This window comes from Colias croceus, chromosome 1 (assembly GCF_905220415.1).
Source record: "Colias croceus chromosome 1, ilColCroc2.1".
NCBI lineage: Eukaryota > Metazoa > Arthropoda > Insecta > Lepidoptera > Pieridae > Colias > Colias croceus.
Window position 1 is genome coordinate 5,431,233 of NC_059537.1, and position 144,179 is coordinate 5,575,411.

The 144,179-nt window shown below is 32.2% G+C and overlaps 9 protein-coding genes across 13 annotated transcripts; 5 read left to right on the forward strand and 4 right to left on the reverse strand.

The window, feature by feature from the left end:
* Nucleotides 1–2,857: 2,857 nt before the first annotated feature.
* On the forward strand, nt 2,858–6,429 carry LOC123694044 (dynein regulatory complex subunit 5). The gene is made up of 6 exons (XM_045639342.1): nt 2,858–3,203; nt 3,320–3,487; nt 3,564–4,122; nt 4,329–4,456; nt 5,384–5,525; nt 6,105–6,429. The coding sequence occupies exons 1-6, from the start codon at nt 2,919–2,921 to the stop codon at nt 6,299–6,301; spliced, it is 1,479 nt and encodes a 492-aa protein (XP_045495298.1). The 5' UTR covers nt 2,858–2,918; the 3' UTR covers nt 6,302–6,429.
* A 15,032-nt stretch (nt 6,430–21,461) lies between these two features.
* On the forward strand, nt 21,462–23,125 carry LOC123702039. Its single transcript, XM_045650038.1, has 2 exons — nt 21,462–22,767; nt 23,040–23,125. The coding sequence occupies exons 1-2, from the start codon at nt 21,462–21,464 to the stop codon at nt 23,123–23,125; spliced, it is 1,392 nt and encodes a 463-aa protein (XP_045505994.1).
* A 1,301-nt stretch (nt 23,126–24,426) lies between these two features.
* Nucleotides 24,427–25,979, reverse strand: LOC123702856. Its single transcript, XM_045651015.1, has 2 exons — nt 25,865–25,979; nt 24,427–25,826 (listed from the first exon to the last, which is right to left on the reverse strand). The coding sequence occupies exon 2, from the start codon at nt 25,783–25,785 to the stop codon at nt 24,427–24,429; it is 1,359 nt and encodes a 452-aa protein (XP_045506971.1). The 5' UTR covers nt 25,786–25,826; nt 25,865–25,979.
* Nucleotides 25,980–30,472: 4,493 nt separating this feature from the next.
* Nucleotides 30,473–66,114, reverse strand: LOC123700733 (neuronal acetylcholine receptor subunit alpha-10-like). The gene is made up of 11 exons (XM_045648087.1): nt 65,758–66,114; nt 52,000–52,139; nt 45,644–45,798; nt 44,394–44,577; nt 37,296–37,512; nt 36,804–36,938; nt 36,366–36,444; nt 35,117–35,216; nt 33,680–33,818; nt 32,030–32,208; nt 30,473–31,272 (listed from the first exon to the last, which is right to left on the reverse strand). Exons 1-11 carry the CDS (start codon nt 65,816–65,818, stop codon nt 31,141–31,143), a joined length of 1,521 nt encoding a protein of 506 aa, XP_045504043.1. The 5' UTR covers nt 65,819–66,114; the 3' UTR covers nt 30,473–31,140.
* A 9,830-nt stretch (nt 66,115–75,944) lies between these two features.
* Nucleotides 75,945–78,211, forward strand: LOC123700466 (zinc finger protein weckle-like). Of its 2 annotated transcripts, none has more exons than XM_045647725.1 (5): nt 75,945–76,111; nt 76,193–76,932; nt 77,042–77,230; nt 77,544–77,652; nt 78,039–78,211. In XM_045647725.1, the coding sequence occupies exons 1-5, from the start codon at nt 75,974–75,976 to the stop codon at nt 78,144–78,146; spliced, it is 1,284 nt and encodes a 427-aa protein (XP_045503681.1). In that variant the 5' UTR covers nt 75,945–75,973; the 3' UTR covers nt 78,147–78,211. The 2 variants fall into 2 exon arrangements, with proteins under 2 accessions (XP_045503681.1, XP_045503747.1); XM_045647791.1 differs by having other exon boundaries at nt 78,043–78,107.
* LOC123700266 (cyclin-dependent kinase 10) lies at nt 78,207–91,719 on the reverse strand. 3 transcript variants are annotated; one of them, XM_045647476.1, is made up of 11 exons: nt 91,552–91,701; nt 91,316–91,469; nt 91,030–91,178; nt 90,706–90,830; nt 81,446–81,564; nt 81,295–81,367; nt 80,873–81,047; nt 80,297–80,499; nt 79,312–79,539; nt 78,787–79,005; nt 78,207–78,459 (listed from the first exon to the last, which is right to left on the reverse strand). In XM_045647476.1, exons 1-11 carry the CDS (start codon nt 91,659–91,661, stop codon nt 78,272–78,274), a joined length of 1,743 nt encoding a protein of 580 aa, XP_045503432.1. In that variant the 5' UTR covers nt 91,662–91,701; the 3' UTR covers nt 78,207–78,271. The 3 variants fall into 3 exon arrangements, with proteins under 3 accessions (XP_045503432.1, XP_045503505.1, XP_045503570.1); XM_045647549.1 differs by lacking the exons at nt 90,706–90,830; nt 91,030–91,178; nt 91,316–91,469; nt 91,552–91,701 and adding an exon at nt 81,639–81,804; XM_045647614.1 differs by lacking the exons at nt 78,207–78,459; nt 78,787–79,005; nt 79,312–79,539; ... (2 more) ...; nt 81,295–81,367; nt 81,446–81,564 and adding an exon at nt 88,168–90,407 and having other exon boundaries at nt 91,552–91,719.
* LOC123700607 (methionine aminopeptidase 1D, mitochondrial) lies at nt 82,824–86,909 on the forward strand. 2 transcript variants are annotated; one of them, XM_045647892.1, is made up of 7 exons: nt 82,824–82,883; nt 82,977–83,087; nt 83,448–83,661; nt 83,847–84,038; nt 84,521–84,628; nt 86,046–86,199; nt 86,569–86,909. In XM_045647892.1, the coding sequence occupies exons 2-7, from the start codon at nt 83,035–83,037 to the stop codon at nt 86,757–86,759; spliced, it is 912 nt and encodes a 303-aa protein (XP_045503848.1). In that variant the 5' UTR covers nt 82,824–82,883; nt 82,977–83,034; the 3' UTR covers nt 86,760–86,909. The 2 variants fall into 2 exon arrangements, with proteins under 2 accessions (XP_045503848.1, XP_045503927.1); XM_045647971.1 differs by lacking the exon at nt 82,824–82,883 and adding an exon at nt 83,178–83,328.
* A 4,438-nt stretch (nt 91,720–96,157) lies between the features above and the next one.
* On the reverse strand, nt 96,158–97,905 carry LOC123705791 (5'-deoxynucleotidase HDDC2). Its single transcript, XM_045654815.1, has 4 exons — nt 97,666–97,905; nt 97,328–97,475; nt 97,083–97,237; nt 96,158–96,623 (listed from the first exon to the last, which is right to left on the reverse strand). The coding sequence occupies exons 1-4, from the start codon at nt 97,723–97,725 to the stop codon at nt 96,384–96,386; spliced, it is 603 nt and encodes a 200-aa protein (XP_045510771.1). The 5' UTR covers nt 97,726–97,905; the 3' UTR covers nt 96,158–96,383.
* Nucleotides 97,906–104,778: 6,873 nt separating this feature from the next.
* Nucleotides 104,779–115,025, forward strand: LOC123690977 (pancreatic triacylglycerol lipase-like). Its single transcript, XM_045635141.1, has 7 exons — nt 104,779–104,961; nt 109,286–109,436; nt 109,604–109,752; nt 110,050–110,295; nt 110,744–110,932; nt 113,395–113,560; nt 114,612–115,025. The coding sequence occupies exons 1-7, from the start codon at nt 104,931–104,933 to the stop codon at nt 114,676–114,678; spliced, it is 999 nt and encodes a 332-aa protein (XP_045491097.1). The 5' UTR covers nt 104,779–104,930; the 3' UTR covers nt 114,679–115,025.
* Nucleotides 115,026–144,179: the final 29,154 nt, after the last annotated feature.

The window sequence follows — 144,179 nt, forward strand, 5'->3', positions numbered from 1 at the left end:
TAATTATCGTACAAATACGATAATTTTGTGCCTAAGTTTCACTTTTACCGTGGTTTCATAAAACCACACAACATTTTTATTATGATGGAAAATTTTCAAAATTAAATTGTTATTTACTGATTTATTTGACATATTAATTGTTATATAAAATCACGTTTATTGTAGTTTAAATAAGTTGTGTGCTTAGTTAATTTATTGATACTTGAGACGGTATATTTTATTTGGAAATGAAATTTCAGTTTAAACATATTTTTTTATTATATCTTACGTACCAACACCAAAGATTGAATAAGAGTTGTTAAAAATAATTTTTGCTATGATTAGGTACGTTGCGTATTTCGTGCACAAGTAGAGCATCTATGGACTAGCAATGTAGAGTTCATAAAACAAAATTAATATGTATATATTTAACTATTAATTAATATTTATGTAGGGATTTACAAGGCTGAATGATAAGGTGAAGATAATAAATTTCATAACTTAAATTTATGTGTACATTCCATAAAAAAATCATTTATGAATAGTTCTCTACTCTCTACTTCTTTTTTTATTCGTTTTAATATCGGAATTTAAAGTATACTTGTAACAATTAGTCCAAATATAACATAACAGAACGTATTGAAATTCAGTGACCGCTTTGATAGCCTTACTACAGTTGCAGTGCGAATAGGTAGTAGATCATACGTCACCGACTTGTAATTTACGTAGGCACAAACAAGGATAACAGATTACCAAATCTTTTAAAATCATTAGATAACGATAATAAAATAAGCGATAAAATTAAGTAACGATGAGTCAGTTTTAAGTAGGAAGAAAAATAAATAATATCCTATTAGGTAAATAAAAACTCTTTTTGTCTTGCTAGGTAATTGTTTCTTATAGAATTATAAATCACCAACGCTAACGTCATGAAAACAAGAACTAACAACATGGCTATGTACGAATTATAATAATTTAGAAAGGTTTTCGTATTTCATTCGCATAGCTATAGATCTACTCGCCTTGACATTTTATAAGCATGATATTATATATTTTGAACAAGCAACATTCCTGTTCATGACATGATTAAACATTTTACATGGCAATATTATGTACACAACTATGGCCATAAAAATGTGTTATCAATTAACTGTTTAAATGCAGCGAGTAGGTATGTGATAAAAAAAAATTGTCTATTCCTATCAGCTGTGATTCCTATCAACGATAGACAAACCATGTGAAATAAAAAGTTGAATCAAATTGATTCATTAAAATATATTGAAACTTTTTTAGTTTTACTATTCACTAACTACCTACCTAGTTACTATTTTCTTTTTAATATACTCACATCATCCACAAGTATTCTTCATGTTTACTGGTCTGCCTTTGAACTGGACCAAAATGTGATCCTAAAGTAAAATAACAATTATTATTACAATTAAATGTAAATTAACGTTAAAAAAATAAAAATATAAACGACTGAACCACATTTTTAATGCTGTATGTTAGGGTAAATTCGATTAAAATAGGTAGGTACTCGTATTTCAGGATTTGGTATTTATAATTTGATTGTAAACAATTTTAAGGATAAACACATTGTCACATTGTACCTATTGACCAAGTTAAAATGTTAAATTGAACTTTATGTCTCGAGTTTTAAAGTTAAAAATGAGGTAACAATTATTTCCGTCTACCTGCTTATAGAATGCGTGACAAGCGACCCGCATATCGAAGAATGCGTGTCGAGTCATGGCATCAATAAAGCAATTTATGAAGTTATCTGAATGAAAGTGCATACAAATGCACTTTTAATGTAATGTTAATATATATATAAGTAATAAAATACACAATAATTATTATAACAATAGACTTATAATATCATAATTAGTAGAGTAGCAATTATAATCAAACTAAATGTGTGAAGCATTACTATAATTTATACAATTGTTAAATATTATTTCATGCCACAGGTAGGTATGAACAAAATAATTTATTTTTCATTATTCAAATTTTATTTAAACAAAAAAAAAACTATTTTAATCATTTTATTTTATAGAACAATAGATATAAAAAAGCGCTTACCCGATTCACTTGAAGTATTAGAACAATTGGATGTGACACTGTTCTCACTCTCCGTTCTCTGCCTTGAGTTGAATAATAAATTCCAAGGATTGTAGTTATTATTATTTATAACCTTATTATTTTTGGAGTCGGTTTTATTAGCGGAATCCATGACGCTATCTTTAAACTACACAGTACACACTAAAGACTTTCTGTTAAAATTTAAATTAAATATTTCAATTCACGAGCGTACTATCTGATAGAAGAATTGTGTTATGTTATGTTGAGTTGTGACAGTCCACGCTTGATGCTAAACAGTTGCCACAAAGTATAACTACGAGCGGCAAAGCGAGTCAGCCAGCTTTGTTTTGATACGATGGCGCCCGAAGTTGCGCGGAAATGCACGAACTTCTGTTTACTAACATTGGACTTTGTACCCTATCAACAAGTCTCACTATTGACTCTAGCAACTATTTAGTAATCTGTATTATGACCCGTAAATACAATGTATCAATAAAATTAATTAAATACGAAGCTGAAAATGCTCCATTTGTATTTTAATTGATTCATACTTCTTAAAATGGTACTTTCCTGTTTTACAAGTAAATAAAAATATTGAAGAAAGCTCCAATGATTATTTATGTTTACCAAAAAATAAGCTACAATTAAAAAAATAGTGGTTTCAAACCAGTATGCGTTTTACATTAAATCTCATTAGATAATATAAAATTAAATGAGTTTTAATTGTACGCATGTCGTAAAATGACAATTACCTATATAATGTCATAACTGGTCATAACGCTATAAAAGACCACAAGAACCACAACTACTCTTGAAACAGTTACTGATAACTAGAAAAACATCTTTAAAAATAAATAATGAAGATACCTTATGTAGTATCGCTGAATGCGCGCGAAGCCTATACAACTGCACCCTTTATGAAAGCTTCAGCAGGTGAAGCCGGGCGTAAAATTATAGCTGAAGATTTCGAATGGGACGACAACTTAAGCCCAGCACCTCTAACATATTATGCCGCTCTAGAATTATCCAGAATTTTCCATAGAATTAACCCACTCAAAAAAATATTACAAAAGGATGTCGATACACTCATGGACCTCTATCCTGCTACTATACCTTTGAAATATAGCGTTATTCATATTAAGGTACTTAATTAATTGCTTACAGTTTGTGTACCTATCTATATCCTGATATATCCTATATATCCAAACATTTTTATATCTCTAGAGTCTAGATATTATAAAAAAACGATTACTTTAAGGATGAACAATATTGGAAAAGATCATTCTCTGCGAAATTTCCATCTCGCAAAGAAATAGGTGTCACTTTTTGGAAAGGTAAATTTTTATCAGCTTGCTTACAAGATTATTTGGAAAATGTGAACCCAGATGTATTCATAGAAGAAGATGCGGTTGAACTAGCTTCTTTGGCAAGTTATTTTATCCTATTCAGTTATTCGTATAAGTATTTATTTCAATGTGAAATTTAATGAGTGTATATTGTAGGTAAGCCCATACATCTATGAATTAAAATTGAATCAATTACAAATGGTCAGACAACCGAATCCACCAATACCTTCAGAGAACTCAATAGAAGATACATGTATTTTCAGCGTTCCAAAAGTTTACGATCACATTCCTCTCGAACCAGTTCTTATGAAATTATTTAACCTTCAAGATATATCTTTAGTTTTTGGAATCAATAATGTAGAAGATGGTTATTTGACAAGATATTTTGAGTTCTCTCTAAGCGACTGTGAGTCCATGTGTCGAGGTTTGGAGTACTTACAACATCTTAAAATATTTAGAATCAACCGCAGCAATTTAGATTGTTCAAAAGTTAAACTTATTTTGCAACATCTGGTGAAAAAAGATTGCATAGAAGAACTTGATTTCAATCATTGTAAAATTGGTGATTATGGAATGAAAGCTCTAGGGGGTTTCATTTATATGCACAAGAACGTAAAAAGAGTAAGAATCGCAAACAACAGATTCAAAGAAGTCGGTGTACAGGGTATTGCTTATGCTCTACAAATGAATCCTGCGGCTCCAATAGAACTATTAGGTAATGATAAATAACGAATTATGATAAACAAAAAATGTAAGCAAGTCAAATGTGTGAATAGGTATTAACCAGACCTAGAGGCTCGATAGAGCTTTTCTGTTTATAAATTTCAAGGCCTTTAAAATTATAGACACCAAATGATATTATATAGATTTTAATGTTACGTAACTGTAACTAATTCTGGTATTATGCTTTCTATTTTTCAGACTTTAGTTTAAATCCAATGTCGCTGGAATGTGCGACGATCTTCGCCGCAGCATTCGTTCGATGCAAGGAAAAACCTCAAACACTAATCGTCAATTCGTGTGGATTTCACGGCGCCTCTGCCGAGAAGGTCGCTATATTTTCCTGTTTTATTAAGCAGTGATGAAGGCTAGCTAGTCATAATTGAAGTCATTTGTTAAATGGATTCTGTGAATGTTTACTTTAAAATAGAAAAAAATATTCACAAATGGATTCATTATCTAGACTTTGAGAGCATGTCATACGTTTACAGCAATATACATTCAGACAACTATGCAAGCACTGCCTATATGTAGCTTGTATGACGCATTTATCGATATACTTACTAGCATTATTACATCAATAGCATATCATATTATGAACATTTTTATTGCAGGAAATTCTACTCTAGAATGCTCTACATGATTAATTATCTTGATTATCGCGTGGTTTTTATAATACATTTGTGATAAAAGTCACGTTACGATTTATCGATTGTTTTTTCGAATAATTACATATTTTACCGATTGCTGATACAATTACAATTTAATTGCTATCTACGATAAACGTTTAATGTCCTTGAAGAAAAAGCAATTGCTGGAAAAATAGTTAAAATAAAGATTATCTTAGTATCATTAGTATATATTACTAATTTATGTTTATTTATTAAAAAAACGACAGTCATAGGATAATCAATGTATGTGACGCATTAAGTAGTGACCCAAATATCCGAAGTTGTAATTTGTTGAAAACAACAGTAACAAATGTGGACCGTTGGTTATCTTTAGCCCAGGTCTTTAGCAAAATTGAAAGCGCCGTCAATCTGAGTTGTGGATTGGGTGATCTACAACATGGCTTGACGTCTAATTTTATTTCAAGTCCATTTCGTTTAGAAATAACTTTACGGAGAATGTTTGGGAAATTATTTTCTCGTCACAATATTTTTATGTATGTCAATTATTTAAATTTTATAGTAGCAGATAATAATAAAGATTAGCATAGATAAAACAGTATATATTACATTGTATTTTTTATCTAGATGGCTGGTCTGCTAAGCCTTAATCGTGGTCTAACACGATTAGATATGGCTGCAAACAATTTGTCTGGTGAAGCTGAGGTAACGCTGATACGCGCTCTTGAGCAAAATAGGAAGGTGCTAAGAGTCGATTTGCGAAGGACCCGTAAGTACTCAATTGTGTAACAAAATATTGTATGCGCGTAATCGTACATTCTGATATAAACAACGTGATATCAAGTATCAACGTTATACTAGGAAGTTGTTTCAACAAAATAAAATAAAAACGATGTCATATTTATTTATCGATATCGTTTTAATATTTAACTGTTTTGTATACCGTCACGTTTTGGGTTTTCAAGATCAAATCAAGGGTGACTGGAATTTTAATGCAAAAAGCTTTGCAACTCTTTATTAGAGTTCATTATCTGATGCTTTCTTTTGCATCTACATTTACGCATTTGAAACAATAAAACGGATAATGAAAGTGAAGCGGGTGCAATACTATGCAACGCTTTCCGTTAGAAAACTGATCTGGAAGAATAGTTGATATTAAAACGAAATATAAAATAATTCACAGAAAACGAATGAATTTTATCAAAAAATATGTTGTAATTATAGAGAAATATCTAACACGTAACGTAGTGTTGAACAAATAGGACAGAATGATACGAAACGGATTATATAAAACGAAATTTACTTTATGCAACTTAAACCTATTATAAAATGTTTTTTTGTTCTTTAGACATCTCAGAAGAGACACAGAAAAAGGTAAATGAACTGCTTGAGCGTAACAAAAATTTGATTGGTCAAGAAACCGAGGCCAGCGACGAAATACCACCGTTGTATCTCAATGAGCCTGAATATCTCATTTGGGAATACAATCCTAATAACCCAGATTATATCCCTGGACGATATCCAGAGAGAGTACCGGAAATTTAATGTATACAATATCTATTTTTATATTATAATGTTTACTTGAACTACGATAATTTTCCTATTACCTAAATGTGTTGTTGTATCTATTTTGTAAACATGTTTAAATATATCGAATTTTTTTTTAATTAAATTCATATTTCATGGAATTATTTGTTACCTTTCATCAATAAAAATATACAAGTAAATATTATTATCGCGATCTTGTTTACATGCGTATAAGGAAATACAATTTAACGAAATGATGTCGTCCACGTGTTTATTTATCCCATTCTAAATAAGAATTTATAAAATACTAGCTTTCCACCCGCGGCATCGCCCGCGCAAAAATAAATCCGCATAGTTCCCGTTCCCGTGGGATTTCCGGGATAAAACCTATCCTATGTCCTTTCTCGGGTCTCTCTATACCACTCTATATCTCTATACCAAATTTCATGCAAATTGGTTCAGTAGTTAAGGCGTGATTGAGTAACAGACATGACAGACAGAGTTACTTTCGCATTTATAATATTTGTATGGATATGTTACCGGAAATGTATGAAATCAAGGAATTGTATACAATTCCTAGGAAATGTGTACAATTCCGAGACCATTTAGGAAATGTGTTTAATATTGTTTAAAAAACTATTTAATGCATGCATATCCTAGGAAATGTATAATCTTCCTAGGAATTGTATACAATTCCGATATCGTATTAGGAAATGTGTAAAGTAAATGCTTTCTGTAATAAAACACGTTGTTATTTTTTTTATTATAGCTCTTATTGATGTATCAATACCCGATTGTAATCGGGTAAAAGTCATACCGTAAAATTGTAATTATATTATGTTAATATTATTATCATACTAATTAACATTTTAAAAATCAACTATCTAACTTTTAACGTTAATATCACAAAATCAACTTATAGTTATTCTTATAAAATCAAATTTTCATTTTGCAAGTAATCAGTCCCCTCGTCCCGCTGTCCTCGCGTATATTTGGCGCAGTCGGATTGTACAATCCGCCGTATTACATTACGGCTAGCTGTTAATATGCCGAAATTCTACAAAAAGACGGTCGCGAGCCAACGGAGCCCCACTTCGTGGGGCTCCTATTTCTGTGTAGTTTTAAAAAACACGAACCTAACCTAACCCACCCCCTTATCCAAACCAAAAATTTCTGATTACAAATTATCGGCATAGTTACCACAAAATGCCGACCGTTTGTAAACGGCCAGATTATATACAACTTGCCTGTGACATATCAATATCTTAAATATTTTACATTTCCTATAGCTATATTTAGGAAATGTATAGATTTCCTAGGAAATGTGTATAAAATAATTTATTTCACACATTTCCGTACGATTTTAGATATTATATACATTTCCTAGGAATTGTATACAATGACGGATTACATACATTTCCGGTAACAGATATATACCTGTTATAATAACCGTATTATCTACTCGTACCTGTTTCATGAAAAGAATGTCACCAATAATAAAACTAACATGTTCATGAAGTAATTTATATGTAATAATACCTAGGTACTGTATACTTATACTGTGTACTTACACGAGGTTACAAACCTAATGAGTTTCATTAATTAACCTTTCCACACGATGCTTATTCAAATACATTTCTATTAGAACACGCATATTGATTGACACAAGTGCGCCTGTTGTAGAGACATTAATATACTGTATTAATACCATCTACATATTATTCATGAGTTTAATAAGGTATTATCTTTTCAGATCTAATGATAGTTATTCCTATCGGCTTTAGATTCAGAATAACCAGAGTAAATCCATCTTAAATATGTACCTACTTACACATACATAATATACAAGGTTACCTTCTTTTCTTGATGCTGCAATCCCCTTATATTTACGTCATGGAAAGTTCGTTTAAAAAGTTTTTAATCAAAGAAACAAAATATAAAATAACCAGGTCACCTAAAATTACGCATTTAAAAGAGTCAGAAGAGATTTAACTCTATATTTTTTGGCTCGAAACGAATACATTTGCATTTTTATTATACCACCACCCCTGTAGATATGCTGTTGGGTTAAATATCTCATACAGAATTTGACTTCTTTTTTATAGAAAATATTACAAAAAAAATTGTCCTACCTATGTAACTACAAATGTATGAACTTTTTTGATATGGATTCACTACAAATGCACATTAGGCCAATGCGTCCAACTTATGTACATAGTTAATAATTATTCAGTGGGTCATTTCACTTATTTCATTCATGAATTGTGTTTTTATAGTTAGCCTCAGTCGTAATATACGACATTGTTTCACGCAAATAATATAGATTCAAAACAAACTCTGGACATGCGTGATATACCTATCCATAGGCTAAATATCAAACAAAGTATTTAATACCTTGCACTCTCATAGGACACTTACGCACTAGCGGTTAACCGCGGGGGCGGCTAGCCGCGCGGTTAGCCGCTAGTGCCTAAGGGCACATAGTGTGTTACACACTATGTGTTACACACTGTGTGTAGTCTCATAGTAAAAGACCGTGACCTCAATGTTCGACAATTTACTTGATGATTAATTCCAAGATCAAAAGTTTTTAACAACCTGTCTCTGAATTCAATTAAAGTCGCAAAAATCAAATTTTCTCCTCATATTTTTCATACCGCTGTATATTAATTTTGGTATTGACAAGAAGTAATTAATTTAATATCTCTGACAATCTAACCGAGCTTATTGTTACAAATGGTTTTGAAATCGTGAATCATAAGTAATAAGTATCCTAGATTCCTCTGCAAGTGAATCAGCTGGCTGTTAAATAGAACTAACTTTTACTTATTTACTGATGTTAACGTTTTCCACAGCTATTTTTTAATGAATGAATAATATCGGAGTAAGTAATATAAGAAGTAAATCATAAATTACTGTGAATTTTTATGTGTGTCAAGATTTTATTTATGTAAATTGTTGTGCATATGCTATAATAATTATAATTTTATTTTTTATTTTAAATACTTTTTACAGCCTGTTCAAAACACAAGAGCATAGGCGAGAAGTGTAGAAAAGCACTGCGTTTTTGTTGTGAAAGTAAAAGCTCAATGTTTTATTAGGTATGCCGTCTGTAAATATAGACCCACAAACATGTATATAAATAAAATCATTATCTCAATATTTTTGTAAACGATTATGATTATACATTAAATTATCAAATCAATTGAACTTTAATCCTCTTTAAGCTTTACATGTATTTAAACGAGGCATACGAGACGTATTATTGTATTTTTTTACACAGTCTCTATCTTGTGGTCGGCGTCGGACTTTATAAAAGATTGCGCCTATGTATCGCAGGTAAATGGTATAATTTGTCTGCTTTCTTGAGCTCTGGTAAACAAATGCATTACATAATATTATAAAGATAAGAAAAAATGTTAAGAGACGAGATTAAAATCAGTTCTTCGTTAAACAATAGGTGTGATTTCTGGATTTGATTTGTACAGATTTTTAGTTCTATTACTCACTTAAAAACCTTTACAAACTTGCTTGATTCCTAATTTCTTAGGGCTTAGCTGGTTAATAGTGCAAAGATAACAATTTCCCTATATTCTGCTGATATATCAGAAGTTTTAAATTATACGATTTACCTGCAACATAAACATTGAATCGACTGAGTTTCTGAATACATTTCAGCGCCTTCGAAAAATATCTTTTGAGCTCAAATCCCTGTTAGCTCTAGCTCCTAATAAATGTAGCAGCAGCCTTTAAGCACTAGATAAGATAATATAATATATGTATAGCTAAGTTACTTTATCAATTTAAATTATAAAGTCCATATGAATCCTAAGACTAGTAAGTAATCCTTTTTTTTATTATCGTCCTAACTACATAAACATATTTTGGAAACAGATAAATAACAAAATTTTCGGTTTTTCACTGACGATAAATTACACAACGAAAGCAGTCTCAATTTGTAGTGTACTTTTTAATATGTAATTAAAATCGGATACATGAAAAAGTGGTTATAGCCCAGATTTTTTCATGCGCAATATAAAAGAAAAGAACTCTATTTTTGTTTTCAATCAATAACTTTTATAATAATAATTTGTATTTATATAAGCAATGTTGATATACAGAAGCAACGCTGCCATACCATACAATATTTCTCCTTGATTCTTGAAATAACATCGTTTATTTGGGGTTTTGTTTATTAATATGAGGGTAATGGGGTGTGATTCGTCAGGAGCAGATAAAAGGCCACATTATTGTGGTTAAACGATCGAATAGATTACTTTCATTAATGTGAGCACATCCCATTTGTAATAAGAACTTTCTTGTTGTGTCAGTTCCATAATTTTGGAATATTCCACTTGATGATAACATCAACTTTAAAGTCGATAGTCAGAACATTAGATATAAGCTTCTTGGTCAGAACATTTAATTGTTTGTACAGATTATGTGCTTTAAAATACTGTATAAGTGAACTGCAATATTGAACTCTCTATTTATTTATTTATGATACGTTTTTTTATTAACTCAACAATTTAAATAACAACCCGTTGGCTAAAATGAATTGCTTTCTCAACCGCTAGTTTAAGTTAGAACTTAGAAATTTGACGTAATTCTAATAAAACTTTTGTGATGGGTCAGATGCGTTATTATTTTTAGTAAATGTAGTCCTATTGTGCCTCGCTAGACCGAGAATTTATAACGAGGAACTGAATAAACCACTTCCGTTCGCTTGTTACATTTGCGGGATAACTAGTGTCCCAAAGAGATAATAATTTTAAGAGAATATCGTGAAAATAGGTAATTTTTACAAAGTTCGTACAAAGTTATGATACAATTTCTGTAATATTAATTATATGTGGCTGACTTTGGGATAAATGATATCCTCAAAAATATCTACTAAGTATTGTATCCTTCTAAAGAAGAATTTGACTCTTTAAAGATGTAGGAACTATACATAAGTACTTAATTATTAGCAAGTGTTTCAATTACAGTTAATTATTTCCTAAAATACAGATGGACTCTTTTAAAATAAAAAGTAAAGTAGAGTCAAATCTATATGGCACTTTAAAAAATATTTTATAACACTCTTAAAACTGATTGATATATTACCAGATCAAATGTACTCATAATTCATCAAAAGCCTTCGTGAAAAGAACAATTCGCGCGAGAGAAAAATGTTTAATGGTTTATATTCCAACGCGTCTGTTGTGAAAAGATGGTTTGGAAAGAGTTGAAGCAACGTCTAACGGTCTAATACGTCTATTTTGTTGGGTTTACTGTTATATCCCTGAGGGGATGAGAATTGATGACCGTTTGAGAACGATGAAAGAGTGAAACTATTTTAAACATTTTATTAAATAATAAAGTGGGTGCTTTTAAAATGTTTGTTTCTTGACAAGTTTTATAGTGTTTAGATTTAAAATATCGAAAGAGATAATAATATTTTGTGGGTGATTTATTTGCGATTTTAAGGTTGTTATCAAATTGTATAGAAGTAATTTGCGTCACTCAAAATACTATAACAGCCCTTACAGCCATTTTGAATTGAATTCAGCAAAAACTATAAAATTTAAGACATTTTGGATAGCATTATTGTCAATATTACTCTTTACCTCTTTTCCTATTTCATTACTTATGTATGTGTAAATGCCAAATATTACGTTAATTTAAGTTTAATAAAATATTTATATAGCTTTTTAAAATCGACTTGTTTTTAGCAAAGTCTCGTCTTATCGTCTAGCACGGTCTACTTACTCTACATGTTTCAATGTAATAGGTAACACTACCTTCTCAATTCTCATTACGTTGTGTGCGATATTATAATATTAAATCTATCATCAATACTTAGTCGTTCCTTTGTGTTATAGGTACATTGTAAATTAATATTTTTGTGACATTCAATCTCAACAGTATTTCGCGAAGATGGCCACGTAAAACAATGGGGTTACGAGGAAAATTCGACTCAGGGAAAGTGTAAGGTTACTTGAAAGGAGATACAAAATTTGGCTCAGCACTTTGATTTGTTACACAAAATCAATTTAATAAAGGCTATTGTTAGCATTCTATCACTTTGTTGTTTTTTCATAGACAAATGTTGGCAAACAAAAGAAACCTAGTAACTAAATAAACACTTCGTATTGAAAATTTTGGACTGTTAAGGATTTAAAATTCTTAAACCTAGGTACATCTTAAATGAGTTGTGTTTGTGATTTTATCTAGATTTGATTCACAATTTCATGCTACAATTTACACTAATTAATTAAAAAAACATTTTATACCTAAACGATTTTTTTCCGTGTACCTATATGAAACCAAGACGAATGTCAAATTCAGATTAGGTAAAAAGTGAAGTCCCATGTCCCCTATTGGGGAAAGGCAGATGGATTATACATCTGTTGCACTGATCGATTTTCTTTAGGGACAAGTAGGTGATCAGCCCTCTGTGTCCTGCCAGACCGAGACTTTTTTTTCTTCGTCTCCACCGGAAATCGAACCCAGGACACCTCAGTGTTACGCTCACGCGTCAACCACTGTACCAAGGAGGCGGTCAAACCAGATTAGGTAGGTACCTAATAAACATTTTATAAGAAAGAATGGAGATAACAGAACAGCTAAATCAATACACATGGTGTTTAATTTTTCAACTCGCACAAATATTTGAGTCGGTCTCGGCTAAAGAATTCCCAGCGTAATAAAAGTACTGCAACTATGTACTTAATATCCGCGCTTATGTTTAGTAGAGCCGTTAATGTACTTACTTCCACTTGAAAAATGTTACAATCTGTTGCTGTCGTCTTGCTGAAATATTTGCTGACAACGCAAATATCTTATACTATTAAGAACATATATCCTTTATGAAACATCATATTATCTTATCTTATATTTAGAAATATGTTTTCTTTTCGTCGTTACGTAGCATTTATTATAATAAACGTTATGTTGTGTGGAATTTGAGTATAATTTATCAAATACTTAAAAAGGTGCTTTCAATCGTTAAGTGAAAAAAAGAAACTAACGAAATGAAAATAACCGTAGAAATGACAAGACATCTTAATTACGGTAATGATTCTATTCGCTGGAGTATTCCAAGAAATTTTTATAATGGCATAAATTAATCTCTTAGCAAGTATTATAAACAATGCATTTCTACGAATGTTTCCAGAATATTACTGAATTAATTTATAATGAAGTTAATTATGATAGACTTTTCATTTTACTTTAAAGGTAGGAGTAATTAGTTCGCTAATATAACAAGATTTCCCTTGTGAGTGACTGTTCTGACAGTTGGTAAACATCAGGGTCCAGGGCATAAAAGCCTTGTTGTATATTCTCACAGTATATTCTAGATCTATGTGTACTGTGTATATAAATGTTTATAATATTATGTCTATTATCTATTCATATTTTTATAAAACATCACAAATGCCAGATCTTGAAACATAACAACTACCTATCTAATAACAACGCAATCTGATTCGGATTGCGTCTGACTTAGATATTTACGATGACTTTTCTAATTGAATTTTCATCAAATTAAACCCTGAGTGGGTGGTATCATTGCCACCTATTTTAGCTGTAGACTGTAGAAAGGAATATTCTGGAATCTAGACTGATTACGTCTGTCTGTGACATAGCTCCTGACTGAAATCAAGAAGGCGCGGTTTTAAATCGAAAGTTTTATTTTATTGCTGAAATTTTTTATTTATTTATGCTATACCTATTGAAATAGTTATCCGTCTAAAAACTCTCTCTAGCTCAATACTAAAATATAAAATAAATATTTATTTTGATCTAACATTGTCTCATTCGCATATTTCATGTTACACGTTTGGCTAGGGTTATTATATTAGGTATATTTAAATTTCTCATTAAATGTTACAATTAACTCTTTATAAACTTTCAGATCGAGTATATTGAGAAAACATTTATAATACATTGATTATAACCTCGATACAGAGTTACTCTGCACGTTACTGTGCAAACATACACTATTATTTCTCGTGAAAGTATCTCAGGAGTCAGTTGAATGTCTCCCCTCGCACGGCAATAAAAGAGTTTAATCTTCGTGAAACACACAGTACAGCTTTCTTTCAAATATTGCACGTACTTCATAGTTGAAGAGGTATTGCATATGAAATCTTTCTTCACAATGGTGTATTTGTTTAATACTGGAAGTCTGTGTAAGGGATTATAAATTGAAATGTATAAAATTGTAAAATATCTATAAATATTTATAAGCCTTGGCTTTATGTACTTGTAAAGTTCCGAAAAAGTGTTCATTTCACTCTTACGAAATATAATCAGGCGCGAAAATTTTCTATGACAAAAGAATAATTGTTTGGTTTAATAGTGTTTGTGGGTGTTTTTATTAAGAAATTCAATACTAGAATTAAGAAAGCTTTTAAGCTCCAAACACAGAAAACATGACGTAAAAATTCAAAAGCTACATGAGGCACACAAGACCTTTGTCCTTAGTTTTATGTTAGGTTGTGTTATTCGCTCTAGTAACGACAATTTACTTATGTTAACCCGCAACATTTCGATTTTCGACATTTAATTTTAATAGAGGGAACAAACTAAGGGTCATAGTCACTGCATTAGGTATAGTCAAATAAACAGTCAATAGTTACATCTTATCTCATTGTAACTAAATTCCCAAAGGTACGCTCTGGGCTCATTGTTTTAATCCATCTAAAGTGTAGGTCAACATCATCATCATCATCATCATCATCATCAGCCCATATACGTTCCCACTGCTGGGACACGGGCCTCCTATGAGGGTACAGGCCATAATCCACCACGCTGGCCAAGTGCGGGTTGGCGGATGACACATGTCGTCGAACTTTTTTTTAATTCTTCGACATGTCGGTTTCCTCACGATGTTTTCCTTCACCGTTCGAGCAGTGGTGATGTTACAACATGCGCAGATAAATTGAAAAATCAATTTATTTCCTGCGCGCTCACCTGGTCTCGAACCACGGACTTATCGATTCGAAGTCCGAGGTCTCACCACTGAGCCACCACTGCTCATACCTGAGTACGTACACGGTACAAAATACATGTGAACGTTTTTAAAACATACAAATGTACGAAAATATTAAGTAGGTACTCAAATTTCGACGGACCGAAGGACGTTTTTTAAAAAGACAAGATTTAATTTAAACGTCTTTAATATGTGCTCTCTACATCCAGAATGAAAACTTAAACTATAAACTTATCGTTAAACAAAAATGCAACGCTGCAATCTATGTTCTAAGAAATACAAAATGCATTAAGGCGATGCAGGGTGGCCGTAGTTATGCTGCGTTAACAAATACGATATCACATGCATGTACTGCGGGTTGCCCCGACATAACTCCTCCATCCTCAGTTTCAAGAAAATCTGAAGGATTTTCTTGAATACATATTTTTCTTAATTTAGACTTAATTACTACCACAATTACAATTATAATTACGATTAATACAAAAGTTATAATGTTAATCACTCCGACGGCACTATTCACTGTACTACTAAACTGGTTTTCACTATTTTCACTATTTTCAATTAAATGCCTTAGCATATTGATGTCAGTTAGATTTGCACCCTTCAGGTTAACAGGCTTCCTGTCGGTCTGGAAGTTCGTCAAATTTGGTAATATAATTTTTGGTAAACTTGGGTATATAATATCATTTCCATTCACTTCATATTTCTTTAGTGTTATATCTCCAATTTTCACGTAACAGCCAGTCTCGTCTAACGCCAATAAATAGGAACCACGAAGGAATTCTTGGGTTACCTCATTTTCACAGACCTTAGTAAGTATTGTTTCCACATTTACGTATAGTATCCATCTATATGGCAGAACATTGTCGATTTTCACATCATCTATGGAAATGGGAATCGGCTGACAACTGGAAACATTTGTAGATAGCCGCAGAAGATCAGTTAAACAATCGTCTTTATATAATGTTGATGTCAGTATTTCCGGGCATAGGAACCGGTCTTCATCTATTTCTTTGCATGGTTGTGAAAGTGGCATGGTTTTCAACCCCTTCACAAGGACATATGGGTATTTGGGTAGGATAAGGGAAGTCTGACCTTTTTCTTCGTTAAATATAGGTAAAGGTATTATTTTAAAATATGAATAAATGTCGTCAGTAATTAATGGAATAGTCATTACGAATTTTATTTGACTTTGTTTTACATAAGTTTGTACTTCTAATAATTGTTAAATTTTAAGAACATTATCTAAATTTACTGGAAATGGCAACTTAGAGCTAGTTTCAATGTTTTTTAATAAAAGTAATAATTCCTTAGTATCTACAACAGATTGGTGTAAAAGTTTAATTTTACTAAAAGCTACAGCAGTTTCTATTTCACTTAATCTAACGTAAAGAGACATAAAATTATGTAAGAATGCAGAATATGTATGTATAATTTCATTAGTCCTTTGATGTAAATTTGTGTCATTTAAAAGCGAATCAATTACATTTAGCTTATTCTGGATTGCAATGAAATTGTTATTAGATATTTCAGCTACATTTAATAACGAACCCACCATCTCAGTAACGATCGTCATCTTATGTATTATAGAGTCTTGTTTAGTCTTTAATTTTTCAATAGTGTTTTCAAATTGTATAGCATCTTCGTTGTCGAGGTTACCGGTGATAATTTTTATAACTGAACCAAGTGGATTTAATAAACCACGTTTAGATCTAGAAGACGGAATTAATTGTTCAAATTTATCAATAGTATAATTCATATGATAATCTGTTTGTAATTCTGTTGTAATAAAATCGGAACCTAACGCTTGTATATCAATACAACTATGAACCTGATTCCTAAATGATAGATAACTATTTATATTAAATTCTAAATCGTCATATATTAACTTTAAATCTAAAACCTTAATAACTCTCCATGTGTCATTGCTGACGACTGCATAGCCTTCACGGAGAGGTAGTATTCCGGGGTTCCGTTTAATCTGGTGCAGTTGAAGGCCCTGGTTTTGGATCACGTGGATCGCCAAAATTAGTAACCTGTGGAGGACGCTTAATGTCTTTAATGGGAACTTTAGTCTCACGATGATGCGTCGTTACTGGCACAATATTTCTATGGGTCGGTCCCGTGACTATCGCTTTCTGATACCTAGGCTTATCTTTAGCACGTCTCGTGTTAACTCCTTTAATGTAAACCGAATCTCCTATGTCTATGTTAAAATTATTTTCACCGCCATGCTTATCCTTAATAACCTGTTTCTTATGAATAATTTTGTCTTTAAGATATTTGTTTAAAAGTTTTGTATGTTTGTGGTGATCTTTTACAATTTGTTGAGTTAATTGTTTATTACAATCTACAGCTTCATCTAGAATCAGTATGCCTTCCGTATCAAGATCGCGAGCTGAGTGAACCGTATCTGTATTTTCGCTATTATTGCTAGACGCGGTCAAGGTGCTGCTTTCCGCGGTTATTGTACTACTATCGAGTGACGGAATCGAATATGGGGATCTCGGGCAATTATTTTTAGTAATAGGCACTGTTTGGTCTGAATCAGACGAAATTGTATTCGGCGTCAGGGGTCGCGGGTCACATGTTCCAGCCTGATCGTTACTAACTTTTACTATTTCGTCTGTTGCATCGGTTAAGTGTTTTTGAAGATTTCGCTCCTTTTCATCTACATTAACTTTCATTGCCACGTCAACTATTGCTGCTGGCATACGAACGCTTTCACGAAAAGTCTGAAAATCTAATGTAGAGTCACCGTTCTGAAAGTTAGTTGGAATTGATACTCTAGTTTCTGATCGAGGCTCTAAGGTGATTTTTAACGGAGGGTTATAAATAATCGGTATTTTGGCGTTAAATGTTTCTAAAACTTGGTGTTTCATATCGATATTTGCATCTAGGTTCTTAAGTAAATCAGATCCGATTAATCCATCATACTTACTGTCTACATTGTATACATAAAATTTGTGGGAAAGTGAGCTTCTAAAAGTTTTTAATAACGGAATTACTATAACCTCATCATGAGTGCTTTGCGCATGGGTACTAACAACTGTAAATTGTTCATACTGTTTGGTAACGCCAATATAATTAAAATAGTAAATGTAGAAATTAAATGTTTATTATTTGTGGTGTATTCCTTCATCCTTCCCTACATACGAGCACAACCAATCACCGCGCGCTATTTAGCGCTCGTCACGTGACCTACCTATGTCACGAACGACAGCCAGTAGTTCTCTCCGATCTTTCGCGAGGATCGGGACTCACCGCCGGAGAGCTTCCACGAGGCTCTCTAGATCATCAGGCATTGTGCTTTTGTAACATCACCGGGGTATCCCGTGCCCCGGCCCTTGGTCGCGCTCACCGCCGCGTGTGTGTTTGTGTGGAGTGTTGGACTGGACCCGTTCTTGCCCGCCGCGAGCTGGAGGACCCTGACCGCGTGGCGGCAGCGTGTGTTCTGGACGCTACTCCCTCCGACGAGGTATGTGCCGTGTGTTCCCGTCTTTCCCCTCTTTGCTAACACCACGTTGATCTAAATACAGTCCACTTCATATCGAGAATACATTACGTATATTTTTTATATTGGCGCGACCATTGATTGGTACCTTCGATCCGGATAGTAACCATTGTTAGTCCTTACGAATCGTACATTACCTGATGATTCCACCGCCCTTATTAGGATACTCATTGTGTAGGCCCTAATAAGCGTATTAGTAGTATCTTCAATGCGAAATACTATTTAATTTACCGCGTAGAACGACAATGCGTCTTCTACTATTCATATAAAATATATTTTAAACCCGCCCTTATTAGGATACTCATTGTAGGCCCTAATAAGCGATTTAATAGTACATTCATTGTGAAATAACTATAACCGCATAGATCGACATTGCGTCATCTATTTCCGCTTAAAATATATTTTATTCCGCCCGTGACATTAAGTTACGCGTATATTATTATTAAAATAGTTTATTAAAACTATATTCATATCGTTTATCCGCAGTTATAACGCTAAAATCATTATAAATCGAACATATTACATCATATTTATCTACGGTCTACCCGCACTCGAAATTTATCGAGTACCTACATTCCGCGATCCGCTGTTATAATCCGACCATATTGTAATTGCATAGTGCATACTCGGTTCTTATTACGCTTGCGTCACTGACCTACTTTATTTGGTCGTATTACTTGTTATTGTAACTTTTATTGTAACATTCTCTGTTTGAATATTTACTTTTGTTATTAAAAATGCCGCCTAAGAAAATGACTAAGTTAGCTGATAGTGACGCTTCGGATGTTAATGATTCGGAAGATATAAATGATTCGCAGTTATCCATGTTGTTAGCTAAACGCGAAGTTATATTCGAAATGGTGCAAAGAATTTATGATTTGTCTTTGAACGTTCATAACAACGCTGCGCTTATGGAAAGTTTCCTTGACGAGTCCGCGCAGATAGAATCATTACGCGATGATTATAAGCAATGTTTAGATGAATATAATATTCGTTTGTTATCATTAATTCCCGCCGCGAAACCTGATTATAAAAGCCTCGTTGCATTCGAGTCTTTGTATAGCAGGATTAAAAGAATTAAATCGCAATATTCGCAACCAAGTCCGTCACATGGAGATGTTAATAATTTGCATAAAAATAGGCCTAAATTACCGCCTATCGAATTAGTACCATTTTCGGGTGATATTCGCTCATTTCCGCTGTTTCTTTCGAATTTTGAATCAATTGTTCATAACAATCCCGGCCTTACAGATGCCGAGCGTTTATATTATTTACTAGGTAAATTAACGGGGAAGGCCACAACTGTTATAGCTGGTATAACCCCCTCCGCTGAAAATTATAATTTAATTTTACAAACTTTAAAAGATAAATATGATGATAAACGTATGTTAGTTTCCGCGTATTTAAATCAAATGTTTGATTTTAAACCTTTGCATTGTGCGTCCGCAACAAACTTTGATTTATTTACAGATAACTTTATTAGCGCAGTGCGCGCCTTACAAAATATAAAGTTAGATAATATTACAGATTTAATGATTGTTCATATCGCGTTGAAGAAGTTAGACTCAGACACTGTTCGCGCTTTCGAGACTGAGTTTGGTAGTGAAATGCCTACTTTTGATAACTTAGTTCAATTTATTCAAACTCGTGCGAAGGTATTAGAACGCATTCATCCTTCCACAAATTCGGGAATAAATAAACCGCCTCGAAAGAATAATTATAACCGCAGTTCAATTAATACTTCTTCCGCACCGCCTAAGACGTATCAGTCTTACGTAACAACAGCTGATTCGGTTTATAGTTGTCTTTGTAAAAATATTACGCATCAACATTTATATAAATGTTCGAGTTTTCATAAAATGAGTCCGCAGGAACGTTTGAAATACATAAAGGATAGAAACGCGTGTATAAATTGCCTCAGTATAAAACATCGAGTTTCTAGTTGCTCATCTTATTCTAATTGTCGCGTTTGTAAATTAAAACATCATACAATGTTACATTTGAAACGCGAATCTTCCATACCCGCGCCTGCGTCTCACCCCCCGCCGCGCAGCACACCGCCGTTGCCTGCGCCGTCGCCGCCGTCCGCGTCGGGCGAGTGCGTCCGCTCTGACATTGCGCTATGTACCGCTAGCTATACAGCTGATACTGATAACGCATTTCTATGCAACCCGCCCGCGAATAAACAACATACTATTTTATTATCAACCGCTGAAGTCGTAGCTTATAATTGTAAAGGCGAACGGCTTATTATTCGCGCGCTTTTAGATTCCGCTTCGCAAAGTCACTTCATTACAAATGAATGTTGTGAACGTTTAGGTATTAAACCGCAGAAAACCGAACGTACTATTATTAAGGGGTTCGGTGGTTCAGAAAAAATTATAAATAGTAATTCCGTAAATATAAAATTTTATTCGCGTCTTGACAACAACATATCTTTTAATATTTCACCGCTAGTTGTTGATCATGTTACGGATTTATTACCTACCGCTGTTATAGACACTTCTGTCTTATCGCATATTTCGCATTTACCGCTCGCAGATGAGAGTTTTGGTACGCCAAATAAAATCGATTTATTAATCGGTGCTTCTCTGTTCCCTCATCTGCTTCTCCCCGACGTAGTTCATGCATCTCGTGACTCGTCGGCGCCCGCTGCATTGCGCACGGTGTTAGGCTATGTAATAATGGGTTCAGTACCCACCATACCTAACATACATAAACCGCCCTTGACGTGTTGTCACGTTCAAGAGACCGCCGCTATTGACTCATTAGTCAGGCGTTTCTGGGAGCTCGAGGAGCTTCCTACCGCACCGCCCGTTCAACATCCCGATGATGTTGAATGTGAAGAATATTATAAATTAACTACAACCCGCGACCCCGTGAGTGGCAGATATATTGTTTCGCTTCCATTTAAGGATGATTTCTACACTCTCGGTGATTCATTTAATATTGCCCGCAAACGTTTCATGTGCCTCGAAAGAAAGCTACAGGCTTCACCTAAATTAAGGTTGGCATATGATGACGTCATAAAGGATTATCTAACGAAGAATTATATTTCACCCGCGCCTCCGTATGATCCGCGTGACCCTACACCTATTTATATTATACCGCATCACGCTGTTCTGCGCGAGGATAAATCGTCGACTAAGCTGCGCATGGTTTTAGATGCTAGCATGCCAACTTCTGGAAACCAGCGTTCATTGAATGACCTTCTGCATGTTGGGCCGAATTTACAAGGCAATTTGTTTACAATAATTTTAGGTTTTCGTCTCCACGCGATTGCCATGACCGCCGATTGCCGCCAACAATTTCTGCAGATATTCGTGCGTGAGTTTGATCGTCGTTTTCAATGTTTTTTATATCGTTTCAGCCCGCAGGATCCGCTACTTCTTTATCAATTTAATCGAGTTTGCTTTGGCATCAAGTCTAGTCCTTATCATGCACTGCGCACGGTAAGACAGCTCGTAGAAGATGACGGCGCGAAATATCCGCTCGAGAGTAGCATTGCGTCTTCCTCGTTGTATATGGATGATATCGCCTTCTCTATTCCCACGGAATGTGAGGCAGTTTCCGCGTCGCAGCAGCTCATCGATTTGTTTAAGGGAGCTCAGTGGGATCTAGTTAAATGGAATAGTAATAGTAGAAATGTGTTAGATAATCTTCCCGCTTCGCACAAACTTTTACCCTCCGCGGTGGAGTTTGATAAGACCGTGCAACATAAATTACTTGGTCTGCATTGGTCTTCTGTTGTTGATTGTTTTTATTTTAAAATTACCGCCCGTCTGTGGGACATGATGGGCTTCGTTGCTCCCACAGTCGCGTATAACATCCCATCAGATAACTACTGCCATGTTTCTGGTATTGAAAATCCCGCTGACGTTCTTTCGCGTAGCATTACGCCACAAAATCTCGTCTCGCACCCTCTGTGGTTCCAAGGACCCCAGTGGGCTCGTTTGGACCCGTCTGATTGGCCTCTTAAAAGTCTCGATGGTGAGTCTATTGTAGACATTCCCGAACGAAAATTATTAGCGCACACTGTGTGCCCGCCTATAAAGCATTGCGCTTTATACGATACCGCCCTTCGCGTCTCGTCGCGTCGTGTATTTTATATTTATAGGTTCCTTATATTATTATCCCGCCGCGGTGTTATGATGACCGTAGAGGAACCTAATTTCGCTGTAAATAAAATTATTCCCGCCCTGCAAAATAAATATTTTGCAGAGGAGTATTCTAATATACTCTATTATAAATTTTATTCGCAGGCCTTCAACCGCTTGAGGCCTTTTATTCGCAACAGACTAATCCTCATCGGACGTCTAAGCGATACCGCCCTGGAATATGCACATAAGCATATAGTGATATTACCGCGCAATGATCACATAATTATCATGATCATTGATTATTATCATATTAAATATATGAATATTATAACGCATTTGTTTCGTGTTATTTTAATTACCGCGCTCTTATTATCATTACCCGCGCCGCAAGTCAAATCTGATCACGTCAGTTTGCTTGATAGGCATTCGCTACTGGACAAGTTAGTTCAGTCGTTTTGGAAACGTTGGAGAATGGAATACTTACACGGTCTGCAGGTTAGGCAGAAATGGAATACGCCTTCCACACCTATTACTCCTGGAACGGTCGTGGTTGTAATAAATGATAATGCACCGCCCCTAACCTGGCCTTTAGCCGTCGTAGAGAAAGTACATCCTTCAAAGGACGACATCGCGCGCGTTTGTACAGTTAGAACCGCCAAGGGAACTTACCTTCGCCCGGTCGTTCGTTTATGTCCGCTTCCAAGACAATAGTTATATCGCATTAATATATGTATTACCGCAGTTAGTTAAGTTTAATTTTAAGTTTTGCACCGCTTTCGATACAATTTCTTAGTTATAAATACCGCCGTGACTTTAGGAATTTTTATACCCCGCTCGCATTACGCGATCCTAGAGTCATAGAATTTGTTAGTTATATTTTCCGTCGTGACTTTTAGGAATTTTATTATCCCGCTCGCATTATGCGCTCCTGGAGCCATAGAATTTGTTATTTATATCACCGCCGTGGCTTTTAGGACTTTATTAACCCGCGCGCATTATGCGATCCTAGAGTCATAGTTTTCCGCTGTATCTTATGATTGGTTTTAAATGGTGACCCATTTAGGGCGGGTGGATATGGTAACGCCAATATAATTAAAATAGTAAATGTAGAAATTAAATGTTTATTATTTGTGGTGTATTCCTTCATCCTTCCCTACATACGAGCACAACCAATCACCGCGCGCTATTTAGCGCTCGTCACGTGACCTACCTATGTCACGAACGACAGCCAGTAGTTCTCTCCGATCTTTAGCGAGGATCGGGACTCACCGCCGGAGAGCTTCCACGAGGCTCTCTAGATCATCAGGCATTGTGCTTTGTAACACCACCGGGGTATCCCGTGCCCCGGCCCTTGGTCGCGCTCACCGCCGCGTGTGTGTTTGTGTGGAGTGTTGGACTGGACCCGTTCTTGCCCGCCGCGAGCTGGAGGACCCTGACCGCGTGGCGCGGCGTGTGTTCTGGACGCTACTCCCTCCGACGAGGTATGTGCCGTGTGTTCCCGTCTTTCCCCTCTTTGCTAACACCACGTTGATCAAAATACAGTCCACTTTTATATCGAGAATACATTTACGTATTTTTTATATTGGCGCGACCACTGTTTATGGTCTCTAAAATATTCTTCTGCTTTGGCCGGACTTATAAAAGAACGACTGCTTCCTGTATCTATGAGAAACTTTGCTTTTATTTCGGGAACTTTAATATGTGGTAATTTTAAGCTGCTGTCACAATAATTTAAATTAATTATTTCACTGTCTCGTCGGAGGCCGGTAACAGAAAATTCGTTATTGTCATTAAAATTGCTTTCAGTTACTTCCGGATCGGTAGAATCGTATAACTCGTTCGCGGCGTCTTCTTTATAATTTAAAGTTGAGTTATCGTAATTTTCATAATTTGGTTCATCGCAGTAATATAGATTATGAGTTTCGTTGTGCCTTATAGGTGCCGTGCGCATTGATACATCGCTATTTAAGCCGGGGTTCGGTGCCTGGGCATGTTGTATGCCAAATTTAAAACGAGGTTGGTCTGTTTGTTGATTTGGGATTCCAAATTTATAACCGGAATTTTGAAAAGGTCGCAATTGGTGGTTATTATTAGATTGTGTGCCAAATTTATAGCCTTGGGCTTGTGGTGTTTGCCTTAACTGTTGAATAAAATTTGGTCGAGGTGGTTGCATTAAATTTGGTCGAGGTTGTTGAGCGAAATTCGGTCTATAACCAATTGGCTGTTGAGGACTGCCGTATTTAAAGTTTTGATTTAAAGGCATCGTACTAAAATTAGGTTTTAATGGATTTTGGAAAGTGTTTTGAGTTATAGGTTTTGGCTTACTAGTCTTTGCGTTATATTGTTGTATAAAATTTACTTCTTCTGTAACTACGCTAAGTGCATTTTCTAAGTTTGTACAACCCCTTAATCTAACAATCCGGATCATGTCCTCCGGGAGGTTGTACAGAAAAACATTTAACGCAGTATTATTGTATATGATCATCTTCGCGGCTTTAACTCCTTCATCCGTGAGGCGGTTTACTTTTGAAAATAGGGAGCTTTTAACATTTTGTATTCTGTGGCAAAACTGTATGTAACTTTCACCTTGTTTTATTTTTAACCCTTCTAATTCTAGTGCGATACATTCTTCCGATCGCGGGTCTCCGAAATGTTGGGTAAGTATTTCCTTTAATTCAGTCCATGAAGTTATATTTTGGTAATCACTAAGCAGTGAAGCTGCCTTACCGATAAGCCTACTCGTTATGGCATGATATACATATAAGTTTTGTGCGTTATTGTTCGCATCTTGGAATGATCTTATAATGTATTCGCTTTTATTGATAAATAGGTTTAACAGTTTTTCATCTCCATCAAATTTGGGGATGATACATAGTATTTCTCTTGGTATGAGTTTAATCTCTTCCATTTTGGTTCTTTTAGTTAGTTTTAGCGATTAAAACTCTAAATGTAATAAAGATAAAGTTTTAGCGATTAAAACTCTAAATATAATAAAGATAACACTATTTTTTACTAATAACTAACACTTAAAATTAAACACTAAAAATTACGACTTATCACGATAATTGCAACCAACAAAATCAAATAAACGTAATGATTAGGCCGACTATTTTGGGTCGGGGATTTCGTGAAAACAGGGAATGTGAAAAACAGGAGTGAAGAGGTTTACTCACAGACTGCTCGCTCCCATGTCCTTCACTTATGATCCTGGATGCTCGTCCTTGAGGTCACAGTACGCGTTTCACTTCAGCGATTGAGTTTTACGCGTACGCGTCGCGGGAGAGTTATTTATTTGGTTCGAGGATACTCGTACAAGCACCGCACTATCACAGATCCTTTTATAGGCTATAGTGTTAGCTCGGCAGCAGGATATTATCGAGTATCCTACCGGCTGCGCCACTCAAATTTCGACGGACCGAAGGACGTTTTTTAAAAAGACAAGATTTAATTTAAACGTCTTTAATATGTGCTCTCTACATCCAGAATGAAAACTTAAACTATAAACTTATCGTTAAACAAAAATGCAACGCTGCAATCTATGTTCTAAGAAATACAAAATGCATTAAGGCGATGCAGGGTGGCCGTAGTTATGCTGCGTTAACAAATACGATATCACATGCATGTACTGCGGGTTGCCCCGACATAACTAGGTACATGGTGGTAGGTACACAATAAAGGTAGGTTGCACAATAAAGTATTTTTGTTTGTTTGTTTGTAGGCACTGCCTTACATATGTGAGTATGGCCGCCAAATATTGTACAATAACAGTCGTGAAATCGTAACACACCGTAACATACGTGACTGATAGTAACATACGTGATTTTGTTAAGCGTAGTGTACATTACAACTAATAATGCAGGAGATTTTTTTTACATTTCTGTTTTATATTGTTAATTAAATTATTTGATTAAATTACTTTAAAACTCAATAAAACAAATTTAAATATTAAAGAAAAAGTTTTATTTCTCAAATTTTGTATTTCTATAAGACTTACAAATGCAAGAATCATTCACAACTTATGATATTAATTACGAATACGAATTATTATAGTAAAAAAGTTACTAACTTCCGAAACATATATAGTTTTTGAAGTGGGTTCTCTTTATGTAAAAAAGTAAATTTTTAACTTTAGATTCTCTAGTGAGTACTACCCCTAAGAGCCGCTCACGGATGTTACGTAACACAATAGTAACACATGGTATCATTCGTGAATAAAAATATGGTTGGACATAACCTAAAAAGCCTTTATTCGCCAAAGTATTGTAGTAATAAGACGCCGCATAGTTTTATTTGTTACTAGAATACTAAAGCTACACACATAATTTAAATAATATAGTAAATTTGTATTCTTACCTTGCATAATTCTCACTCAAAATTATAAAAATGTTGCGAAGCAAAAATGCCGACTACCTTTCGATTAACTTTGACAGTAACAAAATGGCGATTTTTTTTCTAAAGGTTGGCCAACATGTAAATCGGTGTTGCCACTACTTAAAAATATTTTTGTGGCTTGGATATCTAGTTATTTAGGGTGTTATTTTATGGTAACCGTGCGTGAAGTATCATTCGTGAAAAAAAGTGAGACATAGTTTTAAGTGAGTTTTATATTAATTTCTTTTATGTTATTTTTATTAGAACTTGTTAAAACTATCCACAAGTTTACAGAATAATTTAGAAATACCAAAATTTTACAGGTATCAATAGATTTTTGCATAATTTTGTGACTTCAAAGTGTGAGATGACTAAGTGGGACACATGATTTTAGTATGGAAAGGAAAATAAGCATTTCAAAAAAAAAATATTGAGCTTGTTAAAGGCACTCAAAATTAATTTAAATTATTAATATAATGATAAATATAACATAGTGAAGCTGAAACTATTTAAAAACTACCATAATTACTATATAAAAAAATCTGGTGCTATATAAAATGACAAGGACATTTTTTTTTTCTTGAATGTACAATTTTTGGCGGCCATACTCATGTACAGTTATACACATAGTCCAAATGTAATTTTGCACCTTTTGTAGAGTAAGTGCGCACGTTAATGTATATATTTTTTAATATAGAGTTTGTCTAAGGTTCGAATCTATAAATAAAACATATTTTATATTTTTAATTGACGTAAGATTAACTTCCTAACTTCGTTTCTGATAAAAACTTTTATTCGTAGATATTAAAATCAAAAAAGTATTTACTATAATTGCGAACAAAGGCACGGGCAGAAGGCATGTCTAATTAATAACAGCACGATAAATTAATTAGATGTACTTTACTGTCTGTAATATATTGATAATCCTCAACACGGCCCATGTTTGAAAGCGTATTTACTATATTGTATATGGAATTTGATATAAACAGAAATATATATGTGATAAATAAAATATGTGATAAATAAAATTTTTTATAAAATATTTATCATGAGGCAAACGTTGACATCACAATATATAGGTACCTAAGTGTATAGCTATAATAAATTATGCCTCTGACAGCCTATCTGATACTTTTTGATGTACATCATACATTATTTATCATTTTTACTGGCAGATAAATAGAAAATATCGGAAGCTGTGAAACCGGCCATCTTTTATTTTAATTCCTGCCCTCTCTTATTTGACATTCATCTCCAAATAGTTTTTCCTGAACAAAAGAAACGGGAAGCTTCGTATCAGTTACCGTTCCTCACATTGACATATCAATCGTTCCCGCGCTTTTCACTGAAACGTAATGAGAATGATTCACATTGTCAGAAGACGAATCTATTCAAGCGAACAAAAGGAAGTAACTAATGTTTTCGATAACGTTATGAAGTGGGAAGTGGGAACAGATTACGCGACAGGATATGTATATGTACACGGTGTTTTTACTGAATATGAAAAAATTCTGCTCGAATTTTCATATAGGTATAATATGAACACGGGTGCATAATGTACCTACTGAAATAATTCTGATCTCTTTCTATTAGCAAAAAATGTCTCTCATCATGTATTTTTTCCAATCATAGTTTTATCTCCGTTTAATATACGACTTTATTCATTAGGTTTTTGCAAATATTAATTATACTAATTAATTATTATTATATGAGTAGGTATTAATTAATGTAATTATACCATCAAATTATAGCCTTATTTGAAACTGGATTTCTTGAATAAAGTAAGTACCTATTATAAAATTTAATTCGAGTTACGCTAATTATTTCATATGGGAAGACCGATTATAGGTAAGTGTTATTATACGCTTATAGGTATTTTCCATTGTATTTTTTTTTAATTAATAATAGCTAATAATTCTGTTGACTTTATAATGAGAAATTATGTGAAGGACCAAATCGACCAAAACAATAGTTATGTGAAAGGCATCTTCCCTATTAAGTTGTATTATAGGTTGATTCTGTAAAAATATGTACAGTAATCCAAAATTAATAATGCACATGCAAATCTTCGCTAATTGTCGTATTTCCGAAGACACTCGAATCATTGAATCGTAAGAGCCCTAAACAACGAACTTGCATTTTACACCTTGTTCAAAAGAAATAGAAGTCAATTCATGGTCATACACAATCAAAAACAAATCGGGCGGTAGGTGACGGTAGCCTGTCAGTCAAAAAACTCAAAAATCCGTCAGTTGTCTTTAAATATTGGTGGTGACTGCACGTGTTCTCTCTGTGTGGAATTATATAGAGCTGCTATTACGTACCCTTCTTGGTTTTGTTTTTTAAGGTGAATTGAATTAATCGATGAAATGATTTACACAGGTGATGGCAGTAGGGAAAGTGAAAATGAAGAAGAGTTCCGATGTATCTAAAATGTCAGAAATAAAGATAATCCCTGATTTTAATTGTTTTTATTTTTTTTGTAATTGTCATAATATTGAAGAATGATCAGTACTGTAAATACTTTTGAACTGAGATTTTAATGATAAGATTTACATATATGGTTTAAATATAAACCTGTGTTTGAAAACCATACTTTATCTACACTAATATTATAAAGAGGAAAACTTTGTTTGTTTGTTTGATTGTGATGAATAGGCTCATAAACTACTGGACTGATTTTAAAAATTCTTTTACCATTCGAAAGCTACATTATCCACGAGTAACATAGGCTAGGTTTTATCCCGGAAATCCCACGGGAACGAGAACTATGCGGGTTTTTCTTTGAAAACGCGGGCGAAGCCGCAGGCGGAAAGCTAGTACAATATAAATTTTGTATTATTTTAATCTTCTTTACTTCCATCATTACACCAGCTTCAGTAAGACACTTTAAAAGTACTATAAATTTTCCAAGTAAATCAATCCAACAAAGATAATATATTCGTAATCGTGGGGTTATACTCGCTATTTACTTACAAGGAATTATCGAAACAAAATCGTTACTTACCTACAAATACATATTAATCTCTCTTAGCACAAAACATATAATTTGACTAAATTATGCATGAAGAAAATGCATTTAATCGCTCTATATAGATAATATCATCTTCGGACTCTCCGAGAATATGACAGTTGCCGAACAGTGACGAAGATTTCTATGCGCATTATTACTTTTGGATTACTGTATACAAAAAGGTAAATGGGACATTAATAAAAACCCAAAATGATTTGTATTCCATTTATTAACATGTTTTATTGAATTGCACATTGAATACTAGTAAGTAATAACAATCAATATTTACATCTAAAATATTTAGCTTGAGCTTTGTAACGAAATTTTCATTGTAATATACTATTTTTATGTTTTATAACCTTACCTATCTATTTGAGTAATTTTATCTTTGTGAGTAAAACAATTATTAATTTTGGTCGAAATTTCTGTTGAAGTTGAACCCTATATTTGAGAATCTGATAACAATTTCTTTATACATATAACTTTTCGAATCTAAATTAATCCTGTTCTTTAAATTAGTAATACAATATTTTAACACAAAATTCGTAAAATAAATTAAAAGATTCTAAATTAATTGATTTGCGTTTTAATAAACTATTACGATAAAAAAATATGCATAACTTAAAAGCAAGCTGAAAGAAAAATACGTTTTTATTTTTATATACAAATAGATCTTCCAAATTGACTCATTACTTATCAGACACTACATTATAATTACGATCTATCTACACATATAACCTAATTAAATATCTGTAAACTGTTGGCACATCTTTGGCACAAAATTTAATTTACTTTTAAAATGGAAACTGAAACATCTGTTGATATTATTAAGATATTATCTTCATTAAGAGTGTAATAACGTATCAACGATTGTGGTCTTTAAGCCGGTGGTTTTAAGGGTGTATTTCCGACGTGAAGGTTCTTGAGTTGGGGTAGAAGAATGGCCCCGGTAGCGAGTGTAGTGACCAAAACGAATACCGCGAGGAGCGCGCGGTCCGCAACTACGGCCACCTGAGAAATTAAAAATTTTCTTTATTTTCGCTCGCTTCATTTACAGGCCTGCAGATATATTTTTCCTTCCGCATTCTTCCTAATTATAGAACTTAAAAAAGATTTTTCATCTGTAGATGTAAGAACGGTTTCCATTCTAGCAATAAGAAAATATTTTTCTATGATTTACTGTTACTGTTACTTTTAGCTGTTTATTCTTCTTCTGTATTTACTGTTATTTTTAGCTGTTTATTCTTGTTGTTCTATTTTTAACTTCTTATTGTAGAATAGTTTGTTGAACTCGAATAAGTATAGCATTGTCATTTAAATACAAGATACAATAAAAAATGAAGTGTAACAGTTAAATTGGATTATCCGTAAATGTCGTTAACCCTAATTAAGGACTTCACGGAAAACCTTCGTTGTAATTTTATTTCAACTTTATTCGGTCTTTTGATCAAACGGTCGCTGAAAAGGTGGTCATGTAGAAATAGATAATGATAACATTAATCAGAATGTATTATTAAGATATTATCATAGCGTAGAAAAAGAATGTTTGGCTTATACTTAATCTGGAATGAATGATCGAAACAATACCTAAATTATTTTCTAGAATCTAGACAAATCCAAAAATTTCTGGTTTTGTTTTGTAAATTCGACGATTCCTCTTCTTTATCAATCGGGTCATTTATTTTGATGTAACTGAACACGTACATATTATATCAGTAAGACAAAAAGTATTACCACCACCACCACCTTCCATACTCTGATGTCTTACCTGCTTCCACTCAAGATTGGCTCTCTCCATCCGCTCACTAGCCGCCACGCGCTGCTCATGCCGGCTGGCTGCTTCACGCAGGGTGCACCCACAGCACACGCACCGGGGACACGCGCCGATACACCCCATAGTCTCGCCCGGACCACTCGAGACTGACCCTGAGATCGGGTTGCCACAATCTACGCAATAAGTGACTATTTAAAGATTGATATCTAGATTTTGTCGTCATCTTTCAAATGTGCCTGGCGGATTCATATTGATTACAAAAATACTTTCTACTATAATTTAGTTCGCAATTCACGGAAGATGAGGTACACACTGAGATGAGGTACACAATCTACGTTCAATTAAGTGAACATATTTTGATAGACTTGACGTCATTCAAGTGTTTCTGACTGTAGTAATATTGATCACACAAACATATTTTCTACTATAACATTCATATGGTTCCAAATATAAAACATATTATGTATGACCATTGACCATGTTGATGGTTTGATAAAGAAAATCTTCAACAAAATGTTTCAACGAATATACTATACGAGGCTTTAGAACATCGTCATTCAAATGTCTCCAGTCTCCATTATATTGATAACACAAAATTGTTTTTAATTCTAATTAATATCGAAATGAATGGAATTTTTCATTATTATTCTGTATTTCTTCCAATTATATTAATTATCCGCGGATTAATTTACATTTTACATTCCACGTGCTGTTTAACGATACAAACTATTTACTGTTGAATGTAATAAACTCTTAGAATTATTAAATTTAGACCAGTACCTAATCGTTAATATCCAAATATTCTTATTGTTTTAATTCGTTTTCTAATTAGCTCCCGAATATGTGTTGAATAAAGAATGTGTCTAAAATAGATTGCTCTTTCAAATACAAAAATATCTCCAGTGTAACTAGGAATGTATTCAAGAAGATAGAAATTAGTTCTCACTGAATGAGAAGTTTAAGCGCTCACACGTGTGATAATTATATTCACGCGCGCATTTGCTAAGAGCCTTTGTTTCCACTTTCAATTTAGTCTTCAATACCAAACGGGTGGAAAATGATTTGTTTATAAATGAGAAGCTATTGGAACACAACGTTAATTAACGCAACTTTCCCGCTTAAGACAATTTCAAAACAATGCTTGAAAACAAACGAACTTGAGATTGTATCTTAACAAATAACTCTGTGTTCCCTAATTAGTGCTAACTAGTAAATATTGATATAAATATGCGGCGTAAAGAAGAAAATTGTTGAAAAAACAAAATGGGAGAAATTACCAGTTTATAAAGGAACAATTTTCAGTGAACATGTAAAATATTTTAGCAATACATTTTAAATGTCATCGAAGAAGAATAGAAAGCACAAATCTGTTTTCATTTTGAAATACAAAAACATGAAGAATGTGAGGTTCGGGGTAATGGCAACCATAACATCAGCGTTGAAAAGCCGCTGAGCCTATATTATATGCGCGGCGTCACACTGTCACAATACTAATTTACATATTGTATGTGCTATAGTACAAGTTATATGGGGAACAATCATCGTTAAACATACCGGAGCTTCTCAAGAACGAAACAAAAGCAACTTTCAAAGCCTCGTACATACATAGTTCGCGTAGTTCTCAACCTGATAAGAGATAGTTACTCAAGTGATTGTGATTGTGGCGGGAAAATCGCGGCGAGGAAGGTGGAGCGGTACCATCGCAGTTGATCTCCGCTTTCAGCCGGGACCCGGTCCGCGGGTTTACTTGAACCCCAGCGGTCGTCACCAAGGCACTGTCCGACTGAGAACAAACAAAAAACTTGTAAAATCATATTATATGTATATTGTATAATGTTTGTGTTTATAATTTTCATAAACATTTTGATAAAAGAATAAACTCGGGTAGTTAAAAGATTCATAGTTATTACAAATTAATGGAAAATCGGACTCTTGCAAACTTCTTGCAAATAACTGCCAAGTTCGGAAATGGAATGAAGAGTTGGAAGTTGAACTTTAAAAACTGTAGCATTTCGCTCATTGGACCCAACAACAAGTTATGTACTTGGGTCTTTATTATTTATTAAATAACTATTAACAGCAAATGAAATTTACTTTTATGATTTACAATTATACAGAAATGCATGGAATGAGAAGCTATATAATTAATTAAAACTATTTATCAGTTTTGAATATTAGTACACTATCAAATTGTACTTTATAAGGGCATATTTTCTAGATAAGATAACGATGAAACGTCTTAACTATGAAAGCATACAATATACTATATTCATCCTTGACCCAAATGATCGAGTTGAAGATGGGAAAGCTATTGTTTGAACATGAAATACAATCGTGCTACCTTCTGCTCACAAGTACTGGGCTCTGGAGGATTTATTTTGGCAAATACACGATTCTCAACATGAATTGGCGCTTTTTGTGAAAACCCCTTAGGTACAATAATGTGATTTAGCTGAATTACAGTAAAACAAGTACAAAGATTAGTCAGATATGACATGAACTTCAGAAAAGTTAAAGGCAAGATTTACAGTCTATACGTAATTTTGAGTGAAAATGTAATTGTAATTTATACAAGCGGGGTTAAAGTTTGAATCGAAATCAAACTTTAATGAACGGAGAAATTGTTGTGACAAAATTGAGGCGTCTTGGTATATTTTACATCGATACCAAAAGTTCGCAGGTAATTTGGATAAATTTTTCAATTTCAAACTTTCGAAGGCAATTTGCATAATGTTTTACATTTCTGAGCGATAGGACCCTCCTTATAATAACTAATCTAATAAACGGATGATTTCAGAGTTTGGAATTACACCTTTAATAAAATTAACATACATTTAACATTTATTTTACATAATATAACATATATGTAAAAAAAATCTACATTCTTATTTGTTTGAGTAAATGAACTATAACTGTAAAACTTTATCAACCTAGAGCTTGACCTAGAACATCAACGTCACAAATTTTAATGATTTTAATCCATTCTTAAAAATTAACAGCAATAACAATGCAATAAAAATATACTTACAAATAATAAAAAAATATCTGGAAAGTCTCAGAAAATTGTACTACAATTATTACCTTAGTAGCGTCAGTGTCGAAATTGATGCAGAGCATACGGGCCAGCCTCTGGAGCACCAGCTCCCGAACCAGCGCCGGCACCGGCTGCCCTCTCACTCCTCTACGAACAACATTACTATGTACACACACTATTACGTAACATGTCTTTGATGATAGAAACAAAACAACAAAAATAGAACGTATAAAAAGAGCACACGTGTCAGAAGTGAAACTTCTTTGGCAAGATTCAAATATACCAAAATCGTCGCCTTACTCCATGACGACACGGTATTGCCATGGCGTGAAGGTATTGCCTCGAAAGATACTTTCAACGCTCCTAAAGAAGTTTCTCTTCACAAATATACAGACGAAAATGAAACCTCCCTTTTTGGAAGTCCATTAATGAACTATGGTGAAACGTTATTACATGATCCTATGCTTCTTAATCATCACAATGGGATAGATTATAGAAAAATAATAGTAAAACTACACATTGGTAGTATTTTATTGTAAAAGTGAATATAAAAATCATGTTTATGTATCATTTTAGGTATCACAAAATAAATATAAATTCGATTTGTCCATAGGAATAGGTACGCAAAGTGCTTCTGTTGTATTGATTTCCTGTAATGGAATCTTGGCAATATTACAATATATTCTATTATGTGAATCACATATCAATCTTGGCAATATAATGTATAAGTATTTTCCCGTGTCGCTTTGATGTTAAATTTTGTTGTACAGCGTAATACTTTTATCTAAATCTAATATTTGAATTATGAAACAAGAATTACTCTATACTTTTTTTTACTATTTAATATAGCGTTTAATCGAACAACTCAATTAAAAAGGAATGCAAATAATTGTTATACTGGCAATTCTAGGAGAATTTCTGACAATTAAAAAAAAATCAACCGGCTTTGTCGGATTCCAGTTGAGCTATAAACGGCTCTATGTTAGATAAAAACAACCTCAAATTTTGCTACACGATACTCGTTTTACTGCGAATGTGCAAAATGACAGGGTTCAAGATCCCTTGCAGCGACTAAAGTATTAAAGTGTACTTCAACAACTTCCTACGCTTTTCCTTGTACATTTTATTGGAATAGTTATCTTGTAAAGTTTCTTTAATTTTAGGAAATTTAATCAGAAAAAAAAAATGTTTTACACACGTGAAAAAGCATATAGTTTAATAAGGACAATAGCGTTGAAGCGAAATCTATGTAAACGGCCGGTAAACTAACATCGAATCTACGTAACAAAATCTTGCCTGTATGATATATTCAGTGTAACAACGGATAGGGAAGCTGAAAAGGAAACCAGACACGTGCTCACTCCATAGTACAGACCTGATGACAAGAGACCAATATGTGAATAGCTATTGAAGTGGACAGAATAATTACGAGGAAATAATATTCGTTCAGAAAGTTTTTCGATAATATCGACTATGATAACTTATTGCGTACAATATTATAAGAATAAAAGATTATTTATATCGGAAAACTTTCTGTACAAAATACCTACATCATAATAGGTTTTTTGTGTTCTTATTGAATAAAAAATGTTTAATGTAAAATTGTATATTTAATTCCAATATGAACGCTCATTATTCATTAATATTAACAAGCATAATAATTATCTTTGGATTGGAGTAGTAAAAAAATAAAAGTAGGTAGGTACATGCAGATAAAATAATTACCATACTTACTGATTAAAGGGGTTTTCTCTGTGGGTGGTAGAGTATCTCGGATGGTCATAAGAAAGACTGTCATTGACAGCAGAGCGCTGATACCAAGCGTTACCTTTTCACCAGATTCCGACGGCACGTAGAACACCAAAAGTGCTGTTAAAAGACATAATTTTGAATTATTTTAAACTTAACTAATTATACTATACTAACTATATTTTTTATATTCTTAGGATTACGGAAGGAGGAATAGGATTAAGGAGCATAATAAAGAAAAAGAAAAAAAAAACATTACTGACAAATTGCATTGTCCAATTCATTCAAATTTATTATTCTTTAATATTAGCTTTCGAAACTCTTTAATATGTGCTCAGGCACGAAAACCAAAACCGACCATTAAACATAGTATTTTCCTTACAGACCTTAGAATTAAATGAGAATAAAAACAACTTCCCATTTCATTCAAACGCAAACCAACAAGAAACCCTCAATCCATTAGCTGTGGTCACTCACCTATCCCGTTAATAAGAAGGCATGGCAGAATCAGATTGAATACGTAGAACATGGGTCGTCTCCGGAGCTTTATTACATAAGTGATATCGGGGTATGGCTCCACGCAGCACGAGTAGTACTGATTGTGTTTGATCGCCTCGAAACTCACTAGGTCGAATTCACCGTTCGTCTGGTAGTTAGTTGTGTCACCTTCGTCGAATTGCTTTTGAATGTCCAGCTGCAATATTGGAAGCGTTGCAGTTTCATTATTAGGTGTGAGAAAACGATTAAGACGCGTTAAGATTCTATCATAGTAGTTTTAGAATTTTAAGTATCTACATTCGTCATACATGTATGCGTTTGTATTCGAAACGCGTTTTCAAATAAGATTAAATTGATACATTTCTATCATCAAATACCTATGTCATAAACTCATAACTTGTTCGTAGTTCATATTAAAATTACTTTATAGTATGCATGGAAATACAACAATGTTGTGTAATAAAATACGGTTATCAACGATCATAAGAAAATTAATTTAAACACTTTCATTGCCTACTAGATTCTTGGGTTTAATCAGAGCAGTAAGTAAGTAAACTGTGAACGGATAAATGTTAAAACTTTCCCCACAGACTGCATTGAGATAATTAAAATCTTAAAATTATTAAAAGCCATTTCCTTCTGGGTGTTTACAAAAGGGAAATTTATTTAAATGTTGAGAATCTAGTTGAAAATTAAATAATTACTATTAACTAATGTAAAATATAGACACTGAATGAATAGATAGAGCTTTTGAATAAAAATGAATAATTAGTAGTAAACATTCATTAATAGATATTTAATTTACCTATATAATATGGATATACTTAAATTACCTATAATAATAATTAGAAACAAACTAGAAGCTACGAATCAACAATACGATTTCGACTGTTGTTTTAATAACAGTCAAACATTTCAAAAGTGCACAAAGGCACTGTATCGTGGAAATCCGTCCATTAAATTAATTTACTTTGTTTACTCACTGTACTCGGCATAAGTTGAAATAAGTACTGTCAGACAAACTCGCGTAGAGCGACTTAAAATTTAATTTGATAAATATACGAGTGAACCGTTCCGATTTGGTCGGAGTTTGAAAAAGTTAACATTTTTATACTATGAGACTCTTTAAAATTACATGCTGTTCTGTAGAATTTCTTCCATTTTATAAATTACCTCTATAATACATAGTTATTTTTTTTTGTTTATATTGATATTATATAGATGTAGAGTTTTCTGAATAAATTGTGATATCGATAATAAATAAACATTCTATCTACTCTGTAAAAGAAACCAAACACTTTTATATTCGATATATTAGCGTAGAATTTTATAATAATCTTATTGGAATTTCTCGCCCAACAGCTCGTTTTAAAATGAATAATCGATTATACAAATCCAGTCTATTAACCATTTTTTATTATAGTACGGTTTTATGAACAAATTATCGCGCTATGAGGAAAATAAATATTATAACGTTTCAGTAATAGTGAGCTGAAATCGATAGGTATTAAGTAAACACATTGGATAAACATTTACCCTGCTCTCATCTTGATAATGAAGTGGTTATCTGAAAATGCTTCCAATTATTCAACCGACAACCATAGTGATATTATTTGTTACATCATAAATCCCTGTAGACGAAATGTACCCTTTTCACAGGATGAAAAATCGAAATAAATGTAGGTAAATTAAATTATAAAGTAGATACCTGTAGAAGTAGATTTCAGAAAAACTGGTGAGCTTAAAATATTTTTTTTTTATTTGTATATTTGCCTCATTTTATTATTTCCTATACCTTCGTAATAATCTTCGTAACAAAACATTCGACTTAACAAAAAATAGGAACAATTTGATCATCATACTTAATTCGATGAATTTGCTCATTCTGAATGTGCTAACGCTTATCTTGTCATTTTATTTGTGCTAGAAAGAATCTCATTATTATGCTCTAGCAACTATAAAACATGTTGTGTATCCAATAATACATTAAATACTGTCTGGATTTCTCAGAACTCTATTCACTATCTGAGAAATATTCATTATGCAGACAGACAAGACGTATTTAGATCCAACATATTGCTTCTAAAAAGGGAATATTAAATCCAAAAAGATATATTTATAAACTTGCGTAATTTAATTTGATAAATATAGGAGACGAACTAAAACAAAGATATGCTAGACGTATAAAAACAGCGGTATTGCTGAAGGAATTTATTGATAACATCTCTGAATTTATTCTAAGTTTTCCTACTAAGAATATAAGCCCTTGGGGCAACTGCATCATGCATGATACACAAACAATAACTACGTTTGCAGATGGACTTTGAAGAATATTCAAGCCACGGCAATTGAAATGTCCTTATGTAGTATTTATTCCCTAGACGCAAGTTTTGCAGAGAAGCTTCATAAATAATGAAAAACAAACACAAGATCACTGTAAAGTCCTTAGATGAATGTATATAAAATAATATAGATTTGTCTTCTCTATTATTTTGTTAATAAACCTCAATTAGAAAATTCTATTGCTTCTGTGATAGATCAGATGCTCACAATGACACCCTAATTTCATCAGAGCTATTACCAATAAAAAAAAAAATAAATAAAAAGTTGTTCAAAATTCTCTTCTCCCTAATCATTATTTTATCATAAGCATTTTTAAATGTATTTTGTTTTAATTGCACTACAACTACAGGTGTGGTATAAGTCCCAATAACGCATAAGAAAGATTAATAAAATGATTGGTCATTGTCTGCTATTGGTTTTTCATTTAAATTAAGATGAAATATCACAGCATTATTATAAATAGCTTGGCAATTTACCTCAGCCTAAGAATTAATTAGAAGTTAGTGCTGAGTGAGCATTGGTTATTTCATTATTTTGAACATCGCCTAAAGCTCCAATAACCTAGTGACTCCTAACAGAAATACATATTCCGTAGGTACCATACGTCGGTTTTCTCATGCCAATTTGATATAGTCTAGTGATCATTTTGATATTTGATGTTTAATAAATACGCCATCAAACAAAAACAGTATTTTTAAATGGACTTGAATATTTTTAGAAATTAAAGACTTTTTAACGGATTTTAAACGCGATTTATTCATTATACTATTTTCCCGACGTTTCGAATACTTTACAGCGAGCGTGGTCACGGGGAGACAAGTCTTTAATTTCTAAATGTATAATACTCGCGTAAAATCAAACCCTAGAAAATACTATGGTCTTGAATAATTTACTAACACGACAAGAATAGAAAATAATTATAAAAATATGCATAAAAATTGAGAAAAATCTCTTCACGTTTATTAAACAGTTTAATTTAAAAAGCAGCAGTTAATGGATTCACTAGAAAGAGCTCTGTGGATAAATTTGCTTAACTAAAACTGCTATCCATATAGCTTTCATTTAAACGAAGTCACTAGGTATATAATTAAAAAAATCTTTTGAACTTTATGCAATTAATTGTATTGTTACATCTCCCTGAACTTCCACAATATTATTAGGTCGTTTTCATTAAATAGTTGCAAAAATTGTTTCATTACTTTACGTTGGTACAAAAATAATAAACTTAAGAGAAATATAATAATTACACGTTAACGTCAGTTCAAAATGGAATCATCCATACTTTTAATATTATAAATGCGAAAGTAACTCTGTCTGTCTGTCTGTTACTCAATCACGCCTTAACTACTGAACCAATTTGAATGAAATTTGGTATAGAGATATTTTGATACCCAAGAAAGTACATAGGATAGGTTTTATTCCAGAAATCCCACGGGAACGGGAACTATGCGGGTTTTTCTTTGACTGCACGGGCGATGCCGCGAGTGGAAAGCTAGTTGCACATAACTCGTATATTTCAATTGTGAATTGCACATTCTACACAAAGAGAGTAATTATTATGACGGTGCCCTTTTCATTACTAACTCGTATTGATGCAAATGCACACTTTTATTTGTCAAAGGTAAAACGCAGTAATTCCAAAGAAAGCCAAGTGTAAACCTGAATCGTCATAAATGAGCTCTTTACGACTGAAGCTTAACAATTTACTAAACTACGAATCGCAGTAATTAGGTAGGTAAGCTTTTTAGTTTTTTTTAGTTCGTTTCTACGCAGTCATGCTTGTGTGGCCTTTATTTTTTAGTTTTATATTTTGAAGTTATTTTATACTAGCTGCTCCGCGCGGTTTCACCCCCGTGGCTCCACTCCTGTTGCCCGTAGCGTGATGAAATATAGCCTTTCTCGATAAATGGGCTATCTAACACCGAAAGAATTTTTCAAATCGGACCAGTAGTTCCCGAGATTAGTGAGTTCAAACAAACAAACGAACAAACAAACAAACTCTTCAGCTTTATAATATTAGTATAGATTATCACTATGCTATTTTAAAAATACACTTCGTGACCGTACGTTCAGATTAATATATTAAGAAGCTAGCTAATAACTTAAATATGCTCTTAAATAATGAAATCTTTATTAACATAAATAACAGGAAACTTTATCAATTTTCAAGTAATTGGAGATTTGGAGACTAAGAGTGTAATCGCCGGTTTTAAGGACTTTCCCTCTAAAGCTTATTTTGTCATTACTAAGGAACTTCATAAAAGAATTGCACCTATTTTAGCCGATCTCCTAAAAAAAGACGGAGATTCTCAATTCGTAACGAATTTTTTTAAGTGCTGCGTGGGTTTTCATCCGTTTATCGTGATTCTTTCCGTGTTTGATAGATAATAATTGTTAAACGTTAATATTGAGCAACTAGCGGTCCGCCCCGGCTTCGCCCGTGGTACATATTTACGTTTTCTGTACATAAGAACCATCCTCGAACTTCAAGGAATATAATAAAAAAAGAATTATCGAAATCGGTTCAGCCGTTCTCGAGTTATGCGCTTACCAACACATTTTGCGATTCATTTTTATATTGAGCAATAAAGAACACTGAAACAATAAATAAATAATAAATAAAAAAAAATAAAAAAATAAAATTGATTTATTTCAGGAGTATTTCCCATACAAGAACATTCAGTTTCAAATAAAAAAAAATCAATAAGTCAAAATAAAATAAAGTAATAAATAAAAATCAAATAAAAATTAAATTGCAAAATTTCTACATACAAAACATTAAAATCGATAAAATAAAATAAATTAAATTAATTGGACCAATATTAAAATAATAAAATTTGATTCAATTTGAAATTGAAAATTTTAACATAAAATAATTGTAATTAGCTACTTCAATCAAAAATAATTTTACTAATTTAGGTAAACAATAAATGATTCGTAAACAATAATATTTCGTTAACTTTAATTGGAAGATAATTAATTATTATCAGTTAACCCGTAGAGTTGATACATTGATTTTTTTAGGCAACAGATTCTTAACAGTAAGATAAAGTGTAAAAAAATACATTAATAGTAATGTACAAAATTTTATAAACAAAAAATAAATTATAAAATAATTTATCAACTAGATCGTAATAATAAATTAATAATGATTATGCTTTATTTTTTCGTATATACTTTCAAATGCTTTGTTAAGTATAAAAAAAAGCTCGCCAACTACCCAAAAAACCGTCACTGCGGCTGCGAATTGGATTAAAAAGCTTTTCAACAAAATTCGACAAATGCTGAGTCCTGACCTATTTTCTTCGAGTGGTTAAATTTCTACTTAATTCCACACAAACATTTCCTTATACTAACTTCATACAAAAATTATTAAATTAACAAAACTTTCCATCTTACTGGACACTTGAATCGACTACAATTTCAAATATTGAAACACACGGAGTAGATAAATTGATGTTGGTTGAAATTAATCAAAAACAATACTTCATTGATGAAGGTTGACAGTATCAAAATTGTACATTTTCAATTTGGCATTTCAAAATACAATTTTTAAAATATATTTTCATTATTTTCGTTTGAATCTATGAACACACGCACAATCATTGTAGATCGTAGTTTAATTGAATGGTCCGCGTTCGCTATCATCATTTATAAGTTAAATTTTAAAACTAATTTTATTCATAGAACACAATTTTCTACGACATATAGTATTCAACAATTATTATATCAACGACAAACGCTATAAATCAAATAAAATGTTAATATTTGGGTCGCTCGACGACAATCAATTTTGAGTGGAATGTAAATATAATTTCGTGAGTAACAGTTCGGGAATACAATAAGATTTCAAGATCGGATTTTTATTAGAAAAGAAAAATACATTTTCATGCCAGTATTTTGGATACAGAGAGAATTAATAAGATGTTATAATTTTAACGAGCCAAATATTTACTTTCAAAATAAATACCTACCTACAAATAAAAATAGTTGTATTGTCTAGAGTCTAGACATCGTCGTTAATAGTCTCAAAAGTATCGAATTTCTTAATTATTATGTGCTACCTCAAGATTTCATACAAATTTTAATCATTTATTTTACAATGAAAAATGTGTCTTTCTATTTTATAGTATCGTTGATAACTTTGTTAGATAAAACTGCCTAAATAATATTTTTATATTCATTCCTTTAGTTTTCTCAATGGCCTATTGTATAGTACAAACAAGTGCAGATTGAGGTTCAAGCACATGTGAATGATTACATGATGATATAACATTGGAAATGTCAGTACAATTGCATACTAAACTTCTGCATCAGTGGAGCATTAGAATCAACAAACTGTGCACAAATACTAAACCATCCTGTTTAATATTTACGCGTAGGTACATATTCTTATTTATTTTCTTTTTACTTAACGTCTCAGATTTTTTCTGAGATTCATATAAAAGCCTGTTGGAGACATAAGTAAAAGTAATATTTCTTAAAAATACATTCTACATTTAAGAAATAAAAAAATGAGTCGTTAAATGTAGTATTTTGTATGCTGCAACAATTTCAGTTTTACAAAAGGTGTACAATAAATATCAGGAAAATTCCGTACAATATCGCCTATTATTTCCTTAAAGCTCACAGCGCTTTCCGATGCAATCGAAACACTTAAACACAAAGCAGTTCGGCATTTTCCTTGCAATTTTTGAATAATACAGCACGGAGCTAAGAAATAATGATGCTTACCTGAAATCCATCGTAAGTCCACGACGCCCACTTCATGGTGCACAGTTGAACGTCAAAGGGGAATTGTTCGACATTTATATCGCACACTGAGACGTAGATGCCATGGCTGAGCCACGTGACTTCGCCTGTGTTCTTCACAATCACATTGGTGTTGATTACTGCTGATCGATAGTTCGGATCAGCGCTACGAACAAAAAGCAAAAGGGTATGAGACGCTTTTTACTGGGTGACAAATGGTCACGGTATGCTTGTGACTTCTACTTATCTAAGAATATGTAGCAACGATTTTGGTGTTTTAAGTCTAGTATTTAGAAGTAGGTACAGTCTATAATACATCTTCTATAATATAAAAATGAATCCCAAAACGTGTTGGTAAGCGCATAACTTGAGAACGGCTGAACCGATTTCGTTAATTCTTTTTTTATTATATTCCTTGAAGTAGGTACGAGGATGGTTCTTATGTAGAGAAAACGTAAATATGTACCACGGGCGAAGCCGGGGCGGACTGCTAGTATTTTATATAAAATTTAACGTAAAGTTCACAATTAATTAAAGGTACAATTCTGGTTACATCTTAATTGAATCCATAATACGCTTGGTTAATATTAGTTATTGGCTACGAATAAATATCTACGCAGCGATATGTTTGTGCAGCTGTTTGCTCAAGTCAGGTGAAATATCAAGTTACGGATATTTTAATACTTTTAATAAATCACTGCGTCCATGTTGTTTAAAGTACAAAATGATCGTTCCACTTCTAAGTGGAATCAAAGATCTCCTGAGAATGCGTTTCTAATTTGATTTAGGTAGATTTTTCCTTCTGATCCTTTTTCTTCCCGTGCACATAGATGATCTGATATACGTACTCACATGTGAAGAAACTCAAGACTTTTTTGAAGAAGTGTTTTTAACCGGCAATGATTTTTGACAGGTAGAATATTTATGTTCATAAATTTGAGATCCACTTCGTACGAAACCTTAAACCAACTCTACGATGATTTAGTTAGGGGCCTCATCCTTCGTGACATTTATATAGGTAAACGACGTCGCCTACTGAAGGTATTATTTATAAAACAAATTCATACATACATTGATAATTGAACGAACGATACATATAAATGAAAACATTATAACCATGTTTATAAATCAAATCTAAGAGTATTAAGTTACACAATAATTGTGTAACAAGACCATGTGAATTACGTATTTAATAGCGACTGTATAATGATTTATAGCAAGGATATACTTACTTGTTATACAATATTATGTCTGGCTTCCAAACCCTTTCGTACGGTATTCTTATAACACTGATTCCGTCGAAATCGCTGATGTTCCATCTCAAATGGTGGTCAGTCCATATTTGCGTTATCCAGCAATTTGTTGTTAGCAGTTGGTCTTTTTCTTCCTGTAAAAATGGCTATAAGTATTTTGCTACGAAATATTATACTTATATGATAACTTTACAAGTTCTTCCATTGTCGTTATAGTTTTCATACGCTGATTATGGAAAATGTAAATAAAACTCATAAAATCCCCGACTCATTTCTTTCTCTATTACCTAGATGTAATGTGAAAAACTATTGAGAATATACACCAACGCGGGACACATCGTCCATGACATTATAATAAGAGGTACCTATAATAAAAGATTACTTATTTTTTTTAATACCCATTTAAATAAAACCTTCGCAGTTTTCTTTTAATTCACGCTCAGTCCTCAGCGCTACAATTTCCTGCATTGAAGTGTTGATTACAAATAAAAAAGAAACTGAAGTAATAAACTATGAATTATCATGAAACAAAAATTTAAATAAATTGCCGCTTGACTTCTAAAATAAAAAGTCAAAAATGTTGTTCATTTGTGATTTAGATCGATTGAATATGTACTTACCTAAAAAAAAATTAATGTACAACCTAAAAGTTAATCAACATCAATGTGAGGAGTATTTTTTAATACATATCTATTGTACTTAAATATAAATTTTAAAAAGAATAAGATATCATATTATGTTTCTAATAAAATGAGAATAAAATAAAACTCAAAGAAGATAAATGTAGGATACGTAGGATATGAAAATATCTGACAAATCTTCAATCATTCTTCAATACAATTTGTCTCCATTCTGACATGGCATGATATACGACTTCTTATCATCAACTTTATAGTTGGTATGTCATAGGCTTGGTCATAGGCAAGAAGCTTATATTGTCATAGGTCATAGGTAAATACCTTAATCTAAATCTTTACATAACAAAATAATTAAAATATTAAGACTTTTCAGGAAAAAATAGTTTTTTTACAAACTAGTAGCACAAACCAATACTTGTATAATGTATATGTAGGTGCATAAAATAAAGCTGAAGTACAAATATAATTATAAAAATGTTTTTATTTAAAACAAATCCATACTAATATTATAAATGCAAAAGTCACTCTGTCTGTCTGTCTGTTACTCCATCACGCCTGAACTACTGAACCAATTTGCATGAAATTTGGTATGGAGATATTTTAATAACCTTTTATTGCGAAATATGTACCACGGGCGAACCGCGAAGCCGGGGCGGACCACTAGTAATATATATATTATATTTCAACCTCTTCATAAGTATCATGCGGGCTTCATTTAAACAATCCTGGGAATGTTCACATTAAAATCTCTGTCGAATAGCGACCGACATACAATTAAAATAAACATCCGCAAATAATGCGTTTCGTTTATGACAGATTCACTTGTATTTGTAAGCTTTTTCACATTTCCTCTTTGAAACATAGCTTTTATATTAAAACTGAAACAACAATTATAGAATATGCGATATATTATTTTTGCATAATGTTTTTAACTTTTTTTAATTATCTTTACATCAGACCTTGTTGCTAGAAATAACGTTGAATACCCATTGAGCCATGGAACATAATACATATTTAGAATATTTTTTTTTATTTAATTGCTACAAAATGCACATGATAATTATTCTGAAACGTTTTAAATTAATTAATTGTACAAACCGAAACAGAGAACTTGTGAATTGATAATAATACTTGTATAATATGTAGCATCAAGTACAAGATAAATAATATATTAATTCACATTCTCATCTATATATATAAAACTCAAAGGTGACTGATATAGTGATCTATCAACGCACAGCCCAAACCACTGGACGCATCGGGCTGAAATTTGGCATGCAGGTAGATGTCATAACTTAGGCGTCCCCTAAGAAAGGATTTTAGAAAATTCATCCCCTAAAGTGGTAAAATAGGCGATGAAAACTTATACCATGAAAATTTATCTTTTCCACGCAAGCGAAGCTGCGGGCAACAGCTAGTTTTAAAATATACGCAATTTAAAAAATAAATACCTACCTACATGAATTGCTTCAATTAAATTCCCATTGAATTTCATACCAAACCGAATGTGGAAACGTTTATTCCAACAATTTACTGACATTTTAAAATATAATATTATCATTTGCGATATTTCAAAGTGGAATTCAAGGATGCATTTTGTATTGAAGTACTGAGAGGTTACGCCCACATCGCGACCGAGTTCGAGAGTTGTAGGAATCGGTACAACGCAAATTATTTTCAATAAAGAGATTTACTGCATTGATATAATATGTGATATATGATCGTAATAACGCATTCATGCTTTTGTGTCGCGCGATGGATAAAGGAATCAGATGTCTCGGATCTCTTGATAATATTTCTCTGTGTAGATTGTAATCTTTTTGAGATTAATAATAAGTTGTAATTGATGTGCATATTAATTTTAACTACATAATATACTTGGTTTAGCAAATTATTGAGAATATTCAGTATAGACAGAATAGTTCATTCCTCACGTCGCAGTTGGTACATATTTTAATTGTATTTTTTATTTCCATATGATCAATGAGTCAATGAGAATTAAGGCTCGAATACATTAAACGTTATGGTATATTAAGATGTTATATTAAGATGTTTGTTTACTTTGTAAAAGAAACTCTACGTTACCTACAAGTTAAATTATGAAATTTTACACGTAAACTTTTATTAATTTCCCTCGCACTTATATCGAAGTGGCAGGAACGATAAACTTCATTAAAATTCCATTATAGCAAATCTGAAAGAACTTTAGGGCTCTTCTAATAGTGTTCGGTATAATTTATACATCATCGAAAAAGCTTGCGTAGTCCATACAATGGATATATTATAAATCGGACTATGTAGAAAAATATAAATGATTGAATACTCGAATTTTGCCTTTCTATACAACTTTTTATGGTTATATTATGAAGATGCGGCTTATCAATTTTGTAAACCGACATTTCTCGAAATTTAAAATATTTAAACCATACATTTTTAACATGCGATACAAAATATAATACTCATGAAGAAATCTCTTATCTCCTTTGTGTAACAGAATTTTACCACAGTACAAATTATAATATAAAACCGATTTTATTCAGTCTTTATAGTTTTTACGGGTTCGATGGAATTTGGAAGGGCGATTATCCGACCTTACATCAGACTGAATTGAATAACAATGAAATCTAGTCACGTTTATTCTGAATCGTTTTTGAAATTGAACAAAATAATGTATAAACCGAAATACAGAATTTGTGTGCGAATTGTCGTAGTGATTCCAAGTTTATTGAGTTGCGTATAGGGAATGTAATTTTCGACGACAGGTACGTATGAAATTAAGTAAGCCGGCTGATGCGGAAATTCGTAATATCCCCCAGAAATACGTTATGTTAGCGAATGAATGACAAAAATGTATTATGTAGTGAGTGTTTTATTTCATTTGTCTTGTTTTTCTCTTAAATAAAAATTCTTTTGTCGTTGTAGCATTAGCTGCTAGTACCTATGTATTCTGTGGCTGTAGTGCAAAAACAGAAACAGCTTAATTGTGGTTAGGTAATATTGAATATTATTTTCGAAAAGCACAAATGCCTTTAATTGTTTTGATTTTTCTATAAATATACGCAATGAAAACAAACATAAGTGACAATTATATTAAGGCTGGTTGCAGAGCTTGACCAACCGTCAGTGCGTACCGTCGGTCCTGACGATACGCATCAACAATTGTCTGACTTATGACACTAATGCGCATGACAATACGCGTGCGTATGGTCGGTCTAGCTATGAACGGTTTTATGAATTTCAATACATATGACAAGCGCGACTGACGTACGCACTCATGGTCGGTCAAGCTCTGCAACCACCCTAAAAGTCGTCACAGCGAAACTGCGCGAAACACTCCGGCCTAATTTTCAGCTCATAAACGGTAAAACTAATAATTAAATTAACTGTAAAACTCAAATAGCCTGAAAAGTGTTCTCGTTAAACACACCTGTTTGCACTAACCGCCTCTAAATATATCTCTTTGTTTGCAAACGGCAAGTGAAAGCCATAATTTACTAATTGATAGTGGTCCAAACACAATTAAATCTACATTTTAATTTACCTTTGATGTCAATACGTAATTAAATCAATGCCCATATGTCGCGACACGGTTGCTTATTACATAGTTTTATCAAAATATGCATACTACTAAAATAACTCCAGTAAATTAAATTGAAATAATTTAACATTGCGTAAACCGTAAACATTATTATGTCGTATTTACAAATGTTATTTCTAAATTTTAAAATGCCTTATCATGCAGGGCTTGGGAATAAATTCATCCGTCACAGATAAAAGGTTAAAAATAGCTGCTTAAGTGAAATAAATATGTTTCGTAATAAATTAAATTTGATGTAGTTTCCCCCTTCAAGGGGAAATTAGGATGCCTAGAGCACTGCCGGCGGATTTGATGAAGATAAATTGCCTAAGCTGTTTTTATAGCAAAAAATTATAATATGAATATATTCCTCAACGGCAATCGCTTGTCAAATATTTATAAGAACAATATTATACGTGTACGTTATTTTAATATCAAAGAGATAAATATCATATTGAAACGTTTTGTTTTTTATAAAGTTAGGCTAGAAGATCAGACGGTAATACATAGGTATATTGGTGAATTATTTTTTATAATCAAGCCAATAGTTTATTTAACGTATAAAGTTATATTAATTTATACGTAAATTACCTAGTTATAAAGCCGCTTTGTAATATTAATGAAGTGAAGATAATAAGCTATATTTAACACAAATAACAAAAATAATAATAAATAAAATTTCGTTCGTTTTACTATCCGTGTACCTATACACGTACAAAGACTGTTGCTAATTTACATTTCAGTAGGTACAAATAATGAATACAAATTTGGACTAAACGTTCATTGTTTTGTCTGAATAAAGCCACGTTATTCATGATTTATTTTGTAACTCCGCATTCCATCAAGTTAATTCTTTCTCTTATTTTCGTACAAAAGTATGCCTTCAAAATACCTACCTGAGTACAAAAATACCACTCTCACACGTGGACTCTAAGGCAAAGGCATTAAAATTAATCTGATTATGATTGTGATTTTTGATTTTGTACCATGAAAGTATTCATCGTTTAGATGGAAATCTTGAATTTTATATTAAATTATTAGCAGTAATAAACACACTTCAACGAACTAATGGAATAAGCGCAAATGAACAGTAGCTGAATTTGGGGAGTAGGTAATTAATTTATTCGTTGACAGAAATTACTCCATTTCGCCGTTTATTAAACGGGTTTTGAGTTATTTGACACAAGGTGAATGCGTGTTAATAGGTGTAATTGAATTGAAATTAAATCTATAAGACTTAATTGCACTGTCCTAAAAAAATATTTACAACAAATAAAACAGGCCAAGAATCCAAAGGGGTCATTTTTCATGTAGGTATATATATCGTACAATGGTTAAGAAATTTATATTAAACTTTCCTTTTCCTATCTTAAATTCTGCAGTAGAATATAGAATACACGATCTTTGTTGAAGCGGTCGAGGGTTCGAGACAAAGCGAGCGTGCAAAATTTAAATTTATTTTTAAATTTGTCTGCTCTTTAACCACGTTATGCTCCACTTAGCAAAGGAACACAGCTTGAGGAAACCGACCAAGGAATAGTTCGTCACATATTGTGTCATCTGCCAACCCACACTTGGCTAGTTTGGTGGATTGTGGTTAAACCATAAACATCATAAATGAGCTAATGTTGATATATAATATATATGGATTTATGATAAAGATCTAATTTACTTGCTATGAATAGAAAAAATATTCACTACAATTTATATTTTCAGTAAATTTTGTGTCACAAAATTTTTCACATATTTTACATAATCTGCAAAATTTACAACGATTGAGAACCGTAAACCTTTTCATTTAAAAACGAAGTTTTAGCATGATAAATGAGTTTCTTGTTACCCAAATAGAATATTAAAAGTTTCCTTTGCGTACTTTTCTTAGAAAGCTTACTTACGTTTAATTTAAATATCTTATTCTTAAACATTTTTATAAACAGCAAAATCGCTGAATCATATATTTTATAAGAAAGGAAAACTTCGTAATTATGGCTTATTATAAAAAACACAATTATTAAATCTCGCACCAGTGAATTGCTTGTTTAAAGACAGTCTATAATAATTCATGCATCACAATTCCACTACGATACTATCATAATGTATCTTCAATAATATGTACTTACAACATCAATAATATGGTGTAAGGACACTCCAAAAGTCACAAGTAAAGGGTGCGACGAGTTTTCAACAGGTCTCACTGAAGGATCATACTTGTCCATTAGATGCCGAACCAGCTGGTATTCTTCATCACAAGAAAATGCACCTGCAAGAACATAATATGGTTGGTAACAAATTCACCATCAACTCGAAGAAACTTTCAGGATATTTTCACTACGAATAATTTAGATTATATCGTACATGTTTATTATAATAAATACTTAATTGGCCACCAAAAAAGGAACATGAAACTCGAACGTAAAGAATAGGACAAAACACATAGGCGGTCTTATCACTGGAAACGATATCTTTCATCACACATGTCACTCGTACCTACAGCTATCTTTCTATAAAAAGTATCAAAGCTTCGCGAAAATACATAAGCTTGAAACACCTCTATTTATAGCGAAAGTGAGATCTCTATACTGAGTGTCGCTTTTAGCATATATATTATTTTAACCTCCACAATATTTTCATGATAACCGCAACTTATGACACGTCATATTTTACAATAGACTCCTCATGACGCGTCATTTATCTTTATCGTCAACAAGCCCTTTAAAATTATGGTTATCCTTTGAAAACACTGTGAAAACGGGACACACAATATGGCTTTAGAGTACCTTCGACAACTGTTGTTATTTATATAAAACAGGGATTCGCTTTGTTAAATATTTTAAGATAAAGTAGGTATTTGCAATATCACTAATGCTTCGTGTTTAATATTCTCCATTATATGGCCGACCTTAGCTTTTATTAAAATAACTGGCCCTGTAAGCTACAACTAGCCAAGCCAAGACTTGATGGATATTAAAATTATTAATGTTTTCTTTAAATTGTGATATTTTGTTAATACCATTCTTTCATTTCATTGTTACATTAATACGTACTTATAGAGACAAATAAAACAATTATAATTCGCACTTAGAATATATGTATTATATCAATAATTATTATAACCGGGTTCATTTCTACAATACTTCAGCCGGCTAAATTTAGACTTTAGAGCATATACGACTTACGAGAAATATTACATGTATATAACTATTATTTATACTCATTATAAAATATTATCAACAACGTTACGGTGGTCTGTTCATGACATCTGGTAATAAAGCAACGCAAAGGTAACCAATGAGCACCACATCAAAGGTTTAATTAATTATTGTCCACAGTGCCACACTAGAAAACTTTGATCCCATTTGTAATACATAATATACATAAATACGTATTTTATACTTTTGTTATACTTGTTTTGATAAAAATATTTGATTCAGAATATCCGTAACAATGCAAATATAAATATCACATCTAATTGGTCTTTTCATATTCATGTTTTCGATACCTATCTACTAATACCTATAAAGAGAGAAATTGTCGAGTACAATAGTTCAATAGTTAATAAAAATTCTATATATGTAATGTGGTCTATATTAGACAATAGAGTAGTTCAATTATAAGGCAAGAACGATCAGTGAGTAAGTTAATTTCCAACTTACTCGATCACTTTCAATTAATTTATATACATACTTACATAAAATTAAAAACATTCATTTTAGCAATGGAAAATAAAAATAAAAATTTCATAGTTGATACGTGTTAGTATTCTGTATTAGCACTGATAAAATTTTTGTAGTTATTCCTTCAAGTGGCATTTTATGCAGGGATCTCTGCTGACTAACTATAAAACTAAAGTAACTTATAACGTATAAATAAGAATTATCTTAGATAGATATAGAAATATTTGTAAAGCTTACACCAGCATTATATTAAATTACTTTTACAAAGAGATTTAATTAAAGCTTTAGAAGATTTTTCAACAGTTTCAAGAACATAATTATCGGATATTTGTTGCACATAAATAGTAAATACTTACAGAAAAAACTTAGCCTAAAACGCAAAATTTATTCAACAGTCTTCTTATAACAGTTCTCAGAAAAATAAATCTCGATCCAGCATTGGTATGGGCTTGTATTTTCTAATCTAGACGAATCGGACACGTAAAACTCAGCTAAGCCAGTTGGTATTTTTAAAGGAACTAATTGAAACCCAAGCCGTTTCCCAACAATCTCAAAGTAAAGATTCGATAGACTCAGAAATTACCTCTTCCAAGTGTAAGTGCCTTTAAATTTTCTTTGTTCATTGTTCAAATGAAAATTTTGTAAAATATTCTGGGAAAGTGGATTTTTTAATTAAAATTATTATTGATCCATAATCCATACTAATGATTTTGCCGAAAGGAAGTGACGTTCAGCATTTAAAAAAGCAAAGTATAATTTTTTTAACGTCAATTTTATTGCAAGCATTACTTTAACATTTCTAAGCGAAAAGGGTTGTGCTTGTGCAAATTAACTTTTTATTTGAATAAAATATTAAATCGGGCAGGCTTAAAATCACCTACACCCTTTATTTGGAAACTGAATTGAATAATAACTGTTTTAATTAAAAGTTTTTTTTTTGCAGTAGTCCGACTTTGTCCAGAAATTATTACACGACTTTGCATACTTGTTTGTGAGTGTGTTTATAGATTTCTAAATATTGATGTAAGTATAGTAGATTTCTGTTACTAGGTATAAATTGATGAAAACTGTTTTAATTCTTAAAGTTTTTATTCGACCATTTCCTCTCTATCATTTTCATTTAAACGATAAACTGCTGAGTCCCTGTGATCCGATTTGATTGACGTGACAAGGGTCAATAAAAACAAAATTAACCCGTTTGAAAATGTTTCCAAGATAGTCTAAGATTACCATGATAATACAAAAAACATTAATAAATAAAAAAATATATTAAAATGTGTCGAAAATGAATACTTCTGTCACTATCTAACTACTTTTTTGTCAACATAATAATATATTGTAAACCTATCCAATAAATAGAATCCTCTCTAATATTATAAATGCGAAAGTGTATGTTTATCCTTCGGCAACGAAGGCAAAGCCGCAGGCGGAAAGCTAGTTGTTTCAGTTCTAATGAGATTATACCTTCGTTTTTCTAAAAAATAAGCTTGAGAATATTTCATATATTTTCATGGAAATCCATTTGGTTTATTAAAAATATATTTTTTTATGTTAGGTTCATCTAATTGTGACCACTAATATATTTTCAGTCAATTAATGCAATACATAAATAAAATTAAACAGATCATGGTAAAATATTACTGCAAATTTTAATAAAATATCCTATTTAATAAAGTTAAGGAAGGAGCCTGATTAATATACCTAATTTATCAAATCTGTGAGCCTCATCATTATTAAATAAGAACGTTGTAAATTACATTCTTTGAATATTTTAATCACCATCAGTCAGATAAACTTTTTTCTCTTTTAGTTCTCTAATTAGTGATGATTTGCTTCATTAATTTTATCAAAAGTATTTTTTGCCTCTAAAATTCCTGTAGGTACTTGGAGTATACCTACATGTAACATGTTACTGGAAAAAATGGCAGTCTAGTAATTTAAACGTGAATTTTAATTTTTACAAAGGAAATCTTAAAAGCAGAACTTACAAACAACTTTAAATGTACAAAGACTCTTATATGTGTGGTAAAGCATTCTTTGAGCATTTACTAATGTGACTCTTGTACTTTTTCTTTTTTGCTCGTGTCTAGGTTATGTGTCAAGAATAATCACCATTTTATGGTTAAAATTTACAAGTCGAAGCGTAAAAGAATGTAAAAGAGAAAAAAAGGTAGAGTAATTTTCCAAAAATAAAATCTTTCTTCTTTATAATATACCTACCCAAGTTATGATGGACGCGCGAAATTCGCTAGAAAAGTAGACTGATTGGACTATCATGTGCCAATTATAAAAATGAGCGTGTGTGCCGTGCTCACGTGTCTGAAGTGAAACTTCTTTGGCAAGATTCAAGGTAACAAAATCGTCGCCTTTGAAATTTACTCTCAACCCGCCTAAAGAAGTTTCACTTCAAAACAAAAACACATCTAATTATAAGTAAAACCGTAAGTAATTAATAAAGATAAGAAAAGTATACAAATATTTCTTACAAAATTAATTATAGCAGATTTACATACTTATAGTAAGTGCTGATTTACACAGGGTCAATAACTGACTACAAATTCGAGGCAAATCAGTGCTGACCCGAAAAAAAACCCTGTGTAAACAGATTTGAAGTCAGTACAGAGGCTTGAAGTCTAAGTAAACAGTTAAAGTCAGTCAAAAGCGACTGACTTGTCTACTGACCCTGTGTAAATCAGCACTAATGTTTACAGTAATTGTTGTATTGTTAAAAATATTACATTTTACCATAGGATTTACTCAATTTTACTCATAAAAAGAAACTTGAACAGAATATAAGTTGTGCTAGTATTGTTGGGTGTGTACTTATAAAGAATTGTCAAATTGATTAAGGTGATTGCTACGATCTGTTCCCAGCCAATGTCCCGCTAGATGGCGCTGAATTCTACATTTCTAGTTTATTTGAGTTTTTGCGTAATTGGAAAAGATTAAGGTCGTAGGAATAGTCATGGCGATTACTGAATATTATATTTTATTTAAATATGTCATATCATTGCCTTAAAATCCACCCAATTCGGTAAAACCATGCGTTTTAACATCTGTCATTGCATACAGGGTCGTTTACACACACAGACGTATACAAAAATGATAAAGATTGAACTCTAGATGGCGTGAATGTAAAACAAGTTTGGCGTGTATGTATTTGAGTAGTTAGTAGCATATTATATTCTGAATTTCTGATCCATGCCTATTCACTCAAAACTACCTAATAACACTAATGATTTGTAACAGTAAATTATTTCAATAGGTAGGTATTTGAACATTTCCCAACAAGACGTAAGAATAATTATTCGTAGGTATACAAGATACAATAACAAATCTAATACACTATTTATTATTTTATTATTTACTAGCGGTCCGCCCCGGCTTCGCCCGTGGTACATGTTTACGTTTTCTCTCCATAAGAAGTAAGAACCATCCTCGTACTTCAAGGAATATAATAAAAAAAGAATTATCGAAATCGGTTCAGCCGTTCTCGAGTTATGCGCTTACCAACACATTTTGCGATTCATTTTTATATTAGACTAGCGGTCCGCCCCGGCTTCGCCCGTGGTACATGTTTACGTTTTCTCTACATAAGAACCATCCTCGTACTTCAAGGAATATAATAAAAAAAAAAGAATTATCGAAATCGGTTCAGCCGTTCTCGAGTTATGCGCTTACCAACACATTTTGCGATTCATTTATATATATATAAGATTATGTGAAAATAACCAGGAAGGTGAAAAACATATTTACGAAAACATAGTAACATATGGCTGTCGCTACAATAATTATATTTCAATTTTATCTTTTTATACCTAGTAGAACTGGCCGACGAATAAAAAAAATCGTATTAGAATACAATATATTACGGAACAAAAATAGGATTGTAACTGAATTAGGTAGGTATGTTTGTTTCTGGGCGCACCGTTTTCGACGACGCGACGCGACGCGCGACGTAAGCGTATAGGTATAGGTACCTACTTTGCTAAAACAAACTAATAAAATTGTGTGTCTGTCTGAAAATTCGGAAAAGCATATTTTGCAAGTTTGTGATTACTTTGATAGTTTACCGATTTATAATAATTGTAATTGTAATTGTATAATATATAATTTGCAATGTGGTGAAATTTCATAAAAATCACGGGCCAATTTTTTGTTTTGAATCCCACCGAAAATATAATTGCGTTATTAGAATAATTAATTACTATACCTACCCACGATCAATTATTACAATATAGTCTCAAATGCATACTAGAGAAATATTGCAATTTGATTCAATTAAAATGCATAGCATACAAAAATAAATTCACAACACAAGAAATTCCGCGCGCAAATCATAGCGCGTGTCAATGAAATCAAGAATGTTTTATATCAAGCCGACCGCGACGCGGACGAGCGACGACGCGACGCCGAACAAAAGTACCTACGACGGACGACCACGCTTCGAGTTGCCAAACACACAGCCAAACAACAATAATGAGTAATAAATTGTTTACAAAAAAAACAAGTTTTCCATTTTTCTGTATGAGTAGACAGAACTTCAAAACGCCACCTGCTACGGTTTATATTATGAACGATGGTTATAAAAATAAAAGTTATATTTGTTGGTGTAAACTATTTTATTGATCAATAATTTTGGAATTTAAAACTGTCAACATTGATTACAATAAAACGCAGTTTTATTTTATTACACTATTGTTTTTTTATCAAAACATGTATTTGAAGTACCATATAATATTATGCTGATCCAAGCATTTTCACTCAAAACTAATATCACTAATGATTTGTAAAAGTAAATTATTTCAATATACATTTCATAACCAACAAGTAAGAATAATTATTATTATTCCTACCTACAACAACAAACCTAAAACACTATTTACTATGGGAAAATAACCAGGAAGGTGAAAAACATTATATTATTATTTACGATTTCGACGCACTCGACTTTTAGTAAAATATAGTAGGTAAACATAATATTATGGTTTTGATTTTTGCTACTAGTATAAGAAAACTGCGTGTTCAAACTACTTGTTTGTCTGTCTGAAAATTCGGAAGTACTTTGGTAGTTTACCGATTTATAATAATATTGTATATATCGTTGTTTAAAAAATATTCAAACACAATAAAATATGATATAGGTACTGATTTATCACTGGTTTCAGTGATGAACTGATGAGTCAATGTTAGCCACTATACTTTCGTCATACGTGTGTTATGTGTATGATTGATGTGATTTGCAACGTGGTGATATTTCAGAAAAATCACGGGTCAAATTGTCCCACCGAAAATATAACTGCGTTATAAGAATAACTATACCTACGATAAATTATACATAATACAATATAGTCTCAAATGCATACTAGTGAAATATTTTATTTGAATCAATAAAAAAAAAAAAAATAATAATAATAATAATACAAAAATAAATTCACAACACAAGAAAATCCGCGCGCAAATCATAGCGCGTGACAATGAAATCAAGAACTTTCGAGCCGACGCGGACGCGACGCGGACGACGAAGGAGCCTAACAAAAGTACCTACAATCATAGGCGGCTCGTGACAAAATTGTATGGCCGTGTTCACTTGAAATAAAACAACGAAAATAGGTACCTACAATAGCGTTAGCAGTACAAAAAAAATGAGCACCACATTATAAATGTCTATTTAATATTTATACACTAAAAATTATAGAGTATTTCAAAACGAATTCAATTATTATTTAGCAATAATTAGAAAATCCCCGAATTTGCATTCGTGATCGTATTCATAGTGTTTGTCTACACTAATATTATAAAGAGGAAAACTTTGTTTGTTTGTTTGATTGTAATGAATAGGCTCATAAACTACTGGACATTTTACCAATGTTTGCAAGTTTGTGATTACTTTGATAGTTTACCGATTTATAATAATTGTATACTTATATCATTGTTTAAAAATATTCAAACACAATATGATATAGGTACTGATTTATCACTGGTTTCAGTGATGAACTGATGAGTCAATGTTAGCCACAATACTAATCACTTTCGTCATACATGTGTATGAACTATGATTGATGTGATTTGCAATGTGGTGAAATTTCATAAAAATCACGGGCCAATTTTTTGTTTTGAATCCCACCGAAAATACATATATTACTAATTGCGTTATTAGAATAATTAATTACTATACCCACGATCAATTATTACAATTTACAATATAGTCTCAAATGCATACTAGAGAAACATTGCAATTTGAATCAATTAAAATGCATAGCATACAAAAATAAATTCACAACACAAGAAATTCCGCGCGCAAATCATAGCGCGTGTCAATGAAATCAAGAATGTAATTTATATCAAGCCGACGACGACGCCGAACTAAAGTACCTACAGTACCATTTACCTTCAGTGTACAATACAGTTTACAGACCTACGACGGACGAACAATAATGAGTAATAAATTGTTTACAAAAAAAAACATAGTTTCTAAGGTCATTACTTTTATTTTATTTTATTGTTATTTTCTTTGAACGATTGGAAATGAAATTACTCAATTTTTACACAGAACTTTGATTTATTAGAATTATGCTCATTATGTATAAGATAACGAACGCGAATGCACGACATCTAGCGCGTCTTATGTCTATACATCGCCTTTCGTTTAGACATTGACGCGCTAGATCTGTAATAAGTATATAGTCTATGCGCTAGATGTCGTGCTTTATGTCGTGTTTCGCTTGGCAAAAGTCACGCACACTACTGTAGAAGTGTCAAATTTTTCTGGTATTTTACTGTTGTTTTTCTAAGTAAATATTGTAAATTATTGATTAAAAAGGTCGAACGCGCACACATTTCATTATAGAGAAGTGATAAAATGATTAGTTTTAAAGAAATAGTGTCTGTGTTAAGTGTTTAGAGGTAATCAAAAATGTATGGAGGGACGGTCGGAACATCCACCTTAATCACCATTGCGATATGAAAACAAAGAAAACTCATAAACAAACGAAGAATAAATTAAAACCATAATTTTAGAAAATATCATCATTATCATCGGTCTAAAAGGTCCATTAAATACTGAAGGGAAGGGAACCCAACCGACCGAAAGGTCGGAACGTGACATCACACTTATTTCAATATTTCAGCTTTCTATAAGCATCTTTTTCATTAAAATAAACTAGAAAACATACTCTGTAAGTAGATTATTTTTATTTAAAACGAAAGCTCAACACAGCAGAAGTCAGAACACGTTCCATTGTAGTAATTCAGCTTTTATGAAGTACCTATCAGTTACACCAAATAGATCAAGTTCAATGAATCAGCTAGTTCCTCCCAAGATTCCTTCAGACTAATGCAAACACTTGACAGGTCTCCCTCTCCCTCTAATGACCGTTATCACACAGAGAGCACGTGACTAGTACCATTGCCCCGAAGCGCATGAAAACAAACTACAGATGAAACTCAAACTCAAACATTTATTTATTCAATTAAGGTGATTGCTACGATCTGTTCCCAGCCAATGTCCCGCTAGATGGCGCTGAATTCTACATTTCTAGTTTATTTGAGTTTTTGCGTAATTGGAAAAGATTAAGGTCGTAGGAATAGTCATGGCGATTACTGAATATTATATTTTATTTAAATATGTCATATCATTGCCTTAAAATCCACCCAATTCGGTAAAACCATGCGTTTTAACATCTGTCATTGCATACAGGGTCGTTTACACACACAGACGTATACAAAAATGATAAAGATTGAACTCTAGATGGCGTGAATGTAAAACAAGTTTGGCGTGTATGTATTTGAGTAGTTAGTAGCATATTATATTCTGAATTTCTGATCCATGCCTATTCACTCAAAACTACCTAATAACACTAATGATTTGTAACAGTAAATTATTTCAATAGGTAGGTATTTGAACATTTCCCAACAAGACGTAAGAATAATTATTCGTAGGTATACAAGATACAATAACAAATCTAATACACTATTTATTATTTTATTATTTACTAGCGGTCCGCCCCGGCTTCGCCCGTGGTACATGTTTACGTTTTCTCTCCATAAGAAGTAAGAACCATCCTCGTACTTCAAGGAATATAATAAAAAAAGAATTATCGAAATCGGTTCAGCCGTTCTCGAGTTATGCGCTTACCAACACATTTTGCGATTCATTTTTATATTAGACTAGCGGTCCGCCCCGGCTTCGCCCGTGGTACATGTTTACGTTTTCTCTACATAAGAACCATCCTCGTACTTCAAGGAATATAATAAAAAAAGAATTATCGAAATCGGTTCAGCCGTTCTCGAGTTATGCGCTTACCAACACATTTTGCGATTCATTTATATATATATAAGATTATGTGAAAATAACCAGGAAGGTGAAAAACATATTTACGAAAACATAGTAACATATGGCTGTCGCTACAATAATTATATTTCAATTTTATCTTTTTATACCTAGTAGAACTGGCCGACGAATAAAAAAAATCGTATTAGAATACAATATATTACGGAACAAAAATAGGATTGTAACTGAATTAGGTAGGTATGTTTGTTTCTGGGCGCACCGTTTTCGACGACGCGACGCGACGCGCGACGTAAGCGTATAGGTATAGGTACCTACTTTGCTAAAACAAACTAATAAAATTGTGTGTCTGTCTGAAAATTCGGAAAAGCATATTTTGCAAGTTTGTGATTACTTTGATAGTTTACCGATTTATAATAATTGTAATTGTAATTGTATAATATATAATTTGCAATGTGGTGAAATTTCATAAAAATCACGGGCCAATTTTTTGTTTTGAATCCCACCGAAAATATAATTGCGTTATTAGAATAATTAATTACTATACCTACCCACGATCAATTATTACAATATAGTCTCAAATGCATACTAGAGAAATATTGCAATTTGATTCAATTAAAATGCATAGCATACAAAAATAAATTCACAACACAAGAAATTCCGCGCGCAAATCATAGCGCGTGTCAATGAAATCAAGAATGTTTTATATCAAGCCGACCGCGACGCGGACGAGCGACGACGCGACGCCGAACAAAAGTACCTACGACGGACGACCACGCTTCGAGTTGCCAAACACACAGCCAAACAACAATAATGAGTAATAAATTGTTTACAAAAAAAACAAGTTTTCCATTTTTCTGTATGAGTAGACAGAACTTCAAAACGCCACCTGCTACGGTTTATATTATGAACGATGGTTATAAAAATAAAAGTTATATTTGTTGGTGTAAACTATTTTATTGATCAATAATTTTGGAATTTAAAACTGTCAACATTGATTACAATAAAACGCAGTTTTATTTTATTACACTATTGTTTTTTTATCAAAACATGTATTTGAAGTACCATATAATATTATGCTGATCCAAGCATTTTCACTCAAAACTAATATCACTAATGATTTGTAAAAGTAAATTATTTCAATATACATTTCATAACCAACAAGTAAGAATAATTATTATTATTCCTACCTACAACAACAAACCTAAAACACTATTTACTATGGGAAAATAACCAGGAAGGTGAAAAACATTATATTATTATTTACGATTTCGACGCACTCGACTTTTAGTAAAATATAGTAGGTAAACATAATATTATGGTTTTGATTTTTGCTACTAGTATAAGAAAACTGCGTGTTCAAACTACTTGTTTGTCTGTCTGAAAATTCGGAAGTACTTTGGTAGTTTACCGATTTATAATAATATTGTATATATCGTTGTTTAAAAAATATTCAAACACAATAAAATATGATATAGGTACTGATTTATCACTGGTTTCAGTGATGAACTGATGAGTCAATGTTAGCCACTATACTTTCGTCATACGTGTGTTATGTGTATGATTGATGTGATTTGCAACGTGGTGATATTTCAGAAAAATCACGGGTCAAATTGTCCCACCGAAAATATAACTGCGTTATAAGAATAACTATACCTACGATAAATTATACATAATACAATATAGTCTCAAATGCATACTAGTGAAATATTTTATTTGAATCAATAAAAAAAAAAAAAAAAATAATAATAATAATACAAAAATAAATTCACAACACAAGAAAATCCGCGCGCAAATCATAGCGCGTGACAATGAAATCAAGAACTTTCGAGCCGACGCGGACGCGACGCGGACGACGAAGGAGCCTAACAAAAGTAACTACCTACAATCATAGGCGGCTCGTGACAAAATTGTATGGCCGTGTTCACTTGAAATAAAACAACGAAAATAGGTACCTACAATAGCGTTAGCAGTACAAAAAAAATGAGCACCACATTATAAATGTCTATTTAATATTTATACACTAAAAATTATAGAGTATTTCAAAACGAATTCAATTATTATTTAGCAATAATTAGAAAATCCCCGAATTTGCATTCGTGATCGTATTCATAGTGTTTGTCTACACTAATATTATAAAGAGGAAAACTTTGTTTGTTTGTTTGATTGTAATGAATAGGCTCATAAACTACTGGACATTTTACCAATGTTTGCAAGTTTGTGATTACTTTGATAGTTTACCGATTTATAATAATTGTATACTTATATCATTGTTTAAAAATATTCAAACACAATATGATATAGGTACTGATTTATCACTGGTTTCAGTGATGAACTGATGAGTCAATGTTAGCCACAATACTAATCACTTTCGTCATACATGTGTATGAACTATGATTGATGTGATTTGCAATGTGGTGAAATTTCATAAAAATCACGGGCCAATTTTTTGTTTTGAATCCCACCGAAAATACATATATTACTAATTGCGTTATTAGAATAATTAATTACTATACCCACGATCAATTATTACAATTTACAATATAGTCTCAAATGCATACTAGAGAAACATTGCAATTTGAATCAATTAAAATGCATAGCATACAAAAATAAATTCACAACACAAGAAATTCCGCGCGCAAATCATAGCGCGTGTCAATGAAATCAAGAATGTAATTTATATCAAGCCGACGACGACGCCGAACTAAAGTACCTACAGTACCATTTACCTTCAGTGTACAATACAGTTTACAGACCTACGACGGACGAACAATAATGAGTAATAAATTGTTTACAAAAAAAAACATAGTTTCTAAGGTCATTACTTTTATTTTATTTTATTGTTATTTTCTTTGAACGATTGGAAATGAAATTACTCAATTTTTACACAGAACTTTGATTTATTAGAATTATGCTCATTATGTATAAGATAACGAACGCGAATGCACGACATCTAGCGCGTCTTATGTCTATACATCGCCTTTCGTTTAGACATTGACGCGCTAGATCTGTAATAAGTATATAGTCTATGCGCTAGATGTCGTGCTTTATGTCGTGTTTCGCTTGGCAAAAGTCACGCACACTACTGTAGAAGTGTCAAATTTTTCTGGTATTTTACTGTTGTTTTTCTAAGTAAATATTGTAAATTATTGATTAAAAAGGTCGAACGCGCACACATTTCATTATAGAGAAGTGATAAAATGATTAGTTTTAAAGAAATAGTGTCTGTGTTAAGTGTTTAGAGGTAATCAAAAATGTATGGAGGGACGGTCGGAACATCCACCTTAATGTTCCTAAGCGCGAAAACTACTTTCATTTAATCATTTGGTATTTTCTACAGACATCTATTTCCTTAACTTAGTCGCATACAAATTGTATTTTTCTACGTGATTTGCGAATAAAATTACTCAAAAAGTTTCAGCGGTGTTTAAATTATAATTATTTTTGTAAATGTGCAACAAATAATAACTGTTCGCACTTCGATACTACAACATATAGGTACTTACAACGTTACGTCCTTACGCTAGTCGTTACGTTACATCTATAGTTTAATTTATAATTTTAGAACTGATAAAAATAAAGATTTGGATAGTTAATCACTTCAATATCTATATATATAAAACTCAAAGGTGACTGATATAGTGATCTATCAACGCACAGCCCAAACCACTGGACGTATCGGGCTGAAATTTGGCATGTTGGTAGATGTCATAACGTAGGCGTCCCCTAAGAAAGGATTTCCCGAAATTCTTGCGGGAACGGGGAAAAACGAGGATGCACGTACAAAGTCGTGGGCGGAAGCTAGTAAGATATATATTTGTTATAATAACGGTTAGACAATGTTTTTGTTGTACATGACGCTTATAATACGTAATTGTATAAAAAAAAAAAAAAAAAATATCGAGAAATCATACCTTTTAAAATTAATGGTGAAAGGATCCAAATAAACTTCAATGTTATTAGCCACATATTCATAATAACTGTCTTGTATAAACTGGGTATATTATACGAAATATAAATGTAAAGCAAATCCCAAAAAACATATTAAATACAATCACTCAATAATGTAAAGTTAATGCAATAAACGCACAAATTCATTATTATCGCAAATTTTAAACACAACACTTCCTTTGTACTAGTGATTATACAATAGGCAATAAATTCGGTGTAGCCTCAAAACATTTTTATGTAATAAATTGTTTATGACGTTCGTAAAATGTGATTAACGGTGCGGATAAAAGTTGATGTTTGCGTGAATGGCGCGCGTGCTATCTGCCGCGGCTTTCGAAGCACTGAGCGCGGAGCTTGGCCAGTTGGGCTCTACGAGCTACGTGCTACGAAATACATGTAAGCTTTATTTTAAAGTAGTATAAAAAGTTAAATTTTCAAACTTTTTGTATCTACTTTAATTATTGATGTTGACAACATTGATATAAAACAATACTAAATATTATATTTCTTCATATTTTCTATTGCAACGTACAATATATTTTTACTCGTAAAGTCAAAACAAAACCTAATGCCAGTTGGTCCGATCCGTTCTAGATTTTTTTTTAAAATTGCTCCAGTCTTCCAGAAAATAAAAACGACGTGTGGCACTCGGGGACTACCGCGGTAAAGCTATTGCATGCTATGCCTTCAAGTCACACCTACGCCCTACGCCCGTCGGAGTGGGGAGCGTGAGGTTTTTTCGTTACGGAATTTCTCGATTCGGTTCCCGCGCTCAAGGCCCGCGCGAAGCTATGCAATAGCTTAAAAAAAAGTAACAATATTGAAAATTTTATATGAGCCTTTGAGCAAGAATCATCATCATCATCAGCCCATATACGTTCCCACTGCTGGGACACGGGCCTCCTATGCGGGTACAGGCCATAATCCACCACGCTGGCCAAGTGCGTGTTGGCGGATGACATCATGACACATGTCGTCGAACTTTTTTAATTCTTCGACATGTCGGTTTCCTCACGATGTTTTCCTTCACCGTTCAAGCAGTGGTGATGTTACAACATGCGCAGATAAATTGAAAAATCAATTTATTTCCTGCGCGCTCGCCTGGTCTCGAACCCCGGACTTATCGATTCGAAGTCCGAGGTCCACCACTGAGCCACCACTGCTCAAGTTGCTTGAGCAAGAATATAGAGTAACTATCCATATGGACCAATAGTAAACACTTCTTACCTTACTAAAATGAAGGATGTTTTGATGAAACGTCGGAAATAGCTTTCAAGTGTCATTTGATGGGTAGTGTAAACATTGTACACCTATGAAAACCTATTCTAGCGAAACTCTTGATGGTCGAATAAAACTTTTACGTTTAAAGGGTCACTTAACCGGGTTTAAAGTAACATGATTAAATTTAAAGGAATGGTTGATTCGTAAACTACATTAAACGAATTTCAACAATTGTAGAAACTGATGTATTTTAGTTTTGTTTCACTTTCTGGAAGATAGCAGCTTACAAGGATTTTAGCGGTTGACGAAGTATAGAAACAAGCCACTTTCTGATTTAGCGTTACCTACCTACATTTGCAGTTAAGCGCTCTATGCTGAAATGGAAAAGAATAGAAAGACTACCTGCGACATTTAAATACATAATGGGAATTGTTACATGCGTGCGTAACTCTTATTTTAATACTTTTTTCCCACTCCCTCTCTTTCTTTTAATATGTATATTTTTTGCACAGTAATAAAAAATAAGGCAGTGGAATTTCAACAACCTATATCAATTAAATATTCACGTATTGTTAAATTGTATACTGCTTCAGGCTTTGACGTAGATACCTTTTTAGAGAGTACAAAGAGAGTTTTGCTTTGACTATCGAGTTTAAAAGTCTGTCAATATGGAAACTTATCCCTGCAACTCGATACAGGGAACAAGAAAGAATTTCTTGTTGAATAATCTGGTTGAAATGTTGCCTGAAATCATTCAAGGTATCCATCGATATTAAGTAAATTAAAATTCTTTAATGCATTAATTTTTGAAACGTTAACATTTTATAGTAACTACTAGCTTCCGCCCGCGACTCCGTCCGCGCGGATGTCGGTCTTCGCGTGGATGGTTTATTTCTCCATTTTGAGTAGGTACCTCTGACAATAAAATCTTATAAATATCTATTGGACCCAATTCCCAAATACGGCTAGGCCTATAATAATACGCAACGTGTGTTCGCGGTTCTACGGAACAACGTCTATGGATAAAACTGAAAAATTAAGATTAATTTTTTTCTACGTATTTTTCCAGGATAAAAAGTATCCTATTTTACGCCCAGGATAATAAGGTATAATTATACCAAGTTTCATCGAAATCGAACCGCTAGTTTTCACGTGATGCCTTCACATACTTTTGTTATATTTATACTTTTTTTACACTACAGATTTATTATATGAATAGATGTACAAGATATTCTCGTAAAGGAAGGAAATATTTTGAACAAAACGGTGTCCCGAGTAGCGAATGCTGTCTTATGGAACATTCACCAGTGTGAGGAACATAGACAATTAAAGATACATGTAGGTTGGTTTGTTACATTTTCCAGTGTCATACCTATATCATAAATACTGCTCTTTTAACTATTTTATAACAGTAACCTTTAAGGATATTTATAATTATTATAGTAATGAAGGAAAAAACATTCTATTGTCTGTAATAGAGTATGTATACCGACTGTTCTACAAATAATTGTTTAGAACTCTACTACCTAGTACCTACTTTAAATATAAAACGTGCCTATCTGTAGATTTCAAATTAATAAACCTTCTTGGGACGAAATAGGACATAGATAATGGTTATCGCTCCTTGGAATCTATACCGCAGGATACCTAAATAATTAAATAGAAATGATAGAAATAGTATCAAGGACTAATCATCGCGACAATATATCGAGACACTTATGTTAGAATTTAGATCGATCTGGTAATGTTTAGTGTTTACAGTATATTTTAATAACAAATTATTAATGTTCCACTTAGAAAATGTGTCTCAAAAACTAACATTTTGAAGTTTAATTTATAATTGATTAAACATCAAACAATACTGGTAGAGCAACATGCAACAGTATAATATTTGCATGACAGGAATTCAAACTAAAAAAACTCACAAAATATCAATATGTACACATAATTATGTACGAGCTCTTCAAGCAAGTGTTAATTCAACTTTTTTTTTAAATTTAACTCGATTGCGTACGTCGCAGGAGAAAATCCTAAATAAATTTGAAATAAGAATAGAACTTAAGTGACATATCACACTAGCGGATTGCGAGCGGTTTCAAAGCGGAGCGGGTGCGCAGCGAATACGTTGCGGGCGCGCAACGAACACGCCGCGGATGCGCAGCGAATTCGTTGCGGACGCGTGGCAGATGCGCAACGTTTACGTCGCGGTCATGTACACTCATTAACAAAATGGAATCCGTGCTGGTTGTTTCTTATAACTTGTTATAGTATAATAATTATGAGATCATTATTTTTTACGAGTTTCATAACATGTTAATGTTTAGGGTATTGTTTTATCTATTAAATCTTGGTCGAAATGCAATCAGATAACTTAATTGCTCATTATGAAAGTTCACTAGCGAAATAAATTTTAAAGCTCCTTAACTTAAACAGGACTATCTTATTATTAGATAAATAGCAGTGAATAGAAAATTTTATCAAGCAACCAGCAACTCACTATCACTTTGCTCATAATTAGGTTCACAAAATCTCTTTATAAAATACGTTGCTATGGGAGAGATTATACTGGTCAAGTGGTCAGTCGTTACATACTTTTGGAATGTATGTTACATTCTTAAGTCCTAGTAATTCAATTTTATAGTACCTTTTACAACAACTTCAGTTGTTATTACATATTTAGTTAAGTAAGTGCATTTCCACAGTACGGTTAAAAAATGGAGTGCTACAGAAACGATGGAAATATTGAATGGAAGTTAGGCAAGGGCTGGCTTTTGTGCGAGAGTATACAAAATGACGTTGACGCTTCTATTCGCAGCGAAACCGTTGCGCGTCCGCGGCGTGTTCGCTGCGCATCCGCGGCGTGTTCGCTGCGCATCCGCGGCGTGTTCGTTGCGCACCCGCTCCGCTTTGAAACCGCTCGCAATCCGCTAGTGTGATATGGCACTAAAAGTAAACCTTTACCAATTTATATTTATTCTAAAAAAATATATAGGATAGTTAACTTAATGTTAGTTAATGTGAACACTTTCTTATTGCGTGGTTACCACACTATTAAATGAAATTCCGCAAGCCGCTCACATTGGCGACTGAGACGGATAGCTCATCTAACTCAAAGCAGCTAATTACGATCATTGTATGTTCGTAATTTCATCGCAATTAATATTATTTGGATAACATTATAATGTTACATAGTACCTACATGTTTATAAAATGTAAACCTATATATTATGTATAACTTAATAAAGATATCGGTACAAATAAATCCCACCAAAAACATTTTCATGTAAAATGTTGCCAAGACGAGCCCATTTATGACTCGCACTGTCAAAAAGTTATCAGATCTCATGTAGAGCGAAGCTTCTAACACTACACGCCCTAACTCTACAAGGCCTAACTTCACAAACTCTACACCTTAGTCAAAATATGTGGCTTGGCCATTTCGCTACATTCACATCGGCGTAAGGTGAAAAATTAATTCACTGTGCATTACTTTTGTGTTATACAATAGTTCTTGTAGTAACGAACGGCCAAGCCACATATTTTGACTAAGGTGTAGAGTTTGTGAAGTTAGGCCTTGTAGAGTTAGGGCGTGTAGTGTTAGAAGCTTCGCTCTACATGAGATCTGATAACTTTTTGACAGTGCGAGTCATAAATGGGCTCGTCTTGGCAACATTTTACATGAAAATGTTTTTGGTGGGATTTCATTTCTTTTTGTAAGTTGTTTGTAACAAAATTTTATAAGTATGTCGATTAAAGTTTTAATTTTTTTTAACAAGGAGTACCTATACATAATTATATATATCTAGGGGAACCAAGTTTTAGATTATTAGATTAGACCTCTAGCGTCATCAAAATTTAATTTAAAATTACAGGTCTCATACAAACTCCCATCCCCTAGTTTAAGGGGTTGGGGGATGAAAGTTACAAGTTTTATAATTTTTTTGTTGTTTGTGTGCTAATACTAGCTTACATACAAAATTTCAGCTTTCTAGGACATTAGGAAATACCTTAAGAATTTTGATGATCATCAGTGAGTCAGTGACGAAATTAGCGTTTTTTAGATATAAATAAAATCTGAAGTATAAAAGCTAATGTAATTAAAACTTAATATGTTCAATAAGTCCGCTATTGACAATATATCCCGAAAATTTTGTTAATCTAGCATAATCCAAACCCAAGTTATGAGGGTTCAAAAAAACGTCGAAGCCATATAAAAGTACTCTGTGGTCGAAGCGCTTCGAGAAAAGGTAGGTAGTGCCCGTGCTTGTTCGCTTGGCTCGTCTTGGCGGGGGCACTACCGTGCCCCCAGATTTAGATTATACGATTCATTTAGTCAGACTGAAACATTTATTACGCAAAAGCAAAACTAAATGGAATACAATATTCACTAAGGAATATTGAATATTTACTTAAAATTCAGCATCCTTTCGGCACGTGAGTTAGGATTTTGACCTACTCGGACGAAATCACGGGCGGAAAATTGGTTCATAAACAAGTTTTTCTTTCACTTCACTTCTGTTACAACCATATAACAACACGTGTATAAATATTAATAATAGATTAGAACGTAAATGAGGAATCATACTTTTGGGCTTTTTGGCCATTCTTCATGATTAAATAATGAAATGTTATTACAAAGCATTCTTATTAAAAGAAACCAAAAGAATACATCACACCAAGGAACGTTCAAAGCAGTCAAAGTTTTAGAGAGATTCTACATAACCTGTTCAGGATCAAAAGCAAAAAAAGTGCTACGTATATATATATATTTTAAACGAAATACGTTCGCTGAAAACGACAGGTGTGGCTGGTTCCTCAGTATCAGTCGTTTTATTGGATCTTCCAGCTGTTGCATTCGTAATTTGCATACTTTCAATAATTCACTTTCATTGGTACCTGCATTTTAATGTAGAAGAAATATGCTACGAATCGTTGTAGTGAATAATCGAAAAGGTGTTGGTTGTTGCCTTATCACTTTTTTAATACTCATGTTGATTCCGATTACAGAATTCTTTTGTAATGGAAGAACTTTCAGAAATAAAATGGTTGTTGCTGAAATTTTAAAGTTATATACGTATTAGTTAACTATGTTGTTTTTTTTAATGTTGATGTTTGCTTTACCATGCATTTAGCTACTATCCATGTGGATTGTGAAAGAAATACCCAGTATAAAAATATGAGGCTATATTTTATTATAATAAAAATATAGGTACCTACGAATCGAATTACGACTGCAAAGATATCTCAGAAACTCATGCACGAGCAAGACTCTAAAAGAATGGACGGAAAATATAAAAAAAAAAAATCACGCAACGTCGAAAGTTGTAGTAAAGTAACACATGTCGTAAGTGAATACACAAAAATCGCAAGGGTTTTCAATTCAGGTGTCAGCAGGAAGAGTCATCAAAGGCAAGGTTAGATACCTACCCACAGCATACAACAATATAAACACAATCCCCAAACACATCAAGATTGTCTTGATTACTGTTTGTCTTTTTTAATTTGCAATATACCTGCGGGCTACGGCGAAATTTTTTAATTTCTTTCTACTTAGTTACTAACAATAAAATTCGAATATTTTCCGTAAACAAAAGTCGAATGAATTATAATGAATGCTTAACATTTTCTGAAAGGTAAACTTATGTAATATCTATCTAATTATCTATACTAATATTATAAAGAGGAAAGATTTGTAATTATGTATGTAGGTATGTATGGTTTTCACGCATAAACTACTGGACCGATTACAATGAAATTTAGCACACATATAGAGGGTACCTTGGATTAACACATAGGATAGGTTTTATCCCGGAAATCCCACGGGAACGGGAACTATTCTGTTTTTTTTTTAAACGTGGGCGAAGCAGCAAGAGGAAAGCTAGTTATCTATAAATTTAATTTGAATAAAGTAACACGATATAAAACTAATGAAAGCTACTTGATTTATGGTACGTAAATTTGCCGTGACATATTTATTAATTTAATAAAGTAAATCATAATAAACCGTTTAGTACTTTCCAAGTAAAATATATTAGCTAAAGATTAACTAAGTAATCATGTTTACATCAAAATTGGCACGATCTCAATTGGGATGCTAATCTCGCACAAAAGCTATAAAGTAGGCATAAAGCTGCGTCTATTAAGCACGTATGATACTTTTTCTAAGTAGCTGAGGTACTTAACAAGTTAATAGGACGATTTTATGTCTTTCATGAACCTCTTGATGTCACGGTTAAGCGGGGATATTTATAACTAGCTTCCGCCCGCGACTTCGTCCGCGCGGATGTCGGTCTTCGCGTGGATGGTTTATTTCTCCATTTTGAGTAACTCTGACAATGACATCTTATAAATATCTATTGGACCCAAATACGGCTAGGCCTATAATAATACGCAACGTGTGTTCGCGGTTCTACAGAACAGCGTCTATGGATAAAACTGAAAAATTAAGACTAATTTTTTTCTACGTATTTTTCCAGGATAAAAAGTATCCTATTTTACGCCCAGGATAATAAGGTATAATTATACCAAGTTTCATTGAAATCGAACCGGTAGTTTTCACGTGATGTCTTCACATACAGACAGACAGACAGACAGACAGACAGACAGACAGACAGACAAAAATTTTTTTAATCACATATTTGGGTTTGGTATCGATCCAGTAACACCCCCTGCTATTTATTTCTTCAATATTTTCAATGTACAGAATTGACCCTTCTACAGATTTATTATATGTATAGATGTCCAAATTATGGTGTTTGATTATGTTAGCACCTTGTAGAAAAGCCATCAAAATAAATAACGCACACTAAAAAGTGGGAATCTGCGGGTAAAACCGCGGTGCAAGACTAAGTAGTTATACATAAAATGAATGATATTTGTAAAATCCAATTTTGATCAAAGTGTGGTAAAGTTGAATATTGTTTTAGACACGCTTTTAGACTATCACAAACTAGTTTTGATGGAACTATAGGATCGTGTATACTAGTTATATGTAAAGACCAAGTTTGAAATCCGTCATGCGGCTGCGGTCCAGCATAATCGCTGTAAGAGATCCGAGCAAAAGTAAGATAGTCACGAATCGCGGAATCCCGTAAACCTCATTACAACACAACCCGCACTGAGTTTATCCGCTGAAAGCGGCTTTTTGAAATATTATGGAAATTTAAAATCTCCTTTCTACATAGACTTCTCCCATTACAAAGATATTAAATTAACGTTCTATTTTAGGATCAGTTACAGAGGCTTCTGATTTTGACGTACTTCGTTGCACTTGATCTTTATCCATATCTACCTACGCATTAAGAATAAAAAGTTACCTTTCCATGCAATGTTTCTAATTTATCATTTAACCTGTATTAAGTTTAGGCAACGATCAAAGATAAGTATTAATATTATAACTAGGTAGGTACCTACTATATTTTATAAGCGATGGAATTTTTTAAAAAACAATGATGACATAATAATATAATTCAATGATCTTGAAACATTTCTGCTAAAAATAATTTAAAAAACTGATAATGAATCCCTGTTTACAAACCTTTTCCTTTTTAATTTTCCATCGAATGGATTTCGTTCTTACTAAAAGACTTAATTACGGCCGATCGAGCAATTGCTTAATGCGAACAAGCTTATATTGAACGTACCTGAATAAACATTTCAGAGTAAAAGATTACAATTTTAAAATTTTCAATGATAATTCCTTAGTTATTCTACTAAAATATAACTCTCATTTAGGTAGTATTTCGGAAGTAGGTATAATTACTTATTTGTTTTAGCTTGGTTTTAGCTGTACAACTAATAACTATATAGATAAGACAGAATTTTATGACGATATCTACATATTTACTTATTTTTTAATTTAGTAAATTTGCTTCTAGCTATAATGACATACATTTTCATCGTAGTACAGTACAGAGGATAGGATTGTTATAAATTATTTAAATACGAAAATTCTCATCTTATATCGCGAATTTTGTGTGGATCGTACTTCGTAGGTTTGTACACGCTTCTTTGAGGATTCCCAATATAAAGTTTGTTGACGTAGCTACGTGATAAGAGTCACTACTGTAGCTGTGGCACTACTTTGAAATCAAATGCAATTTTAACTGTCAATCCAAAAAACAACGGTGGTTCGCAATTCGTAGCATATATTTCTAAGACCAAAAATCTACTAGTATTGCAAAACTTTAAACTCAAACTCCTACATTTATTTATTCAATTAGACTTTTTATAAAAGCACTTTTGAATCGTCATCACATTTTTTTTAACATTTACCAGCGATTCGGAAAGGCTTAACATTAACCCTCCAGTCTACTATGCAAAACTGTATAGTTATTTAAGATCGTAGGTATACAGCCAATCTATCCAACCAAATTTGACGTCAGTAACTACAAGTTTTGATTGAAAATGAGATACCTAAAACCTGATAACGTTGTGTTTCTTGGTTTAACTCATTTTAGGTCACAACTGTCAAAGTTTCAATGGTTAAAACTAAAGTTATGTAGATACTTATGAGTTGAGACTTGAGACATTCAGACAGCGGAGTATTGACCCTTCGTCTAACTTTGACCAAGTTTCAAATTAGGTAAAGGCCAGTTTCTTTCAAATTACAATAATTGTCGGATGTGCTTAGGTATATTATATCAAATAATAAAACCGACTAAAAAGGGGAAGATAATTAATGAAAAATTAACCTAGATCGGCATTCCTACATAGATAATACTTAATCTCTCTACTGTGTAGTCCACAGGTGTAGTCACGTATTGACTGGTTTGCAAGATTTAATTAATTATAAAGAAACCTAAAAATATAGATGTCATAGCAATTCATTGTCACAATTTATCAAAATTATTATGTCAAAAAGTCATGGACGCATAACAAAATATAAATAATTCATATTTACCGTACATATTTATATATTTATTTACAATATATAAAATCTGTTTTTAAAATTTTACTATGAACGACTTTGCAACTCTAGAAAGAACTATTGTTCGTGAATTGTCCTGTCGAATGTGTCTTTGTACTGACGTCATCAAACTGAAGCCACTTAGTGCAGAACTGAAACGAAAAATTAAGAAACTCTTTGATATTGTTGTACGTATCCACAACAAATCTAAGATCAACTAATATTAAATTTCATATACGAAGAAAGAATAAATTAATTATTTTTTTCAGATTCACACTGATGATAGTCTTCCAAAAGCCATTTGTCATGATTGCTTACAGCAAATAAGTAATTTACATCTGTACGCAGTAAAAGTAGAAAAAACACAAAAGTTCTTAGAATTTCACAAAAATAAAACTAATGAAGAAAGGGCTCAGGTAACCTCTGAACCCAAAAACTTTCCACTAATAAGTGAATTATCGCCTCGTAATTTAGACACAACAAATACTAATGTGAATTCAGAGGAGCCGCCTAAACCTAAAGCACCTTCCACAGAGTTACAACAAGGTGATACAAAACCAGTAAAAACAAAGCATGCAAAGAAAAAGTCGCCATCAGAAATGAAATATTTAGAAGCTATGCCTCTAGAAGAATTTGCTAAAACAGAAAAAGTTGACAAATCTTTACTAAATAGCACAACATCAGCAAATAATCCAATCCAAGTGCACAAAAACGAAAAATCTAAAAAAGAGGAGGACTTAATCAATGATTTTTTGGATCCAATAGTGATTGTAGACGGGCGACCTGCGAAGCAAGGCGCTGCATTAGATAGGCAAATAACGCTCTTTTATAAGATGGAATGTTGCATTTGCCATGAAACAGGATTCAATTTTAGGTCTTTAATGAAACACTACAAAGACAGACATGGCGTCCCTGGCTACGTAACCTGCTGTGACAAGAAATTCCACTATTTCTATCCTAAAAAAATTATAGAGCATATGGCTTTTCATCTTCAGCCCAATATATTTATGTAAGTAATATCAAGAAGCTTTAAGATATATTTATAAGGATTTCACAAATTGTAGAAGCAATAAGGCGTTGATATTTTAAATTTTGATAAGAGGAATAATTTGTTTAAGGTGTCCGAGTTGCCATCAGAACTTTCAAACTTCCCAAGACTTAACGGAACACCAGAGTAATGGCGGAAGATCAGAAGGGAAGATTCTTTGTCCCCGGTGTTCAGAACGCTATCCCACTTATCGGGAATTGGGGGCGCATCTCATCACACACCGTACCGACAAACTGCAATGCGATTATTGTGGAAAACTGTACGTTTATAATATTCTCAGTACTTTTGGACAATTTTATCCTTGAAATCGCAGCATAAATAAGAAATTTTCTTCTATCAGCGCATCTAGCTTCTAAATCATAAGATAAGTAGTATAGGTACTTTTAACTTATTAAAATAAATGGCATAAAAGCGAGTCGAAGCGACGGTGACGAAAAATTGTCTCGATGTTTAGGATTTATTTTTATATCAGAGCCTTAAGATTTTTTTAATCGGTTTAAAATAACAGCCATTCCGGTAAAAGATGTCGGGAAGAAATAATAAACATAAGAATATTCTATTATTTTCTACAGATTAAAGCATCATCACCGAAAGAAGTCCGTCAATCATATGGAAGACATAATTTTATGTTCTCAGTGTGTACGCACCCTAAAAAATATTGAAAAACAAGAAAGAGATATTGTAAGTATTTTATTGCTTGTAGTTTGTTTTGAAAGTTTGTGGTGTGTGTTTGTTACTCTTTCACGCAAATACTTCTGAACCAATTACAATGAAATTTAGCACACATAATATAGAGGATAACTTGGATTAACACATAGGATAGGTTTCATCCCGGAAATCCTACGGGAACGGGAACTATGCGGGTTTTCCTTTGAAAACGCGGGCGAAGCCGCGGGCGGAAATCTAGTTCAATATAATGTTACCCTGAAAGGACTTGTCGCTAAAATTGAACTTATTTCTTGTTAAAATATGCAGATAATTGCTAAGCGTGTAATCTTATAAAATTGCTATTGAATAATGTAATAAACAATTTACGCTTTAGTATTTTAATTTATACCTTGTTTTAGAAAGAAAAAGTTAAAGCGAAAAGTATTGACGCTATAACAGTGCAGAAGTATCAAAAATTTCGGCAAGCTATGGGACTGTCGGCTGATGAGGAAGCATCGTCGGACTAAATAAAAATTGTAACATTCCTACCGTGAGACGATGGTTCATGTGCAAATAAAACAATTATACACTGGCATTGCATTTATTTTAAAATTTTAAATTATAAACTAGGTTTTGTACGACTAAATATAACTTAATCTAATCTTCGTTTCTTGACTAGAGAGCCCAATAAGTCAGAAATAGCGGGCAAGTTGTTTGTTTGGTCGTTCGCGCCCGTGTTCAGGTTCGATAAAGGAATATTGAGTTGGTTAGACGAACCCTTTTGTTGTCCTTTCATATTTCTGTGCTGAGGAAAACTCGGCATCAACTTCGGATCGCAAGCTATAAAGGGAAAAAAATGTTTTTGAAATACTTCGTTTTTCAATACGTAAATAAATAATATCTTCCCATATTGTCTTACCAATTTATGTGGACCTGATTTACTTACAGAATTATCTATTCTAATTTTAATTGTAATCTATTTATCTATAATATAAAAATGAATCCCAAAATGTGTCGGTAAGCGCATAACTTTAGAACAGCTGAACCGATTATATTCCTTGAAGTACGAGGATGGTTCTTATGTAGAGAAAAAGGGAATATGTACCACGGGCGAAGCCGGGGCGGACCGCTAGTATGAAATATAATATACGGAAAAAATAAACTTACGTAAAGGTTGTTCCTTAAAGTATGAGCTCTGTAAGCATTCTTCAGCCGTTGCGCGCTTATTAGGGTCGTACATGAATAGGAAGTTAAGGAGCCTTAAGCCCGCCGCTGACAGCCATGGGAACCGCTGCTTCAGGTTATTGTAGGGCTGCTGCTTTAGTGTAAAGTTCTGTAGGGCTGGCAGTGCACTGAATTCGGGCCAAATTGCATCGGACGGTGTACCTATTAATGGAAAGAATTGGTTAACAAAATTTATAACAGACAAGAAAAAGGAGTTGAAAATTTTAGTTCTTCTCTTTAAAAGCTGTTTTTCAAAATTAATTATCAGATCGAATAGTATCAATTCGAAACTTTAAACCTTAACTAATTGATAAAATAAAAGGCATCTTGTAAGATCTACTTCCACTAGTTTTTAACAATAAAACTTTGATTTAATAAAATAATACTGACGTAACTTTACAACTTTTAACCTGCTCTAGGCTATAAGAGACTGACTTATTACAAAATAAGTAGTTTAACACTACTTACCAAGCAAATCAACAATTAGTTCCAGCTGCTCTATTTCCGTTCTGCCGGGCAACAGTGGCTTGTTAGCCAACAGTTCACCCAGTATACACCCAGCAGCCCACATGTCGAGGGCCGGTGTCTGTTTCGGCGATTGCAGCAAGAGTTCTGGAGCCCTATACCAGAGGGTCACTACGCGTGGTGTCGCGCAACGAGCTGGAGCACCTAGCCAACGGGCTAGACCGAAATCGGCTATAAAAAAATAGAACTTAATAGTATAATCTATTTACTATAACACCATTTTAAAATATAGGTACCATATAATATTATATTCTACATCTATACTAATATTATAAAGCTGAAGAGTTTGTTTATTTGTTTGCGTGAAAAATTAAATTCAGTTCTAGTATTACTTGTTATGTTTATTAGACTATTTGCATTTCATAACATTCAAAATATTTATACAATACTCACACCCAGCGAGGACACTAATTTGGCTCGTCACGAAAGTTTATCTACCTACCCTTGTTAAAAGTTAAAGGTGAAATTCACAACATATTTTTATATTGTTTAGTATTTTTGTGTGTACCTAAAGATTTTTTTTTTCAAATATGATGCATATTATGTAGTTATTGGCTTGGTGCACAGAAAAACTTTTGTTTGTATTCTTATATGATTTATTATATTATGATATTCACATGGTAGTGGTATATAATATTATATATTATAAATAAAAATATTTTCATTATTGATGACATCTTCACTTTTTACAATAATTAGAATATCAGCTATTAATTTATATTTAAATTTTAATAAATGCTGCTCAGCAAAACAAACAGAAAAAGAAGAAAATTTTGTAATGAAATGAAATTTAAAGTACATTTACAAATTGTAGTTTAAGTTTTCAAAGATTCTACATCAAAAGGTACACACTGCAAAATATAATATTTTGGTTCCTCAATAGCAGTTGGTATGAAGAAAAATTAATTAATATATTTATTAGACTCACCAATTTTCACACATCCCTTATCAGTAAGAAGAAGGTTGGATACTTTCAAGTCTCTGTGCACAATAAAGTTTGTATGCAAGTATTTCAGACCCTTCAGTACTTGTAACATTAAACATTTCACTTGAGATTCAGTAAATGGTGATGACATGTTATCAAGGAGGGACGCTAGATCCTGCTCACAGTACTCCATTGAGAGGAATATGCTGAAAATATAATAAAGTATTAATTTTGTGTTTTTTTTGTCTATTTTAGTGATTTTAAATAAATACCAATGCAAAAGCATATAATTTCAAGGTTGAGGAGTTTAATAAAAAATAAATTTGTTCATTATTTCAGTCAACCAAATAAATAATTTTAATCAATTCAAATTACTTTTGTTATGAACTAATGATATCTATTTAAAATTTTGTCAATTTAATTGTAAGAATTGTAGATTACCACAGAATTAGCTCCACCAATATTAACTTATACATATAGACTATAGAGTAATCATTGTATTTAGATACTTTACATGCATTAATACAGTTATCATAGTGTCTATCAAAGCAAAAGCATATTGTGTAATATATTATATACCTTTCTAGGGACCTTCCAACAAGAACCTCTTTCAATTGAACAATATTCTCATGGCGACATGCCATCAATACTTGTATTTCCCTGAGACCACTCAAGGGTAAGCCATCCTTTTCAACATCCATGCGCACTTTCTTTAGAGCCACAATATTTCCATTCATTTTGTCTTTGGCTCTATCTGTATGGTACATCCAAAATGAAAGATTAGAACAAACATACACTTTTATTTAGTATACTGATACTGATTATAATATGTTTCAATGCACTTCTCACGTGTTAACATTTGGATTGATATCAGACAATTATATTTAACATTAAAGTGAAGAATTAGGTACATATTATGATGTTATAACACATATACATTTAAATATATTCATGAAGATAGTCCAAGAAAAAATAGAATAGATATTCAATGAGCTACTCACATACAATGCCATAAGTTCCCTCTCCAATGCGATTAAGTTTTTCAAATTCGCCAACAAACCGGCATCTTCCCAACTAGCGAAATTAAAACTTGAATTAAAATTGCTCCAAACTCGTGTATACAAAACATAGAGGTTAAGTTTCTCAACTTACTATATCTTTTTCTGGTATTTCCATTGTCTTGCCGGTTCTAAACGATATCAGAACTCCTTTTCGTGCTGCAGGACCCGTCGGATCCGAAACATCTTGAGTTACTGCGGGCTTCTCCGAGTCTGTAATAAATTTTAAGTAAATAAGGAGCAATCAAGTATCGAATTAAAAATGTGTGTAAAATTGATGAACTTACTTTGAGACATTTTGATATGAAACAAGACACCAGGTAGATGTACAAGATTTAATTTATATGTTTTTAATGTAGTGAATAATATGTAAACTTATTTTTTGCCGTACGGTTTTCGGTATCCCAACACTTGACAACAAGAAACCAAGAAACTTCAAACTTGTAAACAAACGCGAAAGCAAGAATTCAAGAGTTAAACCACAGATTAACAATAACAGCTTCAAAATATGACCATAAATAATGAACCATATTATTAAAAGCAAATTAATTTTATATGGAACTACCTATGGAACATTTCCTAAAATTAATTAATCTATTGCATTGGAAATAATTAGTAAAAATTATCAATGATTCATAAGAAACATAGAAGGTAGCTGGCTGGTGGTACGATGTATGCACAGAACAGTAAATTGTTCTGTGGATCAAGCTGTGGATGTATGTTTGTAGCTAATTTTCTGGATTCGGTCCCCGCGCTCAAGGACCGCGATAGAAGCTATGCAATAGCTTAAAAAAGTGCTGTCATATATTTTAGTATGAAACCCACTGTTGTCAAACACACACATTTAAACTAAAATAAGTTGTAATGCAATAAGTAGGTATAGTATATTTTTCAAATATGGAGAATACATTATGTTTATTTATCCGAATAACTTAATATGTAAAGTAAAAACTGCATTCAATATTATTTTAACTGGGGTTTTATCAGAATACTAGAGGCGCTAAGAAAAGGCGTATCTATATACAATCGATATCTACCTTTGGCTTCGTTAATACGTACCTATGTCCGGCAAAGAGAATACAAATATTACGTAGGTATGTCCGGAATAAACTCAAAATGTAGTACACGGTGCGTGGCTTCACTTCAAATTTTGCATAAATATTAGTAACAGGTCAACATATAGTCTAGATATATAATATCATCACGCTAAGACCAATAGAAGCGGAGCAATACGGGTAAAACTGCGGGACACAGCTAGTTTCTGATAATACATATTAGGCAAAAAGACTTAGCTCATTGCCCTATCAAGAAAACCACAGAAGAAAACGAATACATTATTTTATTTGACATTTGACACATGACTTTTGAGTTTTGACACTTCATAAATTAATGACAGATGACAGATTACACTTCACAGAACGGAATGAAAATAATATCAAAAATTTTATTAAAATAAAAAAAATATTAAAATAAAATCTGACTTACGTACATAAAAAAATACATATTCTGCAGACTCTGCACAATTTTATTAGGTATAAACTAATATGCAAAGTATTAACTATTAAGTAATGTTCCACGTGGGAGTTTTAAGAGAGCTTTTATTTTCAATACTGTTAAAATTGCAGATAAACAATGCTGTTATAAAATTACATCCTACGAAATAACATATTTTAATTCATAATAATGCCACTTTCGGAGATGATTAAACCTGTGGGACGATTTTGGAGAACTCATGTGTAAGATACATATACGATATCAATAAACTAATAAATTGAAGTACAGTATTATTAATTGATGCATAATTCGAGATAAATTTATAATTTTAGCTCCTACATTTAGAAGAAGTGTGATCAATTCTTAAGTTTTGATTTCCATAAATATTTCGCTATATCATATCCCAGATTTGGACCCTTTTAGTCAAAACCCAAAGATGAGAGTACCTAAAGTATTAAATCCATTGTATCAGAAGAAATTATTGTAAGTTTATTGCACTCAATATATGTATTTCACTGAGATTAACATCTGGCTTATAATAAATTGAATTAAAAATTAATGTTAACTATTTACTTTCATGTTTTCCTTTTTTCATGACTTAGAAAGAGATTTGGTGTATATGAAAAAGTTTTACCTGTGGAAACAACACCTAGTAGATTTGTACCCCAGCATATTGTTAAACCAGACTATGTGAGCGGTCTTTCCAAATCAATACCTAAAAGACCAGAAATAAAAGATGAGGAACAAATAAATGGTATGAGGAAAAGTTGTCAATTGGCAGCCAGTATATTAAATAAAGCCCATTCATTTATCCAGGTTGGTATATTGATAATATATTCATTTAAATATAAATACTATTTACTAGCTGCCCCAGCAGCCTATTCTGCACTACAGTCCCATTTCTATGTTTTTTCTCCGTAAGAACCTTACTGGTTCTTAAAAAAAAGATGTTTGGCGATTTTTTTTAAACAGAAAATGTAAAAATACATTGATGTTTTCAGCCAGGTGTAACAACTGATGATGTTGATGACTTAATTCATAACTTTATAATAAACGCAGAGGCATATCCTTCACCGTTACATTATAAAGGGTTTCCCAAAAGTGTTTGCACATCTGTGAACAATGTTGCTGTACATGGTATTCCAGACTTGAGACCTCTTCAGAATGGTGATATTATAAATGTTGATATTACAGTGAGTATTCTTGGTGTTGAAATTTTTAATTAAAGTTCCCATTGCTATTTACACACCTTGGAAAGTTAATAGCTGCAAGGCAGTGCTATTGAGTATTAAAAATATTTATATTATGAAAGCTTCATACCTCTATGTTTGCGTACTAATAACAAGCTTAGATATTTTTCTACTGCTGAGATTGCTCTTAATTTTGAGAATAATATTGTTTGTAAGGTTGCCTTGCATTACCTTCCTTAAGGTTCCTTATAAAGTTCTATATTACAACAAAATAGAATAATCAGCCATATCAATGAGATAGAAGATAGATAGGTTATACAGTATACACCAACAATATTATATTTTATAACTCTTTCACTCTCGCTTACTATGTAGTCATTATTCTGTGCTCCCGCATAAAACAGATTACATCACACTTGCCTATGTGAGTCAGATAATTACCTGACTTCACAAACATATTCAATTATGTTAATGTACAATTGCAGGTATTCTTTGAAGGCTACCATGGTGATTGCTCTAAAACATTTTTAGTTGGTGATGTTGATGATAAAGGCCAAGAACTAGTTGCAGTAACTGAAGAATGTCTTTTCGAAGTAAGTTTTTGAATCAATGAGTATGCTTAATTGTTTGTAATGTAGTGTATAAATCACTATCACAAGAACGAATAACTTTAATTTATACCAATATTATAAAGCTGGAAAGTTTGTTTGTTTGTTTGAATTTGAACGAACTAATCTCTGGAACTACTGGTCCGATTTGAACAATTCTTTCAGTGTTAGATAGTCATTTAGTTATCGAGGAAGGCTATAGGCTATATATCATCACGCTAAGACCAACAGTATTGGAGCACTGCGGGTAAAACCGCAGGGCACAGCTAGTCCATAATATTATGCGAATGCATAATTTTGAATCAAGAATTAAGTTGTTTTTAATATTTACAAAAATTAATTACACACGTGTGATTGCCCCGGCCCCCGCACGCATAGCATCCGCAAGTGCCCTTTTCATGCGAGTACATAGTTCAATGCGTAGCATTATAGTAGAGCCATTTTAATAGGCAACATTTGACAGTTCAACAAAATTCAACAACGTAACCTAGTAACGACGACATAGAATAACATGATATTTCGTTTTGTTAGAACTGCACATTTGCTTAACTTTTTTCAATTATGATTACATATCTAATATATAAAAATCAATGCCACTTTTCGTTGTAATTCCATAACTCGAGAACGGCTGAACCGATTTCGATAATTCTTTTTTTATTATATTCCTTGAAGTACGAGGATGGTTCTTATGTAGAGAAAACGTTAATATGTACCACGGGCGAAGCCGGGGCGGACCGCTAGTTTATAATAATAATGACCGATACAAGTAATTTTAAGATTTCATTTTACTGATAAACCATACTAAACATAATAAATAATTTCTGAATTGAAGAACTGACGTCGCTACAATTTTGTGTCAATAAACCTTTTTTCTTTTTAAATACCAGAGACGTTACTCTAAAAATCGAAATCTGACATCTAGAATCGAATGCATTGATTACTTGTGAATAAAAATCATCATAAATTAATAAATTCGATTGACAAATGTTTCAAATCCGTATCGATTAATTCACTTTAATCGATGTTTTTAAGCAGGTTACCTCTCTTCGAAGATAAAATTGATAGACGTCAAATGTTGCCTATTAAATTGGCTCGACTATAACTATTATATAAATTGAAATATGTAGGACAATATCCTGGATAACAGGAAAAGCAATAATAGTTTTCCGCAACAGGCTAATCCTGCGGGCGCAATCAAATCACGATATTAAACACACACGTAAAATTTTATCAATTCATCCATCATCCTATTTTATACCTGCGTGTTCGATTGCTCATGCCAGATGTATGAAATGAAATTTCTGTAACAATTTTGCACAGATAAAACATACTCATGTTTTAAAATATCGTGACTAAAGTACAACTACCCTAAAAAATTATAAATAATATCTTATGTCTACAGGCAATAAAGTTATGCGGGCCTGACGTGCCGTTCTGCGACATAGGTTCAAGGATATTTAGACATGCAAAAAGAAAGGGCCTGACAGTGTTACCAGCTTTTGCTGGCCATGGGATTGGTAAATACTTCCATGGTCCGCCAGATATCTTTCATATTTGTAAGTATATGTTTGTTTTGTTGGATAAGTAGTACAATATTTATTTTTATTTCTAACTTTATAATTACTAATGGCATAAATTTAAACGAACTTTTCAGTTTAAAATTTTCTTAAGTATGGCATTCCACACAAATAGTAATAATCAATTACAGAACTATTCACCAAGTGTTGCATGACCAAAACATACAAAACGTAACTCAGAAATTTGAAAAGTATTTACCTACCTAGTTAAAGGTTGACCTACTTCCATTAATGGCATGTAATATCTGTTCGAATGACTAAGCAAATTAAAGCAATACATTTGTTGTCATGGTGAACGGAAGCAAAACATTATATTTTAATTTACCTACTAATTATCGAACTTTGCAGTGAACAGATATCCCGGTCTCATGCAACCTGGCATGACCTTCACGATTGAACCCGTTTTATCGCACGGTCGGGAAAATACATATATATTGGACGACGGTTGGACCATTATAACTGAAGATGGTTCCAGAACAGCCCAATGCGAACACACAATATTAATCACTGAAGATGGAGCTGAAATTTTAACTAGATAACCAGAACTGCAATATGCAACAGCTTCAGATAGATGTCATAGCAAAATCTTATAAAAGGTCAAGGATGTTAAAAAAGCATTTAACTATCAAATCTAGTCCTAAAAATTATAATTAAGTAGACAAGGTGTAAATAAAAACACTGTTGCATTATAATCGTTTTTTATTTTAGCATTATAATTCTTAAAAAAAACAAAACATGTAACTTCGTACATTAAAAGCACAAGCACATTATCACTCAGGCTTGTCAGTCGATAGATAAAACTTTAAAGGCGTAGAAGGAAGGTATCGATTGAGTGTGTAATACTAATAGTAAGGTGATTAGACAAAGGCGTAACCAGTGGGACGACACAGCCCCTCAATTATTATCATCGATCTCGATACTGTGTTCATACATGCTCAATTCTTGGTCCCATTTCGAATCCAGCCACGCCCGAATAAAGAATTCCACTACGATAGTCGTCATAAGAATAGAAATAGAAGAATCGATGACTAGATCTTAGGAGTACATTTGTTTATGGTCACGTGTATGGCTTAAACTTAAATTTCAGTATAATGACTAGTACATAAATTCGAAAATATAACGCTAATCACGTGTAGAAATACTTTATAGTAAATAAGATAAATGCAGACTCAATGCTATTCGTAAAATTATCAATATTGGTGCTGTAAAAAGGAAATTATTATACTTACTTTATTAGAAAATCTATGTTTTTAACAGTATTATTGTATCGTTACTTTTGAAAATGTGTTATAAATGTGTAAGAATAATAATATCTTATAACCATTATTATAAAACTGCTTAAGAATTTTAAAAAATCGTACTATATTTAATAATAACTACAATAAACCTTGTTTATTTTGATAAAATGTAAATAAATTTGTACATTAAAGTTATTAAATTTTGGCTATTATTTAAAATTCAAAAGCTTTAGAATTGAAATACATCAGATCAATAAGCTCTTACATAATATTAAATTTATATGTATCAAGTTATCAACTTATGGCGATAAACGTAGGTATATAATATAATTTCAAGATATTTAATAACGCTAAGGGTGCTAGGGAAGGATAAAAAGAGTGTATAAAAGTCGATACAAAATTATTAAATAGATTTAAATACGAGCTACAAGCATCCGAATTCCGAAAGGCCTGTTTTATTTGCAATTTTATTTAGGTGAATGTTGCCAGCTTTTTTTAGCTCCTGCTCGCAGAACTGCCCCCTTATCCAAGTTGCTTTCTGTTAGCGTAGCGTTCAATAGAATAGACTACGAATGTATGAGATTGACGTAAGCTGTAGATAAACTTATCTATATAAACTTATCTACAGCTTACGTCAATCTCATACATTCGTAGTCTATTCTATTGAACGCTACGCTAACAGAAAGCCACTTGGCTAGGGGGGCTGGCCTGCGAAGTGATAACATTTTAGTACAATAAAATAATATAATTGCATCCTTAAGAACCTTTCAGATATCGTATACTTGCAGTTCGAATCTGAACAACATACAAAAGCTACCACGCGATCATAATAATATTATTATACACTACAAGTTATCATTTAATTTTATCACTCAAAACATAAATAAAATAAATTTAAAACGGTTACACATATTAACGTTATAGAATATATTATTTTAGTAAACCGCAACAAACGTGTTATTAAACAATCCATAATGGTGTATAAGAATTGGGGCGATCAATATAAAAATCTACCAATCTTTACTTTTAAAGCGTAATTATTTAATTAGAGTTAAACAGCCATTGCTCGCTTACCTATTATTCACACGCAAAGTGATAAGTATCGAAAATTACCAACGACACGAACATGAACCAAGTAAAAATTTAGAAGTGTATTATAATTACAATTTAACCAAAAAACGCAATGTCTTTATAAATTAGTTAATTATATATAATATTTTGTTATAAGTTTTACTTACTAAGGCTATAATATAATATAATATCGTTAAGTATATAAAACTCGCAAAAGCATGCAAAGCAAACCACTCTAGATAATATAAATTTTAAGGATATTTTGTAATATTTTATATAAGAAAAATTTATTATGTAGGTAGGTACCTATTTAAAGCACAAGAATATTGTGTTTTTTTGGTTTTTATTTTAAATAAGCAATTTTTACAACTTAAAGAAAATAAAGCAATACTAAAAAAATCGCAAATAATTTAGCCTTGGCAAAAATGTCAACCATATAATAAATAGAATCTGTTTGTCTATCGTCCAATAAGCAGAAGAAATTATATATGATCCATACCGAATTTTCTTCTTAGGAATATACCTAGTCCAGCACTTTATAGGCATAAATTTGGTTGATAACATATAATAAAGTCTATCATGATTAATAAGTATCATAAATATTGAATTATAATAAATTTTAAATCTTATACTAATATAGCAATTACCAACAAATTAACGAGTAACATGCGACACAAATTTTAAGGTTCATGAACCTTGGGTTATTGCATACTACATGTATACAGTATTTTTATTTTTAACAAGCATTTTAGTTGAATCTTCCTTGACAGAACTCAAACTTCCCTTACTTTATGTATAAACATACTATAATAATATGTGTCCTAAGAAAATCGAATGTCGATTCAAATTAGAGGTCTCTCTGTTCCTTAGTCTTTTCCACTGTTTTTCCACAGGCACGGGAAAATGCATCAATTATATTAACGTACCTTATATTTTACATATTTATCGAATTAGTATGTCTAATGATTGTATATAATTGGGCTACCACAGCCGTCCAACATAAGGCTCAGGCTTTATTCATATATTTTATCTTGTACTATTATTAAAGAGAAATTGAGATTTATTTTCAACTTTAACAACAGAGCAAAAAGGATTTAATATAACATTTTAATAACTATGTAGGATATTTTGATTATAACTCGTATGTAAAATGCAATAACAAATTTTTTTTTTTTAACTTTTGGAAGATTTTTAAATAACGCTAACTTCGTAATAAGACGTCTACATATAATTTTTACTGGCCTTATACAATTACATATTTTATTGTAAAAATAAGTGATTGTGCGTAAAATCACATATTGAGGGTGTGAATAGTAAAATATTTAAGTATCGGTGCTATTACTTGTAAAAATCACTTAATTATTCAATGAAAATATACATTTTGGAGTTTTGTAAAATTATTAATCTATATAATATATATTCGTAGAATAAAATAACAATAAAAAGTTGGAAAAATGTAACAATATGAAATTATCAATAAATATTTGAATTTTTATTTGTCAAAACTTCCAAAATACTATAAGTAAGTATTAGATTTATATGTTATAATATATTATGTAATATCAAACTCAACATTCAATATTATCAAAGCAGTTTAAGTCCAACTAAGTTCAAACATCCATGAATATTAAAACATAAATATGTTAACATTATAGGAAATACAAAAAATTAAGGATTATTAAAACATAATCAACAAAACAAGCAACAAAATATTTGCTTATAAATTATTATAAATAATATTTATCTATCTAACATATAATTTGGACTTTCACTTGTCTATCTTATAGAATCGTTGTACAAAATCTGTGAGATTGAAAACCTGTCCTGGGCCAGTGTCTGCGTCCATGTTAATGTACTCATCTAAATTGTGTGTGGATGCTGAAAATTTGTAAAAGTGTTGTGTAAATGTATTTGATGAAGCTATAAAACTGATATAATGAAATTAAATAAATGCCTATTGTAAAAAAAAAAACAACTGATATAGAATTATGGATAAATACTTTATTGTTATAGCAATACTGTAACACATGATAGAATAAAAAGCCTTATTTTAACAGAAAAAAGGCCTACAACCAAACTCATTTTTAAATTATATTAAAGGTATTAAAGCTACACAAAATACAATAAAAACTAAAATTATTCTTGTATGCACAATAAAGAAACAAAACTTTATTACCTGAGGTGCTTATAGCAGGATATGGTGGTGGAGGTTTAATCCAAGATCCATCTGGTCGCTTCATGTGACGTCTGTCCGAAGAGAAATGTTGCAAAAAGCTTTTTGCTCCCACCACTCTAAAGAACCTATTAAATTGGAATTGTTTAAGCTGATTAAAAAACTTTTATTATTAAATATTTAAATTATTTTTGTAACGTACACTTTATATATAAAAACATAGAACATACTTATGTATAAAGAGGTTAAAAGTAACAATTATTAACACAATAATAATTCCTAAATTACTAATAAAAATTCAAAACAATAATTTTATACTATAATTACCTGTGAAAATCAGATTTAAGTACTTGGTCAGTACGGAAGGTTTCTGTGACATATTTATGGAAGAATGTTGGGAATGGAAGCTCTGAATCTAAATCATACACAAGGCATGTTTTTGAATCAATGGAATATAAGAATATAACATGATAATCCTGTAATTAAAATTTTGGAGTTAGTAATAATATTTCAAATCGTTCATAAATAATAAAATATAAAAGTTAACTATTATTTTGAAGGCAAATTGAATAATCCAAAGAATTGTTAATTAGTAAAATAGCTTTGTGCACACCCATATGACGAGACGATCCTCTTCGCGCCCAGCCCTTTGTTTCCACAAGGGGACGGTACGGCAAGGGTTGGAAATAAAAACAACAAAGCATCTATCCAATTCTTCAGGGACTCTTACTGATACATCTTGACAAAGCTTCCAAACATTTTCTTCACTGCAATGCCGCAATAACAAATAAAATATTATTTTTTTTTATGTTTAAACATCGGAAATACTGAATAAAAATAAATACATACCAATAGCAGGACACATAAGAGCACTCCGCTTGTTTAGGAAATAAAGGTTTTAAATTTTTATCATTTTTTTTCGTATCAATATTAGCGAGATGCATTTGGTTGACCGACATTTTGACAGTTTTGTAATGTTTCTTGTTGCTTTTTTAATTTGCATCTGCAAGCATAGACATTTTTATTTGACTTTTGAAAGCTTCTGTGTTCAGTGTTTTAATGCCTCCTCTACACTACTCGCGAAGTTCCTCGGCGAAGTACTCGGCCGATTTTCGCGGTGCTACACACTCGTTCAACTTCACGAGGAGCACATCCTACTAATATTATAAATGCGAAAGTTTGTATGGATGTATGGATGTTTGTTACTCTTTCACGTAAAAACTACTGAACCGATTACAATGAAATTTAGCACACATATAGAGGGTAACTTGGATTAACACATAGGATAGTTTTTATCCCGGAAATCCCACAGGAACGGGAACTATGCGGGTTTTCCTTTGCAAACGCGGGCGAAGCCGCGGGCGGAAATATAGTACGTTCATATTCAGAACGCACTTCGGGTAACTTCGTGCCCTTTGACTCGGGCGCAAAAACCGACAACAAACGGAAGTCGACCGAGACGAGATAGAGTTGGACGAAGTAAGCCGAACTGCCTCTCTACATTATTCTATTCGTCTAACCTCGACCTCGAGTCAACTTCGCGAGTAGTGTAGAGGAGACATAACAATTAAGCTCCTTATTCCATTATGCTTGACTTCTGTTTAATTTAACCTTTAAAGTAGGTACCAAATATTCAAAAAAAGTGTAAATGTAGTAAACCTGTAAACACAGTGCAAAAGATGGCAAGGAATAACTACCGAAAATTATTTTGATCCTATTTAGAAACATTGTTGTAATTAATTAACATAATATTATCTAGATTGTAAACCACAGCTGTTGTTTTTTTAATGATAAAATATTGTATAAAAATAATAATGTTAAAATAAACTATACGTTTCATTTATTATCTTTAGGGTTTTTATAATTATCTGTGTAATTGTTTATGGTCAAGTAATATGGCCAGCTGGTATAGTTGATCGAGGGGGTGCGCTTTATTATAGCGACGTTATTCTCTTTAGTTGTTTTGAAATTTCCTTTTATATTGGATAAAGGAGGGCGGTGCGTTGTCCTAGGTTTCGGCCGGACTAGCGTATCGTCCGTATTGAGTTTATAATTTTGCATATTTTTACTATTTAATTGAGTGGGCAGGGAACAAAAAGCCACGATGACCCGTAAGTATAAAATATATCATCCGATACATTATGTGAACCATCTCTAATTTACGTATCAGGTATACTTGGTGTTTAAATACAGCTTTTATTTCTTATGATATTGTTAGTCATGGTCAAATTTCATCGATTGTTCTAGAATGTAGTTCTTTCTGAGTAGGCGACTCGGTCACGCTTATGACAACACGATTCGGACAAATTTACCCACGACGCATTATTATATAAAGCGTTTTTTTTATTCGCATCATGGAAGTTTGTTTATGTTTATTGTTTATCATTCTATGTCAAACCCGTTAATACAGTTTTATTGATAAGATATTAAGAATTTTTAGAAGTTTTTTTTTTCGAAAAATTGATTAAAAATATTTGCGGTCAAACTTTCACTGTCAACCTTGTCTAAATATATTCTCCAAAGTTGTTTTTTGGTCTGTAGCCTATGAGTGCACTAATCGCACAATCCGTAGTGGGATCTCGTACTATTGGGCAAGTTGGTAACTATTAAAAGGTACAATTTATATTTCTTATCTTTATATTTTCTTTCCAGGAGGTAATCAGAGAGATTTGGCTCGTGCTAAAAACCAGAAAAAACAGCAGGAAATGCAAAAGAAGAAAAATGCTAATGAAAAGACTGGAATGTCTTTAAGTGAAAGAAAACACAGGTATAATTTAAAAAAAAATGTATCTTTGAGCAACAATCTATTTTGTAACATTAAGTATTATCACATCATTATTATGAAATAATGATAAAGAAACTAACTTATTACACCATTGCAATAATATGATGATATTAATTTTAAAACTATCATGTTGGAATATTTAAAATACAATAAGAAGTAGGTATCCTACTATAAATTTGAAAAATAGAGTCAGATAACAATATAAATAGCATATAATATTATATGCATTATTTAAATTGCACTACCATGTTATATGCATAACATGAATACCTCCCTAGTAGAGATTGAAGAATAAATGTATGCATTTCAGACTTTCACTATGTAATTTGACTTATAGTTAATACATAGTAGGACACACACAACTAAACAAAAACTCTGTCTCTAAACAGTCTCGGTGAAACATATTAATTATGCATCTTCACTATGCAAACCAAGTCTTCCCTTTATATGAATACTTGTTATATTTGTTTAACACTCTACTTTACTTTAAATATAATAATATTGCATTATCAGCATTAGAGACTGTCAGATTAAGAAAAAAAATAAATAAAATGCATTTATATTTCAGAGATGCGGAACTAATGAGAGAAAAACAACGAAGAAAAGAGGAACAATTAAATTCTCAAAAGCAACCGGTTAATTAAAGTTATTTTTCCCTAATATATTTGACTGCTATAGTTATGTGAATGATGGTTGAAAAGATTTTCAGTGTTTTCTGAAACTTAAATCAATCAAGTGATAAATAAGCAATGAGGTCTTATAAATCTCAAATTAATGTTTAAGATATTGTGCCTGCTATGAACAACACCAAACTTTCGCATTTTCAATCTCACTAATGCAGGGAATATGAAACAGTATTGGGAGAAAAGAGATAGATAATAAAAAAAAAAACAGTGAACATAGAATGCATGTGTAAAATTTTAGCATTTAAAGTCTTAAGTTGACTGAATACTAAATAAATTTGTATGTATAATTAACATCCAATTTTGTACAATAAAAAATAAAACACCCAATAATAGTTTTATTCTATACTGTTCTATTAGCACTTATGTCATACTTGCGCATTTGAGTTGTGAAACACTTGAGATTTTAAGATGTCTTGCAAAACGCTATTATGTCTATCAATGTACATATTTGTAGAGGCACTTAACAGAGATAATGTTGATTTAAAAATCACACCCTCTTTGCAGATGCCTACTGACCTAAAGGCTGGTTCACACTTTGATTAGTGCGAGTGCAGGTGATTAGTGCAGGTGTTTAGTAACTACGTGTGGACAGCGACTGTTTAGTGCAAGTGTTTAGTAGGCTGTGTAGTAAAGTGAATAGAAGCGTGTTCTATTTTTTTGCGAGTGGACTGCGAGTAGCCACGTCCCGCGCGCCCTCCCTTCCCCCTCACTCGCAGTGTGCCTGCCTAAACACGTCTGGACACGAGTGTTTAGTGTTTAGTGTTTAGCGTAGTGTGTAGCGTCGCGAATTGCACCATTGACCTGCACTCCCACTAATCACCTGCACTCGCAGTTGAATTGGACACTACTCGCACTACACACCTGCACTCGCACTAATCACCTGCACTCACACTAATCAAAGTGTGAACCAGCCATAAGGGCTGGTTTCCGAAAAATGAGGCCATCAGTAAGTGGAGGAACTAAACTCTCAAACTAAAATATCTCAATTATGTACATAAAATAAAAAAATTGCCAATTTTCACTTATAATCAAACAAAGATACGAAATTGCACGCAAATGAAAGATACATCTATATTCTTATAGCTAATTCTAAACATTGCACTTCAAAGTATGTTACTGAAGTATGGCCATTTAATATTCAGGTCAATTACAGAAATATACTAAATACAGAAGTGTCTTACTGCATATATTTAATCGACTATTGGTTTTTTAAAACACTTTCAAACATTTTCTGCTATTTTATTAGATTATTACCCATCTATTTCGGAAGAAATAAGTAAGTATTTCAGGACAATTTTCACACACGGCATGATATGATCCCATAGTAAGCTTTTGCTTGTGTTATGGAAACCGGATGGCTGATAAACATACATAATATATAATTTTAAATAAATACTTATATAGATAATTAACACCCAGACACGGGGCAAACATCTATGTTCATCACAAAAATATTTGCCCTGGTTGGGAATCAAACCCACGACCTCTGGCTTGGTAGGCAGGGCCACTACCAACCAATCCAACCAGTCAGAAGGTAGATGGAACTTCACAATACAAATACTAAATGTGAAATATAAAATAATAGGAATAAGTTATTGGTTACAAACTTACAAATAGTAATATAAGTAGTAAGAACTAGTAACTATAACTAGTAAAAAAATCTAAAATTAATCAGTAAAAAAGTGTTAACTGCTAAAAATAATTTGACCACAAACTGTAGGTACTTAGGATTGAATTTAAAAACATAATAATAATTTATGATGGTAGATATAGGCAGAATATTTTGTGCTGAACAGATTGTGATGTTAGTTATTTAGATTAAATAAATTTAGTAAGAGCTACAGATCATTCATATTATGATAAAAAATATAGAGTAAGTAAATTTAAAACTAACACATTAAAAATAACTTATATAAAAAAGTAGGCCTCATAAAAGTTCCTGTGAAATATTGCAAATTAAATTGTAAAGATAAATAATACCATATTGAGCTTTCAAAGCTTTGTACTACTTAAAATACATACTTTTATAAATAGGATTTATATGTTTAAGTACCATATTATGTATTTGGAAAATATATCACTGCATTTTCATTTCTTTTCTTATATTAATATATGAAATGAATATATTATAATGCATTACCTACATTATTTATAATAAAGTAGGCCTAGGTAACTTTTTAACCCAGTGATAATAAACAATAAAAAAATAATTAAGATGTTGTTACTTTAGCCAAATGATTCTTTGCAAATTCATCACGTTGCTTATAGAGCTCCTTAGCCAAATCTTGAATAAACGGATGGTTAAACTTTCCATATGTTGCAGTGAAAAACTCTTCTAATATTTTTGGAGAATTTTCTCTCTTCTCATATTCAAAAGCTTGCAGAATCATATCATATCTGTCCAAATCTTTTGCAAACTTTGCTTCTGGAGAACTTTGAGTTTCATATTCCTGTAAAAATAAGGTTATACCTATATGAAATAGGATAAGACAAAGAATCTAGTTTTAGTCAATTTAATTTACACAATTTCATATCACCAATCATAGAATGTAAAAATGATTGTATAACCAAAGGTTAAACATTAGTAATTTGACATTTAAAATTGATCAATGTTCTCTTGAAGGTTAAAATTACATTTATAATTTCTATTTATATACAAAGACATACAAGGGCAAGATAAACAAATTAAAGGACATTGATAAAAATCAGTTATCACATTTATAATCAATTAGGCAACTATGTGATGCCAAGGTAAGTTTAAAAGCAGTTTAGCAGTTTGTTAAAAAATAACTAAATCATATTCTTTAATGACTCAATTCATTAATACCGTTTTTAGACATTCAATAGTGACTCATTATGAGACCTGTGCCATATCCTTATTATTAAAACAGCAGTTCTTTTGATCTTACCATAAAGAGATTATACATCCTATCACCAGCTATACCAGTGAGTTCAGCAATCTGTTTCATAGCTTCTTCCTCCCTTCTATGTTTCTCTTCAGGTGCAACTCCACAGTGAGGCGTCAGGTCTCCCACAATACATTCTGCTAAATCGTGGATAAGTGCTGAAATGAAGTTATCATACTAATTTAAAAACTTAGGTCTTACTACAAAAAAAATGATGAAAAATGACAGCAATAAAAGTGAAAACTTACCTATTTGCAGGCACTTAAATCGGTCTAATTTTGTTGGATTATTTTCTTCAGTTAGTAGGAATGTCATAAGGCCCATTCTATACATGTGGCCAGCAATGGTTTCGCAATCATTTATATCACACAGAACCCAGCCTGTTCTTTTAATATGCTGGAATGGTAATAGGTTAACTGAATAATCTAGTAAACTAAATATTAAATAAAAGCTATGTCACATAGCTTTCTACTGGTAATTGGTAAAACTATTCAAATTGTTTCTCAAAAAATCTAACTACTGCATAATTTTACCAAAGCAGTATAATAAGAATGTAAAGATAAAAATAAATTAATATTTTATTTACCTTCAGACGACCAACTAATTCAAGAAATTCAAGAATTTTTCCATGTTCAACTAATGCCATTGCTTCGTATTTGGACCTCCCCAATTATGTACCCTAATCTTATCGCAGTTCGCTCTAATAAAAGTTTGTATAATACCTATGAACTGAATTAAAAAAATAGGTATTGTATTTTATTGATGTCATTCAATTTATAACAAATAATCTAGTTAATAACCAACCACTGAAAAACCATTTCTGAATTGAGAACATAGAGGAAGGATGTATAACTGAGATAGAGTGGCTACTCTGTGGTAATAAGTGCATGTATGGAACGTGCTGCCATCTGCAACTTTGTAGGATAACTAATGCTTTAAAGGGGTATATATATATATAGCTATGCAGTATGCATATCGACATTTAGCACCAGATATGGAGCGAAAGTATATTTACAAAAATATTACTAACACCAAGAAAAGCGTCGTTTTCTTGACAACACTCTTTTTGTGGCGTTAGTAATATTTTTGTAAACATACTCTCACTCCATAAGTTGCCTTGTAAGTTGAGTAAATAATAAATAAGTAATGAGGGCAACCAGGGGTGAGAATAAAAAACAATTTCTTTAGCGGTATTCACGTTTATTAAATTGAAATTGAGATTTATATACTATACACTTGCTAAAACCTCTAAAATCTGCTAAAACCAAAAGCTTTAGTTATTTCAGTGCAGTCACTGAAATAACTAAAGCTTTTGTTCTAAATAAATAAATAAATCATTTATTGCATAAAAACATGGTACATACAAAGATATTAAGATCAGAATTAAGGAACATTCATGTTTTTACTATAACTAGGGTAAGAGGTACAATGATTGGCACCTAAAGCAATTTACTGACTTTTAACGCTTGTGTAAAATCAACCGTTTATACTAGTGACCTACACTTTATGGCATTTGATTGTAAAATATATTAGGAACCATTTCGAATCAAAATTTAGCTGTATTAATAAGACTTTACATGATAAAATTAAACAAATATTGAAAAAGTCCCCAGGGCACTATTATTGGCACTCGGTGGTATAGTGATTAACATAGTGAAAGGTACAATGACTGGCACTGCCAATAATTATACACGTGGTATGCCAATCAATACGACGGAGAACAAATAGTGTTGGGAATAGGCTTGCAATAATAAAATGCTGCAACAAATAGTAGCTAGGTATCTATTAACTGTTATAAGCCATGCAGATTAAAGAATCGAATTGAAAATGGGCGTCCGCTCGCTTCGTGATTGGTCCGCCTCTCATACGTTCTCGCTCTTCCTAATAGAGATTGAAAAAAATGCAAGATGTAAAATGATTTATCTTGAATATCTTTGTTGAATTGAATAATAATAAAAAAAATCTGGCTTAATTCACATAGCACCATCCAACATTGTGTTTACTACCTAAATTAAATACCTTTTTTTAATTACATATTATTATACCTACATGTTATAGCACATTAGACACAACATGATTTTGTTATGAAAAAATCAAATCCAGGACCTTCTGCGTAGGAGGCAATGTTACTTTCTATCAGGCCTGTTATTGTTATTATAATTATTTACCTAATAAATCACATGAACGTTAGCACATCACTACTACTCCTCATTAAAAGTAGGTATAATTATTGGCACCATACGAGTATAATGATTGGCCCTGCCAATCGCCTTAAAAGTACAATAATTGGCCCTGCCAAAATTTGGATGCAGACTCACTATCACCATAATATGTCTTTTTATGAATAGAACTTTTAATGCACGTCATAAAAAGTCCAAAATCTAACATGGATAATTGTTAAACAGTTATCTATTCATTGGCCCCCGTGCCAAAAAACTGTACTCTCATACAAAACATGGCTCATAGTCATTGGCACCCCAAGAACTCAATAATCAACAGATTTTTATGACAAATTTTGCTTTAAAACTGTAATATAATAACTCATTAACAAGTACAAACAACACACCAATCATTTATTAATCTAGTAACAAAGAAAAACAACTTACAAACTTACCCAGTATTAGCAAAATTTGTTAAAAAATCACGATAAAGTTGTTGCGCTCGGAACCATGACAGAAAAGATTTTTTTTCTCCGTGTTACGAGTTATTAAAATTCATAACTACCATTTAGTGTTGCCCATAAATAATGGGGGCATTATTTGGTAAATTTTATTTTTGGTAATTAGTCAGCGAACCATAATAATTGCATGTTAAACCTCAAAGTGCCAATCACCGGGGGGGTGCCAAGGTTAGTACCCGTTACCATAGCATACAATAATTATTATTAATTGACATAATGAATGAAAATGATTAGATATTTATAGTAAACATACGAGTCAGGAGTATTGTCACTTAAAATTAGGTTATACATAAATCATTAGTCATACAGTCAATCAATTAATATCAATACCTATCATTATTTTATATTATTTAGGGCCGATTTTTCAATCCTTGGTTAAAATTTATCCGTCCAATAAAGTATTACACGAAAATTTTAAAATGTCACCTGTAAACTGTCAAATACGGACAATTAGTTATTAATTAATACATTTTTGAAATGGTAGTTTAATACGTTATTCGATGAATAAGTTTTAACCAACGATTGAAAAATCAGCCCTTAGACATTTTTCATATCATACAGAAATTCATTTAGGTTGTAAAAACAATTCTCTAAAAGGGGTGACAGACGTACGAGTAAGTACGCGAACTTGTGGCTCGACGACCTTTTTCGCTCGTGTGTCACCCCAAGTACGCGTACTTAAAAACCGTCGAGTAAGTTCGTTGACGATCCAACATGTTTGAAATTTTACTCGAAGCCCGCCTTGGCTCGCACGTCTGTCACCGCCGCGAGCCGAGTAAGTACGCGAACTTTAAAACCGCGACTTTAAAGTTCGTACGTCTATCAGCCCTTTAATAAGTATTTATTTAATTTATTTTTAAATCATGGAAGAGGAACCCCTTGCAAGTCTTTTGGGATTTTATTAAATATCTGAATACCTATATAAGGAACATTTTTTTTGTACAAAGTTAAGTTAGGCCTCGGTAAAAACAAATTGTTTGGATATCTTGTTAATTTTCCAATTTCTTTATTAGTTTTAAAATATTGAGGATGTTTTTTTATGAAAATACAAATTTCTTTGATATAAATACATGCAAGAGGCAGGATTCTCAAGTTTTTAAAAAGTTCTAAGCTTCTAGCGTGTTTTCTCCTCCGTTGAAAACTCATGATCACAACGTTCACAACAGTTAACAACAATAAAACAAGTAACAAAATAACAAAACAAAACTTAACCATAACAAAAACTTAAAAGATAACCAGATATAATTAACAAAAACAATTAATGAGATAACCTCGAAATCGCATCAACGTCCGTCCCTATTATACATTATACTCTTTGGTCCGTCCGAAAGTTGAAAACTATGGTTGACAATGACAGTCCGCAGTCGCACATCATTACAAGATGGCGGCTTTTTTTTAATTTTAGTTATACCCAAGAAGCTTATATCTAATACACTGGAGATTTCGGTATGAACATTGACGTGTAACAAGAAAATATTGCCCAGTTCATGTTTTTTATCACTTTCACACCTAACTTGGTATTGCCACTGTTAATACGAAGTTTTCCCAAGGCTACTATGTATGCTGTAATATTCTGTGCAAAAGGTTAGTTTTTGTACATGAGTTTGTTGATAAATTGCCAACAACGTCATTCAGAAGCATTGTTGGATGAGACAATTATTATTCATGCTAAATAAACTAAGTATCTGAACCAATTATTAAAAAGCGATACTCCCTGATTATGGGTAGTCACCATAATAAAATTGTAGCAACTCTCACTTTGTCAATATGGCATGTGTGTCAAAAAAATTGCGTCGCTTCGAATATTTAAGTTAATATTGTTGCTTATTTAATGAATATTTTCCGAATATAAAGAATGCATTGTATTGTGCAAAATTGCAGAAGTGTTTGGACACCAAATTCTGGCATAGAATTTCACAGGCAAGTGTATATTTACGTTATTTACAATATTCCTCAATACTCCTGCATTTACCTGTTTAGAATCATTTCAATGGCAAAAATTGTCTAATTTAGCATCATTTTAGTAAGCAGTCATGTTAAATTTGTTATTTCCCTAATACTTTATCATTTTTCAACAAGTTTTCAATAAACAGATTTAACAAGTAAGGTAACCATGATGACGAGTTTTTATGGATAGCGAAGAGAATATATTGTAATAACAATATTATGATGAAAATTTAGAACACCATTTTAAAGATTGTTACTAGTAATGAAACAACACATGACATCGGTATTGCACTCACATGTAGTTATAAGATTGCTCGTTTTTACATTGAAATTTATACTTTTTTAACTTACCTCATATTTTTTTGTTTAACGTATTTCAGCTTTCCAAAAAGTAAAATAAAAAGATATGTGCCCATCAAGGTTACTGAGGATTACGACCCAGAAAAAAATACCTTTTGAAAAATAAACTTTGTAAAGTTAGCTGAAATTTGTGCAAGGCTGCTATAAACAGTTTTTCTTTGATGATTCTGGCTTGAAATTGACCCGTCGAAGCAACGCGTTTAAAAAGAAGATCTGAGTAGCTAACAATTTGGTAAACAGCATCTGATGCAAAACACAACTTTCCTCTGTTTACAAAGGATGTTAATGCTATATATCGGTTCATATCCAAGCTTTGTAGCCAAAAGTTATTTATAACTATCATTCTATACCAATTAAAATTGTATGTACCTACCTATAAAGTATGACCATAATATTATAATATAAATACTGTTAAAAATATATGTCGTTATTATTTATAGACCATGATTATTAGTTTTTTCTATTTTGAAAAATCCTGAATTTACAAACCAGCGTGGTCACTCGACAGAAAGAGACAAATAACATGACTGACGTCATTGAATGTCATAGTTTCTTGTTTCAAGTTAATGGTCATAGTGCAATCTCCAGTGTATTAGAGGATATAAGCTTCTTGGTTATACCACTCACCGCCCGCGTCGCTGTCGTCTATGCGTTTACATGACAGTTTTGAGTGTGCCCCCCCTGATTGAGAATTCTGAATTCTCAATAAAACCTATAGGTATTAACTGTGATGACGTATGGGCGGCGCAGGGTTCAATGACATTGACATATGAAAGTAGTCGCTTGACACTTGACAGTTGAATTTGGCATTGGTTTTGTTTATATATTATGGCAAGACTGATTAATATTATTTTAGTAATTTATTAATATACTAGTGGTCCGCCCCGGCTTCGCCCGTGGTACCAACATGTTTAAACTATCCTATCTCTCAAATTGGATCGAACTGCACATGGTGTGCGAATTTTATTATAATCAGTTAAGTGGTGTAGGAGTCCATTGAGGACAAACATTGTGACACGAGATTTATATATATTAAGAAAGATTTTTTTTATGGACTACCTTATGCTAAGACCTTATTTTACCCTAAGGGTGCTTATCCTCCAATAATATGAGAAGGAAATAAATTATCGTGCGAGGCTGTCCAGTTGAACTGTGAAAATGTGTGGGGGTTTCCACCGAAGCTTTGCAACGCATCCTCGCACCACACAACTTCGGTGGAAACCCCCACACAATATTTTCACAGCACAGCTAGACATTTTCGCAAAGTTTTCACACGACACTTTTCCCTCGCTCATAATTTGTGGAAAACTTAGATTATTATTTCACCGTTCATTTATTGAACTATGGATGTAAACTGGATAGTTAGCTATAAAGTATAAACGGAACTATTTAATATGATCCGTTCCTAACAAACGTTTTATCACAGAGCAAGTACCTAATATATTTTAAGACTGGACGACGCACGTATCGCAATGATGCACATGCCTTCATTCGACAATAAAGATTTAAGTAAGTATAATATTATAGATCATTGTTCCTATTGTGAAAATACTGGATCGTCGAAGGGAATATGATGTCAATTGTTATGCTGTGGCATAAAAAGTAGCTAGCATAAATCACTCTTGCCTATTTCCAGAATCAAAAATCCTATGATAAATTTTCCGGCTTCAACGTGAAAGGAAAACAAACAGAATTAATATTTTTTTTATTATAATTATCTAGCTTTCCGCTCGCGGCTTCTGCCGCGTTTCCAAAGAAAAACTCGCATAGTTCCCATTCCCGTGGGATTTCCGGGAAAAAACCTATCCTATGTGTTAATCAAAGTTACCTTCTATGTTTGCTAAATTTCATTGTAATTGGTTCAGTAGTAGGTTTTGCGTGAAAGAGTAACAAACATACACAACACATACGTCCATCCTCACAAACTTTCGCATTTATAATATTTGTAGGAAGTAGAGTAAGATAGGACAGGATATTGGTGACATTGAGAAAGGATTGCAACAGCTGATTAATGTGACTAGAAGGCCTTTATGCTTTTTAATGAATAGCTATAGTTTATTATTATAAGTACCTACCTGTATGTTTGTTTCCCCGCACCGATTGCTTGCGATCGCCTACTGATTGGCATGTTCGACGGATTCAAATTTCGGCATTGGAATTAACCTCGTGTTGACGCGTATATTTATGTAAATAGGTACAAATCTATACGTGTGAAAGAAGTCCGAGCAAGAGAATTATTACTATAAATTGTATAACGTATAAATAATTACATTACGTATTCCATCGCAAAATTGTGGATATTTGCAAATTTTTTTTAGTAACTAGTAGGTACAAATTACATTTCCTCAAAATTGTCTTTTATTTTTGCACGATTGATATGATTTTTATTAGGTAAGTATAGGTACCTACCTATGAGAAAAACTATTTTATACCTACTCATTATTTTGAATACAAGTACATATTATATGATTGAAATATGCATACCTAAGGATTACAGTCAAATGAGAAATCACTAGTAGGTACCTACTTAGTATATTTTAATATTTTATTATAACACACTCTTCAGCGTCAGAAATCGTATTTTTCCTATACGTGGTCTACTTAATCAAGTCTGCATTATTATTATGATCGATGGAGAAGTTAACAGTGCGTTCTATGAATCGTAATGATCCACGATGTACCGCTAAGCAAATTTATATTCTCCACCTCGTCCAGTCAGTGAAAATGTGGGAGGCCTGGCTGTCGGTCTACGAATTAGATTTACCTCCAAAATGACCGTTTTATTCAGTTCGAAAATCTTGATTTATTTGTGTAAAGTCGGCTCTAAGAATTTTGTGATGTTATGTTGTTGAATAATAGCTGGGATGATTTTGTTTATGTGTTTCATTTGCACAGGTTTGTTATTTATTCTATGTTTATTAAAATGTATATAACGCGTAAAAAGTAGTTTAAATAGAGATTCTAGTTAGTATTTGTTTTAAAAAATAAATCATTTCAAGTAACTATACTCGATATCTATAAATTGGTTATGACAGAAGATCATGTATGTCCGTTACATTTTATAAATAAGGAGGTAATGGTTTTTATTCCTAATTTGTTCTGTAATGTATGATCTAACGATAATTATTGCGTCTTACTGATGCAAAAATAACATCATAATATCGTAATATATCCCAAGAGCCCACGACGCGGACGGCCAGACATTCCTTATTTTATAAAAGTTGACACAGTAACTAAAAAGTCATCGAGATACATGGAAATCCATCAACATAACATTACTTATATTATACATTATATTTAACTATTACTATTATATTTTAATAATTATAGTAAACTAATGATTTAATTTGGTTATTTCATATTTGATACACTTTTAGAACGTTAATTTGATGACATGTTAGTTATTTTTTAAATTTGTCTGGCAAGATGTAAGAACCATGAAAACTGTCCGGCTCTTGAGGTAACTTTTTATACGTCCCCAAGTAACATAATATAAAATTTAGATATTATACTATAATGAAAGTTAGGTACAATTTTATACACCTTTACTATTTGTTTCCTGCCAAAGTAACCACAACTCAGACTTGATAATCACTAGTCGTTCTTATCTGTATCGGAGACATATACAGAGATAGGTACTTTCAACTTTTATAAAATAAGAAATGTCTGGCCGTCGTGGGCTCTAAATATAGGTACCAACCTATTAATAAAGTTAAGGTTTAAATTTTTGAGGAGTTAATTAAAAAATAATATTATGTCTGCAGTACAACATCGACTTTTAATAACTACGTAACGTATGCATATCGGAATAATAATATATCCGGGGGTGATAGGTATTAAATTCGTGATACCTAATATCACGAATTTGGAAAATTAGATATTTTTTTTCTACATAGAAAATTTAAAAAGTTTCAGCATCTCAAGATCTGAGGTTTCAAGCAAAGTCTTGAGGTTACACAATGGTGCAGAGGTTCCTTACCGAAAGGATTAATGGGACCCTATTACTGAGAGTTGTCTGCTGTCTGTCTGTGAGATGTAGTCTTGTGACAGACGGACAGCCGTCTGTCACAAGACTACATCTCATAAACCGGGATAGTTAGACATTTGTAAATTTCAGTCAATAGATATGAATTTCTGTTGTCACTATAACAACAAACACTAAAAATAAGAATAAAATAAAGACGGTACTCCGACTCGGACTTAACCGATTTTTTTATTTTTGTGATATGTAATAATATTAGGTACTTACCATGGTACTTACCTATAGGTATTGTAACTTATGCCTTATTTACAATATATACTATTAATTCAACACGTTTATTATTTTTAAGCGAGAGCCCATCCTATATTATAGGTGTGGAAGAGCTTTTTTCAAAGTACTACCCTCTCAGTAGGTACCCTAAGTTCTAAAGCATTGTGCGCATAAGCTCTCGTTATACTATACGGTTAAAATTTGAAGCAATAATTTCCGTTCCGGAAATTGCTGTGAGACCTTCTAGCCTCTTTAACGAGTGCAATAAAAATATATTTTGCATTCTTACATACTTATTATGTGCATATGTTATGATTAATGAATTCTTGATAAAACATAAAAAAGTAAAACGACGGAAAATATTTGTTGGATAGTTTCAACGTAAAGACTAATCTCAAAATTTACTTCGGTTTGGTTCGAATGAACTAGTGCTGCGATTTTTTTTTTCTTTGTATCACTTTCCAAAATCGGGTTATTGGATTGTGACTTGGATTGTTATTATTTTGTTACCTATTCATTTAAAGTAAAATTTTAAATTACTCAGGGCTGATTTTTAAATCGTTGGTGAAAACTTATTCATCGAATAACGTATTAAACTACCATTTTAAAAATGTATTCTAATTGTCCGTATTTGACAATTTACAGGTGACATTTTAAAATGTTCGTGTAATACTTTATTGGACAGATAAATTTTAACCAAGGATCGAAAAATCGACCTGAATCGAACTAAGGCGACATGCATACAATGCGTCTCCATTCTAATATTCTTTTTCTAATACAATTTTATCAAATAATTCACTTTTTTACATAGATACAAGATATACAAATATATATAAAAAAATAAAACTTGATATGAACATTCAACAAACAGGCAAAGCGATATTCAGTAAAATTGAAAATAGTGATATATGAAGCTAATAAATACGGCTCTATAACCCGTATAGTCGTAGAATTCTATCTTTTGCTGATTGCATATAGCCGATTGGATTTATCGGCTTCAATTAATACTCATCAACAATCATTTTTTATCCTGCAGCCTGCTGGGTGCAAACGAGCTTGCTCGGCATGCTATTTCTAGTTACTAACTTGATATTCAACTTCCTAAGTACAGGTCACTGGAATAAACTTTATTGACCCTAACTAGTACCTAACTTTATAAACTTTTTTAATTCATGTTTCTTTCCTATTTATGTAAAATAACTTGTAAGTTAAATAGACGGAGCAACGATTAAGTACCTATCAAATTATAAGCCGAGGACAAAAAAAAAATACAAAAAAGTAATACTTAATAATTAATCAAATTATTACTTTATTCTTGTAGTCCCACCCTTGGTTTGTTAAAATGCAGTTACTCTGTGTGATTTCCATCCACTTATCTACACCTACAGAATTCAACTTTCAAATTCATTTCATTAGGCAAATTCAAATTAACAATGCACAACGTATACTCAACTATATTGTATACACTATACAATATATATGTTACAGGAAATGTATGTAATCCGTCATTGTATACAATTCCTAGGAAATGTATACAATTCCTAAAATCGTACGGAAATGTGTGAAATAAATTATTTTATACACATTTCCTAGGAAATCTATACATTTCCTAAATAGCTATCGGAAATGTAAAACATTTAAGATATTGATATGTCGCAGGCAAGGGTTGGACTAAAGCAAAGGGGGCGCAGGACTTAAAAAATTTTTGATGGAGTTGGTGTCATTATAACACCTATTTATTATTGTTTTATCGTAAAGATTACGCTTATATAAGCATGTTTTATAGGAACAACTTTTCTCTAAAATCAAAAATAGCCGAGATATTCGCCCTCAAAGTTAGATTAGGTTTAGGTTAGGTTAACCGTTAGGTTAGGTTAGGTTAGGTTTGTTAAAAAAAAACTACACAGACACTTCGCGGGGCTCCGTCGACGAAGATCGAACGATCGAAGATAATAATATGAACATAATATTATTACAATTTTACGGTATGACTGTTACCCGATGGTATCAATAAGAGCCATAATAAAAAAAAATAACAACGTGTTTTATTACAGAAAGCATTTACTTTACACATTTCCTAATACGATATAGGAATTGTATACAATTCCTAGGAAGATTATACATTTCCTAGGATATGCATGTATTAAATAGTTTTTTAAACAATATTTTATACATTTCCTAAATGGTATCGGAATTGTACACATTTCCTAGGAATTGTATACAATTCCTTGATTTCATACATTTCCGGTAACATATACATGTCTCACTGGTTAACCTTGAAAACAATTTTCATTATTTTATTACTAATTTCAGTGTATTGATATGTAGTTTGTTAGTTGGTGTTTAAATGGATATTTGTTAACGTTACACGTAAAAACTGCTAGACGGGTTCGGATTAAACTTTCCAGGAATATAGGTTATACGTCAGAATAATACATGAGCTATAGAAATACTTGATTGTGCACGCGGGTTCGTCCGCGGGTGAAACCGCGGAACAGCTAGTATATACTTTCAAAAATAACAGGTAGATAGATCTAAGGCACATCGTAGAAATCTACACGGCTATTTCATTTAAATAATCATATCAAAAAGCAATTTAAAACGTTATTAGTAACTGAGTTTGAATACCTACTTTGTTCCGTTAACTTTGTTATGAGTTGTAATTCGGAAGTTTTGTGAACGCTTTAAATAATTTGAACATTTAATTAGAAGTTATAACTACATTTGCTACGTTTTGTTAATTATGTTTTGTTTTTAGGAATTGTAAATTTGTTTAGGTACTCTCATTCCCCGGGAAACTGATGCTTTTAAAAATGTAATTTATGTACAAAAATTTAACAGTAAATCCATGAATAAAAATTTAGGAGTAGGCAATTTATCATGAATTCTTTAATTTAGGCTTTTAACACTATAATAAGTCTTCATTCATTTCATTATTTATGTGTAAAAATATGGTATAATTTTCAGCGACGGCAATTCAATGGGAAGCCCCTGTGCCGTACGATCCTGTGTGGTATGCAAGTTTACAAACTTTTGCCCCTGTGCCTTCTTTGAACGAAACAAGAACTTGGTGGGGGTGGGTGAATGAGCAGGATGTTATTTTCAGACTCTTCACTAGGTGAGAATTCCTTTTTAATTATATATAATTATACAATAGAAGATAAAAATAGTTTGTTGGATGCATTAAATTATATTTTATCTTACGTTACCTTGGTAAATCCGGGCAGCGCTAGTAGCAAGAAATTTAAGTCGTATAGGAATTAATTAATTACTTTTTGTTCACAGACGGAATCCTTTTGATTATCAACTTCTTAAAACAAATGATTCGTCTTCATTACGCAATTCGAATTTTAATTTCGAAAACAAGGTGAAAGTATTGACACACGGTTGGTTGAATCACGGCGACAGCCCTATGCCTGAATCTATCAAAGAAGGTAACATTTTGTATTCAATGAGCGGAATATACAAATAGGAAATCGGCGCTTTTCCTTTTTGTCATTGATTGGTTTGCGTTGATAATGATAATAATTAGTGCATATTTAATTAACTGTATTAATTTTATAACGCAATTCAAAGAATAACATTTAAAATAAGTAAGTAACTAATATTTTCTAGTTGTTGAAACAGAAAAGAAAAACGAACTTTCTGTCTTTTTGGAGTTTTTATGCCGTTTTCTAAGTCTTGAAATCTCATTATTTTATTTTTGTAAAGTAATAAATTATTGCTTTCAGCCTATCTTAACGTAAGTGATATTAACATAATTGTTGTGGATTGGGGCAATGCTGCGAACGTGAATTATATATTAGCGAGTTACAATGTCGCCATGGTCGGGCGTGTACTCACACAGTTCCTAAATTTTTTAATAACCGAAGGTGTGTCCATGGATGACGTACACCTTATAGGACATAGTCTTGGGGCTCATGTTGTTGGAATTGCTGGCGCGTATGTCAGTAAAGGCCCGATAGATACAATTACAGGTACTTATGATTTTATTTTTACTACTTCTAGAAAATGTAGAGCTTGGTGGATAATAAATAGGTTGATTATTATTTATATTATTCAAACTCACTCATTTATTTATTCAATTAGACCTCTTGTAGAAGCACTTTCGAATCGTCATTACATATTTTTAACATTTACCACCGATTCGGAAAGCAGTATCTGTGGAGAAGAACCGGCAAGGAACTCCATACAACGTTACGTTACGTAAATACCAATACCATACATAACTGATCGTAATGATCTTGACCTTTCTTATAGTTTATACAACATATAAACTCATAATAATAGCTAATGCACATATTTTGAAATGGTTAAGAAATTTATTCTTAAATTTGTTTATAAGTTTAAGAATTTCTAATGGTATCAGCGTAGCTAAGACTTGTCAAAGCATTGGACACTATCGTTTTCCGATGTATATTTCAGGATTAGACCCAGCTTTACCGCTCTTCACGGTGGGTAATAAAGACGCTCGTCTCGACAAGCACGATGCGCGGCACGTGGAGGTGATCCATACTTGCGGCGGGTATCTGGGCTTTGCGTCCCCCCTCGGGCATATCGACTTCTACCCTAATGGTGGCACACGCCAGCCTGGCTGCGGAATTGATTACCGCGGTGAGAAATTAATAAGTATTTCTTTTTAATCCATGTGGCATATGTATACCTAAAAGAAAAACAAGAACTATCGAATACGGTTGAAAAAGATCGATCGTAATATTTTGAAAGCAATTTTGAAAGTCAAGAGTTCATTCGTATATAAACCAGTTTGTAAGAAAATAATTTAAAACCAACCAATTGTATTTTCGCACACGGTACTAACTACTGCAGCTATAGATGGGTAATAAAAATATGTAAGTATTATAAAACTTGCGACTTATTTGTAGACGTCGGATACTTTTAGCCTTGCCATTTTTATCGATAAGCTATCTTTTTTCGAAATCTGAAATCGATAAGTTATGTAGATGAGTGAAAGCGCCCAAAAAAGACAGACAGACGTGTTTTGTTTGGCAAGCAAGTGTGCCGGAAGTCCCATTTACTGAATATCTTTTAATAGAATTTTGAACGGAAATTAAATTCTACTTATCTTTCCCAAACGACAAATAGAGGAATGAAAATAAGAGTGAACTTACTTGACAGCTCTATAAAATTTTACTATCTTTTTTATTTATCCGCTATTAACCCTTTGCTGCTGATTTAATGAAAGCCAGGAAATAATGAACATTACCTTGTACTTTATTACTTGGATTTTATTACTTAGTCATCCCCAAGACTACAGGGAGCAAAACAATTTAAACTTCGTCAAAAACTAACACATAGTACCTATTATAGTATAATTTACACATAATATGAACACCTACACATCTTTGTAAATTACAAAGTATATTGCTTGAATACCTGCGTAATTATGGCTGTCTTTTTTACTGAAATAAAAAAGGAAACTACATTCCATAACTTAGAACAAGATGTACCTACATTACATTTTGATGGAAGTTATTCAACATTTAATATAGCCGTTATAAGCATTCTTGTTGCTTTCATTTTCAAGTCTTACGAGCCGGGAAATAAAAACGAAAATGGCTGCTATTTACACATTAAGCTATTTAAACTATGCCTTTGAAATATTTTTACTAAATTACACGAAGCGTGGCGGAGATAAATGTTTGTTTCTTTTGTAATATTATAATATTTTCTGTATTGCTATTACGAGATGTGCTTTGGCACAATAAGTACCTATGCTTTTTGTATAAAAATAGTTTTGACAAGGTTTTGACATGTAAGGATATGACAAGGTACACCCAAAATAACTGCGTCAACATTAAAAATTTCTTAAACTTAAAGCTTAGCATGCAATAGTAGCAAATAAATTATATACTTAGCAAAATAAACATAAATATTCCCGGGCTGAATTCTATTTCATAAATCATAGTATTTTACTCTGCCTATTATTGAGAATCGGCAATCGTTTTATCCAACTAAGATAAATCGTGAATTATTGTTGCAAGGGTTATAAGAGTATTCGATGTCCCTCTATTATGTGGGTGTCCTTTGTGTTACAGATACAAAGCTTGCCAGGATAATGTTATAATATATGCTTTGTGGTCATAAATAATTTCTTATTGCATGTAGACTATAAGCAGAGAGCATTCTTCACGATTATTGTCAAATGCCGTCGCAATGCAAAATGTTGGGATTTGGAATAATATTTTAGTATGAAGTATGATAAATATATATACGCTAAGTTAACTTTATGTTGATAGAATATTAAGGATGCTATAGATACAAAAATCCTAAACGAAAAGAATGAGGACTTTTTGTAGCATCGAAACCTAGAAATAAACTTTTAGAACATATTCTATAATAGTTCAGGATACATCGCCCATTTTTGCAAGTGACTACTATCAAGCTAATTTTCCGTTTGTAGCTTTATTTTGATGAGACGCCCAATAATTTCGTGTACGAAAGTCTCGATTGTGGTAGCTAACAGAGATAACAAGGATAAAAATTTTTGATTTGATGGTTCTCAAATATTTATTACTAACTGAATTTTTTTTTGTTCAATCTCAAGATAATTACCTAAATTATTCGAAAAAATATTTGTCCTACAAAATCTATGGTTGGATCAAAGAGTCCCCCTTTCCAAAGTGTATCGATAACGAGGTCATCATAAATGATTACTAACAAGCTGATTTTTTTTGTTTTCACTTAGTTAATGTTTATATAATTCAACAGACATATTGTCCTACAAATTGCGTAATAAATATTTGAGAACCATCAAATCAAAAAATGTTATCCTTGTTATCTCTGTTAGCTACCACAATCGAGAGTTTCGTACACGAAATTATTCGGTGTCTCATCAAAATAAAGCTACAAACGGAAAATCAGCTTGATAGTAGTCACTTGCAAAAATGGGCGATGTATCCTAAACTATAATATCGCCATCTGTGTACGAGTTTTTTAAAATTCAAACAGACCTTAACATTTAAAATGTAATCAATCAGTATTCCCAACCGCTACAAAAAGTCTTCATTGAGTACAGTGAACTGTACGAAAACATTATCAGATCTCTAAATTCCCAGGACTGTGCGCCCACAACAGGGCTCATATGTTCTTCGCGGAATCGATCATATCGGATGTGCCGTTTACCGCGGTGCGGTGCCGAGACTACGACGAGCTGTATTACCAGGGCTCCTGTGAGGGCACGGGCGAGACTCTGATAATGGGCGGCTTCGACATTCATTACGGGTGAGTGAAAGTAATTACATTAACGTTACGTGTTCGTTTGAGTGTAACGTCAAAATCACCTCTTGTGATTTATGATTGGAGTGCACGGTCGCCAGGTACGGTGCGTATTTATGGTAATTACTGATTAGATGTTTTAAAGGTTTTATAGGTTTTTGCGCATAATTTTATATTGGGGTGACTTTTTCAGATATTTTTCTTTTTTGTTTATTGTTTAAAAATAACCTATGATACTTAAATGACAGGCAGTTGCTGTAGACAACGTTTCGTCCGTAGGCGTTTATATCAACCCTAAACTTTAACTTTAAAAACCCTATTAAAATGTACCTTATGAAAAGACCTGCTAATGTAATATTAAACACTAAACTTAAAGTAAACACCGACAAACTAGCCCAAATACTAAGCGATCACAAAACTTACACCCCAACATTTCCATTTAACAGCCACAAATAACAGTCGAAGTAATTTTAACTATTCATAAACAGTTAACTTTCGTTGCTTTAAGGTTTAATTACACGACGAACACCCGTTTGTACGGTGCTAACAACTACTGTTTAAATCTTAAAGCCAAGGACGTTGGTTATCTCAATAAACTTTAAGATTTCCATCATTGTGAAAATCATACTAAGTAACATTATAACACACCTACATTCTTAGCAATACTTATCTTGTATTATATTTTATAACAAAACTTGGTAATTAGTGAGTGAGTTTAGTTTTGTTTTTTACAGCGATAATAATTTGTCATCAGTAAAAGTTATGAATAATTAATATACTTTAGTTAATTAGTTATACAATATACATGTTGCAATTTAACGTTTTGACGTGACAACGTCATAAAATTCGGTAAAGCCGGCTGCACGCACGAAAAAACATGACTCATGCGGCGTTACCTCGCTCTGACTCCTCTTGAGGCGTTCCATATTGTAAGGCTTGAAGTGCGAGCGAGAGCGCGGAACGAGCGACAAAGAAGCACAATCGGACGTTGTCACGTTCAATTATCGTCAGTAACCGACTTTATAACAGACAACCAATTTTTTTTTATTTATTACAGGAAAGATGGAATTTACTACCTCAAAACGAACGCAGAACACCCCTACGCAATACGACCAATCCCGTGAAAATCGTAAAGTATTAATTCATCCCATTGCCAACTTTGACTGTAAATAAAATTTTCATCTACTTTATTCAAGGCTAAAAATTTTTATTCTGTAGCGACAGCAAATGGGTCGCGGGTCGACTTAATAATTTACGTGGCCTGCTTTCATTTAGATGATTAAACCTTCATCAGCACTTAAATTGTAGAAATAACCAGTATCTACGCTCAATTATTATTGTAATATACTATTTATTGATGTGTAATAAGTAATTAGTTAAGTATGCAATACATTATTTTAGAGCTATGTAAATTATTATATGTATAGATAGTAAGATTTATGACACTGTAATAAAGTATGTATTTCGTTTTTTATCTTGGTTTTATTCACTTCGTCTATGCAGCAAAATTTAAAAATGTTGCTCGACAGAAAATTGGTACGAATAAATTTTAAAGGAGCTGGAAATATCTGGCAATCGTTGGGCGTTGTATACAATTTGAAGACAATTTGTATTCCCCGTGTGCTTGTTCGCGAAGGAACTTCCTGTAATACCAACCGGGGGCTAAGAAATAATGTGGAATAAACTGCCGCATTGAAACGTGCATGAACGATGCGGTGCAAGCTGCACAAATACAGTTCAATTAAATACTAAAATAACACGTAGGAGTTAAAATACACCCACAGATATGATATTTTTACACTGAAAGCAATCGATAAGTTAATACGTGGAAAAATGTTGATTGAAGATGAGAGAGTAAGCAGAACTGTAATAAAATCTATGAGATCAAAGACTATTTTAAAAGTTATACACAGAAATTTCTCAACTGAACTATCGCCTGTAGTTAATATAGTTTATTGAATAATAAATTAACCGTGTCAAACATGATGTTAAAGATAATAGTCTAGCAACACTGTACTTGGAATGAGCCAGATCCCACAGGGATGGTGTTCATCTAGTCTCTTTCGCCTTTCTATAGAATATAAGCGAGAATCAGGCTTTATGTTGTTGGTTTACTCTTTCTCCGAAAAAGTGTAAAACTTGTTTAAGCATTCACAAACGAGTAAAGAAAAAATAGAATTAAGATAGATATTAACAATCAATTTAAATAATGAATCGACGATGAGAATTATGTAATTTAATAAAATTTCCCGCTAAATGACCTTAACTTAATTATCTTTTTCATTGCAAAAACCACTTTAGCAAATGCTGAAATGAAAGATCCGACGTTAATTTGATACAGTTACGTCAGAGCCTTTCGAAACGGGTAAAGAATTTTAAGTGTTGCTCTCCACTAGATATAAAAAGATTTAATAATTTATTTAAGCGATGCGTAACTGATGAGGAAATTAATACTGCTCCTAATTTAATATAAATTATTTCAGGGGAAGTTAAGATGACGATGAAATCTTCCTAAATTTTCTTTTTAAATTAAAGAAAGATTTCTATAGGATACAAATGTTCTGATTTAGAATTTCTCTTCGCCATTCGTTTGAATTCTATATATGTATGGTAAGTAAACAACGCAGGCTATATATATACAGGCTATATAAGTATATAGTCATATAAAAACTACATAAATTTCAATTGTTTGTAAGTACCTTCCCAACTCAAACTGCAAATTGTATGCATTCTTATATAAAGAAAACCATATAAAATGATGATGTAGTTTTTATTCAAACATAATATACAACTACCATAACTAACCCTTTACAAATAGGTCTCGTTTGCTATTTCTAACAAGAACACAGAGTTGCTAAGCTTAAACACACACTTGGCTAGGGGAGGAAATACAGGCTTTAACTTTTTCTCTCCCCTACGACATTTAAATCCTAACTTACATCACAACAACAACCTTACACCATGTGGGGGACAAAGAAAAGAGTATGTCAAAGTAAAGTGCGAGAAATAACCTCTGTTTGACAAATACTTTAACATGGTAAAAGCCACTGCCTCAGTACCCCTTTCTCTTTGGATAATTACACGCGGTTTTGTTACATACTACATTTCGGATATGTGAATGTTAACTTTGATCCTGTCTGCTTAAATTTAATTTACTGTTGCCTGTACTTTGGCAATTTCGGAAGTGTATAAACTTGAAATGGTTTGAAGTTTGTTAAGGTGGGGAACGTGTTCAACTTACAATTAACTTTCATTAATCCAAACCATCTGAGATGTTATTAATTTAAACTTTCATTTATTGTTCGCTAGAGCTATAGATGACTTTCAAACTTTAATATCAAATCAAATCAAATCAAATCAAATTTATTTATTATTATTAAACATACATACATACAATAATTACAATTACAATTTATTACAATAGGTATACAATTAATATAGATAGTAATATTCAGTAAAATGTTTTCATGTCACCGAGAGCTTCTTTCTTGACAATTTCGCATTTGATTGTATATAAATGATTTGCATTTCTAACGATGGATACTAAGAAATAATAAATTAGAGCTGGCATTCAAACGTTTTCTAGATATACAAATATTATTTCTGTGTACCTAAAGCAGTAGAAGAAAATTATCCAGAGATCTTCGCCCGTCCTATACTATTTCTTATATTTTTCTCCGCTCAAAAGTAAAATTGTTCATGTAAAAAGTAGAAAAGTTGTGAATTTGGGTGGAAAATCCTTATTGTATAATAATTTGTAAGTATATTATGCCATCTAATATCTATCTAATATATATTATAAAGGCGAAAGTTTGTAAGTATGGATGTATGGATGTATGGATGTTTGTTACTCTTTCACGTAAAAACTACTGAACCGATTACAATGAAATGTAGCACACATATAGAAGGTAACTTGGATTAACACATAGGATAGTTTTTATTCCGGAAATCCCACGGGAACGGGAACTATGCGGGTTTTCCTTTGCAAACGCGGGCGAAGCCGCGGGCGGAAATCTAGTACTAAATAATGTCGACAAAAATAACATTAAATAATAGTAAGGAATATATTAGGACGTTGTAAGCAATATCTTTGTGGATATAACTGTGATGATCAGCGGGCTGTAAAAAAGTTATGCTGTTGCGGTAAGGCTGCTCGTAAAAGTCATCTTAGAAATACGCAGCCTTGGATGGCTTTTCCTTTATTGGTTGGGTCCATTAAAAAATATTACATATTATTAATTCATTGCTACTCTTTTTATATGGCTGTTAAATTAACTCTTTGTGAAGTTCAGTACGTTTTTAATGTTAACAGTTATCTTTTAAAATACAAGGCCAAATTATAAAGAAAATATATACAACAAATACATGTAACCAATACAACATATTAATTAATAAAACTTTGCACCGAAAATAGATGTACCTAAGTCAATAAATTATTAATATGCCATGTTATTTGATGTGGTGAGTTAATCCAAACTCAGCTATAAGAAACCATGTGCAATAGACAGTGATTTCATAGACGTAGAAAAGTTTAATATAGTGCCTCAAATAGTGAAACAATAATTAGGTATTATTATTGGATATAAGAAACCATGTTCAAAAACAAAACATATGTGTAAATAACATAAGGTTGACTACCTTAGTCAAGCTTACATAACAAAAGGTTATTTGGTGTGTGTTCAAGCCGAAACCACTTCCTATTATGAATTCAACACGTTACAGATTTCAGCCGGCGCTGGGCTCACCAAATGCTTACCTGACCAACAATAATTATAAAACAAGCATTATAAACTTTGAAACAACTTTGCGGTCGTTTTATTTTGAGTTAAAAATACGGTCATGGCCAACGACAGCAATTAGGTTTTAAACGTGGAAATGTTAAATTTAAATCCGCATTAATATTGTTTGAGTTAAAATTCAGGTTTACGTTTTAATGCTTTGCAATTTATGTAATAGAGTTATTGGAAAGAAAAATATACTCACTGTAAAGAAAATTATTTGGCGTTTTTTGTACTGTTATATAATATTTTATTTATAATTTTTTTTGGTTTTTGGCAGATAATCTTAATATGGAATAAGGAATTCAAACAAAAATAACAGCCAAAACGAGTATCAAAAATTGCGTAATTTTTGTAAACTGTAATTTACGTTAAGGTGTCGCTAGACCCTGAAATATCATGCAGTTGCAGTTCTATTTTCAAGTGAAGAGAAAACTGTGGGTCGAGGTTTTATAGATTTTTTTAAATTCCTTGTACCTATGTTAGGTATTTATAAAAATATAATCTCTACAGTTACTTATTTTATCTGTGTCTCTACATCAATTTTGTTAAATTTTAGCAGATATGTTTTTATTCCATCTCTCTTTGAATAAAAAGCAATAATAAATAGGATCTCTTGTAATTTTATTTTGTTGAACGATCAAAAGTTTAACTAGACTGAAGAAGAGGGAATTATCAAAGTTTTATCTCTCCCTTGCAGTAGTTAAAAGGTTTAAACTCGTTCAGTTGCCGCATTTTATTTAAATTCAATATTATATAAATATATTGTATCTATGTGATAAACGTGATAATTTTAAATTTTTATAATAATTCATTATTATAAAGAGTGCTTGAGTATATGAACTACTCCAATGCATTGAATTCACACAGTCACTTATTATGTCCATAGGTAGTAATTTTTCGTTCACTCACAGGAATACAAATTGTTTGTACTTACCTAAATGTATTTAACGTAAGACATGTTTATATAATGTAGGGTCGTAATTGATAGACGAAAGTGAGGTCTTGGGTAAATTTGATTCATTTAGGGGTAATCCAAACCGCTCTCCCCCAACTATCTCATTAGCCGGCCAATTTGTTCATGGATCAAGCTAAGACTTTAATCTTACGGCTTGGCAACTAGCTTCTCATACTTTCCGATCCTCTTGAATTAGTAGCAAAATTAGAACGCTCTTTTATATTTCCCATTGTACTTATGTAACATGAGTAATAAATTTAGTTACTGATAGACTGACCTAGTTTAAAAGCAAACGTTGTTTTAAGTTGGAAAATTGATCGCGAATATGATAAGGAACAAATAGGTTAAGGATTATTATTAATCAAATTCGCATTCGATTTTTTTAATAACACATTATAGCCAGTTGACGGTGTTTAAAGGCAGTAGGTAAGGAAGGTATCCAATAATAATACCTAATTATTGTTTCACTATTTGAGGCACTATATTAAACTTTTCTACGTCTATGAAATCACTGTCTATTGCACATAAAGAAAATGATCACCTACAAACTTAATTTTTCCACTGAAAATATTACCGTTATTAAAGTTTAATGCAAATTTAATCCAATCATAAAACGAACTCGCTTCATGCATTTGAAATGATAATTAAAAACCGTACCTACTCCAGCGTATAAGAATAAGTGATTAGTAAAACCAATATCGAGACAGCAATTTGCATAGAAAAGCTTGCAGGCTTTGAAAATTTTCCCGCAGAAGCGACGTTCGACGGTCAAGCGGGCGTCGCAGGCATTAATTAAAACTGTAATTTATCTCACTTAGCACCCCAACTTGCTTTACTTCAGCCTTAGTTGGATATAAAATAAATACAGCAGGAGTATCGACTTTGGACACCTTTTATAGACATCAATGGTAATCGGTATCGTTTTGTGATAACAAGTCAACTCTTTGATCGTTTTTATATTGCTTGTTTTTGAAAAATTGTATAAGATGTGATAACTCGACATCGACATCGAGATGATAACTCGATGTTAATTATGGAATCCTATCAGTTTTATTTCTAGGACTTTGTTTTTAACAACATATTATAAGTAAGTAGCTTAGTAGTAGAGAAATAGTCGCATGTATACCATTCTAATGTTACAATGTAATGCAGCGAGCAAGTAAAAAATATTTTCAGCCGTTATTATTTTACCATCGTATAAACTCCATTACGTTCTAAACTATCTGTTAAATGGTTTTATTGTTATGCGTGTATGGATGTTTTATCTTTTAGTGCTTTTTCAATAGTTCATAAAGATTTACGGTGTAGACACACTAGTATAACTCTACATGGGCCATTGAATTTACATGGCACGGATACTGGTTTTCGTAAATTAAAGCTTGCTTTTTGTCCAACGAAATTGGAAATCTCGTAAACAAAATACAATTTTAAAACAGCGATCCAGTTCAGCTATTATAGGACCAACTTGAATGCAACTCTTTCAACAAACAAAGTATGATTTCAACTGGGACAGTTATTTCTTCTCTGTCGGCTTCAACGTGCCGTGTTCCTTCTAAATAAGAAAGTTTTAATTCGGCGCGGTGCGACCCCGGCCAGTGAGAACTAGGAAGTTTACAGTTTCGCACGTTTGCAAGTGTGGGGTGTGAGCGGTGTGCAGCGCAATTGTTGAATTAACGAAGGTTACATGCAATTCCTTGTTTGCAAACTCACTAACTTTGCACTCTGCCAAATAATTTTCAAATCGTGATACGTGCTAAACTAGTTAACAATTTCTGGAGTTATTACAAGTCAACATTTAATACAAACTCGCTAGATCATTTTAAATGTACATATTCATATGACGTTCTAGTTTGGTTTACTCATTTTAATACATTGTTACGATTTGTATTTCTAAAGAAATATCTACAGGTGCTTTATTTGAATACAGTATATTAAATCCCAATATGCAAGTATGACTATTTTTTAGAGGATTTAATAAATAGACGTAGTTAGGTAATTGATTTTTTTTAACCTTTACGTCCATGACAGTTTTCTTATCCATTTGGCACCCTCTTGTTTGTATATATATATATCATATCATTGTTTGGCACAGAATGACGATTGCAAGGCTAACTACATTCTTTTAAATTTATCATAAATAATCTGACATTCCATATGACCATAGGGTGCCATAGGTTTTTAAATTTAATTATGTTCATTAAACCGTCTTATAAGTCACTCCTCATTACATCTCTCATTACCGCAGTAATTATTTAAGTTATAGACGGCTAAGTAACAGTCCATTTAATATCCCATAATGACATTAAGAAAACGATGTAGCTACAATGTCGTGCGGAGTTAGGCGAGAGTTAGCGAGGGACGGAACAGTCATAATTAAGTTTTCAATGGAGCTGAAATGTGGTTTTACAGCAAACACTGTAGGACAAACTGGCCTGTCACAAGTCCCTGGGTGCTTTACCCGCGCTACGCTCGCTTGATTTAATATGCAGAATTCCTCGACTACGGTTCTCATGTGTACTTAACTTAATTGGTTTTGTCACCTTACGTTTTGATAATTTGAAGCTTAATGACGAATCACATACATTTGCATGTTTATTAGAAAGACGTGAGAGGTTAGATTCGATTTAAATTAAACTTTAAAATATAAAGGAATGCTTTTATAAATAATCCCAGAAATCCACGACTAAGCTACTTTACAATACATTGAAATGAAAATAGAACAAGTGTATATACGTGAAATTGTATTTCCTTGCAACGAGAAGTATTTCCAGTTAAGTTAATCTTCTTATCTACTTTAAATCTTGATAAATCTTGACAACAAAGTCGTAATAATCAGACGTCTCATTTTAAATTATTCAACTTTGTGCAGCTTCAGTAATCCTTCAGAATAAAACTTCGAACAAAATTTGTTAACAACCTCCTATTATGTATTAAATTTAAAGCACGAGCCATTAATGTATATTAATTGGCTAATTATAAGGAATTAATTTGTCTTTTCATATTGTTTCCACTTTCATTAAAATATTTTTAATTAATTAAACGTAATGCTGGAATAAAAATAACGTTTATATTTTCAAATTATATTTCATTATGGTGTAAAAAGCTTATCTTCTTAACCTAACATATTTAATAAGGAGCACTAATCCAAAATTGTTAAACATAATAATAAATAATTAGTAACGTCTTTCGCCGTACTATTATGTATCTTGAAACGAGCAACTATGTTAGAGAGTAGTTAGAACTAAATTCATTAAGGGACGTTGTCATATATTTTATTCAGTACGCTGTTAGTTGTTACCCCTTCTGAAATTTACTGTGGGTGGTAACAATAACGTTTCGGGGCATTGTATTCACTTGCTTATAATTCTAGTGTAAATTGTAATGTCCGACAAATGTATAGCGCACCTGCGTATATATCCATCAACTTTTGTTTGTCGAATAATAGTGCTATTATAGTAATGTGTCTTCTGACGTTGAAGAAGAAGTCTTAGCAAATTAAGAGGAACAATACAAAGGTATAAAACAATTCCTTTTATTATATAAGTATATCCAGAAACTTTCCTCTATTCCTGAAGTCTCACTAATTATATCGATCTAGTCAGCCTGTTGTAGATTTTCAACCGCATAGTACCAATGACGCTAATTTTTGAATAAACGTATGTGTCTGTAACTCACCCATAGAATCGTTAAATATTAAATCTAATAGTAGGTTCAAAGATTTGAATCATAGTTTGGTTATAGTTTGATTAACTTCGACATTTCGAATAACATTTTGATTGGAATACAAACATAAATGTAGCGAGTGATTTGAACGTCGGAGTTATTAACCGAACGTGTCTCTTGGGGCTCGGAATGTATTGGCATGTGTTATTCGTTATCAAATGATATGTGGTTATGAGTACTTAGCCATATTATGATGTACGGTTCGTGATTCGGGATCCATTATGTACCCATAGTGATCTCTATTTTATAACTGAGATAGGCTGAAATAGTCTATGGATATCAGGAAATCGATAACATTCTGTTGCTGTGCTCAACAATTTTAAATGGTTTTCGAACTCTTACAATGCTACAAACAAATTAATATATTAAATAGCTCGTAAGTTTTAAAGTATTCTGATATTAAATATGTTTAAATTTTAATAGTAAGTGATGCTCCCGAAACTACTTCATACTAATGAAGGAGTTTCGAGAGCTTAATTTTACATACCTAAATATTATTTTGTTTAAGCTATGTGTAAAAATAAATACACCACATCTGTTCGTTATAATTCTATATTAGTTTTATTATACTCGTAGTTAACTGGCTAACTAGTTTTGGTAACTCGTTTGTTCATCGAGAACTTCATTAAAGTTGTTTAACGAAGAGTCTTAAGTTATTATTACTGGATTATAAAGTTTTGTAAAGAGTATATACCTGCAAGATGGTTATGTAGAATAATAATTTCTGTAAATATTGACCAAAAGAAAATTTCAAATTGCGGGTATTTTTCAAGAATAGCTTAGCTGTGTCAGTTGTTTTCGCTACGGTGACTTTAAAATCAGTATTGTCACGGTTTTCATTTCTGAAGAATCATACTTATACTCTGTTAATAAAATTGACAAGACTTGCCACTAACAGCACTTTGCAGAATATCACTTGAAAGCAACAAATAATGAAGGTGTCTCCAACCAAGCAACCTCAAAGCGAAAATAAATATAATTTAGAGAATCCAATTATTTTGACGATGGCTTTTAAGGTGCACTTGAAACGTTTACAGAGTAAACGACATTGTAACGTAGCTTTTAATACGCAGGGTTTGAGTTTTGTTTAATAACAGATCTTAAGTCTAATGAATTCCATTACGATCGTAAGATGATATCTATGTAAATAGATAAAGATTGATTACGTAGGACTATGTAATGAATAGTTAAATTTAAGTACTTTTAAGTATTGTAAGTGCTTCAAATATTAACATAGATTTCGGACAACAATTATCACATCTCTGGTACTTGTAATTTTTAGTAAAAATAAGATAATAACTAATATGTTTATTTTATTTCAATAATTAAACAATACACACGATTCGGCTTTACTATTGTGTGTTAGTTTTGTGAATAACACACATAATTGGGAATATAGATTACTCAATAAAATATACATATCCATTCTGCGATAAATAAAATATTTATGTCAATACCTTTATTCATTTTCGTCCACACCCTTTTACCCTTACAAATGCCCTTTAGAAGCAGACAAGCAAATTGCGGTGTACCCCAAGTGTCGTTATTAAGCGACAGTCATCCAAAGGGTCTGTTCTTAACCCTTTTGCGGAGACGGTGTTGGTACATGCCTGCTTCGTGTTGATAAAGTCTCACAACGTATTAAACATAGCTTATTGCGTATTTTCATAGAAATTTACATAATAATACCAGCAAGTACACTTTCAATTATAAATGTTATTCGATTCAAATTGCTGAAGCACCCAATATCTTTCAATAAAAGTACGTTTTAATACCGTAATTGATAATGAAATGAATTTTTTGCGGTTTCATTATTCTGTCCCATAAATATTGGTCTACGTTTCGTGGTCGGATTTTCATAGAGAAACGCGAGTCTGACAGAAAAAGAGTTCAATCTAGCTCGACTGGATCTTAAATAGAAAGCTTAATAGCTTTAGGTGGCTGAATTGTGAAGACCATTAAGGAAACTAAAATCCATTAGTTTTAAGCATACTTTAGAATGTGATATTGCTTTTAGGGATTTCTTAATAGTTACTAAGGTAAATTATGCTTTTGTTTCTCCCAGAAAATAAGTAAGTAGGTGGTAACTTTTAGAATAGTTCATGTAATATATTTGAATGAGTACCTACATGTATAGGTAAATGATGCCGTTGTGGTATTTGTCTTCTTTGACAAGGATTAAAACTAAAAAAATATATTTCTAAGTTATAAACTTCTTAGCAATTTATCGTTTTTAATGTTGCTACATACTGTTCTCGGGCTTTGGTCTACTCCGTTTGATACAAACTTTATTGCTTCGCACATAAACTTCGCAAATACAAAAGATTTGTTGGAAAGTCAGGTTTTGAAAAATCTTTTGACATTTCGGCTTGTGTGAACAAATTTAACCGCCAAGTGAGCACAATCGACTTCTATGTAGCCCTTTTGACGAACCAACTGAAGCGAAAGATGATAGCCCATGAAAAATCCACGGATTTATTCGAGTGACAATGATATTATGTTTATTTTCTGTGCCTTTAATCTTGAATTAGTATTCGTACATTGTTCAAATCGATGAGCATTAACAATTAACCAAAGTTAACTGTTAATGCATAATTTATTATAAATATTTAGCCATTTTATATATATTGAACAGCACTGCAAAAATTAAAAAATTAAATCATTAATAGTTTTTAGAACGTTTATTTTCTAACTTTGTTGAAAACACCGACACAGGTTCTCTCAAGTTATATTATAAGTAATGTTAAAAATAATGTCATATCATCATATATCATTGGTCCCTAAAATACCTACTAATTTGGCGTAAATAATTATTTCGTCGACTCAATCCGAATCTTGTCTCACAATGTATCTAAACATCGAACCACTAAGGTGTATATTTGAATAAATCCCATGCACGAAGCGATTTGAAAATATTTTTTTAAGCGTTCGAATTATACGAATGGTAACAGAGTAACATAAATGAAAATAATTTCGTTGCCGTAAATGGAGTTCCTTTGTGAGAGGAAGGAAACGAGCCCTGCGAGTGTTTGTTTGGCGCAAACAATGAGTCTGCAATTTGCGGCTACCGACTTCGCTCTGTTGACGTATATCAAAATCCTAACAAATTACACTTTATGACTACGTAGGTAACTTATTTAGGTTGCATGTCTTGCTGGGGAAACTTGTTCTTATGTGTTACCGCTGTAGATACGACGAAACTTATATGAATTTTAGTTAGAAATTCCTCCAAAAATGTAATGTAATATATGAAATGAAACTTTAGTACAACTCGTGGAACTGGAAAGTTATTAAGATTATTATATTAAGACTGTTATTTATTAGGTAAATATTAGCGAGTCGCGACGTTAAGAGGTTTTTGCAATTTTCTTGTTTGCTAACGAATAAGCATAAAACAAAGTGATGTTACACCAAAACAAGTAGACTGGTGAGATAAAAGGAACAATATTTATTCAATTTGTACAGTTGCAGTGTCAGCCGACTGTGGAGCTAAACATTCAAATACTGTGCCGTATCAGGGTTTTAACAATTCACCAGGTACCAGTATTCTTACCAGATAAAAAAAGGAAGATTTATTTTGTAGATTTGAGGAAGAGTTGCACTGGATACATACGTTCGTGGAAAATCAGAAAATTCACATCCTCAATAAAATATTTGATTCTTCGTCAAGTGACATTAAGTGACGCACGTGCTCACGTCTAAAATTTTGCCTGGCGCAGAATTTTGGAATGTCTTTTTGTTTGACTTTCAACATCTACGTGACTCTTCCATTCATTCAGAATGGAATTTGCTCCGAAATTTATTAAACTTCTTATTTTGGATTCATTTAATAGATAGAGCCATTAATAAGAAGACAATTGGGACTTCAGGAATAAAGATCTAATGAACATCATTTAATTTGTACTTAAAATACTACAAATACCTCTGTCCACCCCTATGAGCGTCTTGAAAACACATTAGCCCAAACAAGATCACGTCAAGTCCATTGTTAGTCACATACTAGTAACTAACTAACAATTATGTTACATTCTGTTGCTTGGCAGGGCTTGTCGTATTAAACTTTATACGATTTCCGGCAGCTAGAAAACCCAATTAGCAATATCATCCGGTCTGAGAGCGTAACGGAGGCTGAGTGGCTGAGTGGCAATATGCGCTACAGTCAGTTAACATACACCTAATTGCTGTTAAATTTACTTAACTTTGCTGCAACCGCTGTGATTTACTTTAATAGACGCTGCGCTAGTGTTGGTAAGAAGTTGTGCCTCTCAAATGAAAGATAAACATGGCTTGATTCGCGTAAAAGCTCCTAAAAATAAAATTCAGAGACCCAAATCAAAAAGTAAATAACTTCACTTATTTCGTAGGAAAATTAATTTAATATAAAACTCAACAGGAACAAAATGCTTGGCTTTGAGTTTTTTAAATAATACTCCGTTATAATAAGCAGCACAAACACCGATAACTTATCTTCAGTGCCGCCTCTTACGAACGAGTGCTCTTCACATAAAATCAATGCATAATGCGAATTTTATAAAATGTCGAAAACTTTAAAGAAAAATTTATTCAGACAGGTGATGATAGGTGAGATTGAAATTGAATTCAAAGTTAAGAGTCTAATTTGAATGGAAAGAATTGAATAAAATACCGAGAATAGGGCAATATTAAGATGGAAAAATCTCGGTGTAGTTATTCGAGATATTTTTTTGTTTGTGGCACCTTCTTCCCTCCTGAATATAGAAGACTTTGAATAACTTGAGACTTTATTAAGGTAAAGATGAACCTTAAAAAGTGCAATTTAAAATAATGTTCCAATCTGGATATTGACAAAATATAGCTTGTGTTTCTTTTAATTATTGATATTCTTTATTGTTATAACAATTTAATAAAGATATTTGGCAAATTTACTTTGTGGATCGCTATGTGGTTCCAGAGGTAGATACCTACCTAATATTTATATCAGCGTTCATCGAATTTCCAGAAAATCTCGAATTATTAGACGACTATGACATATATTATATAGATTTATTTATAAATTTTAATACAACTCGTCTGTAGGATAAGGGGAGAATTTTTATCATAGATTGATTTCGTTTTAATGTTAATAAAAATTAAAAACTTATCTGTACTGTGTTAGTTAAAAGTAGGTAAACTAATATTACAATATAGAAAATTGTGAAATTATTTATTAACCACATATTTTTTTTAAAACCTATTCATGTCTCTAATTCCTCAGAACCTATTTATGCCTTCAATAATCCTTTATCAATTTAACCTCATTACACAAAGGTTTCAAACAATATTCATCAACGTAAACTTGTTCGAAACATTCTTATTGGGTTAATAAAGCAAAAGATTTTATATCTGTCCAACTAAAACTCAATCAGGGCCTAATTGATATATTTATGTTGCTTGTATTACGTGAATGAAGGAGAGGTATATATTGCGTCCTAATGAAGATTTGTAGTGAGTAATAAAAGTGTATTGGGATCAGCCTTTACTGCATTGGAAGGAACAAAAGAAGTAATTGATTGTAAGTAGGTATATAGAAAACGAATTCGTGCTTTATACTAGATATAAAAACCTTCAAAAGTCAGCTTAAAATTTTTAGAGTCCATAATATGTAGAGTATTTATAATTACATTTCAAAACATACATATAAGACATACTCTTTATACACTTTTACAAATATAACACCTCTTTCTAAATTAGCAAAAAACGTCCCAATAATTACGATTCCTTCCTCGTTTTCATTTTCACCTCTTGGAAACTAGCTTTCATTCGTATCCGAGTTAGCTTTAAAAATATTACACCGGAAATTGCTAGTAAAACGAATCCATTACTCAACAGTAATCAAGGTTCTGGAGTCACGACATGAGTTTTAATTATGTGCGATGTCAACAGCACACGGTTGTCGCAAAATGGTTTTCAAGTAGAAATACCTTAGTGAACATATTGCAGATAAGCGGCCCCCACAATGAAACGTTCCAGTCTGTGTTTGTCACATCAAGTGCACAATTTTTACGACAACAGCATATGGACGTGGATTATTGGAGCGTGATTACGTCGTAAAATGTACCACTGGTTTCATTCATTTATTGGTGATACGAGCGAAAACAATAGGTATTACTTTTACGTTTGAATAAATAACCGACATAATACAACATAATTAGAATTTTCTATACAATAGAAGCTTTGTTTAATTGTGAATGCTTGTATAAGTTTAGAGAATTATATCAGACTAGCTTCCCCCCGCGGCTTCGCTTGCGTAGTCAAAGAAAAAACCCTCACACTCACAAGCTCGAAAGCGTAAGCGTGCGTTGCCCGTCAGTCAGTCACTCAGTAACGGAGTGTTATATAAATTGATTGTTATTTTACAATAAATAAACAAACATACATGTTGTAGGTACCTAACAACAATGTCACATAATTACAGTAACAAATTCTTGTACGCAATATTAGCTTTAATTAATGTTGATGTACATAAATATAGTACGCAACAGTCAAAACTTTAGGTTAGGAATGTAATTAGATAGAAGCCACTTAGACAGTATATGCGTAGGAAATCAATTAATGCAAATTGCCAACTAATTACGGAGACGTATTGTGAAACGCTTTGACAGTCATCTAGTGGCTTCAAAGTGCTACATAGAGGCCTCCATTTTGATTTACTTTGATAGGAACCTTAGAGCGTTATCTTCGGAGTAGAAACATGACAATGTTTTAAAGAGAAACAGGAAGACGGCACGTAACAATTGTGTTTTGTTGATGTATATTATCATTACTAGCTGCTACGCGCGGTTTCACCCCCGTGGCTCCTGTAGGTCGTAGAGTGATCATATATACCCTATAGCTATCCTAGATAAATGAGCTCCTATAACACCGAAAGAATTTTTCAAATCGGACCAGTAGTTCTCGAGATTAACGCGTTCAAACAAACAAACAAACAAACTCTTCAGCTTTATAATATTAGTAAAGATTTTGACTTAAATTGAGCTTAATTCAATCACTTCAACTAATAATATTTTTTTTACCTTATTAATAAAAAAATTTTGGATGTAAGAAATATTTTTGTTCTTCGCAACTGAAACTACCGCAATCAACTACCGCAATCAATTGACATAAAAGCAAACACTGTTAGCTGTTGCTAACAAAGTAGCTTATACTTTGTTAGACCCATAACATTCTTGACCCTATCGTCAGGTCTTTGATGCTACAGTGGATACTTATGTTCTTCAAGAAATGGCACTTTTTATCGAAGCTTATTTTATTTTTATTCGTCGCTACTTCAGTGTCTTATGTCAGTCCGAATTATATATATTTAAGAATTACAGTTTAAAACACCGTATTTTTCTTACAAGATGGTAGTAACTAGGTCTTTCAGTATTTTTTCTGTTATTATCTCCATGCACCTTGAATGTATATTAGCTAAAGAGCTTAAAATGTAAACTAACTCCTCAAAATAACAATTAATAACCCTAATAACAATAACGAAATAGATGCAAAATGTACAAAAGGAGATGTAATTTCTCACAAATAAAATTAATAACCGTCTATGATTGATTCATGTCGCTCGAAATATTTGCCTGATTAAGCGATGATTGCCCTTCCCAGACGGCGGTAAACAAAATAACGATATTACTGTGCTCAGTCTTGAATTAAATTACCTCTATACTATAGGTACACGTACCGATTTCTATAACTTTATTTGGAAGTTATCGAGTGCTTCTTTGCGATGATACGAAAATGATCGATAAGTATTAAATACAATATACTTTCAATTCAAATTGTTAAACGATTTATACATACGCAAATCCATTAGATACACATGTTTCATATTAATGAGAAAGATTGCTTTGTGTTTAAAATATTTCTAAGTATGTTTATACATTTAGGAGGAAGATTTTCTTATTTAGCACCAACTTAAGAACTTCATTAATCTATTCAACAATACTAACCTAGCCTTTGTACTATTTATAATCGTTACATTCTTTATTCATCTTTATAGCATGACATAAAAATAGAATCAAAAATGTAGAGTAAAATTTTACAATTAAATTCACAATTAAATTAATTTAATTCACAATTAAAACGATAATTTAAAAACGTAACATCCTTGTACTCCTATTTCGAACTTTCCTAATTTTAAAACTGTAAAGAATAATCCGGGAAAAATCTTTTCCCTCCGGGCTATTACGTCGTCATGTAACGACACCATTATTCCGCATTTGTTTCATGTAACATAAATCCAGTTTCGTGAGCCAACAGCATACGAGATATTGAAATACAGTGTCTTTAAAATGTAGAGCGTTTTCGTTTACACTTTCATCTCATGCCCGAGTATAATGTTTTCGTCATTTTGTTCATAACCAAGTTTGAAACTAGAAATTGAAAATGTTTAAGTGAGTTTTATTTGATGTTATAACTATCCCACCAAAAACATAAATGTAAAATTTGGAGCCGAGTTCATACGTTGACTTAATTTGCCAAAAAAGAAATGAGATCTAAATGTGTGCCAAGTTCTGCAGACAGTCCAGAAATTTATTTACAAAGATGTATTAAGTTCTTAGGTTGACTGAAAACTCAATTGTTTTATTTTCCCTTAGAGAACAATGTTTATTCCAAAATATAACTTTTTTAATTTGAATAATATAATTATTTTCACAAAGCAAACAACTAATGACCTATTGAACCCCATAATTTGATGAGGCTAGTTTTGCATACTGTTTATATTTTGTGAGGTTCTAACCTAAGAACTTAATACATCTTTGTAAATAAATTTCTGGACTGTCTGCAGAACTTGGCACACATTTAGATCTCATTTCTTTTTTGGCAAATTAAGTCAACGTATGAACTCGGCTCCAAATTTTACATTTATGTTTTTGGTGGGATATCATTACTTTTTGTAGAGAAAATTACTCTGCAAGATTTACTTTATGAATATAATACTTTTTATATACGATTTTTTTATTTTTTCTTGCGGTTTCTCTGTATGGTTTGTTTAGTATTATTTTCTATATTTTCTTATATGTTATGAATGTCAGCACACATTGCCCCGTCATTATCTGCAATTTTTTAAACTCGTTTTCACTCTGGTTTCCCTTCAAAACGTATAACGTATAAACTCGTTTTCTGTTTAAAAGATTACATGATTTTCTAAACATCCAGCGTGAATTTGTACACACACTATTACCAAGATGCAAAGATCGTTGTAGAAGAATCGTCGCCTTACTCCATGACGTTACGGTATTGCCATGACGCGATCTTGAAATTTTACCTAAAGATGTTTCACTCATATTAATATTACGCAAATTAAATCATTTCGACCTTCGACGAAGCCTTCTTCCATTATATTCTAGGAGGTAGCAACGTTGACAAGTGAGCATTTTAGTATAGTTGGTTCTTTGATATGCTGTTCCTCTTGCTATTTCGGTTAGAGTCCGGGCTGTCTGGCTGGCCGCAGTGGTTGCGTTTATTAGTGCGCATCTTATCTGCACAGGAAAATATCCTTAATTTAAAGTCATTTTTTAACGCGTAATTTTTAATCGTTTGCCTTTAGATAGATCCATTAGACATACATTTTTTATTGCAAGACGTGTTTTTCGTTGTTAAATAGGTGCCAGACGCAATTTTTATTTCAAAATAATTATAATATCATCGAAATAAGTGAAATTCCATCAACATGAGTCCCAGTGAAGGATAAGTAATCACTGTGTTACTTATACTATATATAATATTCATTTTACTATTTACAGTTTTTTTGCAACAATCTACCATATCGCCTCCTTTTTCCCAACGAACCTCAAATAGGACGTTAATGTAAACTTGATAAAAACCAAATATCATCAAGAAATTAAAGACTTTTTAACGGATTTTAAACGCGATTTATTCATTGTATTATTTTCCCAAGTCTTTATTTCAAAATGTATAATATTCGCGTAAAATCAAACACTAGAAAATACAAATATCATCAAATTCATATTTATACCCAAAAGTGTAATAAATATGAAACCATCTATTAAAAATATTAGTTTACTAATTATTCAATATAAGTATTAAAAAAGGATAATATAATATAAATAATAAAGTTATTACTTACCTTTTAAGCGGACTCATGTTGATGTAATTTCACTTATTTCGATGACATTTTAGTTATTTTGAAATAAAAATTGCGTATGGCACCTATTTTACAACGAAAAAAACGTCTTGCAATAAAAAAATTATGTCTGATGGATCTATCTAAAGGCAAAAGATTAAAAATTACGCGTTAAAAAATGACTTTAAATTAGGGATATTTTCCTGTGCAGATAAGATGCGCACTAATAAACGCAACCACTGTGGCCAGCCAGACAGCCCGGACTCTAACCGAAATAGCAAGAGAAACAGTATATCAAAAACCCAACTATACTAAAATGACTTTTTTTTAAACGTTGCTAGCTCCCGTACTATTACACCATTTATGGTAATTATTTTTTCATGCTTGTATTGGCTGAACATGTTTGTGCTTAGTAATATAATTGTATCACCATTGAAGACCATGTTTAAAGCAAAATAAAGATTTTATTTATTTATTTATTTATTTATTTATTTACACTGAAATTAAAACTAATACTCATAAATAAAGAATAAATAAATGTGAATATATGTAAAATTATATATTATTTTTAACTGTATGAGCAATAAAGGCAATATTTTTATTACAATTTTCTTTTATTTTACGTTTAATAACAGTTTTGAATAAAGAAATCATGCAATCGAAGTAATCCGCCCTAGCGATACTAGCGCGAGTGAATGTGATGTCAGAGGCGCTTCGAATCTACAGATGTTTCGTCCTAAAATATGTAAACTTCAATAATCTATATCTCAGTCATTTATTGATGGATTTCAAAAATTTTTTCGGCCACTGATTAGTTTTGATCTATTTTTTCAGACTAGTAAGGTGAATATACTATTTTCTATTTTTTTAAACTTTTCCATTTTTCCATACAAACAAAATTAATGTCATTGAAAAAAAAATTAAATACAAATAAATTCAGTGTTTTCTGATTTTTTCCTTTGTACACTCACTATTACCTAGCTGATTACAAAATTTGAACTTTCTAGGTCATCTGGAAGTGGGTTAGGTTTTGTATATGTCTATAAGTCAGTCAGTCTTAAAAATTGCGATTTTTGGATATTAATATCTACGCAACTGTTTAATCTGTATTTATGAAATTTAAGGTTCTTGTTTATCTTGAGGTCCTCTTGATACGTACCAAATTTGGTTTATTTAACTTAAATAGTTTTTGAGTTATAAGGGGGTGAAAAGTGGCTCGAAATGGTTCGTGTAAATATACACACGGCTGCTGCTCGCCAGTTCTCTTCGCTTGAACTCGGCTTGACACGCTGCCGCGTGTCTAGATTCTTCTGTTCGTAATATTCATGTAAGCATTGTATTCAAACTTCAAGAAAGCCATACTAAACATGTCACGCAACGAAATATAAATTATCTCAGGTAAAATAACTGAATATTATAAATTTTCTTATCTGACATGAATTATAACTTGATTAATATGCTCATGAGCGGAGTGTGACGCTGAACGCTCCAAGATGCGTCTGTCGTTGTAAAGGAATCCTATTATATAACTCAATCTAAAACAGACAAAGGAAATCCTTCCTTTAAAATATCTGTACGTGTTTATGAGAATTGAGAGTACGATAAAAGTCAACCTGATCAAGTGATCAGATTCATATATATAGAAGCTTATCGAATTCCACTCGCATAAAGCGGCTGAGAGGCCCTTCAAAAAAGGGCATACGTAACCTGTGTCACCCTTGATATAAATGATAAAGATGTTAAATGGACATACCTACAAATCATAAAAATTCCTCTTTAAATAGGTATACATCAAAATTGTGTGTTGTTTAAAGAGTTACAGCAGTAAATGTTTTAAGTGGCGTATTTGTATTGAGTCCGGTGGAAAGTTTTCTGCGCGTTGCTAAACCAATACTGCAAGCTGCCACTTTATTTGGCGCAATACAAAATAAATAATTTCAGCACGTCACACAGACACTGCAGTAAGCTGTTAGTCAAGGGGACAGGTAGATGCGTGTTTCGCTCGCGGCGTCAATAAAGTGTTGCCGGCGGATGTCTGCATCGCGTTGGATGCAATTATGCTATTGATAGATTCTGTACACCCACATGGATAAGATATTCAGTCTAAACTTTATATTTTAATGTTTACCAATTATTTTAAATATGTTATAATTTTGTTCGTGGGTAAAGTACGGGTAAATCGTTTTATTTGCAACCATAGAAATCTAAATAACAAGGCACTGTTATTTAGATTTCTATGTTTGCAACAGTTACTTTTTCATAAGATAACTATTATTATTTTATACTAAATTAGCGTAATTCACGTAATAAGTATCTAATTGCGATAAGAAAAAATAATTTATTCATTTCACCAATAGGTAACTCTATGCATCGATTTTAGTTTAATTTTCACAAGAAATTATGAATCTTTTTTTTTTAAATTTGTATGTATTATGCAGGAAAAATTTTAGACCAAACACTCGTGCGAAGACAGACAAACTCTCGTATTGTTATCATCTATACATACATAAGTATAATAAATCTGTAGAAGGGTCAATTCTGTACATTGAAAATATTGAAAAAATAAATAGCAGGGGGTGTTACTGGATCGATACCAAACCCAAATATGTGATTAAAAAAATTTTTGTCTGTCTGTCTGTCTGTCTGTCTGTCTGTCTGTCTGTCTGTCTGTCTGTCTGTCTGTATGTTCAGGCATCACGTGAAAACTAACGGTTCGATTTCGATGAAACTTGGTATAATTATACCTTATTATCCTGGGCATAAAATAGGATACTTTTTATCCCGGAAAAATACGTAGAAAAAAAGTAAATCTTAATTTTTCCGCGCGGACGGAGTCGCGGGCGGAAGCTAGTCTAAAATATATAGATAACCAATATTCATTATCTATTCAACAAAACATTTCGAAGAAGCATTTCGAAGAAAAATGATTTAGTTAACTCATAGGAAAACAGTTCTTACTATCAATATCATTGATGAATTGAAATTATTATAGTAAGTATATTATGGACGACTAATTCTATGCCAATAACGTTATAATATATTAATGGACTGTCCGTCAAGTTGTTACTCCATTATGTTCGTTCGAGAAGAGTTGGTAATCTATAAGTTACCTATAAAATAATACGGGGTGTTTCCTATTGACATACTTACCTATTTAGATATGTCATTAGGAAACAGTTCATATGTTTTTTGAACAGATCGATGTACCTATAAACAAATTTAAAAACACATTCTTATGCTCATTTTTATCAAAAGTACGTACGTAATATGCAAATTATAGTTTGGAAAATCCAAAAGTGCACGCCTCATAATCTCATCCTTTACAATAAAATTGATTATTTATAAAGAGTACGTGACTATAAATATAAAAATGAAATAAAATAAAACATTTGGAAAAGTAAAGAAAGCGGTACCGTAATAATTGAGCTATTTTTCTTGTGGCCCCACCTAGATGTGAAACTGCGCAGGTTTAAGGGACTGACTACCAACTTATTTTTTTAAACCTTGGCTTATAGTATAAAGAATCGAGTTTATAATGGTGAATTTTGAGTACACTATAAAAAAAAAAAAAAGTCGATATTTTTTTGTTTATTTAATAACAATTAAACCACATCGAATCAGACCCTGAAAAATGAAAGGGTTCTATTCCTGAGCATACTCAAGCGTAAGAGAAAAAAAAAGACTCGATTAGTAAAGTATTTCGGTCGCTATCGTGTTAACAAGAAAAAGGATCCGCACATACAGATACACGGACGTCCAAGACAGAACTTTTTTAAACTGTTTTTTAACTAGTTTAAATAACAAAAATGACATCAAAAATATCATGAACGTTAAAAATAGTGTTTTTTCTTAATATGTGTGTGTATGTATTATCTTACAAGTGCAATGTATGATACATAAAGACATTTTAAGTTTGAAAAATCAGATGTTTTGCGCGAAGTGACAGTAGTACCCACCTCAACGCTTCGCTTATGAGGCGTGCAATACAAATCTACTCCACGAATAATCTCGAAAAGCAAATTGCTAAATCGACACATAAATCAATGTAAATCTATATCAAACAATACAAACATTAAATTACGAAGAGAAGGCAGTTATCTTCACTCAATTGTACTCGCAAGCTTCCAATAATATAAACGAGGTTTATTTACTTGACTTATTCGTTAGAGACCGACAAAATCAATTTCTGTTAAATATTCATCTTAATTTGGTTGTGAAGTTTCGTTCTGTATCTAAGTTGACAATGGTAGATAAATAGAATACAGTAATTAAATTTCACTCTTGAATACGTTATAATTAAAATGTTCTTTTGTGTTACAGAAGCTGTAATAGCAATATATATTTGGATTTTTTGTTTTGTTTCGACAAATTTTGTTTATGTATCGTAATTGTGTCAGTTTTCTGATTAATTGCACATTGTATTTGTTATAATGAATTTTACTCTGTTTTAAGTTTTTAGGTCTTTCTTCATCCATTTGTGAGTTGTGTTAGATGGTAGAACATTTGAATTGACAAATATTTTGAAAAACATCACTTTGTTCACTATTATCTACTGTGTATTTATCAGTAATTTTGATGAAATAGAGCAAGCAGATTCTCAGATTCTCATAATTACTTATTTAAATATTATTTGGTCATTTTTAACCCTAAATTTCATACTAGAATTCAGAATATTAAGATAACAGGCGATTTAAAAACTAATTATTATTACATTATCCATACTAATATTATAAATGCGAAAGTAACTCTGTCTGTCTGTCTGTTACACAATCACGCCTAAACTACTGAACCAATTTGCATGAAATTTGGTATGGAGATATTTTGATACCCGAGAAAGGACATAGGCTACCTTTTATTGCGAAATATGTACCACGGGCGAAGCCGGGGCGGACCACTAGTAGACTATAATATTATATTAGCTAAAATATCAACAATTTCAATGCATTGATATTTGTGGTTAATAATAAAATATTATTATCAGTTTATAGGTAAATTATCAGCATTACATACTGGTTTTTTGGAACAAATTAATTTATATTTTAAGGCATTTTCAATGCGTCGATATCATGTGTGCGGTAAAATACGAATTCACTTAATTTATTAAATCATCGGTTCTTCACAGTTAACGTTTCATAAAAAAGCTTTTTTGTAGTAAATTTGTCAATTATTGAAACGGAATTAATCAATGGGACGCGGTTTCCCGCTTCCCGGAATTCGCGGGGATATTCATAGTGAGATTAAAAAAACCTGTCAGAGATTTTATGCGCCATTTTAAAATGTTTTTAACTGCGTATTCCAATTTGCACATTTTATTTCGAACGTGAAACTTACTGTTATGACTTATGTATCGATGGATAATATATTACGTACCTAATATTTTTTTGATATTCCTATATTATGGATGAATAATGAATAATAGGAAATGTATCTGAATGGATTTACAGTGACCGTATATTATATTTGCTGCTATTTTTATTCATTGATTCTATATGTTAGTAGGCTCTATACAACTAATTCACTTAGTAAAAAGTTTGCTTCAATGGAACAACAAGAGACGACATCACTCCATAGTATAAAACAAAGTCGCTTTCTCTGTCCCTATGTCCCTTTGTGTGCGCAAATCTTTAAAACTACGCAACGGATTTTGATGTGGTTTTTTTAATAGATAGAGTGATTCAAGAGGAAAGTTTTAGTATATAATTTATTAGGTTTCAGACAAAGCATGCGAAGCCGCGGGCGGTAAGCTAGTACTTACCTATATTTATATACACGAACAAGTATATATTTTTTCAGAGGAATAAAAATTAAGGATAATTTAATTTGTCAAACAATATCTCACGGTATAATTAGTGTTACGAACAATTAAATTTCTGAAAAAACTATATAATATAACTATATATATATACTGCATATATACATTCTGCAAAAACATTTAAAATTCAGTTTTATGAGTTTTATGAATGAGTTTTCGCCGACCTCTGAAATAATTTTAATTTCAAAAACCATACACTAGTTATACTTGTACCGTTTGATGTTTTATTTAAACTATAATGAGGTTTAAATTTACCAAGAAGGTAAGGGGAAAGGGTGCACACAAAGCGATCAAGGCTTCCATAACGTTACTTTAGCTCATATATATTTATACACTAAGCACTTACAACTGATGAGGTTTCTGTAAACTACGTATGCTATTAGTGCGCAGTTTATTAGTTTAGTTTAGTTAAAAATTGTTATTTCTCTTATGAAGAGTTTCTACATCATACTTTGTTTGTTTGACAGCTTGTTTTTCGTGCAACAATCTCATATTAACGAGGAAAATGTTATTAAAAATTCATAGGTAATGAAATTACAATCTTCCCTGCAATTTTGTAGCCATTATGATAAAAATCGAAATGCGTAATTAACTTACCCTTTTCAAACTCCCGACAGCTTAAAACGTTCCGGGGCCAAAAATTATGCGAGTTGTTTAAATCTAATCAGTTGCAATAAAATAGGGCACAACAAAGAATATCAGTATTTTACTATCTAATTGTCACTTTTATTTGCGGCAGCAGCATCACAGCAAATGTAGTGAAACCTAATCGTCTGCCGCACGCAGCACTTCGTACAAATTATTTAATCTTCTCCCATTAACGATCTCAATTATAGAGTCAGAGTAGCAATTACGACCTAATGGATTCTGTCGCACTGTAATTTTCACTAACTCACGGTTAGAATGTTTTACTTTATGCTTTTTTAACGTTCAGGTGGTGAGTCGTATAATTTAATCCGAACTTAAGGTCCGAATTTAAGGTCGTGATACTAAGTACATTTACTATTCGAAGATTTTATTTCGCTATATGCTGCAAAACTCTTCCGAATGATTCTGAATTCGAATATAATATTTACCTACGGAATGTAAAATAATAATGAGCTAGAAATATCAAATACTTTTTTGTACCGTGAATTGAAAAAGGACTCGAGAAATTACTGATGTGAAATACAGCCAATTATAATGTAGGATATTTCCCGAGTATTACGATTACGTGGGGTATCAACAATAACGTATCGTTATATATTATTTATTTATAATAATTATCATTATATATTTACGAAATAGATATAGCATAATGATATTATTACAGTTCATTTGTAATTTATATTCATTGTATTATTGTTAAATAGAAAATATTTAAAACTAGGTTTCCGCCCGCGGCTTCGCCCACGCAGTCAAAGAAAAACCCGCATAGTTCCCGTTCCCGTGGGATTTCCGGGATTGCGTCATTTCCCGGGATAAAAAGTAGCCTATGTCCTTTCTCGGGTATCAAAATATCTCCATACCAAATTTCATGAAAATTGGTTCAGTAGTTTAGGCGTGATTGAGTAACAGACAGACAGACAGAGTTACTTTCGCATTTATAATATTAGTATGGATAAGACTGGTTGTCTGCTTGTTCATTAAAATTATTTCTACAGAAACATAGTTAGATTTTTATTTAAAACCTATCTGTTGTACGTGAAACACGTGTTGACCACTGTACAAAGAAGGTGGTCAATTAAACTCTACGTATATTGGAGATTTGCATGTTTGTAATTCTAAGCATGAAATAAAAGCGTAATTGCTTATCCTATACTAGCTTCCGCCCACGACTTTATACGTGCATCCCCGTTTTTCCCCGTTCCCGCAAGAATTTCGGGAAATCCTTTCTTAGGGGACGCCTACGTTATAACAACTACCTGCATGCCAAATTTCAGCCCGATACGTCCAGTGGTTTGGGCTGTGCGTTGATAGATCACTATATCAGTCACCTTTGAGTTTTATATATATATAGATATCCATAATAAAATACAACTGCTTGTTATTATAGAGATAAAATATTTCAGAAACTGTTATAATAATTGTAAATGCATGAACGCCACAAAAGCCACATTAATAAAGAAATGAATGCGTCCATTTGTTATAAAATTTAAATCTTAAATTGATGCATTCATTTCAGACCAGACCATGTTAAGTATTTATAATTTTGGCATAAGTATGATGTTCCCGGCCATGACATAAAATTTAATGAATCGTTAATATTTGTGAATCGTACTTAAATTCGAAAGAAAATTTAATAGAACGATTGGTGGTCCATTTCGTAAGGTTCAGTATGATAAACAACCTTTATAATGTCAAGCGTTAATTGAAGTAATTTCAGAGAGAGGTATAATAAATGCGTGTTCAAATTACTGTAATTGGGGATTAAGCTCTGTGGAGGATTTACCGCGGCTTTCCCGCGCTACCGAGTGTCTCCAGATGCCGTTTATCGCGGCCATCGGAAATTCAATTATGAGCCCTCACCACCCTCCCGCTTTTTATCCATTGACCTCAAATGAAAAACAATTATATGAGACGAGCTAGTGACACGCTCGCCCCGATTCATACTTTACATTGGGTAACATATAGTAGCAGCAACACACCTTTAATAATTACAATGTGTTGTTTTGTTTCGCTGTTTTAAAACCAATTTTGTGTTTATACTGCGGCAACGTTATTTATGGCATGTGATATAGAAAATTTAAAATGCAGACGCTACACCTAATAGAGATATATTGTTCAAATAATGCACTGGGGATAATGCACTTATTACGTTTTCTAAACAAATATGTGTAGCCTTCAAAATAACATTCTTCATTTTTCCTGAATTCGACTGTGATGTGGGAATAAGACTCCATTATAATATAATGAGCAACCTGCCCTCGCATCGCTTCGGTTTCACATAGGATTCATTATTTTGACGTTACCGCATACAGAGAACTTTAGTTTATATGTACGTTGTAGGTACTAACATTCAGAAGATCATAACTACTAGTCTTACTCTTAACATAATAAATCATTAATAATGTAGGCTGCTAATGAACTTTCTTCTTGCAGAGTTATTTTAACAGTAAACATTTATTATACCCAAAACTTTTGTTTTGGTAAAATGGTGGATTGTGTACCTTTTAATAACAATTCATTCCAATGCTTCGATAGTTCATGATCATCGATGAGTAGAAACAAACAAAGAAATAAAATAACCATATAAAGAAGTCAAGCTCAAAATTACGTCTCACATATCCTTTCTGGCGTTGCGTAGGAAGCATCTTATTAAAGTTTCACCAGACAAGATCAGTTCGATCGCACGCAAGGAATTTGATTCAATAAACCTTTCACATGTCTGCAATACAAATACGAGAATCCAACTCAACACTTGCAATGGACACCCAAAAAGAATCCTTTTCTATTTTGTTTGTTGTTATTTGATATTAACGATTTTCGAAACTCATTTTTGGAAACATAATAGTACATGCTTATAAATTTGATTACAATCATTACCTATTGTAGAAATTTGTTGTATAAATGCATTTAAATATTATTTTAATTTTTGCAAACTTTATAAATCTTAACGCTCCTTTTGAGTTCGCCATAGTGGTCTAAAAGAACGCCTATTTAACTTGTATTGATGTTCTTTGCAATGTGCAATATTAAATATAAACCTAGGAATGGATTGAATAACGAGAGCAATCCTAAACGCCAAACTAAGTCACTGCTACGAAATATAGGCAGAATTATTCATCTACCAAATTGTTCGTCTCTCTGAAGTAGAAGATTTATGTCTCCACAACTTCCCCGAGTAACGTACGGTCACGACAGCCTTCCGTACGAATAAATCATCCTTGGCTATAAGCAAATAGAATTATTTACCACGAAGAATTGAATTAGCCCATAAAGTTTAACATATAAACAAAACGGGGAACAACGTAGAAGGTACGACCGTTTTACACAGGAATAATGAAGGTAATGAAGATTGGTAGCTAGGTAAAGGTCGTACGTCCCCGGGTCGTTATTTCTCGTGGAAAACTTAATTAAAATGAATCTCTCTAGGACTTTTTCGGAAACGAAAATTTAAAACGCTTAATAGGAAAGGCAAAGTCAGCGCAATGGACATAAAATTGAAATTATTTTTAAAGATCTCAGGTTTAATTACATAGATTAATTTTTATTTCATTTTATCCCTTGTTCTGAAAACCTCAATATTTTCGCAAGGTTAAATGGAGGTGATATAAAAAAGGTAGATTGCTTTTTATAATTGCCGACATTTTATTCTGTTTTAACTCTAAATATTGTAGTATTTATCACGTTTAAATAAAGCTTCGGTTTTTAGGTTGGAAACAAAAAGTAACGACGACGATTTTCCAATATGAAACACAACTATTGACATTCGCCTATCGGCATGGATCTATTTTTAATAGTGTAGGATAAACAAATGACATGCGCTGCAATATTTGTTTTGAATACAAAGAGCTTTACGGTTTTTATGAAAAACGAGATACAAATAAAATAATATCAGAGTAGGATTTATTAACAGAAATCAAGAATGATATTTCCTGTATAATGGAAAAGATACCTTTGTCTTATTTTTTTGAACTTCCATTGCATCGGGAACTTATTATTTTCATTTAATATTTCATAGATATTTCATTTTTTTATGTCTAGACATGATAGATTGATTTAGATATATCATTGATTTATACAAAACGTTACTATTTTATGTATGATGTTTTCTTTCCATCGATATCATTGGTCCTTCAAAAAGTATCACTTCGCAAAAAATAGCTTTCACAAAGAGCCGTAACAGAAACAAGGCAAATATAAACGCTATTTTTCGAACGTTCTAAAACACTAAAATCCTGACAAATCTTGTTTGTTGCCAAAGCCATTATTACCAATGGATAATGTTCAAAGAAAGCAATATAGGCCGCCGTAGCAGTAGCGGATTTCGTTTTGTCGTTCCAAGGCACAATATCTTGCTGCTAGATTTGGATCGGAGATTTTCCATTTTAAGATATTTCTACTTATGATTCTCCCCTGAGCAACATTCGCTGATAGAATATTAGATACGAATGGTCCGGAGACTGCGGAGGATTTCGTATCTATCTGTTATTCAATATTTATAAATCGTTATAATCGTTTTGCGTCTTATGTTCTTAAATATAATATGTGTGCGTTCTTTTTAAAACAAAATATTGGCTTACTTAGTTCCTTTGAAGATTGAGGAATGTTTTATTTTA

Bases quoted from the DNA above. Each gene is read 5' to 3' on its own strand.
- LOC123690977 (XM_045635141.1), top strand. From the start codon at position 104,931: ATGATTTTGTTTATGTGTTTCATTTGCACAG. The intron at 104,962-109,285 runs GTTTGTTATTTA...TATAATTTTCAG, and splicing joins TATGTGTTTCATTTGCACAG to CGACGGCAATTCAATGGGAA. The intron at 110,933-113,394 runs GTGAGAAATTAA...CTAAATTCCCAG, and splicing joins CTGCGGAATTGATTACCGCG to GACTGTGCGCCCACAACAGG.
- LOC123705791 (XM_045654815.1), bottom strand. From the start codon at position 97,725: ATGGCATTAGTTGAACATGGAAAAATTCTTGAATTTCTTGAATTAGTT. The intron at 97,476-97,665 runs GTAAATAAAATA...TTACCATTCCAG, and splicing joins AATTAGTTGGTCGTCTGAAG to CATATTAAAAGAACAGGCTG. The intron at 96,624-97,082 runs GTAAGATCAAAA...TTATTTTTACAG, and splicing joins GGATGTATAATCTCTTTATG to GAATATGAAACTCAAAGTTC.
- LOC123700466 (XM_045647725.1), top strand. From the start codon at position 75,974: ATGAACGACTTTGCAACTCTAGAAAGAACTATTGTTCGTGAATTGTCC. The intron at 76,112-76,192 runs GTACGTATCCAC...TATTTTTTTCAG, and splicing joins AGAAACTCTTTGATATTGTT to ATTCACACTGATGATAGTCT. The intron at 76,933-77,041 runs GTAAGTAATATC...AATTTGTTTAAG, and splicing joins CTTCAGCCCAATATATTTAT to GTGTCCGAGTTGCCATCAGA.
- LOC123700266 (XM_045647476.1), bottom strand. From the start codon at position 91,661: ATGTCGGTCAACCAAATGCATCTCGCTAATATTGATACGAAAAAAAAT. The intron at 91,179-91,315 runs GTGTGCACAAAG...TTTTAATTACAG, and splicing joins AGGATCGTCTCGTCATATGG to GATTATCATGTTATATTCTT. The intron at 90,831-91,029 runs GTAATTATAGTA...CCAATTTAATAG, and splicing joins CTTAAATCTGATTTTCACAG to GTTCTTTAGAGTGGTGGGAG.
- LOC123700607 (XM_045647892.1), top strand. From the start codon at position 83,035: ATGCCACTTTCGGAGATGATTAAACCTGTGGGACGATTTTGGAGAACT. The intron at 83,662-83,846 runs GTTGGTATATTG...TGATGTTTTCAG, and splicing joins AAGCCCATTCATTTATCCAG to CCAGGTGTAACAACTGATGA. The intron at 84,039-84,520 runs GTGAGTATTCTT...GTACAATTGCAG, and splicing joins TTATAAATGTTGATATTACA to GTATTCTTTGAAGGCTACCA.
- LOC123702856 (XM_045651015.1), bottom strand. From the start codon at position 25,785: ATGGAAGAGATTAAACTCATACCAAGAGAAATACTATGTATCATCCCC.
- LOC123702039 (XM_045650038.1), top strand. From the start codon at position 21,462: ATGGGTTCAGTACCCACCATACCTAACATACATAAACCGCCCTTGACG. The intron at 22,768-23,039 runs GTGAGTCTATTG...TTTTATTCGCAG, and splicing joins GCCTCTTAAAAGTCTCGATG to GCCTTCAACCGCTTGAGGCC.
- LOC123700733 (XM_045648087.1), bottom strand. From the start codon at position 65,818: ATGAATATGTGGCTAATAACATTGAAGTTTATTTGGATCCTTTCACCA. The intron at 32,209-33,679 runs GTAACTATCTCT...CTTATTGCGTAG, and splicing joins CCACAATCACAATCACTTGA to ATTGTGGCAACCCGATCTCA. The intron at 31,273-32,029 runs GTAAGACATCAG...TTAATTTCTCAG, and splicing joins CCAATCTTGAGTGGAAGCAG to GTGGCCGTAGTTGCGGACCG.
- LOC123694044 (XM_045639342.1), top strand. From the start codon at position 2,919: ATGAAGATACCTTATGTAGTATCGCTGAATGCGCGCGAAGCCTATACA. The intron at 3,204-3,319 runs GTACTTAATTAA...GATTACTTTAAG, and splicing joins ATAGCGTTATTCATATTAAG to GATGAACAATATTGGAAAAG. The intron at 3,488-3,563 runs GCAAGTTATTTT...TGTATATTGTAG, and splicing joins CGGTTGAACTAGCTTCTTTG to GTAAGCCCATACATCTATGA.